The 144,179-nt window shown below is 41.6% G+C and overlaps 1 non-coding gene and 1 pseudogene across 1 annotated transcript; both read left to right on the forward strand.

Moving 5' to 3' along the window:
• Window positions 1–27,327: 27,327 nt before the first annotated feature.
• Window positions 27,328–101,192, forward strand: LOC110153106 (hatching enzyme 1.2-like; annotated as a pseudogene).
• trnat-cgu (transfer RNA threonine (anticodon CGU)) lies at window positions 89,695–89,766 on the forward strand. Its single transcript has one exon. It is a non-coding gene; the product is annotated as a tRNA-Thr (tRNA).
• Window positions 101,193–144,179: the final 42,987 nt, after the last annotated feature.

A 144,179-nucleotide genomic window follows, 5' to 3' on the forward strand; every position in this document is an offset into this window, starting at 1 on the left:
GTCCAGGACATCATAATATCTAACTTTTGTTATGATTGTGATACAGAAGCAGCCTAGTTGTATCAGTGTCTGAAAGTTTGAACAACAGAATCAACGAAAATACAAGTTAAAAACATTTCAACAAAATGTATTGTTAACGCTGAAACACACAGTAGACTTACATTAGATACAGGGCTGCAGATAAAAATGAATAAGAGAAAATAAATAAAAGGGTTAAATTGTGCATCTTAAAACAAAGGGCTTAATTTCAGAACAAACAAAAAAAAAAGCAGCTTGAGTTTCCCTTTTTCTTTAGCTTTCACATCTCGACTCAACAGTCTCAATACATTTTTCAACAGATATCTCAAAACCTCCTTCCTCTGTTTGTGTCTGGAGTCAGAGTCACCTTGAATGCACAGATTTGATTGGCTTAGCAGCGTCACCATTAGTTTGTTTGTTTGTTCCGTTAATACAGTGCTGTAAAGTATAGAGTCTGAACTGAATAGGCCCTGTTCAGCTGATTCAACTTATTAAATGAACTGCATTTAGCCTCATGTGGGAAATGCTACATTTGCATTCTCGTTTTCCCCGCACGGAACTGCCTGGACCCAGTCCACTGCGCTCTGGTCTTGCTCGCCCCCATCTGGATCAGCACATGGAGCACAGACATATCTGACCAATGCACTCTGAGGACGGCACAAGACCAAGACTGAACCCCCAATCCTGAGGGGCTGCGCACTACAGCGAGTGCTCCTTGTGTCTTTATCGCTGTTAACCGAACTCAGAGCTTCTGCTCCGGGCTGATGTGTGGTGAGTTTGTTCTACATGCTGCTGTTTTATGAGTTCATGGTGACTTGAGATGAGAACGGCCTGCGGTAAGGTTGAGTTGTTGTACAGTTGTAGGGAGTATTATCTGTTACATAAGGGTGAGTTGTTGTACAGTTGTAGGGAGTATTATCTGTTATAGTTGTAGGGAGTATTATCTGTTACATAAGGGTAACCCTAACCCTAAAACAAAACAAAACGACGTCAGCTCCCGTTGGACGCTCCTTACATGTTTTCGTTTTAGACTGTCTTTGAAACGTTCCACACTAGGGCATTAAAAACAAAAGACCACCCGCTCCACCTGCCGTCTGAATACACGTCTGTAATGGCGCTTTTAATGGACGGTTGATGAGCTAACGAGCGACGTGATGTGAGCCAATTACGCCGCTCCTTCTGCCCCGTAATGGCGACGCTAATGGAGGCCTGACGGACAAAAGCCGTGTAAAATGGCTGTATTCTGTCTGCTCCGTGTCCGCGTTACGTTGAGCCGAATATGTCTTTGATTTAAGGCTCGCGGCGCACACCGCTCTCCGCTAAGTGCTCCTCCAAAAAGACGGGAGTTTTATAGCGGCGCTTCAGCCTTAACGGCAACAGAGTAATACGGCTTTATCGTATTCAAAACAAACATCAAATGAATCTATTCGGGCTTAAAATCTATTTCCAATGACGAGATGCTACAAAACAAACATGAAAAAAAGACATTTAGCGCTCAACAGAAGGAAAAGGGACGGGACTTATAATCAAAGACAGATTTTGCTGAAAGGGCCCATATCTACTGTATGTTATAATGTTTCCTCATCACAAACAGACCTGGAGTTGTGTTTCATTCACGCATTTTTAACACACAAATCCTGCATATTTAGGTTCTCTCTCAAACAAAAAACACTCTGATCCACCTCATAATGTCATGTGGTAACACAGGAAATGCTTCACTGCGTTTTTAAACTCAGGGCCCGTCCACACGAGAACGTTTTTTTGGTCAAAACGGTGAAGTTTGTACTCGTTTTGGCCTTTCGTCCGCACGGAGCCGGCGTTTCATTTGGGTGAAAACAGTGTTTTTTTTAAAAAAAAAACACACCGATAACACTAATAATTACAACACGCACTGCAGATTATCCACACGGATCAATAACAAAGATGATCCACGGGTAAAACTACATGAATGTAGCAACAACATCCTGAAAATTCTTGTTTGTTCTCTTCAAATTGGCCCTGGTTTAGACCTGGTTTAGTTCTGGTTTAGACTTGGTGTAGTCCTGGTTTAGTCCTAGATTAGTCCTGGTTTAGACCTGGTTTAGTCCTGGTTTAGTCCTGGTTTAGACTTGGTTTAGACCTGGTTTAGTCCTGGTTTAGTCCTGGTTTAGACCTGGTTTAGTTCTGGTTTAGACTTGGTGTAGTCCTGGTTTAGTCCTAGATTAGTCCTGGTTTAGTCCTGGTTAAGACCTGGTTTAGTCCTGGTTTAGTCCTGGTTTAGACCTGGTTTAGTCCTGGTTTATGGTTTCTGGTTTAGTCCTGGTTTAGTCCTGGTTTAGACCTGGTTTAGTCCTGGTTTAAACCTGGTTTAGTTCTGGTTTAGTCCTGGTTTAGACCTGGTTTAGCCCTGGTTTACACCTGGTTTAGTCCTGGTTTAGACCTGGTTTAGTCCTGGTTTAGTCCTGGTTTAGTCCTGGTTTAGACCTGGTTTAGTCCTGGTTTAGTCCTGGTTTAGTCCTGGTTTAGACCTGGTTTAGTCCTGGTTTACACCTGGTTTAGACTTGGTTTAGCCCAAAAAGAGAAATTACCGCCATGTAATCCATTTATTTCAATAAAATAACTGTAATCCAATTACCACTTACTGAAACAGTAACTGTAACTGAATACAGTTACTCATCATTTGTACTCTGATTACTTAACTCCGGTACATGTAATCTGTTACTCCCCAACACTGCCTACGGCTCTGTGCAGGGAGTGGCCCTCACAAAGTGTATATTATGCATTTATCACTGGCAACATGGTGACTCTGGGCTTTGTTCAGTTGTGGCGTACTGAACAAAGCCCAGAGTCACCGTGAACACCACAAACAAACAAAGTCCCACTGACCCGTCCAGCTGTTGTGTTTCATTTAAAGTCCAGTGTGGTTTATTTGTGAAAAAAGTTCGAAAAAAGACCATTTAATGTCAGTGCGTTTTATAATCCAGAGCGACTAATAGCCCGGAAAATACGGTACAGATCATGAGCAGGTCGGATCTTTTGAACGGCTGGAATCAGATCACATTTTTTAAAAGAACAAAATCTTTCTCTGCATTTTTACACTGACTGAAGCTGAACCAACACAAAAATCAGCACAGAAGCAGAGCAGACAAGAAGAGTGAGAGCTTTGTGCACAAAAAAAACCAAAAAAAACAACATATCCGGCATCGTAATAACAGATAGTTTATAAATTATTAATATTGTAGTGCATTTTCTTTAGATTATTCATCATTTCAAAGGGTAAACACACTCCCACTCTCAGTCCATTTTTGAGCCTTATTAATTCTCTCTCTAGTTTGTTGTTAAATTGAGTTCTTTCATACTGGTGGCTCTTGAGATACTTAAAGGTTGTATAGAGGATTTTTTTAAGGGAAGAGAAATACAGCGACAGTCCTTGTGCGCATTCAGAATTACTGTTGAAGTGACCTGTTTAGAAGTAATTCAGCGACCGAGGCGTCAGTTTTTAGACCCTTCGTCGGCTTCGGTCGCGCCATCGCTGGATGAGATCTCCAAGAATCACCTCAGTTTGGCTTTGCTCCTTTTCCTCTTCTCTTCTTCTTTCAGCGACCTCAAAAACGGACTTTCTTTTGCGGCGAACCGGTCGCGGATTCTCGTCCGCCGTCGCGACAAACTTTGTGCGAAATGCGAGGAAGCGACAGTTCGAAAATGCCTCTAAGAACCGCTGCGTAAACCACGTAATCCCCGCGCTCCGACGAGTCAGTTATACTAGGGAGTTTGATTGACAACTTAACAGCCAATAGAAAATGAGGGAGCCTCGTTTTCTATTGGCTGATGTTTATCTGACCTCAACACGTCCACAGTTGATAGATTTTCGTTCTTTTTTTTTTGGTCGTCATAATTACAAAGCTGCTGCGTCTCTGTAATGGTATTTTAATCTTTCACTGACAATTTGAAACAAAAAAAAATCCTCCATACAACCTTTAAAATTAGATGTAAGGAAGATCTGTACACTGGAGCTATTTACGGTATTTGAAAATATTTTTGAAGTTTTATTATTATTATTTTTTTTACAATTTTGACGTAAATGTAAATGAAACTTTTGCAGTCAGTGTTATGTTTTGTGTCTTCTGTCAGGATTCAAAACAACTTCAAAACATAAAAAAAAACTCTACTTACGTGAATAAAAATGCATTTCATTGAATTAAAAGGCTGTAAATATATTTTTTTAATGGTAAACGGTAAACTTGTGAAAATATTTTTATTCAAAATTCAGCTTGTCAAAGTAGTGTCCCAACTTTTTGTCAACTCTGTCAGTCATTTTGAAAAATCTCATTAAATCAGTCAGTAATATAATAAGAAAAGGGAGAGGAGAGACAGGAGAGTGGACTTTCCTCTGGAAGTGAAATAAGTATCAGTGTTGTGAAGTCTGGTCAGTGTTAAACCTGTAACAACTGTTTACGTCTGGATTAAATCATATTTGTTCAGTTTTCAGCAGCGATCGCACATTTCTGTCAACTCCGTCAGATCCATATGCATTTGGAGGATGTTTCTGGCTGCGTTCAGTCTGCAGCCTGAAGTGACCCAAATCCAATTTTTTGGCTTCTATGTGACCTGTATCTGATCTTTTAATGACAGTCTGAACGACACAGATCCGATTTTTTCAAATGCGACCCAGGACACTTGGATATGTGCTCCTGAAACCGATACATATCCGATCTTTTGACATGTGACTACAGTGTGAACGGCCAAAGCGCATTCATCATCCGACCTACACATCATTAACAAGACGCAAACATCACGATTCTGCGCTGAAGTAGGTGAAAATTGTTAATGAACTCCGTGTCACTGAAGTGAAGCACATCTCCACTCACCACTCTTGGCTCCGTCTCCACATCCACACGTTCCTTTCAACGGACGTCGCTGCCGCTGTCCCACAAAACACCACGACCAAAAACCTCGTCCTTCTCCTTCTCAATCTCCTCTTTAAAACAAGTAAGTTGTTCATGTTCTGGCTCCGGTACGAGAGGAACTTTAAAATCTCCAGGTGCTCGATGCTCGCGTCCATGTTTGGACAACTTCCATACACACAGAGACGCTCGCTGCGGTTGACGTCGTTGTGTCTCCAGTGCACATGTGGGACACTTTCGGGCCGTTTAATGTTCACACAGGGGATCACATACAAGTCTCATTTAACTGGAAATGTGAACGACCTCGTAAAAACATGGGATTTCACAAAAAAATCGGAACTGAGCGTTAAGCCCTGCAGTCTGAACGTAGCCTTTGTCATTTTTTAAACAAAGTTGAATTTGTCAGTTCAGTTCATGTGGTTTAAGTTAGAAAGGACTTTGGAATCTACAGCCTGATCTGTGTCGATTATTTACAGAAATGAATTTTATAACTTTAAAACAGAAAAAAGAAAAGAAAAGAAATAAACTGAGATATTGTGAAACTCCAATGTTCATAAAAGGAAACTAGTACGTGTGTGTGTGTGTGTGTGTTTAAAGTAAATCTTTTTGTGTGTGTGTTTTAGTCTTTGATGAAGCTGTATGAGGAAATATGGCATTTTTAATTTATTTTTATTTTTTTGTATTCAGAACTTCTTCCTTTTCTGTCCAGCTCAGAGCTCACTCCACAAACATGTACAACTCACAATTTCAAAACGTGTTTTGTCCCGACTCTCAAGAATCACTGATATAATTAAAAAATAAAAGAGTCAGTTTTTGGAACGGCTCTTTGAAGTGAATGGAGTCACAAGATTTGGATCCCGTAAAAGAGCTGATAATCCCGTCCCCCAGAGCGAAGAGGGTGCTGAGGTCTTCAGTGTGGGTGCTCACGTAACATTTTAATTTAGATCCTTTTAACCATGTCTGAGTCTCTGTTTGAAACCAGTTTACATTTATTGTAATCTCTCATTTTGAATATTATTTGTCACTTGAACATTTTAGTGCAGATGGATGTTTTATGGGATGGAGGCAAAAGTCTTTCTGGAAGCTTTGCATTAAACATTCTAGTGGAGACTAGTGCCCCCTCAAACCATTATTATTATTCAAATAAAATGATTTGTGCCACCGTAATTTTAACCAAATCTATGCGAAACACTGTAATCAACTGTAGTAAAAATCAGGCGCACCACCTTTATGATTCATGTATGTTTGAGTCATTTTTATTCTCTCGTATTAAAGACGTCGTTATTACTATTTTTACTAATCCTGTACCGTCCCTGCTCAAGGACTGCAGATGGAAAGTAGTTTGTAGTTAAATCTGGTGCACAATATCTTTTATCAATGAGACTAGTGTTTCCTGTGCATTATCCTTGTTTAAATAAATAAATAAATAAACAGTGATGCACATAGGATTGAGTAGCTCTTCTGCACAAACGATGATGTTATATCAGCTCCTACTGGGCACCACAGTTTTCAAATGCAGAATTCGGCAAACTTTTTTCTTTTATTACGGTGTTTTAAATCAGTATTGTATAGCTCATAACATAATAATCCACGGGTATCATAGATTATAACCACAGAGCAGACACAAGCGCAATATATGTTCTTTAAGGGTCGGCCGTGTAACAGAACAGATCATATTCTTTGAAATCCCCCCGTGCTTTCTTTACATATCAGACAAACTACGCAGTCCTTACACTGAACAAAAAATAACTGATCATCCACTGTTCTTTGAAAACTCGACACTCTCTGTCAACTTTCTGTACTTTAACACGAGTTATTTTGTTGTCTTTAACTGCACTACAGTACCCTGCGCGTGCGTTGACTGTCACTGTTTGATCTCGAGTTTATCAGGTGACAAAAATTCGGCAGCAAATGTCAATACGTCATATAATCATTGATACATAAATACTTCATAATATATATATATATTTTTTTTATTGAACATATCAACAAAATACTAGATGCCAAAAAGTAATAATACAAATAGGCTATGACAACTTTTGAGGACCCGCAAGCGAAGGCCTCTGCTTTAAGGCGACTTAAGATATAAAACAGTTCCAATCCAGCTGCAATAATCTAAACCAGGGGTGTTCACACTTTTTCAGCATGCGATCTACTTACAAAATGACCAAGTTATAATGATCTACCTAATACAAAGCCAAGCAAACTGCACTGAAACACTCTGTGCCCCTTTTTTGGACCCTCGCCCACAGTTTGAGAACCTCTTCTTTAAGAGAACTTCCTCTGGCACTTTACACAAAACTGTGAAAAAAAGTGAAGAAAGTAGGTAAGATTTTCAGACCTGTTTTTTTAAAGTTCCAAACTGGAGTTGCATTCTTTTCTGGTTTTGCAGTGATATTTACCAGCCTCTGCACGTTTACCAAACCAAACGCACATCGTGACAAACACAGATGCATTTGTGCACTTTTGTTAGACAAACTTCAGCCAAATGTGCAGTAGGTCTGTTCTGTAGATCCGCTCTATGCTGTAAACCTGCTTTGTGCCAACACTGTAAGACAAATTTAGACTCGTTTTGCTTCACGTTTGGTCTTGCTCTTCTAATCAGCCGCACTGTGGGAGGGGCTTGTGTTCGCTGTACGCAGGAAGGAGCGAGAGCGTGAAAAGGCGAGGGGCGGCGTGCTGACGTGAGGCAGATGGACAGGTAGGATGTTTAGGAAGTTGAACCTGCCCTGTGATGCACGCTGGTACACGAGGGCACACGCTGTTGCAGACGAGCCGTGCATAGGGAGCGTGTGTGTTTGTGATGTGCCGTAGAGTCTCCGCGGGTTTCAAATGAGCGCACAGGCTGCACTGAGACGCCCCACACGCTCCTGCACCCCGCTACAAGTTTATTACCAACAGCAGCGGCCGTAATGAAATATGATCACACTTGTTGAGTGTCAGACCTTTGAGTGAGAGACAAGACCGAATCCAAGCGTGAATCTGAGACGAGTACTAAGACACAGCGATCTACCCACACGACCTGGTAGATCGCGATCGACGTATTGAGCACCCCTGACCTAAAGCAAACGTGATCTAAAATCACAATCTCTATTCTCTCCACCTGTCAACAACAACCCCCGTGTCCTGATGCAGTTTCCCCATGGATCTATTAAAATAACTGGATAGGGTGTTGCTGTTTAGAGCTCTCTTGAGTCGACGTAGTGGCCACTTACTGGTACTTCAGCGAAAAAATCCTTCCTGCCCAGAAAGGATTTTTCCCGTAGAGCGCAATGTAATCACAGACTGCTCGTGTTCTGCTGCACCTACGATTTTCAAAAATGTCAGATTTTGTCACGGTTTTTATCTATTTTTAAATCATAAACCTTTTCTGGGCTCTGACTCTTTCAGTTGTCTTAAAAAACATCTTTATAAACATTAGCTCCGGCTCCGCTCTGTTCAACTCTATCTGCTCTCACTCTGATTGGTCAAAGTGGTCACATGATATTCAGTTCAATTCAAGTTTATTTATATAACACATTTAAAACAACTTCAGCTGAACAAAGTGCTTCACATACAAGTCAACAAAACAGAAGAAACTGTTACAAATACATATATACAGAAAACATGTGAAAACTACAATAAATAACACCAAGATAACCTGACTGGCTCGTACTAAATGCCAGGGAGAAGAGGTGAGTTTTCAGTCTCGTCTTAAACTGCGTTACAGACTGAGAGGATCTGACAGGAAGAGGAAGGTTCTACCACAGTCTGGGCGCTGCCACAGAAGAAGCTCTGTCCCCTCTCGTCTTGAGCCTAGTTTTGGTCACGACCAACAGGAGCTGGTCGGCTGATCTCAGAGCTCTGGGCAGAGTATAGAGCTGCAGTAACTCCCTCAGATAGACTGGACCCATAGAGTGCAAACATTTGAAAACAATTAATAACATTTTAAATTGCACCCGATATAAGACAGGGAGCCAGTGGAGGTCACACAGAAATGGTTTGATGTGTTCACGTTTCTTAGTATTTGTCACCAGACGAGCTGCAGGGTTCTCAATCAATCAATCAACAACTTTATTAATCCCAAAGGGCAATTCAGTTCGCACATCTCTGGTCACGCCCAATATCTAAATATAAATAATAAAGAAATAGAAAGATAGACACCGTACGTTCAAACCACAGTGCATCAGGGACACAGTAACAAATTCACTTTCCATTTAAAATCCTTATGGCAGACGGAATAAAAGACTTGGCGTAGCGGTTAGTCTTTTGCTGTGGGGTGACATAGCGCCTCCCAGAGGGCATTTTCATGAACTGTGAGTGCAGCACATGGTTAGGTTGGCTCAGTATGGCCTTAGTTTTTTTTGTAGCACCCGATGTCTCCACACAGAGGCCAAATCCTCCATCTGAACACCACTGATTTTGCTGCAAACTTTTACAATCTGGTTCAGACTGTTCTTGTCTTTCACACATAATCCATAAAACCAACAGATAAAAGAAAAGGTCAGCAAACGTTCAATACAAGAATGATAAAAAATGATTTAAAATGTTAGACGATACATTAAAAGAGCTGAGCTTCCGCATCAAGTGAACCCACTGCTGTCCTCGTTTGACGATGTGCTCAGTGTTCTTATCAAACCTTAAAGACGAATCAAACACAGTTCCCAAGTACTTATAAGAGTCGACCATTTCTACTGCATCCCCATGGTTGGAACTGGCTATTGGGCTGTGGACTTTTTTCCGGAAGTCGACAACCATTTTCTTTGGTTTTGGCTACATTTAGGTCCAGGTGGTTATTATCACTCCATTCAATGAAAGCAGGTAGAGCTCGGCCGTGGTCTGAGTTTGCTGGTCTAACCCTACCTCCCTTGACATGTGATTCACTGGGCAGGGAGCAAGCCCCGGGGTTTCAAAATGGCCGCCCAATCAAGTCAGTGAACCGAGGTCAGTGGCGCATGATTTCAGATTCGCCTTTAGCCCAGCGAGGTACTTCCGGTGGCTGTGGGCAAATTGAGCATGCGCAGTAGTGCTCTTTTCACACACGACAATGCACAAGAGCGAATGCATCCATGGAACGCAGTCTCGTGTATCATGTGATCGCTTTGACCAATCAGAACTAATGATTATAAAGCATTTTTGAGCATTTTGAGTTGAGGAAAAAGTTTATGATCTAAACATAAGTAAAAATCGCCACAAAATCCGACATCTTTGAAAGTTGTAGGTCCCTGTCAGCCGTTTGTGATTACATTGCCTCTATGAGAAAAATCTTGTCTCGGCCCATGGGCCAATGGGCAGCGACATCCTATCCAGTTATTTTAATAGATCCATGGCAGGGACCCACCGGAAGTACTGATCTAGAGACGGCCATTGAGCTCATTGACTTGAACGGACGGCCCTGTTTAGACTCCGGGGTTTGGGTTTCCGCGAGAGATGCGAGTGTGGGAGGGGCCGGAGAGCGAGCGAGAGTGCCCATGGGCGATCCTGAAGAATGCGACGAGGCCTGCCCACCTGAAACACTGCCAACCGTGTGTGTGTGTGTGTGTGTGTGTGTGTGTGTGTGTGTGTGGTCTGTGATGGATCATGTGCGCCGTGCCAAGGCCGCTGTGCGTTCGAGCCGACACAGAGATACGGAGGTGCACAAAACTTCAGACGAGCGATATGTAAAATTATGCAAAGTTTTGATGGAACGTAAGTCACTTTCAGAGTCTAGACGCACTTCTGACGGATCACAGACGTGGAGCTACACAACCGCAGGCCAGAGGTGCAGTACAGAAGCATGTTTACGTTATTTGAGTAAGATTTCATTGCTCTGCCTGGAATATTCCACATTGTGACATTAAAAAGCTCTACCTGATTTATGATTTCTGTTTATTAAATTACAGGTGGTTTTATAGCTCAAGAATATCTAGAAAAACAGACATTCTGACCGTGAGCGGGGACGCATCTTCACAGATCTGACCTGAAACTTGAAACTCTGGATTGGTCTCCATAAAGATAGAAAGTTTTAATGTCACACAAAGCAATAAAATCTCCATGGCAACGGACTCTCCACCAGAAAAGTTACACAATGCACCTTTGAGAGTATTTTTCTAGATGTGTACTTTTACTCTAATGTATTGTACAGTCTAACGGTACTGTTACTTGAGTAAAAGTTTTGGCTCATCTTCCCGCTGTCAGTGAATCTGCAAGTGACAAAAGTTTTACGTGGACAATATGAAATTATTTGAACTTTTCCAGTCGTCCAGGTAGAATCAAAGCAAAAGAAAAGTTAATGTGTCAAGAGGACAAAAGTTTTTTTGGTAAATAAACTGATTTTCTCCTAGCCAGGCTGGTGCCACCTAGTGTCTCCGCTCAATTTCATTTCTCTCCAGCGACTAGGTCAGGAATCAGAATACACTAGATGGTTCGCAAAAAACCCAGAAGTGCGAGTTCAGGCACCAGCCAATCAGCAAAGAGCCAGACATTCTGCGTAGTCAACGATTCCTGAGATCGAGCATTAAACAAAGAGAATGTCTGGTGAATTTTTATCAAGGGGAAAGACGTTATTGTACCTCTTCCTACAGGATTTAGGAAAAGCTTAATATAGGCGAGTTTCATTGTTGACAAAAGCGCGCATTGCATGCTGGGAATTATTTTGGTCGGCGGAAAGAAACACTAATTCAACATGACGGACGGAGCGAGAGAAAGCACGTAAAGGGTATTGATCCCGGTTATTTATCCACTCTAACGGCAGAGGACCCAAGAGCATTTGACCAGAAATTGGTCATAAGCATCGATGGACGCGAAATCACCCTTTTCAACCCCGACAAAAGGTGAAACAAACCAAATTTCTGGTCGGAATCACCAACTACCTGGACAAATATTCACTTTGGCGATATCCACAATGACTTGGTGGAAACTCCTGGTCCATTCACAGCAGAAAAGATGAAAACCTCCAAGAGTCTCGATGTGTTGTTGAACTTGTTGGAGTCCACAGTTTGTTAGGATCTTCTACGTTTGCTCTGCGGAATGTTTGAAAGACGTTTTAATTCACCGTTAGCGGTTCTTTTCACTCAGAATACGAAAAAAGACATTTTCCTTCTTCCGTGCTTCTATTTTGTGCATCCGATAATGCAGCAGGAATTTACCATTATCGGGGATAAATACACGAGGTTACGCACTGTGTTTGACCGCTATCATGTTTCTTGTCTCCGACCAAAATATTTCCCAGCATGCAACGCAGGCTTTTAATAACAATGATGTCAGCTGAAACTCGCCTATACCAGTTAAATTAAAAAAAGTACCCTTTTTTTTTCTACAAAGTGAAACCGACTGATGAATCAGGCTCGTCTTCTCCTATTGTGAACGCACAATCTCTGAAAGCCCATGTGCATTAACAATAAGAGATAATAATAATAACAATAAGAGAAAACCGGCGACTCCAGGTTTAGGTCTTCAGGAAGCCCCCACACATGGACCAGTACCTGCTTTTTGATTCACTTCATCCACTGCAGCACAGACTTGGTGTTGTTCAGACATTACGACACAGGGCCCAAGTGGTTCCGACAAGCACAGAAGGAAAGGAGAAAGAGGAAGAACATGTGCAGAAAGCTCTCTCTGTTTGTGGATGTCCAAAATGGGAAGAAAAGAAAAGAAGAAAGACGCTTGAAAAGAAAAACGCTTTCTTTGCATGACCCTAGCCATCTTGCCAGACTACTTTCACCAGCACCAATACCGGCCAGGATCTCGGCTCACCCGATGCTCTCTGAGGTAAATCGGTGTGGCTGCACAACACTGCTGACGGGGACGCCATACGGATTCATGTCAAAAAACCAAAACTATATCTTTAAAGGGCCCATCTCATGCAAAATCAACTTTTCAGAGCTTTCTACCTTCTAAGAGTGATGTGTGGGCCTTGTATATGTCGCTGAAGTGGTTTTTAGATTGATTTGGCTTTTTTTTAAACAAATTGCAGCGTATTTCTGCCACCCTCCCACGTGACAATGAACTAAAGCTGCTACAACGATGACGCGACAGCTACACCTATGACGCGTTTGACGTAGCAGAAAGCACGTCGCACCCGCCCTCCTCCCCCGCTCCACTGCTCCACCGCCTCCACCCTGCATCGACTGACAATTCCCACGTGAACACCTAAACAAAAGTGACAGCATAAGTTCATTGTTCTACACTGCAGTGAACACGATATAATAAGTTTATCTACTAGTGTTTTTTAATACTTTTACCAATCAATGTTCAGCTGATGTCGATTCGGTGCTTGAGCTTCGTGCACCTCAAAGTCCTCGTCCGATTCCGGGTCCAACAAATAAGACTGAACGCGCTGTATCTCCATGATGAATAAAAGTTTATTCCTACCTCTATCAGGGCGCACGTCTGTCTCCCCCTCCCTCCCTGAGATGGCGGAGGAAGGGCGGCTCACTCAGAGTCTACGTCACGTTTGGAGGGCGGAGCCTGTGCTTTCTCAGGACAGGCAGGGGGAGGAGCAATAGTCAGCCTTTCATAGTTCCTGGGCTGTGACTGCCTCCAAGAAATCATTAAGATTTCATACACTATTGTGTAATGGATGTTCCAAAACCCAAATTGTGCTTGTTTATGTGCAGAAGATACAACGTGAAAAGAGATATTTTGCATGAGATGGGGCCTTTAAGGTCATGATACTAAGAATTGCTAATCCAAAATGTATAAAAAGTAACACCAAGTTAAAAAGAATGAGCCTATCCAAAGACTTTACAGCCTTATTAAAGTATAACTACTTCATTTGACACATTGGCCCCGCACATTAATATTATGTAATTATCAAACTAGGGCGGGACAGTGGGTTAAACGTGGAGACAGACATTTATATTAACTCTAATGGCGTCATCAATCACAGAGGGAGCAGACCCACCACTGTGCACCAGCCAAAGATCTACTGACCCAACATTACAACCAGCGCCGCTCAAAACGCAATTACACAGAGTTAATAGAATAAGCCTGGCTGACACAATCGCACTGAGGCACATGTTCATTTACTTTGCCCAGTTAAGATTTGTTCATTGCACGAGAGCCATGTAAAGATGATGGAAGAACTATGGGCGAGCAGTCGCAATAACAACGGCTTTAATTCAGATGTGTTCCGTGTTAAAGGTCGGGATGGATTATTTCGTAGATTTCGTAGCAATTTTCCTGTAACAATAATCGCATCACCAAGGTTAATATTCAGTGTTAACGTTGGAAATGAAAACTCGGCTGTACAAATGAAAGCTGTGATTGCTTATCTGTTAGCAATCTGGTTTGATAATTTAGTTATCACTGTTATTACAAGAACCGCGCACTGTTACTTTTGAAAACACACTTTAAAATTGTAGCTTTGGCCGTAATTGTTTTGACTAAAATCGTTTTTTTTGTGTAAGAATTCGAGAAACATTTTCATGCACAAGGATTTATTATTATTATTGAGTCCATCTGTTATTCAGCAGAAGATCAATACTTGTCATGTGTGTTTTGTTCAATTTAAAGCTAACATTTGTAATTAGACTGGCACACTCGGTCCTGCTGTGTTCTCCCATGTCACCACGAGATGCTGTCTGTGTTACTTCTGCTGTGTGAGAGTGTGCAAGCTTTGGTCTGACAGAAGAGGTGAGAGCACAGGTGAATCTGAACAAAGGCCAGGTGTGAAGAGTGGGAGGGGCCAGGTGAAGGTAGAAAATACAGACTGTAGCTTTAATAGGTTCAGATAAATTAGAAACATAAAAACTAGTCTGAAGAAATTGATTTAGGGCCTCATGCGTGATGTATAAAAGACTGTCCATAGCGCCCATTTAGTTATATTATTGAGTTGTTGTTCATTGTCATACCTTTTTGCACCACAAGAAGGGCGCACTTGCACACCAAGCGAGTCACGAACACTTTAGTCAATATAGCTGCGTGACGCTCCATGCATCGACTGTGTTTCGTGCAGTTTTGAAGTTTTTGTGGGTAACTTCCATTTTATATTATGAGCCACCCTCGTAGCTGTATAATTGCTCATCGTTAAGTGTCTATTTTAGAATATCATTATAATGCCTTTTTACTTTTTACTGCAAAAATCCCCATTAGCCATCTGTTTTATATATATAAATATGTGTATTTTCCACTGTATTAAACCTGGGTAATTTCAGTTAGACCCATTTCTATTAAAACTGTACCGATCATACTGGCCTTATGTAAATAACCACAGTCATCTGTTGTGTAACTACCATTTTGGTTCACTATTAATATATTATGTGTATTTGTTCATTCTTTCACTTGTAGAGAACCACACACATCTTTACTCATTCAGACATTAAAGAAACATTTTACTTTTATCTGGATATGGACTCCCTCATTCTTCAAACTCACCTGAACATCTATTACTGCTGTCCTGACCTGACACCCTGTAGTGATTGTTAACCAGCCCTCAAGTTTCCACATATTATAGTCCTCATTACACATGAAATGTTCTTACAAACACATTTGTACTTCTGATGCCTTCTTAAAAACATTCACTATTCTCTTTTTTTTACTATTCTACTTTTTTACTTTTGACTGAAAATTTGGAACTTCTGCTGTTTCAGAATATTATTATTATTATAATTTAACCATGCCTCCTCCACATCAAGAGAAGCAGCTGAGGTGGCTGAGGCATCTGCTGCTCAGGAGGTGTTCCAGGCATGTCCCACTGGAAGGAGTCCCCAGGGAAGACCCAGGACACACTGGAGGGAGTATGTCTTTCGGCTGGCCTGGGAACGCCTTGGGGTCTTCCCCCCGGAGGAGCTGGAGGAAGTGTCTGGGAAGAGGGAAGTCTGAGAGTCCCTGCTTAGACTGCTGCCCCCATGACCCGGCCCCGGATAAGCAGAAGAAAATGGATGGATGGATAATGTAACCAAAACGTTCTTGCATGAATGCAAGCTATGTATTTCCACAAATCATTTGTATATAAAAATAATATTTGATTCAAAAAGAATGATCATCTGTGATATACAGTGCGCACAGGCAAAGTCCTGTGAGATTGTTTCTTGTTTTTACATTTGAAAGGAAAAAAAAAAGAAAAAAAAGTGAAATGCTGGTGAATTTCATCTCTTACAACACTGTACTTCCAAAAAGCTGTGCTATAATGGCACCAACATTATGCCTGAGATCCACATGACTCACTTCAATTCTTTGCAAAGATTTACTTGTACCAAAACATGACCAGTGAACTCCATTTCTGAGGGCATGATTATGTTTGAGCAGATAAATATAAATATATCAAAAAATAAGAATGGACATAGCTAATGCACTAGCTGCTGCGTTCCAAATGGAAAGTGAACATGGGCACAAAGTGGTTCTGTACCTCGATTTTGCACTTGGATTTCTGTATATATGGTCCCTAGTTACATTTGCTGCTATAACTGCTAGCTATATGGTTCTTCAACAAATCGAGATTGGTTCCAATAATTACAAGGAGCTGACTCATTCATTAACATCAGCTTGTGATGCTCACGGTTAAAGGGGTGAATTTGAAGTCTGACTCTATATTATGAATAGGATTTTTTGCGACGGACAAAATAGCGAACAAAAAACACCAGGATCACGTAGAGCGGATCAATACGAACATTTTAAGACCACAGTGAAGAAGCTCACAGCAGCCTTTGAAAAGAGAGTGGCCAAAATATTCTAATGTAAGTCAACGGGAGCCAGATTCAGAAGGGGCTGGAAGAACCCTCACGCGAAATCCCTCTTTGGAATGTGGCTAGATATGTCTGTTTATATATTAGACAGTCTATGGTCTTGTCGCAGCCCTAATGTTGTGTTGTGTTTGTAAAAGTTTTCTGTTACAACACAAGAAAAACAGAAGTCCATATTTCTGTGCTGTATTCATTTCCTGCGCGGTGATAAACGTGCGTATAATTCATGCGTGTGACAGGGCGTGGAGAGGAGCTGTACATCACGACGGGCTGCACTGAGCGAGGCCGCACCTGGACCCATCCATCTCCAGCTCTACACAAACCTGTGAGGCAGACGCGCTCCACCAGCCCTCTGTCATCATTGTGCAAATAGAGCTCTACGTCACCCACCGCCACCGCAACAGGCTCCAGCTCCAGCACATGATCAGCTCACTTTATGGCGTTTTTAAAGATGCACTGTGTAACTTTTGTGTCGTGCGTTTGTCACCACGGAGATGTTATTACAAACTTGTGTCATCATTGTGAAAATAGAGCTCTGCGTCACCCACCGCCACTGCAACAAACTAAAAGGTACTACGTTATACTCAACTCACTTTTTCGAGTCTTTAAAAGCTCCGGTATTACATGAAATGGTTTCTTGTGAGAGCAGGCATTCGACCCTGTCCCTCGTGGTGTCCTTGTGGGGGGGTGCTCCAGGAGTATGGGGTTCGGGGCCCTTTGCTAAGCGCTGTGTTCGCATTGCTGGCAGTAAGTCAGACCTGTTCCCGTTGCATGTTGGACTCTGCCAGGGCTGTCCTTTTTCACCAGTTTAGACACGCTCCAGGGATTATGTCTCTCGGCTGGCCTGGGGAACGCCTTGGGGTCCCCGCGGCGGAGCTGGAGGAAGTGTCCGGGGTGAAGGAAGCCTAGGAGGCCCTGCTTAGACTGCTGCCACCACCACCCAGCCCCGGATAAGCGGAAGAAAACTGACGGATGGTTTCGTGTGAGCTTTAAGTCAGTGAGTCTTAAACATACTTGGGCCGAGAGCATTACCTCGAGGGCACAAAAACCTTTCAGTTTTGCACCAGTGGGCCATGGGACTGCATCGGGATTGCTAACTGGTGGACCACGTTCCGAATCAAGACCCAGATGCCATCCTATAGACCCAGACAAGGTCAGCCCAATGTAACCCATACCTCTTTTACCCAGGAGAACGGAGGTACCTCCAGTTAAGAAAAGTACTGACACCGCAGGCCGTTCTCATCTCAAGTTATCACCATGAACTCATAAAACAGCAGCATGTAGAACTTTGTACAAACTCACCGCACATCAGCCCGGAGCAGAAGCTCTGAGTTCGGTTAACAGCGATAAAGACACAAGGAGCACTCGCTGTAGTGCGCAGCCCCTCAGGATTGGGGGTTCAGTCTTGGTCTTGTGCCGTCCTCAGAGTGCATTGGTCAGATATGTCTGTGCTCCATGTGCTGATCCAGACGGGGGCGAGCAAGACCAGAGCTCAGTGGACTGGGTCCAGGCGGTTCTGTGCTGTCCTCTGCGCGCTGGTTCCGTGCGGGGAAAACGAGAATGCGAATGTAGCATTTCCCACATGAGGCTAAATGCAGTTCATTTAATAAGTTGAATCAACTGAACAGGGCCTATTCAGTTCAGACTCTACACTTTACAGCACTGTATTAACGGAACAAACAAACAAACTAATGGTGACGCTGCTGAGCCAATCAAATCTGTGCATTCAAGGTGACTCTGACTCCAGACACAAACAGAGGAAGGAGGTTTTGAGATATCTGTTGAAAAATGTATTGAGACTGTTGAGTCGAGATGTGAAAGCTAAAGAAAAAGGGAAACTCAAGCTGCTTTTTTTTTGTTTGTTCTGAAAATTAAGCCCTTTGTTTTAAGATGCACAATTTAACCCTTTTATTTATTTTCTCTTATTCATTTTTATCTGCAGCCCTGTATCTAATGTAAGTCTACTGTGTGTTTCAGCGTTAACAATACATTTTGTTGAAATGTTTTTAACTTGTATTTTCGTTGATTCTATTGTTCAAACTTTCAGACACTGATAAAACTAGGCTGCTTCTGTATCGCAATCATAACAAAAGTTAGATATTATGATGTCCCGGACCTCTGCTTGTTTTTATTATGATTTTAATGTATTTCTTATTCTGTAAAGCACTTTGAATTACTTTGTGTATGAATCGTGCTGTACAAATAAACTCACCTTGCACCTTGCCTCTGCTTGAGGAGATTTTCTCTAATCGGACCTCCTCAAATTTTAGTTGCTTTACATTGTTATTATTTAATGGGCCCCGGGCCACTCTGTACTGGAAAATTGGGGCTCAGTGTTAAAAAGTTTAAGAATCCCCGCTTTAAGTCATGTTTCATGTTGTTATCTCAGACCAGATAACAAACCAGACCAAGTTAGAGGTCAGATCTCTCTGTTTTTGTAGGTATTATTGAGCAGTAAAACCACCTGTAATTGAATAAATGTAAAGCAGAGCTGTTTAATGTCATACTGTGGAACATTCCAGGCAGAGCAATGACATCTCCATAGAAACAAGCAGGAGACTGACCCCTAAACCAAAAAAGTTACATAGTGCGCTTTTAATGGAATGCTGAAAAAAAACTATTTCTAAAAATGTGTTTGTTTTTTCTTCGGGGAGTGGAAGTGAGTGCCTGAGGAGAGCGGTTCAAAGACTGGGCGAGCGGCGGGGGGGGTGGGGGGTGGGGGGTCCTGGGAGACCGGTGGAGCTCTGGAGACGAGCTCAGATGTAACGTTCACGCACAGAGGGGAGGGCACAGGCTCAGCGGGGGTTTGTTTTGTTTTGATTTTTTGAGGATTGAGTTTTGAGCGTTCGTTTTCTGTTACGTAACGGTTTTAAAAGGGCCCATATTTTCTGATCTGTCTTAGAAAGAGTTAGAAAGTGTCTCCTCATCACAAATAGACCTGGAGTTGTTTCATTCACACATGTTTAACACACAAACCCTGCATATTTAGCTTTTTTCTTCAGTTCCAACAGTCTGCTCCACCTTGTGATGTCGTCGCTCCACTATGTTTTCAAACTCAGAACACTTTCACTGGAATCATTTCAATCACTTCAGCCCGAGAACTGCCCATTTCTACAAAACAATTGGAAAAGGGAGCCGTTAACTTGAAAACTGCCGCTTCATGACATCACAAGGTGGAATCGAACATTTTGAGCTGTGGAGATGTAGACAGACTAAAAATAAAGGATTACTCAAACATGTGTGAATAAAACACAACTCTGGGTATTTTTTTGAGGAAGTAAGAGCATTATAACAAGGATAAAAGCTCACAGGAGTCAATTTCATGCAATATAGAACCTTTAACTCTTTCCCCCATGAAGACGACATTTGACGACCCCCCTGAACCCTTAATGACGACTTTTGACACCTCCGCTGTATCATTAAAGACGTGATTTGACGACCATTAGAAACGGCTCGGTTTTTCACATTTAAACAGAGACTGTGATAGGTGGGGGCCACTACAACCCACACTAGGGTTGAAGAAGCCTCCTGCCAGCCCAACCAGAGAGCAGGAGGATAAGAGCACCAGCGAGGAGGAGATGCTCAGAGGCTCCAGCGTTCACAGTTCTTTGATTCTTGTTCTGGGTTTGATCACCAAATCCTTAAAAAGTGGTATTTTACATCTATGAGGGGTTAAAAGATAACACATACCATATTTAGATCACCATGTCATATTTTATTAGCCTGATTCATCAGACTGTTTCACTTCTTGGAAACCGTCTGACCTGGCAGCATTAGGATTCATTCACTTGACGGTAGGCAGGTACTTTTTTTAATTAACTAATCGCTGCCATTTGGTCGTGACGTATGTAATGCACCGAATCCTGCAGGATGAAGGGCAATAACGTCTTTCCCCTTGATAAAATTCACCAAACATTCTCTTTGTTCCGGCTTTAAATCCTTGATCTCGGGAATCGTTGCCAACACAGAATGTCTGTTTTTGTCTACATGGATCTCGACGCTTTGTTTACTGTTGTGCTGTTCCACAAAAGGGACTCAGACAGACGCAACGAGTTTGACGTCGTGGCTTCACAGGTCTTCGATGATTGGCCGGTGCACGGTCTACAACTTCCAGGGTTCTTGCAAACCGTCTAGTGTATTCTGATTCCTGACCTAGTCGCTGGAGAGAAATTAAATTGAGGCACTAGCTGTATTTTATAGTTTTGAAAATGCAATATTTGGCAAAAACAGTGTATTTTATAAGTAATGTTTTATTATCTTAAGTTTCACTTGCATATTTGCCGTTCTGAGTCTCCCCTCCTTTTCCCTCTACACTAAGTCACTCCCCCTTCAGAGCTCTAGCACAACACAATTAGAATGCATCCCACTAAATAAGTTTTTTGTATATTTATGGAGAATTGTCACGTGGGAGCTTAAGATGTAAGGAGGGATGATACGTTAGGTTGTTTTATTCATTCCTGTAGGTAAGTTTGTTTTTCAGATTTGAGAGGCTGGTCCATTGTTTCACGTTTCATTCATTCACACTATACACAATAGACCCATATATATATTTAAAATACATATCTATGGTTTTCAAATAGAGAATCTGGGAGATCACTGACATACTCATAGACAACTTCTAACTTCTTCTCTTCCAGCATGTTTTTGATGAGGTAACAACATTATAGCATGGTAGAAGGCTTAAAAGTTTGGTCTATAAAGGGGTGATCCCTGTGGGGAAAAAAGGCATTTTGAGAAAACAGCCTTTGAAGTAACAACGTCCCATAGAAATCTTTATAAAGCGGCATGTTGATTAAATGAAACAGTAAAACATCTTACACATATATATGATGAGCCTGTAGTGTAGCACTGCAAGACTAATCACAATCAAACTGAAAGTCCAATTATAACGGACGCAAATTGCAACTCTCAAAGGCTGCACATTTTAATATAACATTTTTCTCTTGTTCTGTGTAAAAACTGCTAAAGCTGTAGTTTAGATTCTTGTATTACTTTGTCAGTTCAGATTTCAGTCTCTGTGTCAATCTTCAGGACGCACTTTAATAATTTTTGCTTGACAGGAATATCCCAATTTGATATTTTCTCCAAATGGTTCCGCCCTGCTGTAGCGTCTCGCCGTAAGCATGTCTTCAGAACGGCTTTTCTGGGCACACTCCACTGCTCCATTGTCTCATATGAGGTTTAATGACACTGCTCATGTTCAGAGCTGTCTGAGCCTGACCACTTCACCTTTCATCAGCGTTGCGCCCTGGATCGATGGAAAATGGCCCTCACGCTTTGAGCTAAACTGTAACCTTTACTCCAACAGTCCATTTAGCCCCAGTCCAGTGAGCTGTGAGAGGGGCCCTGGCCTGTGGACGAGGTGTGGGCTCCACACTGCTGCTCTTTAAATCATACGGTTTTATGTATGACTAGATTAATCATAACTCAAGTCATGTTTTATGTCAACAACTGAAAACAGGTTAGTGCCAAGTCCTTCATCTGTAAACGATGATATAAAGCAACACAAAGCATCTGAAAAACTAGCAGCGAGAGGGTCAAAGTTAGCACCAAATTCTGGGCATCTTCAAGTTGAAATGATTGCAAAGTTTATCAATTGAGTCGTTGAGCGTTTGGCACTTGGATTCAACCTTTGCATCCAGTGTATCTGTCTTGGCCACCACTGCTTGTTCAGAGCTGTTGATCGCAGCCATTAGCGTAGCTGCGTCTGGAGACGTAACGGAGCTTTCCGTGGCTTTAACAGACTCAGACTTTTTAATGCTTTTTGCTCCAGACATCGCAAAACAGCTCTTTCGGTCGATACCAGCCGGTGTAGTGATGTCTTACGTGGTGGTAGAAAATGCGGAAAGGTCAGATAGTTACCTCCGCCAAGGAGGTTATGTTTTTGCTGGCGTTTGTCTGTTTGTTTGTGTTTGTTTGTTTGTTTGTTTGTTTGTGTTTGTTGTTTGTTTGTTTGTTTGTCTGTTAGCAACATAACTCAAAAAGTTATGGACCGATTTTGATGAAATTTTCAGGATTTGTTGGAAATGTGAAAAGGAAGAACTGATTTCATTTTGGGGGTGATCCGGAAGAAATCCTGGATTCTGGATCACTTTGAAATTTTAGTTAACATTGTGGTAAATGGGGCCAAAAATTTGTTTCTCAATATCTCGGTTAATTATTGACCAAACCCCATGAAATTTGACTCAGGGATGGACAATGGGATCCTCTTTCATATTCCAAATTGAAAGATACGAGACAAATATTTATGGAAAACACAATTAATATGAGGGGGACTGTAGTCCTTGGCGGAGGTCTGCGCTCTCTGAGTGCTTTTCTAGTTAAGAATTTAAATGAATAAAGTCCCGTATCTCTGGAAGCATGTCGCTGCTCACTAGTGCCCCAAGCAACACAAAACACAGTACAAATGTATATAAAGTGTGTAGTAAAAAACTAGATCAAACACCAAACATCAAGTTGTTTTTGGATGTTTCTTCCCGAGGTCGGTCTCAGTCTCTGGTGTTGACTTAAGGAGTAGTGGTGTAGAGCCCAGCCCATAATCCTGTAGACGACAATAGGAGGCTGGCTCCACACAGGAGCATGTGGACCTGAAGCACAAACAGACTGTGCATTTCTCCGATTTGTCAATCTACTGTCAGTCGTGTCCATCAGAGACTGAGGAGACAGGATATGATTCTAAACCACATGTGTTAGAAAGTATCGGCAGAAAGATTCAGATATCACTTCATTTACAAAAATGATCCAAAAAATATAAATAAAAATGTAATAGAAGTTACTTAATCAAACTTTCGACTCGATCTTTTCACGTATGTTATTAGGTTCTGTTTTCATACCTGACAGTTTCGACTGCTCACTAGCGGTCTTCTTCACAATGGTCACGTGATGTTGTTGTGTCGTGTCCTCTCAGCTGATTTATACACAGGACAGAGCAGTCGAAACTGTCAGGTATGAAAACAAACTCTTGGTCTGTTAAAATAACCTAATAACATAAAATATCGGAAGATCAAATGAACCTCATTGGACTACTTGATCTTTACACTTTTGTAATCCCCAATGATTTGTGGACACTTCCTCAGGTCCTCGTCCACTTCAGGCTCCATGTGCTTCTTGCTGAGGAGCAGCACATTTGATCCATCACTTGCACATACAACACAGCAGTATGTGTGCACCCAAATGCAAACACAGAGGAGTGAGGGGCTCTGGTTCACTGTTACCCCCAATTTACACCAAAGCGTAACTTACAGCACAGCACATGAGCAGCACACACGCAGATTTGGCTTTCCATTTTAACCGGTCAAATAATCTATACCAGCAGTGTCGTACGGGCATCCGACGGCCGTCATGACGCTATGCATTGCTCAGATTAGGTTGAAGTTCTAATTTTGTAGCATCAACGAAGAGTCTCCAGGCTTTTTAGCAGGGGTAAGACAGGAAATTGGAACATGGTGTCAAAATAAACTGCCGATGCCCCTTTCAAAATACGTTCTCTAAAACCACTACAGTCGCATCCAGGAGCTCAGGGCATGACTCGTGACGGACTACAGAAAGTTTACAGCCGTGGAGGATAAATATAAAACACTTTACGACTTTACGATGACAGCAACTTTACAAGAAGAACTTTTGAAGGAAAAGGCTCTTAAAAGTTAAATGATGAGAAGCGTAATTAATGCAGCACTGCAGATACGGCTCGTTATCGCTGCAAAGCATCGTCTCTCCTGTTGTCAACTTTTGTATTGTGATTTAAAACATAATTCATCTAATTAACATTAAATACATGAGCGATGTAAAAAAGTTTAGTGTTTAAACATAAGAATACACAGAGGCTGGAGTTTCAGGAGCAGTTCTGTTCTCTGGTGTAAACTGCAGCTTTTAAATTCCGGGTTTGAGAAGTTTCAAAAGAGCTCTGACTTATTTCTTCTCATGATCCACACAAGGAGACATGTGGTTTTCAGCAACTCCTCCTCTGCACCTTGATCCCGTATTTGTCAGGTTTACGTTTGATTAACTGCCTGAATGAGCAGTGTCTCTTCCCATGGTGAACAGCAGAGGTAGTTTCTCCAGTCAGACGCGCCAGAGATTGTAGATCGGAGTAATTCTGGACCGTCTATGCCCTTCACCAAACTCCTGACTCATCATCAACCCATCCAGAACATTAAGGACATTAAGGACAAGTCACATATTTCACTGGGGCCAGCAACAGTTGTCACACTACATTCTTAGATCTTCTTAGTTCAGAGGCTGGGCGCTCGCCTCTATCCTGCAGCCAGGGGGCGTTGGACTGGGCCACAGTAAAGGGGATTGTATTACCTACGACCAGTGTTGGGAAGGTGACTTTTAAAATGTATTCCCCTACAGATTACAGATTACATACCTCAAAATGTAGTTTTTAACGTAATCCATTAAATTACTTAAAGTGAGTAACGTAATCTGAATACTTTGGATTACTTGATTTGCTGTAGAGAAGCAAAGACGAGGATATTTGAACCGTATAAAAAATATTATTGATAGAAGAGGAGGAGACACGTCCGCGCAGCATGGTTTAGTCCTGTTAAATCCTGTTTTAGTCCTGGTTTAGATCTAGTTTGTTTAGACCTGGTTTTAGTCCTGGTTTAGACCTGGTTTTAGTCCTGGTTTAGACCTGGTTTTAGTCCTGGTTTAGACCTGGTTTTAGTCCTGGTTTAGACCTGGTTTAGATCTAGTTTAGACCTGGTTTTAGTCCTGGTTTAGACCTGGTTTAGTCCTGGATTTAGTCCTGATTTTGTCCTGGTTTAGACCTGGTTTAGATCTAGTTTAGATCTAGTTTAGACCTGGTTTTAGTCCTGGTTTAGACCTGGTTTAGTCCTGGATTTAGTCCTGATTTTGTCCTGGTTTAGACCTGGTTTAGTTTAGATCTAGTTTAGATCTAGTTTAGACCAGGTTTTAGTCCTGGTTTAGACCTGGTTTAGACCTGGATTTAGTCCTGATTTTGTCCTGGTTTAGACCTGGTTTAGACCTGGATTTAGTTCTGATTTTGTCCTGGTTTAGACCTGGTTTAGACCTGGTTTAGTCCTGGATTTAGTCCTGATTTTGTCCTGGTTTAGACCTGGTTTAGACCTGGTTTAGATCTAGTTTAGATCTAGTTTAGACCTGGTTTTAGTCCTGGTTTAGACCTGGTTTAGTCCTGGATTTAGTCCTGATTTTGTCCTGGTTTAGACCTGGTTTAGATCTAGTTTAGATCTAGTTTAGATCTAGTTTAGACCTGGTTTTAGTCCTGGTTTAGACCTGGTTTAGTCCTGGATTTAGTCCTGATTTTGTCCTGGTTTAGACCTGGTTTAGATCTAGTTTAGATCTAGTTTAGACCTGGATTTAGTCCTGATTTTGTCCTGGTTTAGACCTGGTTTAGACCTGGATTTAGTTCTGATTTTGTCCTGGTTTAGAGCTGGTTTAGTTTCCAGCAATGAGTAGAATTACTGAAAAAAAAAAAATAAATAAATAAATAAAAATAATGTGAAAACAGGAAAATCCCTCTGTGTAATCCATTTATTTCAACAAAGTAACTGTAATCCAATTACCACTCACTGAAACAGTAACTGTAACCGAATACAGTTACTCATAATTTGTACTCTGATTACGTAACTCCAGTACATGTAATCTGTTACTCCCCAACACTGCCTACGGCTCTGTGCAGGGAGTGACCCTCACAAAGTTTATATTATGCATTTATCACTGGCAACATCCACTGAGGGCCACCGAGATGGTTTGTACCGAGGTTCAAGCGTGTTGTGATACGCCCCTGTCAAGTCTGTCCAATACGCCAGCACTATAACAACAACGCACCGTTTTAAATATGTGTCAACTACAACTATGATTCTGCAAAATAAAAGTTGGCTAATAAAACTTTGAAGTATGCAACGCCTGAACAAACGGACACTGCTTCATTTGTGTGGATTTGTTTTTTTGTCAGGTAAAGAGTATGTGTGTGTGTGTAACTAGTAAATCCTAAAGTAACATAACCAACACGGTAAACATGCACATAGTAAAGAATGGTTTTAATAATTTCCCATGAGTCTTCAGGGAAATATAAACTACAATCGCACTCGTGACGATGTGACATTCCTACTTTAATCTGGTGCAACATAAACACTTGGCAGCATCATCGAAAATGCACCAGAATGTACTAAATCCCACCAGTGTTAATCAGTTTCCTGCAGAGGAACCTCCTGGATCCCCACGGCACGTGTCATTACACAGACGTACAATCTACACACATCTCAACACAACGGACAGAGCTGAAACTGAAATGATCTTTACAGTAAAACACAATGCTTTTTTTTTTATTTAGTTGATGAAATAGGTGTTAATAATTAATATAGTAACTCATAGGTTTTAACTGTTGCTGCATATTTTGTCTGCTTGTTTGTTAATTTATTATTATTATTATTATTATTATTATTATTATTATTATTATATCTTAATCAGTTACAACACTTTATATTTTAAGAAGCCCCCGGGAAAAGAACCAGCACTGTCATGTACTGCAGGTCGGGATTTGTAAGTAGGTCTTACATTTATTTTTAGTGGTCGTAAAAATGTCCTAAAGTCTTACACTTGTCCAGTCCTGCAAACAACAAACAATGAAGTTGTTTTTACTTGTTCCTTCTAGAGGCTGGTCTCAGTTTCTGGTGTTGACTTAAGGACTAGTGTTGTGGAGTCCAGCCCATAATCCGTGAGGGACACACCTGTAGTGGGCAGTATAAAGAGGCTGGCTCCACACAGGAGCACATGGACCTGCAGGTGGAGTGAAGATGAGTCCCTGTGTTTGTGTGTGTGTTCTGCTGCTGCTGGCTGTTTGTCAGAGTCAGGCTCTGTATGTCCCACCCACAGAAGAAGAAGCCGTGCCCCTGAAGATCTCACTGTAGACATCAGCCAACAGATCCTGACCTCCAACAATAACTCAGACGTGTTCCTCCTGGACGGTGACCTGCTGCCTCCCAAAAACAGAAACGCCATGCGGTCCTGGTGACCATTCCCTACACCATCAACAGTGAGTTTAGCAGCTATGAAAGAAACCTGATGGACCAGGCCATGCAAGCCTTCCACAGATACACGTGTGTGCGCTTGGTGCCTCGTCAGAGCCAGTCCGACTACATCAGCATCGAGAACCAGAGCGGCTGTTTCTCATCTATGGGCCGACAGGGGGGCCGGCAGGTGCTGTCTCTGAACAGACAGGGCTGTGTGCACCCAGGAGTCATTCAGCACGAGATCAACCACGCCCTGGGCTTCCATCACGAACAGAACCGCAGCGACCGCGACTCCTACGTCACCATCAACTGGAACAACGTGGACCAGAAGATGGCCCACAACTTACTTAGTCGGGGAGCCAAACTCTCAAAAGCTTTAGAAAATGGGTTGAACCTGACATTGTCTGCCATACTTTTTATTTGTGGGTTTTTTGTTAACTGTGACCCTAGGGACCAATAATTGAAGGGTTTGCTCTTCCGGAAATATCGCAAAAAAATAAATAAAAATAAACATGTCCATTTTAGTGTAGGTAACCTTCATTTTGTGATAGAAATTTTTTGAAAAATAAAAAAATTTCCTCAAACCCTCAGTGGGTTGGGTAAGCTGTCTATAAATGCATTCCAGATGCACAGAACACGTGGTGACAACATTCAGTGAAAAAATAATTCTTAAAACACATTTCTACATGATTTTGGCTCAATTTAATGCAAAAAAATAAGGCGTTTTTTTTTTTTTCTTCACTTTTTTCCAATATTTTCATCTTTACCTAATTGGCAATCAACTATTCCCCCAAGTTTTGACATCAGCCAAAGTGCCATTCTTTGCTCCAAAATGTATAGACAGCTTACCCAACCCAATGAGGGTTTGAGGAAATTTAACATTTTTCAAAATTTTCTATCACAAAATGAAGGTTACTAAAATGGCCACCTTTTTTTTTTTTTCGCGATATTTCCGGAAGAGCAGACCCTCCAATTATTGGTCCTTAGGGTCACAGTTAACAACAACAACAACAAAAAAACACAAATAAAAAGTATGGCAGATGATGTCAGGTTCAACCCATTTTTGAGACTTTAGCTCCTCGACTAACTCCTCCACAGGCACTACGGCCTTCTCCATCATCCCCAAACCCAACCCCAGCGTCCCCCACCGAGGATCAACCTGCTCTGTTTGTGATTGTGTAGAAAAGTGTGATATAAAAATAATGAATGGAATTTGTTTTGCTTTATATTTGACAAATATGACTTCATAAATTCTAGTAGGACATTAACGTAAAGACTCAAAGGTTACTGTATTCATCAACTGTTTTTCACTGTGGTGCCTGCATCTGGAGCTCCTGTCCTCCAGTGAATCCCGATCAATAAACCTTTTGACAGAGCGTAACCTCACTGAAAGATTGATGGATGGGGTGATGCACTTTTAGTTGCTGTAGATTTGTGCCAGAAACACAAGGTCAGCTTTGGCTTAAGTTCTTCTTAATGTTTTTTTTTTTTTTTAAGTAAAGAGATCAAATGTCAGTCTCATTCACCGTTGTTAATTTTAAGTGTTATTTGTGCACAAAACAAACACTTTTAACCATAAACTAAATAATCCATGTATCATTCGTTCATCTGTTTTTCAATATAAAACCAAAAATAAGAAAAAAAAAAAAAAAAATCTTCATTATTTGTCTCCAAAACCAAAATGAAAAAAAAAAAAAAAAAAACAGATAATGGTTTGTTTTTTCAGTTTTCGATTTTGTGTTTCAATGAAAAATGAAAAAAAAAAAAAATGGATAATGACCATTTCCCGTTTCCGTGACTTAAACTGCGAAGCGAATCAGGACTAAACCGGTCTCAGTCCTGGTCTGGTCCCAGTGTCAGTCCTAGTCTGGTCCTAGTCTGGTCCTGGTCTCAGTCCCGGTCTCATTCCTGGTCTGGTGCCGGTCTCAATCCTAGTCTGGTCTCAGTCTTTGTCCTGGTCTGGTCCTGGTCTCAGTCCCGGTCTGGTCCCTGCCTCAGTCCTGGTCTCAGTCCTGGTCTCAGTCCTGGTCTGGTCCTGGTCACAGTCCTGGGTTCGGTCCTGGTCTGGTTCCGGTCTCAATCCTGGTCTGGTCCTGGTCTTGTCCCAGTCTGAGTCCTGGTCTGGTTTCCGTCTCATTCCTGGTCTGGTCCTAGTCTCAATCCTAGTCTGGTCTCAGTCTCATCCCGGTCTGGTCCCTGCCTCAGTCCTGGTCTCAGTCCTGGTCTCAGTCCTGGTCTCAGTCCTGGTCTCAATCCTGGTCTGGTCCTGGTCTTGCCCCAGTCTGAATCCTGGTCTGGTTTCCGTCTCAGTCCCGGTCTGGTCCTGGTTTCAGTCCCGGTCTCATTCCTGGTCTGGTCTCAGTCTTAGTCCTGGTCTGGTCCCTGCCTCAGTCCTGGTCTCAGTCCCGGTCTGGTCCTGGTCACAGTCCTGGGTTCGGTCCTGGTCTGGTTCCGGTCTCAATCCTGGTCTGGTCCTGGTCTTGTCCCTGTCTGAGTCCTGGTCTGGTTCCGGTCTCAGTCCCGGTCTGGTCCTGGTTTCGGTCCTGGTCTGGTCCTGGTCTTGGTCTCAGTCCCCGTCTGAGTCCCGTTTTCGGTCTTGGTGTGGTCCCGGTTTCAGTCCCAGTCTCAGTCCTGGTCTCAGTCCTGGTCTCTGTCCCGGTCTCTGTCCCGGTCTGGTTCCGGTTTAGTCCCGGACCTGGTTTAATCCTGGTTCAGACCAGTTTTTTTAAGTCACGGAAACGGGAAACACAAAATTGAAAACTGAAAAAACAAATAGCTACAACAAATAATGAAGAAATTATTATTATTATTTTTTTTCATGTTCTTATTTTTGGTTTTAATTTGAAAAATCAATGATACACAGATTCTAAATAAACCTTTTTTTTTTTTTTTTTTTTTTTTTTTTTTTGCACGTTTGACTCATCCAGTGACAGAATCTAGAGTTGTGCATTGTTCTCTGTTTGGTCTGTCTAATTTACTCTTCTCCAAACTCACGAGAATCAATTTTGTACAGATTCTGCGTCTATGCCACTGAGGCTACGTTCAGACTGCAGGGCTTAACGCTCAATTCCGATTTTTTTGTGAAATCCGATGTTTTTGCGAGGTCGTTCACATTTCCAATTAAATGCGACTTGTCTGTGACTTCAGTGTGAACGGTAAACGGCCCGAAAGTGTCCCGCATGTGCACTGGAGACACGACGTCAACCCCATGCGTCAACCGCAGCGAGCGTCTCTGTGTTTACGGAAGTTGTCCAAATATGGTCGCGAGCATTGAGCACCTGGCGATTTTACAGTTCCGGTTTCCGCCTGCTTCAGCGCAGAATAGTGACGTTTGTGGTCTTGTTGATAACGTGTAGGTTGGATGAATGCGCTTTGGCCGTTCAGACTGAAGTCGCATGTCAAAAGATCAGATATGTATCGGATTCAGGAGCACATATCCAAGTGGCCTGGGTCGCATTTGAAAAATTCGGATCTGTGTCCGTTCAGACTGTCATTAAAAGATCAGATACAGGTCACATAGAAGCCAAAAAATCGGATTTGGGTCACTTCAGGCTGCAGTCTGAACGCAGCCTTGGATATGTGCTCCTAAAACCGATACATATCTGATCTTTTGACATGCGACTTCAGTGTGAACGGTCAAAGTGCATTCATCCAATCTACACGTTATCAACAAACCACAAACGTCACTATTCTGCGCTGAAGTAGGAGAAAATTGTTAATGAACTCTGTGTCACTGAAGTGAAGCACATCACCACTCACCACTCTTGGCTCCGTCTCCACATCCACACGTTCCTTTCAACGGACTCACAAAACACCACAGCCAAAAACCTCGTCCTTCTCCTTCTCAATCTCCTCCTTAAAACAAGTAAGTTGTTCATGTTCTGGCTCCGGTACGAGAGGAACTTTAAAATCTCCAGGTGCTCGATGCTGCGTCCATGTTTGGACAACTTCCGTAAACACAGAGCACGCTCACTGCGGTTGACGTCGTCGTGTCTCCAGTGTCACATGCGGGACACTTTCGGGCTGATTAACGTTCACACTGGAGATCACATACAAGTCACATTTAATTGGAAATGTGAACGACCTCGCAAAAACATCGGATTTCACAAAAAAATCGGAATTGAGCGTCAAGCCCTGCAGTCTGAAACGCAAGTAGCCCCATTTTAGCAAAAAAATAAAATACAGATCATTTTGCTGTGGACAAACATACAGAGGAAAATGACTGTAGGAGAGGTGGGTTTAGTGTCATGCCCAAGGACACGACAACAGCACATCTGAGCCGCTGAGCACCAGAGCCGGAGCTTGGACACACAGAGCACACGGGTGTTGAATTACGTTTGTGCTGAATGCGCCTCGGCTGGATTCAGACGGTGAGCAGGTTGTCCTTGAACATGACTGCAGCGCACTAACATTATTAACCTCTGGCGTCGCCCCATTAACCACTTCCTCCAAATCCATGTCTCCGATAACCACTCCTGCAGAAGGTCAAAGGTCACGCTCTCTCAGATTGCGCTGGAATGAGGACTTATGCAAGTAGCGCTGACTGCTGGAGAACACCGAGGATACGACACATTGATTGATAGTTTCTCCATCTGTGACATGTCTGTGCCGTGTGAAACTATCTGCACTCTGAACGTGGTGAGTCACAGTTTCAGATTCATGCAGCTAAAACCCGGAACAGTCTTTCTGAAGATGTGTACTCTGATTACGTAACTCTGGTACATGTACTTTATTACTCCCCAACACTGACAATTACCAATATAAATCCTGCAGATGTGTACAGATGTGGACCGTTATTTTTAGAGGTGTAGTACATGTATCTATGTGTATGTGTTCAGTGTTGGGGAGTAACAGATTACATGTACCAGAGTTAAGTAATCAGAGTACAAATGATGAGTAACTGTATTCAGTTACAGTTACTGTTTCAGTGAGTGGTAATTGGATTACAGTTACTTTGTTGAAATAAATGGATTACACAGAGGGATTTTCCTGTTTTCACATTTTGGGCTAAACCAGGATCAAACCAGGTCTAAACCAGGATTAACCTGGTCTAAACCTAGTCTAAACCTGGTCTAAACCAGGACTAAACCTGGTCTAAACCAGGTCTAAACCAGGTCTTAACCAGCTCTAAACCAGGACTAAACCAGGACTAAACCTGGACTAAACCAGGACTAAACCAGGTCTAAACCTGGACTAAACCAGGTCTAAACCAGGTCTAAACCAGGACTAAACCAGGTCTAAACCAGGTCTAAACCAGGACTAAACCAGGTCTAAAGCAGGACTAAACCAGGTCTAAACCAGGTAAACCAGGTCTAAACCAGGACTAAACCAGGTCTAAAGCAGGACTAAACCAGGTCTAAACCAGGACTAAACCAGGTCTAAACCAGGACTAAACCAGGACTAAACCAGGTCTAAACCAGGACTAAACCAGGTCTAAAGCAGGACTAAACCAGGTCTAAACCAGGACTAAACCTGGACTAAACCAGGACTAAACCAGGACTAAACCAGGACTAAACCAGGTCTAAACCAGGACTAAACCAGGTCTAAACCAGGTCTAAACCAGGACTAAACCAGGTCAGGACTAAACCAGGTCTAAACCAGGACTAAACCAGGTCTAAACCAGGACTAAACCAGGTCTAAACCAGGACTAAACCAGGACTAAACCAGGTCTAAACCAGGACTAAACCAGGACTAAACCAGGTCTAAACCAGGACTAAACCAGGACTAAACCAGGTCTAAACCAGGACTAAACCAGGTCTAAACCAGGTCTTAACCAGATCTAAACCAGGACTAAACCAGGTCTTAACCAGATCTAAACCAGGACTAAACCAGGTCTAAAGCAGGACTAAACCAGGTCTAAACCAGGTCTAAACCAGGACTAAACCAGGTCTAAACCAGGACTAAACCAGGTCTAAACCAGGTCTAAACCAGGACTAAACCAGGTCTAAACCAGGTCTAAACCAGGACTAAACCAGGTCTAACAGGAAACCAGGACTAAACCAGGACTAAACCAGGTTAAACAGGAAACAGGACTAAACCAGGACTAAACCAGGTCTAAACCAGGTCTAAACCAGGACTAAACCAGGTCTATAACAGGATTTAACAGGAATAAAGCAGGACTAAACCAGGTCTAAACCAGGTCTAAACCAGGTCTAAACCAGGACTAAACCAGGTCTAAACCAGGTCTAAACCAGGTCTAAACCAGGACTAAACCAGGTCTAAACCAGGTCTATAACAGGATTTAACAGGACTAAATCATGCTGTGTGGACCGTGTCTCCTCTTCTTCTATCAATAATATTTTTAATTTGGTTCAGTAAAGTCTGGGCTTTTTATTTTTTTTTTATCAGACAAAACATCTTATGTGAAGATTTCCTCGTCTTTGCTTCTCTACAACAAATCAAGTAATCCAAAGTAATTCAGATTACATTACTCACTTTAAATAACTTAATAGATTAATTCAACAAACTACATTTTGGGGTATATAATCTGTAATCTGCAGGGGAAAACATTTTAAAAGTCACCTTCCCAACACTGTATGTGTGTATATGTACGTATATGTGTGTCTGTGTGTATTATTATTATTATTATTATCACCCAGCTCCTGTGTGTGGACTAAAGAAATTGAACCATTGTCCACCTCTGGGTTTCAGATTCCTCAAAGCGCCCGTGTTTTATGGTTACATTTAAAGGCCTGTTGTAATTGCTTTGTGCGGAGGAACACCGCCGCTCTCCTGACAGATACATCAAGCCCCAGGTACAACACGGGGCTTTAAGGCGATCAATAAAAAGTGTACACAAATAAGAGCGCGGGCAAGAATAGTCCGGGTCGCGCCTCGGAGGATGCGGCTTTTTGCTTTTCAACGGGCACCGCCTCGGCTCTCTGTCCTCCTTTCCCTCCGCCACCGTCTGAATAAATGTTACGGAAAACGGGCGACTGCGGCCGACAAACAGAATCCGTGCGTCGTTCGTTTGTTCGTTTTTCAATATAAAACCAAAAATAAGAAAATGGAAAAAAAAAAATTATTTGTCTCCAAAACCAAAATGAAAAAACGGATAATGATTAGTTTTTTTAATTTTTTTTATTTTGTGTTTAAATGAAAAATGGAAAAAAAAAAAAACTGATAACCGTTCACGTGACTTCCGTGGCGGTGATGCCGGACTGAACCAGGACTGATCCAGGTACGGGACCAGACCGGGACCAGACCAGGACTGAGACCGGGACCAGAGTGGGACCAGAGCGGGACTGAGACCGAGACCAGATGGAGACTGAGACCAAGACTGAGACTGGGGCCAGAGCGGAATCAGACCGAGACCAGAGCGGGACTGAGACCGGGACCAGACGGAGACTGAGATGAGGACTGAGACCGGGACCAGAGCAGGACTGAGACTGAGACCAGATGGAGACTGAGACCAAGACTGAGACTGGGACCAGAGCGGAATCAGACTGAGACCAGAGCGGGACTGAGACCGGGACCAGACCGAGGCTGAGACCAGACTGGGACCAGAGCGGGACTGAGACCGGGACCAGACTGAGACTGAGACCAGACCGGGACCAGAGCGGGACTGAGACCGAGACCAGATGGAGACTGAGACCAAGACTGAGACTGGGACCAGAGCGGAATCAGACCGAGACCAGAGCGGGACTGAGACCGGGACCAGACCGAGACTGAGATGAGGACTGAGACCGGGAGCAGACGGAGACTGAGATCAGACTGGGACCTGATGGGGACTAGACCGGGACCAGACGGAGACTGAGATCAGAACTGAGACTGGGACCAGACCGAGACTGAGATCAGAACTGAGACCGGGAGCAGACCGAGACTGAGACCAGACTGGGACCAGATGGGGACTAGACCGGGACCAGACGGAGACTGAGATCAGAACTGAGACCGGGACCAGACCGAGACCAGAGCGGGACTGAGACCAAGACCAGACCGAGACTGAGATCAGAACTGAGATCGGGACCAGACCGAGACCAGAGCGGGACTGAGATCAGGACTGAGACTGGAACCAGACCGAGAAAGAGATCAGGACTGAGACTGGAACCAGACCGAGACTGAGACCAGACTGGGACCAGAGCGGGACTGAGACCGAGACCAGATGGAGACTGAGACCAGACTGAGACCAGGACCAGACCGGAGACTGAGACCGAGACCAGATGGAGACTGAGACCAAGACTGAGACCAGGACCAGACCGAGACTGAGACCAGACCGGGACCAGAGCGGGACTGAGACCGAGACCAGATGGAGACTGAGACCAAGACTGAGACCAGGACCAGACCGAGACTGAGATCAGGACAGAGACCGGGGCCAGACCAAGACTGAGACCAGACTGGGACCAGACCGGGACTAGGAGAGACCAGACCTTAGACTGAGATCAGAACTGAGACCGGGACTAGAGCGGGACTGAAACTGAGACCAGACTGAGACTGAGATCAGAACTGAGACCGGGACTAGAGTGGGACTGAGACCGAGACCAGACCGGAATCAGACCGAGGCTGAGATCAGAACTGAGACCGGGACCAAAGCGGGACTGAGATCGAGACCAGATGGAGACTGAGACCAAGACTGAGACCAGGACCAGACCGAGACTGAGATCAGGACAGAGACCGGGACCAGACCCAGACTGAGACCAGACTGGGACCAGACCGGGACTAGACCGGGACCAGACCGGAACCAGACTTAGACTGAGATCAGAACTGAGACCGGGACCCGAGCGGGACTGAGACCGAGACCAGACCGGAACCAGACCGAGACTGAGATCAGAACTGAGACCGGGACCAGACCGAGACTGAGACCAGAGCGGGACTGAAACCGAGACCAGGCCAGGACCACACTGGGACCAAACCGGGACCAGACCGGAGGCTCAGAGCCGACGGCAGGGCCAGAGCTCGAAGCTGAGGCTTGGACCCTGCGGAGGCTCGGAGTCAAAGCTCGGAGTCCGCTCTGGTCCCGGACCCGGTTCAGTCCTGGTTCAGTCCTGGTTCCGTCGTGATTTGGCGCAAAAGTCCGGCATCGCAGTCACGAAAATCAGTTTTTTTTCTCCATTTTTCATTTCAACAGACTCCCTTTGAAGAATGGCCTTCAATCTTTCACTTCGTATCTGCTCGACTTTGGGTTTTTCCTCTCCGCGTCCCCGTGCGTTGTCATCTGAATGGAGACGCATGGTCGGGCTGCAGATATGCCGGTTTAGAATCCCCGGTCTGAGAACACGAGGAGCGGAGGACAAAAGGAGCGGCCGGGCTGTGAATGGGACATCATGAGCCGTGACAGAACAGAGGGGAGATACCACAGACACTCCGGGGGAATCTTAAGTAGTACATGTCCTTCTGGTCACTACGGAAGTCAGGAGCTGTCAGTGGTGGATGAAGTACTCAGGTTTGTTATTTAAAGGTTGTATGGAGGATTTTTTTTTTTAGTTTAAAATTGTCATTGAAAGTTTAAAATACCATTACTTTTAATTATGATGACTGAAAAAAAAAGAAAGAATGAAAATCTATCAGTTGTGGACGTAGTGAGGCCAGATAAACATCAGCCAATAGAAAACGAGGCTCCCTCTTTTTCTATTGGCTGTTAGGTTGTCAGTCAAACTCAGTACATTTTTAGTGTAACTGACTCGTCGGCGCTCGGGGATTATGTGGTTTATGCAGCGGTTCTTAGAGGCTTTTTCAAACTGTCGCTTCCTCGCAATTCGCACAAAGTTTGTTGCGATGGCGGACGAGAATCCAAGACCAGTTCGCCGCAAAAGAAAGTCCGAAGGGTCTAAAAACTGACGCGTCGGTCGCTAAAATATTTCTAGGCAGGTCACTTCAACGGTAATTCTGAACATACACTGGATGTAAACAAATGTGATTTCTAGAGTAAAGAGGCGGGAGGAGGAGATGTTTCTACTGAGGAAGGTGGTGTCACACATGCACAACATTTGTAAAAGGTGTAATGTAGCCAGTACATTACTTGGGCCTAGGGCTAAGTAAAGAATGAAATAATGAGAAACAAAGTTTTAGAAATGTTTATTGAAAATTAGGTGCAGATGTTACCTGAAAAAGAAAAGGAAATAAGTAAAAGTAAAGTGCATTTAAATTGTAAAAGTAATTCTAAAGTGATTGTACTTGCCCTCTGGTGTGGTCTGCCTCAGGTGCTCCGGCCAAAAGAGTCCCCGGGGAGCCAGAGCACCTTAAGAAGGTTCCGGGGCAGCCAACCATGTGTTTGGAGGAGGGGAGCACAAAATTTTTACTTTTTCTATTTGGTATTTTAAAACTTACACTGCTAATTTAAATAAAGATAGACATATATTTTTGTAAGTAATATATAATTGGATATTGTTTGGGCACTGTTTTTGATAATTAGCTTTTAAATATTAAATGTAGAGTTATTGGAGTTACCTGCTCGTTATAGTGGCGTCTCCCAATTAGGACAGGGCCTTTAAAAGAAGCCAGCCTCACATTGTTCAGGGGAGGTGCTGTGTGAGCGCAGGTACTGCCATGCCTGTTTTATTTTTGGAACTTTTGTAAATAGTTTTTGTCTTGTTGGGAATAAATGCACTGGGATCTGCGCAGAAAACTGGCTCAACTTGACTCTGTTCCTCTTCAAACCGCTAAGGTTGCCATCCAGGCTATTACAAAGGACTGTCGCTGTATTTCACTTCCCTTAAAAAAATCCTCTATACAACCTTTAAGTAAAAGTACAGATACCGGAGCAAAAAAAAAAACCCACAGTAAACACAGTAAAAGTATAATCTACTACTAAGTAAAAGTATTAAAGTACCTGTTTAAAATGTTACTTAAAGAATAAAAAGTAAAGTATTTTTGCGCAGTGGAAGGTCTGCCATGTGCTTGTAACCAGGTGACTCCACAGATGACAAGTCAGATCTGTGGAGAGGGCATGTTTTCAGGTATTTTTGAGCAGCAACACCAGTATTTTGATGCACGTTGAATAACCATCCTTCAGAACTTTCAGAGCAGTAAAAGTTTACACTGGGGGGTGGGGGGGGGGGGGCGCCAAAGAGCCACTGGGGAAGCGCGAGGTACGTGGACTAAACCAGGACTGAAACAGGACTAGACCAAGACTGAACCAGGACTAAACCAAGACTGACACCACTACTGAACTATGACTAAACCAGGACTGATCCCAGGACTGAACCAGGACTAAACCAATACTGATCCCAGGACTGAACCAGGAGTCCTAAACCAGGACTGAACCAAGACTAAACCAGGATTGATCCCAGGACTGACCTATGACTAAACCAGGACTAAACCAGGACTGATCCCAGGACTGACCTATGATTAAACCAGGACTGAAACAGGACTAGACCAAGACTGATCCCAAGACTGAACCAGGACTGAACCAGGACTAAACCCAAACTGAACCAGGACTAAACCAGGACTGATCCCAGGACTGAACCAGGAGTCCTAAACCAGGACTGAACCAAGACTAAACCAGGACTGATCCCAGGACTGACCTATGACTAAACTAGGACTAAACCAGGACTAAACCAGGACTGATCCAAGGACTGAACTATGACTAGACCAAGACTGATCCCAAGACTGAACCAGGACTGAACCAGGACTAAACCAAACTGAACCAGGACTAAACCAGGACTGATCCCAGGACTGAGCCAGGACTAAACCAGGACTAATCCCAAGACTGAACCAGGACTAAACCAATACTGATCCCAGGACTGAACCAGGAGTCCTAAACCGGGACTGAACCAAGACTAAACCAGGACTGACCTCAGGACTGACCTATGACTAAACTAGGACTAAACCAGGACTAGACCAAGACTGATCCAAGGACTGACCTACGACTAAACCAGGACTTAACCAAGACTAAACCAGGACTGATCCCAGGACTGACCTATGACTAAACCAGGACTGAACCAGGACTAAACCAGGACTAAACCAAGACTGATACCAGGACTGACCTATGACTAAACCAAGACTGAACCAGGAGTCCTAAACCAAGACTGAACCAAGACTAAACCAGGACTGATCCCATGACTGAACCAGGACTAAACCAGGTCTAAACCAGTACCTGGGGGAAGGCAGGTGGAAGGGCTTAGAATGTTCCGCACTATGACATTAAACAGCTCTACTGTGCATTTATTAATTATAGGTGGATTCATTACTCAAAAAACACCTAGAAAAACAGGCATTCTGACTGTGAGCGGGGTCGCCTCTCCACAGATTTGACCTGTAACATGGTCTGGTTTGGTCTCCATGAACATAGAAAAGTTTAATGCCATACTGTGAAACATTCCAGACAAAACTTTATGAAGAATCTTTATGAAGAAAAGCATTTGACAGACCCTCCACCAGAAAAATTACAGAATGCACTTCCTGATTGACGTGTTCTCGGCGTAAATATAGAGTAATAATGAGCAGTCCTTGTTTCTCCTCCGCGGTGGGCTCTTTGGCTCGCCTTTATCGGGGTTTCGTTTCATATCGGGCGTCCCGCTGCCGGCTCAGACGCGTCGGTCTCTGCGTGAGTGCACCCTGAGACGAGCTCTTACCATAGGATAATGACTGTCTTTTACACCGCTTAGCCCTGCTCCCCCGGCCCTCAAAAGTCACTGACAGCGGCTACACTTCACTCTTTATCCTCTCACAACAATTCTGGGGAGGTCTGCCGTCTCCTCAAAATGTCAGCTTCTCCCCTCAGCTGGAATTTCAAAATAAGCAAGTTTATTTCGAGTGCACAATTCGAACGCAACCCTAAGTGTTTCACAGAACAAGAAAGCCTGTACCAGATTTTGTTTCTCATGTATCTGAGCAAAATGTAGTCTTGCCCCAGGTCAGATGTACTGTGTAAGAAATATGTTGTTTTATTAAATTTATCATCACGGCAAACCTCTCTCGCTCTGTGTGGTGGGGTTCTTCCAGAAAACTCAGGCTTAGTCAGGAAATGCTTTTATTGTGCTCTCCAACAGTGCAAAAAGGTGCCAAACGTGAGTGAGCGGTAAAATATTTACAGTGGTTGCGTGAAAAAACAAAAAAAGTTAAAGTTCGAGACAAACTAACAAAATGGGTTTTTGTTGGACTTCCCCTTTAAGTACTCTCGGTCTCTCTCTCGTTCGCTCTGGCTCTCTCCACACACGTTACCTCCGCTGTAACCTGGTCGCAACGGCTGGCAGAGCTGCAGAGCGCACCTTTATACCCCCGTCTGCCCCTCCCACATTACATAATTCCCCCAATAACTGTGATTTGCGGCGTTTCTACTATTAAATGGCCTATGTTCCATATATCGACCGTTATACACCTTTAATACCTTTCACCCAGAATGAACAGGTCTCGTATGTATAACTTCAGAGAGACAGACAATCCGTTTAATTGAGCATGCAAATGAATCGTAGCTCACATGATCCCCTGAACCCGCGCAACGGAAGGATTTAAGCTCCAAGCGCGGTTGTGTCCGGGTTTGCCAGAACGCACCACGGAAGGAGGGCGAAGGCGGCGGCGCGAGGGTAAGTGACTGTCTGGTTTAGCGTGACTTTGATGGACCGAACAAGCACTTCTTAGGCTGCGTTCAGACTGCAGCCTGAAGTGACCCAAGTCCGATTTTTTGGCTTCTATGTGACCTGTATCTGATCTTTTAATGACAGTCTGAACGGCACAGATCAGAATTTTTCAAATGCGACCCAGGCCACTTGGATATGTGCTCCTGAATCCGATACATATCCGATCTTTTGACATGCGACTTCAGTCTGAACGGCCAAAGCGCATCCATCCGACCTACACGTCATTAACAAGCCACAAACGTCACTATTCTGCGCTGAAGTAGGCGGAAACCGGAACTGTAAAATCGCCAGGTGCTCAATGTTCGCGACCATATTTGGACTTCCGTAAACACAGAGCACGCTCGCTGCGGTTGACACATGGGGTTGACGTCGTCGTGTCTCCAGTGCACATGCGGGACACTTTCGGGCCGTTTACCGTTCACACTGAAGTCACAGACAAGTCGCATTTAATTGGAAATGTGAACGACCTCGCAAAAACATCGGATTTCACAAAAAAATCGGAATTGAGCATTAAGCCCTGCAGTCTGAAGTGTGCACCCTTAGTTGCGGCAAGACACGCAGGAGGTGTTGGGAAAATGTATTTTAATAAGTGGTTTTGGTAAGAAATGGTACGGCGAGCGGTGCACAGTGAATACGGAAACGGGCCTGCTCCGTCACACTCTGGTTTCGGAAATTTGTGAAAAGCACACTATTTGCAGTGAATAATTAGGATGCTCTGAATGCATAAGGTAAGTGAGGAAAAATTTTGGACCACTGCAAACTGTTTCAGATGAACTAGTTTTGCTTTTCATGTTTTTAAGCACAAATATTAAAGTTTGAAAAATAAGCAGGAGTTGAAGTGAACAAGAACAGTATGTGCATAAAAAAATAAATAAATAAATAATAATAATAATGTCATATGTCAGCAAGCACCAAATTAACAGCACCAATCACAGGCCCCATCCACACTAGTATTCAAGTATTCGAGTCGTTTTCTTTGTGGATGCAGTGTGCCGCCAGCTCCCACGAATTCATCTGAGTACTGATCTGATCCGGCTCAGTGTGGACGCCTGAAAACGTTGATACGCAGAAGTAGGAGCTCTGGTTGACGTCCTTATTGGACCACGTCACTGTGACTCGTGCCCTTCTTGATTCGCTGGGTTCGTGACATCGGTCATGTGATGCTAATGCGGAAAACAGACAAAAGAGAAACAGCGTCGCTAGAACTACTTGCATAGAACAGACTCACCATCAGCAGAACACCCCTCTGTCACAGAAAGAACACGCATATTCCACTGAGTCGTGTCCTTTTTAAGTCTGGCAGAAGCTGAACCGCGTCAGTGCACAAAGAGCGAGCAGTTTTTTGAGCTCTTAGTTTATGCAAATTAGCCATGTGGTTTTAAGATTTGTTTCTGTAAAGACACATATGCTCAAAGCTGTGTGGATAGGGAAGGCTTGCGGCCACAGAAACGACGTGTCTGGACTCAAATCATTTCCGTTACGGTGTAAACATAAGTGTAAACATAACCAGAGAGGAGCGAAGGAGAGATGACGTCGGCACGTATGATACTGAAGTATGAAACACATGAGTTCTATCTGAATGTCCACACCGAGGCTGAGCTGACCGGGGACAGTCCCCAACAATATTCACGTCACCCTCTGTCAGCAGATCAGGTCCAGACAGCGTTTCTCTCTGTTTATTTTCTCCCAATTGAAGCGTATACAGACATCACTCCTGCTCTCTGTTTTGAAATCTGTACAAACTTTGCATTCCCCTGAGGTAACTACAGCGCTGACTCCAGCTTTCACCCTCCTTTTGCTCTTATAATGTTCTGTAGCTCCGATAAACCAAAGAGCGCGCATGACTTTGTATTCTCATGTCTTATATTTGCACAAAAGGGACAACTGTATTAATACTGTTGACAATACAAGTTTTTAGAAAAGCTAAAGATGAGCAAAAAGCTGTTGTTCTGTGAGCACAGAGTAAAGTTTTCAATGGCCTACAGTTTTATATATGACCAGTGTTGGGGAGTAACAGATTACATGTACTGTAGTTACGTAATCAGAGTACAAATTATGAGTAACTGTATTCGGTTACAGTTACTGTTTCAGTGAGTGGTAATTGGATTACAGTTACTTTGTTGAAAAAAATTGGATTACACAAAGGTATTTTCCTGTTTTCACTTTTTGGGCTAAATCAGGACTAAAACCAGGATTAAAACCAGGACTAAGTCAGGATTAAAACCAGGAGTAAAGCAGGTCTAAATCAGGACTAAACCAGGACTAAAGCAGGACTAAACCAGGACTAAAGCAGGACTAAACCAGGATTAAACCAGGATTAAAACCAGGACTAAACCAGGACTAAACCAGGACTAAATCAGGACTAAACCAGGACTAAATCAGGACTAAACCAGGACTAAAGCAGGACTAAAACCAGGACTAAACCAGGATTAAAACCAGGACTAAACCAGGATTAAAACCAGGAGTAAACAGGCAGGACTAAACCAGGACTAAAACCAGGACTAAAGCAGGACTAAAACAGGACTAAACCAGGACTAAACTAGGACTAAACCAGGGCTAAACCAATACTAAAACCAGGTCTAACCTAGGACTAAAACCATATCTAAACCAGGTCTAAACGAGGTCTAAACCAGGAATAAACCAGGACTAAACATTATGACACTAACAGTAGGTGGACATAATTGAAGGCAGCAAAATCATTTCTCTATCAATAATATTTTTAATTTGGTTAAGGAAAGACTGGACTTTTTATTGTCTTTTAGCAGATAAAACTTCTTATGTTAAGATTCTAGTCTTTGTTTCTCTACATTAAACAAAAGTCTGTTCATGGAGACTTGGGCTCAACAGACAATTTGAAGAGAACAAACATGAATTTTCAGGATGTGGTTGGTACATTCATGTGGTTTTAAAAGGCATGACAATATCAAGTAATCCAAAATGTTCAGATTACGTTACTCTCTTTAAGTAATTTAATGGATTACGTTACAAATTACATTTTGGGGTCTGTAATCTGTAGGAGAATACATTTTAAAAGTCACCTTCCCAACACTGTATATATGCACATCGGAACTAAACAGCAAGAATGAAGCAGTCTTGGATTACACATTCGTATATATGGGTGTAAAGACACAGCGCCTCAACTGGAAGGAAACATCTAGAGCGTCTCACACTGCGTCAGGTGGGTTCCTCACTCCTGCATGATCCAGGTGCTTGTACTCTCCTCAAGCCTTTATCTGCACTGTATCCTGTGGTTGTGTAAACCTTTTCAAGTGTGTCCTAGTCACTGTTGGGCAAGTTACTTTAAAACTGTAATGTGTTATTTATTACTTATTACTGTCATTTCAAAGTAATTTGTTACATTACAATATTACTGCATTTAAAATGTAAGACATTACATTACTATTGCATTACTTTAAGTTACTCTCACCAAAATAACTGTGAAAAAAATGAACTTTTGAGCCGTATATGGACTGAACCAGGACTAAACCAGAACTGAACCAGGACTGAAACAGGACTAAACCAGAACTAAACCAGGACTAAACCAGAACTGAACCAGGACTAAAACAGGACTATAACAGGACTAACCTCAGACTGATTCCAGGACTGAAGAGGAGAATTAAACCAGAACTGAACTAGGACTAAAACAGGACTCACTGTCAGGACGGGCTCGAAGGTGACCGCAGGAGAAAGGAGCGGCTCTGCTCCGCACCTCACGGAGGTAAGAGCGGCTGTCGCCCGATCGCTCTTTATGGACCCTGCTGCTCGGGCTCACGGTCCTGATTTCAGCAACTATTTGCGGGTACAAGACCCGGTGCAAGACTCTGCTACAGCGCGTAACTTCTACCTTCCTTCAGCGTGTCCAGAAGTCCAACTTTTTGTGTGATGGTTTGCATCGTCCTCTGCCTTTTGGGTGTGAGTGCAGGAGCCTTTGTCAGTGCAGAACGTTTTGTCGACGTTGTGGATTTTGTCGGAGAGAAAACTTGCAACCGTACAGCACCTCACAATCACACTGCTAGAGATTGAACATTTATTTAAATTTGGCAGCTGAACACATTCTGTACTGTAGAGGAGACAGGAGTCCCTTAGCCGATCAGGACGCAGCGGGAGGAACGCAATACGTGTTCATACACTAAAAACAAAAGGCATGCAAAATTGCACAAAAAAAAAGAAAATCAGCGAAAGCGAAACGGCGAAAAGTGAACCGCATTAGTTCGAGGGACGACGAGTGACCCAGGTCTAAACAGCGTAGAGTTCTGGGTCGGTCCTTTCGCCCGCGGTCCTGAAGGTCTATTCGGCTGCTTCTCCGGCGTTTCACCGCTGATGATTTCACGGTGATTTTAGCGAATTTCTATGAAGAAAAACCCACCACTTCAATCCAGGTTAAAAAAGCATTGTAACGCGCGTTACTCACATTTGTACCGAGTAAAATATTACAATTTTTTCCCCTGTAATGCCTTACATTACTGCGTTACAGCAAAAATCAACGCATTACTGTAATACATTACTTTTATAATGCGTTACTCCCAACACTGGTCCTAGTACATTCACCATAAATAGTAAACGAAGTGTGATTTTGACACAAACAAAACCGCTTGTTCACAAGACGCATTCCTTTAGACACAAGGGCAGTACGAAAGCCAAGAGGGGTTAAAAGAATAAAGACGAGTATGAGTAGATGAGGCACACTGGGGGACATTATTGGACAGTCCTCTTCTACTGGTGCCAGGCTAAATGCTGTTTATTTGAGAACAATCGGCCTCATAGTCACAGAGAACGGTGTAAGAGTGAAACTTCCCAATCTAAAATGCCCCCACCAATCCTGAAGACAAAGTTACGGCCTTGGCCCTTTCTCCCATGAAAACTCACAGAACTCAGCTTTTATCTTCCTTCCTAAACAGCCTGTCCACAAACTATTTCATTAAATGTACAGACTGTGGGGGGCCTCTGTGACGGGGGCAGGGGCTGGGTCCAGAACACAGGAGCTTGGGAGCTGAACGCTGTCCTCCATACTCTGTTTTTAGACACCAGAAGCTCCAGTAGTCCAGCGAGGGCAGTTCTGTTTGGATGATATGGTGCCACAGCATCGTGCAGATTGGATGGGGCCGTGCCCTTTATGGCTTTAAATGTCAGGAGGAAGATTTAAAAATGTAATTCTAAAATTGTCAAGAAGCCAGTGAATGCACTTCAGCCCTGGGGGGATGTGTTCTCTTCTTTTAGTATGGTTAATAATCTTGCGGCTCACACATGCGGGGAATGAATGGGCCAGGTCGGGTTCAGGTAGTACATGCACACGCTGCACCAGCAGGAGGCTGACCCTGAGCTCCTCACAGTGCCGACGGTTCATATGGCACTAACACGTCACAGATGTACTTTGGTGTTCGGCCGTGGGGAGACTTACACAAGCAGAGCAGCTTCAAAGTCTATTCTCAGAGCCTCAGGAGCCAGTGCACAGACCTGAGCACAGGACCTACATCAGGGTGGGAATCAGAAGGATTATACAACTGAATTTTACACTGCAAAAAAATCTGTCAGCAAGTATTGAATCAACATTATCATTTGGCTGGTACTGAAAAAAACAAACAAAAAACAAATAGGGTCACTTTTTAGAATGATCTCCGTCAGAGCGCGCACTAACGTAAGTACGCCCAAACAAGTACGCGCTAGCTACTTACCTGGATTCATTCATTCCGTTCCAGTACCCCGCTCTGTTTCTCACTCCCCGTCTGTCCGCTCCGTTCCCCGCTATATTTATCGTCCACTCACCGCCGGAGTAGTTTTGGGTACAGACAAGTCCACTGCCAAATCATCCATATCCAACACTTTGTCCTCCAACCAACTTCTACCAGTATTCATCTCCCTCACTGTCAAACAGAGCCCCCGACAGTCACTTCCTGTTCCCGTCTTCGTGCGCCGGACATTGGCGTCTGACGTCATTGTGACATGATCAGAAAAAAAATCACTGCCGACAATAAAATACTCATTTTACTTTCCCTGGTTCTGATAGAGGTGCAGAGACGTGGCCGATGTGATTCAACATATTTTTCTGTATTTTTTTGGAATGGTTAACTTGGGTTTTAGAGCTGAAACCCCATATTTAGTGTTAATTGGCTTGGGGGAGGAGTCTTGGGGGATAAAAGACGGCCACTCTCGCTCCCTCCCTCAGTCAGTTTAGACCTGGACTTGTACGTGGAAGGTAACATCCTACACATTATGAAGTATATTTCTGCTGTTATTTTTACAAATTGTAAATACCTTTTCTTTGTTGTTTCACTGTTTTGTAGATAGCACTCTTCAAACTTTATTAATTTGGAAACTTTATCATTAATTAAATCATCAAAACATCCTTCTGACTACGACCTCATCATTACCCAGAATAAAACCCCGTCACAAATCTTTACAATAGGCAGGGAGGATTTCATGGTAATAATTGAGCATACATTTTTTGGTTGAAATTACATTCTTTATTTAAAAAAAAAAAAAAAAAAAAAAGAGAGAAAGAAAGGGAAAAAAAGAGTGTCTAAATAATCAAAATCCTTATTGTGTACTGAGCCTTTGAAATGAAACTGAGTGCAATGATGCCACAAATGCAGGACAATTAAGATCACTCAAAAAAGCATCAATCACTCAAAAAATAACTTTGAATGCGGGTAAAACATTACAATACAATTAAAACATCTATGTTGAATAATTTGTATCATTTAATTTGATTTTATCCATTGCCTGGCACCATCAACACTCACCATTAATTGTAGTCCTTTTATTGCGCCAGTGTTGTGTTAATTACTTGAAATGAAATATCTTCATGTTATTAAAAATGAATACAAATCTGATGTGTTGAAATCCAAGTTATTTTTAGCAAATGTCCTCAGATTATAAGAGTAATGAGACAATAAAGTAAACCTCCCTGTTTGTTATTTTGCTCTAACTTCTGCTCCAGCTTCCTCCTGCAGGATTCTCGAGCCGCTCTTAAGCAGACCTTCACATCCTGCTGTACCTGCTTCAGCTTTACCTGGTCACAGTTTTTAAATGCTCTTTTCTTGGCATTCAGAATCCCTTAAGCCCTGCTCACACCAGACGCAAATGGCACGAACAAGGTGAACGATTTACATGTTAACCCTATTTAAAAGACACATTAATGCACAAGGCGAAATGAGCTACAAGAATTTGTGAAACTGGAGAATCCTCAAAAAGGAAGGGCTCGTGAAAAAGTTGAATTTTTGAACTTTCTGCGAATATTTGCGTCACATCAACCAATCAGGGGCCGTGTTCTGACAGTGACATAAAATGCTGAGACAGATGTGAACTTTCATTGAACATGGAGGAGACACTCATTATTTCCATGGGAAACGAGCTGATATTATACGTTACCAGCCTGAGCCAGGGCAGAGACCAGAGCAGGACCTGCACCAGACTCTTTATTCTGGTCCCAGGCTGGTCCCGGTCTCAGTCCTGCTCGGGTCCCTGCCTCAGTCCCGCTCTGATCCTGGTCTCAGTCGAGCTCCGGCTGTGGGCTCCGAGTCTCGGCTCCGAGCTTGTGGAGGCTCGGTCTGACCTGAATGGTCTCCACCTAAACCCCCAGCACCTGCATCAATCATGAGTCAGTGCTAGTGCCGCCTCTGCAGCTCAGGGAGGGAATTCTGGAGGTCCTGAGGTTTCACATGAGGCCTGAGCATAAACTAAGAATGCGACAAACTTGGATGTGTCTCTATCTGCAGGTGAAATCCCCGGAGACACAGGTTCAGTTGTAATGATGCATCAGTCTTATATAGTGCTTTTCCAGATGCTCAAAGTCGCTTTACAGTTTGGTGCATTATTCATTTATTCAATACTACTGTAGCCGCAGCTGCCCTGGGGTTGGGGTTAGGGTTAGAAATCAGCTCCATCAGTCCCTACGACCACCACCAACACTCACAGCCGCAGCCCCTGGTGTTCCCAGCGTTCTCCCATCCCGGTACTAACCAGAGATGTGACTGTAGCATCGCTTTTAGAACTGTAAGAGCACAGGCTTCATAAAGTTCCTTTAACAATATGAATCTCCTTTTTTGAACTTTTACAATGCATTTAAAATGAAGGGAGGAGAAGGCTATGTGTCTTGCCGGGGGACACAACAACAGATGGAGCTCTTAATTTGTAGCTAAAACAAATCCGTTCAAGCAAGGAGGCGTCAGAAGTACTCTCCCCTGCACAATAAACGTTTGACTCATATCACACTTTTATTATTATTTGTATAACTCAGATAAGCAGTTTTATTGGTAAATGCGATCTATCAGAAGGCTTGATGTCTCCAGCATACATTTTAATATAATAAACACATTTCCCTGTCATTTCTGACTCTGCCAAGAAAGCGCCATAATGCAGCGTCTGTGTTCATCAAAGAGCTCTTGAGTGACAGATGACAAATGACCCCAATCAGAACTGAGCTGTACGTGTGAGAGAATGTCTAACTTTACCTCGTGCTCCTGACAAAACCCTCTGTCTCTAGCACAAGGACCAGACTGGGATTTAATAACATCAAGCTTTGATATTTTAGATCTCAAATTGCCTTCAGATAACCAACATCAGTACTAGAAACTCCTTAAGTTCTACATTGTGTACACTACTTTTTTTTGGTTTTATTAGCGCTTTTCACAGTTCAAAATAGATTGTGACATCCTATCGCAAAGTATTACAGGAAACCACCTTAGACAAACAAACGCTAAAGCAAAGCCAGTATGTTCTCTGTCAAAAAAAAAACCCCTCCTCATTTCCAGTTCTAACATTCTAACATTCTTAACATTCCCTTGTTTTTCAGACACTATCTCTGGTTTTCTTTGAAGGTAGAGTGCGTGCCATTTGCTGGTTTGGTTGTTAGGCCACGTTCAGACTGCAGGGCTTAACGCTCAATTCGGATTTTTGTGTGAAATCCAGTGTTAAAATGTTCAGGTTACACGTCCACGGTTGCCTCGTTTGTTTGCGTCTTTAGCCTCCTTGTATTTGACTCGCACGCTCTTTATTTTTTGTTGACATTGGAGCCGGGACCGTCTGTAGCCGTGCTCGGACATTTCTTTGGCAAAAATGCCCAGTTCTGATAAAGATCCCTCCAATTTGGCCTGAACACAGCAATAAAAAAATATTATATAAACTCGCTAACCTCGCTTTCCCTCCATTGACGAGACTCCGAGCCTGACGTGTGGGTGGGATGAATGTGACCTGGCCGTTCAGACTGAAGTCTCATGTCAAAAGATCGGATATGTATCGGTTTTAGGAGCACATATCCAAGTGGTCTGGGTCGCATTTGAAAAAAATCAGATCTGTGTCGTTCAGACTGTCATTGAGTGCGTATACATGCACATCAATAACCCGGTTATTAGCCATACCCCGGTTCTGTCAGTATTCGGGTTACTGCGTTTACATGCGCACTATACATGTATACATGATCAAATGGAGTATCCCGGTTTCTTGACATAATCTTACAAATGCGCAGGCGCAAAAATTAACTTAAATTGATTTAATAAACCAGGAAAAATACAAACCGTGAGCTTCTTTAGCATAAGAAGCTAAGAAGCTACGAGATCTCCCACAATCCACTGCGCAGATTCTTCATTAAAATCTTCTGCATAAATAAACTCAACTTTACAACATATAAACCATAAACACTATAGACACATCAGCCCGTTTGATCAGATAATTCAGCTGTGATCACATTTGTTTACGTTTTACAGAAATGAAACTTAAGACCGTTTGGCTAATTAGCATAAACTGTTAGCGGCGATAAGAACAACTCGCTCCTTGCGCCGCTGATGCCATCAGTTTCTTTTGGACTAAATGACACGACTCTGTGGATTATGTGTGTTATTTCTGTGACAGAAGAGGCGCTAATGATGGTAAGTGTGTTCTGTGCATATAGAGTAAAGGAGATAGTTCATGTTTTAGCTTTTCAGCGTCACACGAGTGCAGGTCGTACGAGTGCAGATTGTACGTGTGCAGGTTTAGCGCAGCTCTTTATTTTACAGTCATTTCACTCGTTTGGTCACTTTATTTATGTTGGTCAATTTATTTATGTCACTACTGTTGTGGTGAAAGGCTGGAAAGTGTCTTTTGGACGCATGCGCACTCAACTTTATGTTGCAGTAACCAGGATACTGCGTATACATGCCACAAGTAACACGGTTACTATCGGAATAAACCAGCTACAGTAACCCGGTTTCTAATAACCGGGATACTGCCATAACCGGGTTACTGAAACCGGGTTACTGCGTATACATGCACCATCAAGAAACCGGGATACTCAAAAAACCCGATCATAACCGGGTTATTGATGTGCATGTATATGCACTCATTAAAAGATCAGATACAGGAGCATAGGGGTGAAAAAATAGATTTGGGTCACTTTGGGCTGCAGTCTGAGCTTGGAGCCTGAGGTTGTGACATCATCTGCAAAGTGGACTTTTTAGATCCATAATGTTCAGCTCCAGCAAAATAAATCCAAACAAGGCTAACAGGTACGGGGTGAATTTGGAGCAGAGTTCCATATTTGTAATCATGGTGCACAACCAAAGAGTCAGTTTGGAGCGAGGTTGTTGGTAAAACTAGCAGGACCCCGGGGGAAAGAAGGCACCTGATTGGTTTGTTATTAATGATCATATCTTGATTTATGGACACCAGAATCATGTGGAGCAGGTTAATATGAAAATTTAAAGGTCAGAAAGACGAGTCTGACAGCAGCGGTTACAGAGAGAGGCGATGATGTTTCAGTAGAAAGTGAATCAGTGGAGTCGAATCACACTTTTATGAACTGGTTAGTCTGACTGTCAATCACACCTATGGCACAGGGGCACATGAGTTTTGGGCGACTAGTAGAGGTGTAATGGTACACAAAACTCACGGTTCGGTATGTGCCTCGGGTTTGAGGTCTTGGTTCGGTTCATTTTCGGTACAGTATGGGAACAAAATACAAAACCATCTGCTTGTTGTTTATTTGTATTTTTATTAAACCAACAATTAGTTTTAACATTATACAAATGGGAAAATAAAATAAATGCAATAAATGCTGTTTGGTAATACTAATAAGTTAAATAAAATATTATCAAATAAGCAAAAAAAAAAAGAGATATAATAAAAAAAAATAATAATAATAAATGCCTTGTAAATAGTGAACAAAGCGCAGCACTAACGGTTCCAGCATGAAGTTTTACTCAGTCTTCACATTTTTGGCCAGAAAAAAAAAACAACTTTGTCTGCAGTAAGTGCAGATCTGCTGCAGTTACAATGTCAATGGGGGGAAGATTCTGTGCTGGAAAATGCAAGAGTGAGGACCGGGGTGTGACGACCATAGTTTTATGAGGATTCACGTGGTTCGGAGGGACGTAGTCAAGGTGGGGGGCAATTGTTGTCAAGGTGGCTGCCCTAACTATAAAGCACTGGGGGAAACACTGCCACCCCAATCACGGACGGGTTCCCTTGTGAATATTAAAGAGCCGAGCCTTTTGTGTAGCTGCACATGTAGTGGCGAAATGTAAACACACACAAATTGCGCAAACTCAATAGTGCGCAGCTCTGCACCGACCCAAACAACCTGTACCGAACCGGTTCAGAGCGAATACCTGCACCGTTACAGTCCTAGTGACTAGACAAGCTCTTTTCTGCATTGTGTTCTGCATTAACCGGTGAATACTGTATAGACAACAGACATTTTTATTACTGTTTTATTTGTTTCGGGTATTAAAGGGATAATAATTCGTTTTGGAACAAATATTCTATTTTCAAGCATACGGCATTATGAGGTGTCTTCATTATCAGTTGTAGCACACTGCTTTGGCTCTGCTCAGCGCCTCTCTTCAACTCAGTTTAAAAGCCTGAATAATAATTAAATGGGTGTCAAGACATGAAAAATGAGTACTGTTGCCATAGCAATTAAAGGAACTGCAAGTAAGAATTTTCATTTTAAATTTCATAAACTTCACCCATCTGTGTCCCCAGATATTTCACATTTAGGTTGCGAGTATCAACGTAGAAGTCATGAGTCAGTGCTAGTGCAGCCTCTGCAGCTCAGTGAGTGAATTGTGGAGGTGCTGAGCTTTAACATGAGGCCTGGTCTGTCCATAAACTGAGAAAGAGAGAAACTTGGATGTGTCTCTATCTGCAGGTTAAGGCTCTGGAGACACAGGTTCAGATGTGATTGTAAAAACTGTTTGGCAAGTTACTTCAAAGAAACTTGCCAAAGTACTCGGAGTTCTGCGTTGGTCCATTTGCTCGTGGTCACCTGACAGTCTACACGGGCACACCTCCGGGCCTGTCCCGACTTTCAGAACCGTAGCGATAACGTTTCACCACTGCTGATATCGCAGTGATTTTAGCAAATTTGTATGAAGAAAAACGAAAAACCCACCACTTCAATCCAGGTTAAAAATGCATTGTGACGAGCGTTACTCACATTTGTACCCAGTAATTAAAAAAAAAATGTCCTGTAATGCCGAACATTAGTGTGTTACAACAAAGAGCAACATATTATAGTAATTTACTACTTTTGGATCAGTCCGTATGAAATCAGCCGTTTTACTACTAAACTAGTGTTTAAGTCTATTAAAGGTCATTTAACTTTTCTAGCAGGTGGAAAAGTACCTAAGCTCCACCAAAAATGACCTGTGAGAGCTCATTTTCAAAAATTCCACTTGAAATGAAGGAAGTTAATAGTAGATGTTTTTATTACTTTAAACTAATCAGAATATGCCAAAGTTTTTCTGGTAAAAAATGTATCAACATCTAACTGTGCCCACATGGGGAACCGAGGGTCCAAAGAAGATGCCAAAAAGATGAGATCTGGTTTGTGACCATATTAGTTTGTAAATATCTTCTTGGAGTGAACAGATCTTGGACCTCAAAGACTGAAAAAAAAAAAAAAAAAAATTGAGCGGCAACCAAATGTGAGATTTTGTGGGCCCACAGCGCCTCCCTTAAAAAACATACACAATATTTGACAACAGATTCACAATCTATGACCAAGAATCTACAATAATACACATTTTCATCTTCATAGCTCTATTTTTGATGAAGTTATGCTCTCTCAAACCTGCTTATAAATTAAGGCTTCAGAAAAAGTGAGCATGGCCCCGAAATTTCAGTGGGCCATAACTCAGGAACGACTCAAGTGATTGATCTAAAATTTGAGATTCTTTCATTTGGTCAGTCTAGAAATGTTTAGATTTTTTTTTTTTTCAGCCAAATCCGAGATGGCTCATAGGGGGAGGGCGGCTGATTTCATATGGACTGACCCTTTTATAATACAGCTTTTTTTTTTTTTTTAAATAGTAAGAGCTTATGATACAGACTTTGTTTATGAATTGTGTGTAAGAACAAAAGTATGTGACTGAAAACCAGGAATACATTTCATTAGACAAATAATTATCATAACATTTCCCTATTTCCACATCAGGTTCCAGTTAACTCATTCACAGTTTTTCCTTGTCTTTGAGTGCTTTCGTGTCCCAGTAAATTACCGCTAAGGCGTTGCTAATTGCAGCGGAGTGCACATAAGAGGATTACTCTTAAATCCATCGGAATTCGACCTTGTATTCCTTTCCCTGTTCCATTTTCCTGAGAACGGTAAGTACATCCAGCGAGGTGTGTCTCAGCGGGATCTGCAGTCATATTGATTGCACAGAAAAATAGACTTTCTCGCCGTGCGCAGCGTATGTATCGAGACGGAGAAAAGCTTTCCTAGCTCCACAGTCGACTGCAGTTTGCTCTGGAAAGAAAGGAGAGAAAAAAATAAAAATACTACTCTCTCTTGGTTCCTAAGGCGAGTAGTGTGTTGTGTCAATTAGGATTCCCATAATGCGTTTTACAGTCTGGAGGTGCCAGATGGAGTTTGCCGGACATGGGGTGTGGACGGGATAAGGGGTTACAACAAGGTAGACTAGCCGTTGGGGCGACTAGCTGCAGGGTCCGCGTAGCACAACTCACAGCGTACACTCCCCACTTGAGGCCTTTTAAATCACCGGCCTGGTAAATTGAATTGCGCACCGGCAGCGAATGAGTTTCACCAACCCCGGGGCCAGCCATTACAGCACAAATTGTTTCTTTCTCTCCGCCGAAGCTCCAGTCCTGATTTTTGATCCTTTTATTTGGCGCACTCCTCCGTCTCTCTTGGGAACAGAACAAGTCATCACCTTGGCTTCTCTTTGATTCGGGGTATTCCTTTATATCCAAGCCCGTTGCACCGCCGGGTCTCGGTAGGTTACGCTCATATTTGAAACTCTTGTGAGGAGCTGTCTGCTGGAAAATGTTAACACACTGCAGTCTTTGAGAAAGTTCTCTGTCAAAAGAGCCGGTGTCAGGCGAGGCCAATCTGCTTTACTGGTCAGAACTTTTTGGGTAGAACTGTTAAGTGAAGATAAAAATAAGACAAAAAGGCATTCTCTCTATTGTTTCTATTTAAAGAGGAGGTATTTTACTCCTACTGGGTACTGACTGCTAACACTTAAATATTTATATAACCATGTTACCTTTTAAGATTTAGAAAATCCTATATTAGCTGAAAGCAATGTATTAACATATTTTATCAATTTCACTTTTGTTTTTGACACTTTGAGTCTCGTTTGGACTTCACACTAAGCCACTCCCCCTTCAGAGCGCTATAACAACACAATCAGCGTGCATCCCGCTAATGCAGACATGTTCAAACTATAGACCTGGGACCAAATGTGGCCCTCAGATCTTCCAGGTAAAATGGCCCCTCTGTGCCTCATTCTAACATGTTATAAATGCACATATTTAAATTATTCACTGTATTTTATGTGATTAAAAATAATAATAATAATAAAATAAAATAAATTATAAAAAAATTGCTGAAACTACAGTTACATGCTGCCGTTCCAACACTCTGACATTTTTTTTTTTTTTTTCTTGATTGGAGTGGCGGCACTTGAGCTTTTTGGGGTTTTTTTTCTCCAAAATTCCACCATCCTGACACACTAGGTAATTATTAAGCTGCGGTGACGCTCTTTTTGAGACAATATTTTCACAGACTGAAGGCGCAAGACGTGCGGTGTGCGGAAGGAGGAGGCGCGGTGCACACGGCGTGGTTTAGTCCTGGTTTAGACCTGGTTTAGACCTGTTTTAGTCCTGATTTTAATCCTGGTTTAGTCCTGATTTAGTCCTGGTTTAAGTTCTGGTTTAGTCGTGGTTTCAGTTCTGGTTTAGAGGTGCGGTCCAAGCAGCGTACCTGAGAAAATCCTATAACAGTACGCAGCACCGGAGTGCACCGGTCAACTTTCAGTCCTGCTCCTTAGAGATTGAAAGTAGAAAAACACTAATATTCTACAAACACAAGGCAAATAGGCGATGTTCCAAACTATGAGTGGATTGTCAGAACGGCGACATAAAAGGTGTCGGAATGGAGGTTTGTCGGAATGACGGACATCGGGGCGGGGGTCTGTTGGAGTCGGAATAAGGATTGTACCCCAAAACGTCTGCTCAGATTTGTCAGGTTGGTTTATTGTGTCCAGTTGTGTTTGTTTTGTACAGTTTTATAAACTTTTTTTGTATATTCATGGAGAATTGTTGTGTGGAACGTTGGACAGAATCTTCCAGCCAACTGCAGTAAGTGTTCGAATAGGACCCAAAAGAGATCACTAAAATACTCATACATGCATGGATGGCATATAAAACCTAAAAAAAAAAAAATGTATACTACCCCTTAAAGTCTTTTGTAATATACTATTCCTAAATTGTTCAATAAATAAACATAGCTGGGCAATTTATCAGGTGTTAAACAAGTAAAGTTAGAATTCTGCGTCACCAAATGTCACTGTGAGTATTTTCTGTTAAATGAATGCACACATTTTAAATAGTTCTGCTTAAAATTTAAATAATTTGCTTTGGATAAAACATCAAGTAAGTGACAGCTTATTTTAACAGGGCTGGCATTTCATTTTTAGAGAGAGGATCAGTGGCTGAAAACAATGTCACTTTAAATACAAATCTTTTCTAACTTCTAAAGCTGTCAAATCTCTGTGTGACTGCTTTCTGGTGTATAGCCCAAAAAATAATTGGGAACCATCAGGAAATTTGAAATTCCGTCCATCAGCTAATGTGATGGATGACTAAGGAGCGGTTTGGAAACACGATGCTGCTACTGTTTGTGTTCATTCTGCACTTGTACACCTCTGCACTCCGGCTGAGTCATTCTCGACCAACCATTCTTAAGGGGTCCTCAGAGGTTCTTTGCTTTGTGAATTTTAATAAAGCGATGGAAACTTTACTGCTCCTGTAAAGTATTTTATAATAATTACGGTTCTGTAACATATTTATTAACCAGAGGATTACAGTTTTCCTTATAAATCAGTAGCAAATGTACTCATGAGTTAAATAGGAGTCGCTGGGAGAAAAAAGACCATCGGGCTGCACGCCATCCGGTACTGGACTATAGAGCAAAGTATTGAATTTTTGTCAGATAATGTACCACTTTTACTTTGAAAATAACCTTGTAAAGCATAAACAGAGCAGATTTCAAAATGTTTTTATGCTATAGATTCAATATCATATTACATTGTGATGTTGACCTAAAAGTATTTATCCAAAGCCTTATTAAAAGGTTTGGAGGCTCTGTTGTGATGAAAGAAAAAAAGTTTGGACACCCTGGGTGGCACTTTATGATTCCATGGAAATGTATGATTTCTCACACTGTGGAATATTACTAGCCTGATTCATCAGCCGGTTTTACTTCATTTCACTTCGAAGAAACCGTCGGACTTTGCAGCGTTGGAATTCATTCACTCGATGGTAGGCGGGTACTTTTTGTCATTTAACCAATCGCTGCTATTTGTATGTAATGCACCACTAATGGGGCTAACTGGTATATTAAGCTTTTCCCAAATGCCGTTGGAAGAAGGACAATAACGTCTTTCCCCTTCATAAAATTCAAACATTCTCTTTGTTCTGGCTTTAAATCCTCGATCTGGGGAATCATAGCCAACACAGAATATATGGCTCTTCGCTGATTGGCTGGTGCCTGAACTTGCACTTCCGGGGTTTTTGCGAACCTGACCCCCGATTCCTGACCTAGTCGCTGGAGAGAAATGAAATTGAGCGGAGGCACTAGGTGGTGCCAGCCTGGCTAGAAGATTACAGCAAGAGCAACATTTTCATGGAAACAAGCAGTAGGAGGACACGTAATGGTTCTGTTTTTTTGGGTAAAAGTTACTAACCTGACACCACCTAGTGCCTCCACTCAATTTCATTTCTCTCCTGTGACTAGGTCAAGAATCAGAATACAATAGACGGTTTGCAACAACCCCGGAAGTTGTAGATTGCGAATCAGCGAAGAGCTGTGACGCCATGATGTCAAACTCAAGCGTCTGTCTGGGTCCCGTTTGTGAAACAGCACAACAGTAAACAAAGCGTCGAGATGGATGTAGACGAAGACAGACATTCTGTGTTGGCAACGAATCCTGAGATCGAGGAACAAAGAGAATATTTGGTGAATTTATCAATCGGAAAGACGTTACCGCCCTTCTTCCTACAGGATTTGGCGCATTACAAACGTCACGACCAAATAGCAGCGATTGGTTAAAGTATCAGTCTACCGTCAAGCGAACAAATGCTAATGCTGTGAGGTCAGACGGTTTCCACAAAGTGAAACCGGCTGATGAATCGGGCTAAAAAGTTACATAGTGGGGCTTTAAATCCAGGTGGTGCTCTGTTTTATGAATCAGGCAGAGCATTATTATTGCCATTACTGTTGTCTGCAAACCAGTCAGTATAAAAACCTTCTCCCCGTCTCCATTCATTTCCTGTTTTCTCACCCACATTAGTGCACATGACAAGGATCCATATGTGTCTGGTGTGTAAGTGCAGAAATCAGAGCGGCCCACATGCATCATACCCTAGCCCGAAATAGCATGTGACCTCCCTGAACACGGGCCCAGGCTAAACGCTCCAACGCATTAACTGCAGTCGACCGAATGAAACAGCGTGAGGCAGAGCGGAGAAGACAGTTTGAGTCAATTCTACCACGGTAACCTGCCAGGCCCTCTCTCGTCTCGTGGAACGCGGTACACAGCTCATCTGCATTAGCTTTATTTGATCTTTTTGTGCCGCGGCGGGGCTCACACTGTCGCTGGGAATAAACGGTGATAAGGCGTGCGGGCTGTACTTACTGTGTCATCCCGTTTAAACGCCTCTCGCAGCTCCAAAGTACGTTTCAGGAGTTCTCCGGTCACATCTGCACGCTTCTGTCTGCACACTGGAGCACAAGAGCTGAGCTACAGAGAACAGAGGAGGGCAAAAAAGAGAAGGTTTTCTAAGTAGCGCTGTGGATGAATGCGTTCTTTTGGTTTCTATTTAAAAGGTAGTAGGTAGTGTTGTCAAAATACTAAACGTTTAAACTCATTTTTGATACTGAGGAAGAGACTTGACACTCAGTACCGATTATGAATACTTTTATATTACCAAGCAGCCTTATATCTGTGTAATCGTTGTCCAGGCAGGTTCCGTTGTGGTGCATCAATTGAGGTTGGCATCCAGTAATCTATGTGAAATCAAAGCATGTTTTATGTTATTAGGTTAATTTTTCAGACCAAGAGTTTATTTTCATACCTGACATTTTGCTCACTGCTCACTCGCAGTCTTCTTCAGAGTGGTCATGTGATGTTACTGTGACGTGTCCGGTCTGCGGAGAGTCTCTGCCTCAAGTGGAGGAGTTCATGTATCTCGGGGTCTTGTTCACGAGTGAGGGGAGGACGGAGCGTGAGATTGACAGGTGTATAGTTAGCATTTAATTGGCACTTTGGTCAGCCAATAGAGTGCAAGTTTTCAGTTACTAAATGTAACGCAAATTTGTTAGGGCTCGGGGCAGACTACGGCCACAAAAGCAGCATCAGAAGATTGGTTCTTTGAGGAGCCCGAGTGTGAATGAAGAGACATAAGACATGAATATGAAGTTGGGTGAAGTATATTGAAAATATTTTTTTTTTGACAGAACGCAACAACAACAAAAACAAAATAAAAAAACAGTCCAGTTATATGGTATTCTGATTCAAGTTAATCTAAGTTCAATGTTTGGGTAAACTCGCCATCATTCAGCTTCTAGTTGAGTTGAGAGTTTCTGCGAAGCTGGAGTTCAATCAGTCCATAGAAAAAAAACCTGACCTAAAATTTAGAGTTTTACCATTACATTCACTTCACTATCTACCCACTGAGGAAACAGGAGCGAGGTGACCTTGAGGAAAGGGTATCTCTATTTAAACCAGGGGTGTCCAAACTTTTTTCATCAAGGGCCTGTGGGAAATATTATGTATTGGTCATGCTAATTCACCCAATATTATGGACTTTGGAATGACAACAGGGTGGAAAACACATATGACTATCTATAGGTCTATATAACATGTTTTTCTGTACTTGGAGTGCCATAAAGAACATGTTTTTCTGGACTTTGAGTGCCACGAAGCAGAAAAACTGACATATGTGGACCCCGTGGCATGTTTCCACCCATGATAAGGTGTACTGGGTCAGCAGTATTGTTCATTTTCTTGCTGTATATGCTAAATCAACAAGTTAATGTTTTGTCAAGATGTAGTATAAAGCTACCCCTGATTTTGAGTTGGTCAGAGACGTCGTTCCGGGGTGGCAGTTGTACTTGGTAATCAACTTGAATCTCTCTCAATGGAAATGCTGAAATAAAGTGGCCTGTTCTCTCGGATTCTCCATCTCTCGTGCTTCTTTTTAGGACACGCATTGAACCTTCCGAAAAAACCCACAGGCCACATGTCTAAACACAGACGAAGCAGAGGGCCGATCGAGGGCCATAGACCGGCTCAATACAGTGAATATAACCATAAACCATCAACAAACTCTTCCTATAGTGTGTTGATTCTATTAGTGTAGCATTCACAGAGCATAAGGAATTTATTAATTCCCTTTGCCATCGGTTGTTCCCATTGCAGACAGCAGAGGGAGCTCCAACGCCTAAATGCCTCATGGTGAGCAGAGCTGTCGTCGATACTTTCTGAATGCAGACATTATTTCAAGTTTAAAAAAAATGTGAAACACTTATCCCAAGGTGACCAAAAGCATGTTGAAAAAAGGATTCACAAGACTGCATACCATGGGTTTATAGTTTTATAATTTATTGAGTGAAAAAGGCACTCATTACCAGTTCCACTCTAAAAAAATTGCACTTTTTTTTAACCGTCTTTCCTCGTCCTTCAGCTGTCCTCTGCGTTATCCCTGTCCACAAATCCCACAGCTGTGCATCTTGATTTAGTGTTCAGACCCTATAGTATTAGCCTGAGTTAACACCCAACTGAATCCCCTCCCACAGCTTGTCCTCCCGGGTGTTCTAATTCCTGGGACGCTTTGTCTCTCTCTCTCGTGTCCCTGCAGTGTTCCGCCTGTGTGCAAGGTTGTCAGATTTGATAAGACAAACCAGCGACCAAGCGAGTGAAATTTCACCCAATACAAGCAACACGAGAATGACAAAAGGAGGAGTCAGTTCTGCGGCTTCTCTTCGGTGGAACCCTTTTGCAAAGCATTCACTTCAAGAAACAAAGAGAGTGAAGAAGCTGGGACCGGACCGACCAGATTTGTGTGGCTCCTACACCAGATGACTTTCCCGCAGCAGTTATGAGAAGCGGAGATGATGGCTACTGTTTTAAATGTTTTTGGTTGAGCTAACAACAGAGCAGATAGCCGGAAATAATAATAATAATAAATCATAATAAGGAAACATAATGAGAAGGTCACCAAAAACCGTCATATATACTTTCAGAATCAGTGACTGTGTAGAGTTTTACAGCAGACGGTGAGACTCTTCAAATAACCCTGGTATATTTTGTGGTCTTGTCAATTATGCATCACTCCATCCAGATCCTCCATTTCACACAAACTAGCACTGAAACTCGTTCACCGTTTGACTAAATCACAGCCTGTATTTCTAACTAATATCTGATCATTACAAACGTGAAACTACAAACTCCTGTGGCTGATGATACGGGTTTATTCAACACAGTTTCAACATGGAGAAAATGGGATTATTTGGATGTAATTCAAAACTATTTAATTATACTTTTGGCATGCAATGATTTTAGAGTTTACTGGACAACCGTTGCTTGCCTTGGTTGCCCTGACCGCACGCCACTGATGGATTGTGCATTTACAAAATCTGATTTGACCTTCTCAGACTCTTTATTGTTCTGCTGAGGATCAGTGCAGTGGATCTCGGCCAAGGAAGAGGCGCTGAATGCTTAATCTGGAGGACTGTATCAGAATTGCTGAAGAGATGAGTAAATGCTTAGAACAAATGTATTTGTTTATCATATTACCGTGTTTCAGGTTACATCACAACTTTCTATAGGCCAATTTAACCCTGATATTGTGTTCGGGTCAAAACTGACCCGTTTTCAAGTTTAGGTTTGTAAAAACTACCATTTGCTTTTTTGTACTGGAACGAGGCTTCATCTAATCCTCAGACACAACTATTTTAACTCAACAAAAAAAATGTCTCCATTTCAGTAAACTGTAAAGGTCTCAAAAAAAATAAATAAAGTGACATTTGTGGTGTTACAGTTCAAAAATGACCCGGCAGAGAATAGTGGCTGTTTTATGCATCACTTACAAGCTGTGGGCTGCTCCGTGGATCAAATATGGCTCAGTGTGTCCCACAACACACACACACACACACACACACACACACACACACACACACACACACACCCATACGCACACACACACACACACACAGGCCCCCTTCAACACACCTCCACAACGTGAACTCAAACTTTCCCATAGAATCTAGATACACACACACGCAGACGCGCAAACACCACACACACAGGCCCCCTTCACCTCCCCTCCCCCATGTGAACTCAAACTTTCTTGTAGAAAAATAATCCTATTTGTAATATAGAGCCTGGCTTCATTTGATTAATTCTGCTTTTTATTCATTTATTATTGCAATTTGTGTTTTTGTTACTTGTACATTTTCAAGTGTTCAAGTGTTTATTGATAAACCCGCTGTTGTTTGAGTGTGTAAATTTGTTTATTGTTTCTTGTCAATATTTTCTCCAAAAATATATCGTACTTCAAAATGTGTAATCCTTTTCATCTGTTCTCGATTTCAAAATCACTTTATTTTTTTTCTCTGAAGATATTACTTCATTCTGTTCTTTATATTCATGCATTATATTATCTTTGAATTTGAACTCATGCAGACGCACACACACACACACAGGCCCCCTTCACCACCCCTCCCCCACATGAACTCAAACTTTCACGTAGAATCTATATTCACATACACACACACACAAAGGTCCTCTTCACCCTCGTGAACTCTTCTGTTTCTCGCAGCACATTGATACATTTTGAATCTAAAATAAACATTATCATATATAAACAGGGTTTTAGTGAGATATTATCAGCTGTATTCTGTTGCAGCATCAGTCAACATGAGCAGGTTCACTGTTTATGAGGCGCTGGATCAGATCTTTGGTTATGACTGTGATTCTGAACACAGAGGAAAGTGTATGGAGTAAGAAAGCTGTCAAAAATATTCGTGCGCATAAAATAGAAATCCTGCGTATTTGGAAATCCGTGCATATTTGCTGTAGTTGCGCATAAAAAATATTTGTAAACTCTCAAATGAGTCCAGTCTACATAAAATATACTGTGTGTTTTTATCCATCAGAATACGAATTGAAAAATTACGACGTCATGAATTACAATCACGAAATGAAAATTTACAATTACACTTTCATCAGTACGAATACGAATTCACAGACGGAACTTTACTGTCAAAAATACGTCATCACTTCACAGACATTATCCATCGAGCAGAAGAAACATCGATCAAGATCAAGACTGTGCAGCTCAAGTTTGTAGCAGAGGGTAAAAACAGAGTAAATAGCAACAAGGAGCTACAACAGAAACAACAAGTGGGTTAATTAAAATCTATTGTAAAAATGTCTTGAATTCGGGAAACGAACGCTGCTGTATAATATTGTGTAGAAACACCTCCTTTGAACAGGAAAATTGCACCTATATGTTAGAAACATAGTGGAGCCAGTTGGTTAACATCCGACGTAACGTTATCCCAGGCTAATTAGCAAATATCAGGTTCTCTGTATGTTTAGATTAAAACATTCACGACACAGCACACAGCGAACATCATGTCATTTCACTTTCAGCTGCATTTCTCGCTGAAATTACACACCAACAAGTTCCTCAATAAACTGGCTGAAACAGTTTAAACCACCAAACACCAAACTGTCCATGGTGTAACAGACGTCACAGCTAATCAGTATTCTGTTAAACCACATTACAGCTTTAATGCAGACTTCCAGGATCATTAATGTTCGTGTTACAGCAAATATTTTACAGTATTTTAAGTATAACGAGGTGACAATTTTTCATATTACCATTTAAATTGACCCCTTTCTAAATGAGAGATGAATTAGACTGATGTGCTAATATATACTGAAGTTTTATAATATATAATATATAATATATATATATATTATATATATATATATATATATATATCATTATTATAAGGCCTTGTGAAGCTATCTTAGCTTATTTCATTCTTTCTTTCTTTCAGATCATATGTATGGTATCTGGACGTAAGTATTTAAAAGAAGGCACTGTAACAACAACTACATCTGGACACTACACACAAACAGCTTCAATGATAGCAATGAAGTAATTAAATTAAAGTAATTAAAATTGTAGTTTGAAGTACTTTAAGTGCCACAAAGTCATTAAATGGACTACGTAGAAATTACATGAAGAGTTTTCGCAGCATTAACATCTGAAAACAAACATAATGTACTTGTTTTATGCATGTACCTGTATTATTATAATATTTATTCCTGTCCTGCACTTTTCTGAACTCTGCACAGATGTTTCTGTACACTATGGCTCCACTTGGTTATGTCGCTCCATGTTTGTTTCCCTGCAGCATCTTACACCTGCAGTTCTGTGCTGGACTGTCTCAGGAGCCTCTCGGCACAGTCGACACCGTGGCTCTTGTCTGGTGTGGTAGATCTGGGCCTCTATTGCTCGAGTGCCCAGGTCCTGCTCCAGAGCAGCCAGGATGAGCCTCTGTGCTGTCCTTCAGACCAGCCCTCTCAAGACATTGGAAGGATTTTCTTGGTATCAGCCACTTCAGTTCATGTTCTATAGTATGATGGTCCCTCCAGCACCTCTTCCTCTGGACTCCACTGTCTGAGACATTCTCTGAGCACATCATCTGTCGGGGCCTTGTCCTTGATGTTCTCATGGAGCTTGGATGTTTCATCCTGGACAGTGGTTCCACACTCACTAGTCCTCGGCCTCCTTCCTTCTGGCTCGTGTACAGTCTCAGGGTGCTGGATTTGGCTCATCAGGAGCTTTCGTGTCTTAACATCTGTGGTCTGTATCTCCTCCTTTGGCCAGTACATGATTCCCACTTGGTATTTGATCACTGGCAGTTCAATGGCAGTTCAGTTCAATGGCAGTTCTTGCCTTTGTTTGGGGTTAAGCCTTGCTTCCATGCAGCATTTAATTATCAATTAGTCAATCAATTATCAATTTAATTATCAAAAACCCAATAAATATGTCTTTGAAAGATAAAATATTTTATTAACTTGGATTTCAACCACAGGGAAACCACATAGGCCCTTACATTCTCAAAGAAAATGGTCACGTGACCTCCTTAAAGCTTTGGAGTTTAGAAAAAATAGTTGTTCAACATTACAAAATGGATGACCAAATAAATTAGACTATAAGAAAGGGCTTATGCAGTATTTTTTATGCCTGTCTCATTTTCATCTAGTCCATTTTGTGACATGTGCAGTTCTCAGCTCCAGTGTTGAATTAGACTTGGTTCCATATCCAGAAATATTAGTCCTGGGGGTGTTACTAATCTGGCAAAGTTTCATGCTTGTACCATAAAAGTGAACTATTTTGGTCCTTAACAGCTCCACTATTATATGTATTATATATAATATAATTATGATTATAGTATAATTATATAATATAATTACTCATTTTATCACTATAGGAAATATAATTAGTGAATTTGAACAGTTTTTGTAATAAACAACGAATGGTATATTTTAAGATAAAAGGTCTGTGGAGTCAAAAATAAATAAAAAGTTAAGTGTTTCCATGGATATGAATACATACTAAGTTAGTTATAAGGTGAAAAACAATATTGCATGATAACTAGTGTTTTTAAGTATTTTCAGGCTGAGTTCAATCACGGGTAACACTAAAGATGCGTGTAGCTTTCTAACACAATGTAAAGGTTAAAGCCTCTGTGCTTGGATTTCTTTCCCCAGTACAGATACATTGCATTAGCAGCTCTTGAGGTCAAAATATGCCCAGCGTCCAAGTGTCCAGTAATCAGTCCAATAATCAGGAAGTGTGTTGTTAGCTTTTTTGAGGGAGCGTAACACAGAGGAGAGAGTCATCCAGAGACTGAAGGATGAAAATGTAAGTTACCCTGTTTTTCCACCTCAGAACACTGATCTCATAACATCTGTAGCCTACAATACAAGTGCTAAACACATCCATGTAAAATGTAAGATACTGATTTGGATGAAATGCGACAAGACCTGTATATAGACCCAGTGTTAGCTCCAGTTTGTCTTTTAATGAGAGCTTAGCGTTTGTCATCTATCACCGCAAACTATGAAATACCAGGACTGTTTTGGAGACCTACAACTACTCAACAGACACCAGAGCCTCGATAGAAAACATACTAACGCTATGGTAGACAATAATACACTAAAAATAAAGAGGGCCGAAATAGTTAAAACGTAGGAACGAATTGCATATTGTGGGAACGTAATAGTAATTTGAAGCCACGATTGAATATCTTTTTTCGTACATCATCAGGCAGGCGCCGCATCGACCAGCTCAGGGGTTATTCCAATCAGGTTGTAGTAGTCAGATTGACTCTTACTAAACTTCTTTTTGTAAACTGGAAGGGACCAATCTGACTCAGACAACTGGATCTGCAGCTGCTGTATGGCTTCTTTTGTGCTTCGGCCACTGTCTGCTTTTATAACCTCTGAAAGCTTTTGGCGGCTTTTTGTGTTGAGTCAGTTCCTCACGCTCCCGTTGCTGAAATCTCACCATCGACTCAGTGACGTCGAGCTCACGTGCAGCAGCTCTGTTTCCTTCTTCCACAGTCACATCAATCGCCTTTAAATTAAAAAATGCGTCATCTGCATTTATTCGTGTGTTTTCCTTGAGGAGGGTGTTTGTATGAAGCACAAAATAACTGTTCAAAACTTCCTCTCCCCGCGCTCTACTGCATGTCTCCTGCAGAAAGAGTCTCTGTTCTGTCTGTATCGTGTCAGTGTCTTGGAGGATTTCAGCAGATTTCAGACTTTCTCAGGGGCGGGGTTAGTTCTATCAATCAGGTATGACTGGATGTTCGGCTACTGAAGTTTAAGACGGTTCTTCTCGCCATTTACGCACACGGGTAAGACGTATCCCCCTCACTGATGTTCATTTAACATCATAAATTATTTTATCACACAGCAATAAACCATTTGAGTGCACTGACAATATCGCTAAGTAGTGTAGCACAGACAGCGGTGTTTTCTGCAATCAGGCTGCACGTATCCGCTGTGTTGCCAAACCACAGATTGTATATATGAATGGACAATGTGCCAAAAAAAGAATCCGTCCATATATTCGCTGCATCGTTTTATTAGCCACAGGGCTTGGAGAAAAATCCCTCACAACGTCTTACTTGCAAATAGTGAAATTTATTAGGACAAACCGTGCAACGTTTCGGCACTAGGCCTTCGTCGGGCAAACAGAATGAGAACTCAGGTGGCCATGTTAAATAGGGTGTGGCAAGCACCCAAGGGTGACAGGTCATAAAGAGACAGTGCACGCAAAACCCCATAATTCAAAAAACAAAGACAATCAACATATAGTTTAATAATAATAATGAAATAGTAATCACCATACAACAATCACAGAATAATAGAAAAGTAAGAAGAATATATAGATACATATAGACATAGTATATTTTTCACCCAACTATAAAATAATACTGTCGTGCCATATACACATCATATATATAATATATATATATATATATATATATTATATAATATATATATATATATATATATATATACACAATGAATCTTAAGATGTAGCCCATATACAGCCCACCCAAAGCGAGAGTCCTAATGATGTAACTAATGCCTACAAAAAGATGCTAAGATTAAAATCACATGTAATCTTCATGTTGAAATGTCCATGCGGCCTAGTGGACATTGGCAAGACCACAAGAAAACTTAAAGAATAAGTGAACACAAGAGCTCCATCAGAAGGAACGACCGGGACTATCCAGCAGCAGTACATTTTAATGATCAGAGACACGATATTTGTTCTCTACGTTTCTGTGGCATCGAGCATGTCCCCCCTCCACCCAGAGGAGGGACCATGACCGCATACTCAAACAAAAGGAAGCATTTTGGATTCACACTCTCCAAACTTTAGCTCCAAAAGGACTCAATGATGATTTTAATCTTCTCATCTTTTTGTAGGCATTAGTTACATCATTAGGACTCTCACTTTGGGTGGGCTTTATATGGGCTACATCTTAAGATTCATTTTTTATATATAGATGTGTATATGGCACGACAGTATTATTTTATAGTTGGGTGAAAATATGTATCCAGATATTCTTCTTACTTTTCTATTATTATTCTATCATTGTTGTATGATGATTACTATTTCATTATTATTATTATTATTATTATTATTATTATTATTATTATTATTATTATTATTATTAATAATAATAATAATAATAATAATAATAATAATATAATAATAATATTACACTATATGTTGATTGTCTTTTTTTTTTTAATTATGGGGTTTTGCGTGCACTGTTTCTTTATGACCTGTCACCCTTGGGTGCTTGCCACACCCTATATGTATATAAGATGGCCACCTGAGTTCTCATTCTGTTTGCCTAACGAAGGCCTAGTGCCGAAACGTTGCACGGTTTGTCTAAATAAATCTCACTATTTGCAAGTAAGACGATGTGCGGTATTTTTCTCCATGTTCTTGGGCTGCTCCCTCTCATTCTTTCATTAGCGTGAAAGTGTGAGAAAAAAGTAGTGGCTTATAGTCCGGAATTTACGGTACAGGTAAAATTTTGAACAAAATATCAAACATACAGCTTAAAATAAAAATAACAACTTCATGAAATTTTATCTTGGTCAAGTTTGGGAGTACGGTGTATGAAGTATGAAGTATTCCTCATACCTCAATTTTGCAATGATATTTGGTTAGGTATTTAGTCCTGTTTTAAAGTAAAGGAGGAAGGAAAATAAAAACCTAACCAGCATCTTCCAGAATCCGGACAAAAAAATAAGGATCCCAAAGTTGCTATAGAGCACAGGTGTCAGATCCGGCCCTCCAAGACCTTTAATCTGGCCCTCGGCTGATTTTCTACTAAAATTTTTTATTATATTTTCTATTAAAATCTTGTTAATTTTCTGTGGTGTTTTATCACAGCAGTGTCTCCAGCGTCTCTGTACGTGGCTCCTCCCACCAGAGCAGCACAAATGAAGACTTGTCTCTTTCCAAACGCTCTTAAAGGACGATCGTTTTGACTGTTGACCAGTGACACCCCTCATCAACAAAATGTCCAACATGAGAAAAGTGGAGCCGAGTGCAGGATTTTACAAGAAAAATAGATTTATTCCTATTTACATACAAGTTCATGTTAAACATTGTGTTGAAATTACATTTTTCTTAAAGTTTCAGGTTGTTCATAATATTAAAATATTTTGTTAAAAAAAATAATCATTAAAAAAGATTTCTGTAATAGATTTGTGTTTCTCTGCACAAATATTTGAACTTATTGTTATTTTTGGGGTTTATCTAACATGAGTTTTCTGCCCCTTGGGGATCAAAGTCGGTTGGATACGACCCCGGGACCAAAATGAGTTTGACACCCCTGCTATAGAGTAACAAACAAGGCAACTCGTGTATTCCTGTGTCCGGTAAAACAGTCAGCAGTGCCCTCCAGTTGAGTTGCTCCAAAATCAGTTACCCCTTTCCCTCCCTCTCTCCCTCCGTCCTCCCCCCATCCCCCGTCGTGGCCTGTGGGAGCTCTAATGTAAATTTGTGCAGAGGGACGCACAGGGAACGCTGCGACGGCTCTCGCGCTGCCCTCTGGAGCCGAGCGCGTGGACAGAGACAAACTCACAGACTAACTCCAGCAGACGCTTTACTGTTCCGGCGACAGAAAGAGCAATGCCTTATGTGCCGAAGGTTAACCGTGATTTAACACAGGAGCTTTGAGGCGCTCATAATAAAAGACCTGCATCCCACCGGCAACAACAGCGTAAAGCAAAGGTTAGTCTGTGTTTAAAGAAGAGGTATTAGGCAAAATCTTCTGTAGCGAGTCTGGCCAAAACATTATGACAAAGGCAGTAAATAGTGGAAAAAAATACAGTTCTTTATTTAGTTAACAATAATATTAAAAAGAGTTTATTTTACACATTTAAAAAGTACACATATAACACAAACATTCTGAGCTAAAATCTGGGATCCAACTAAACTAAATCACACAGGAAATGAAATTAGTAACGCAAAAAAACAAAAAGAAAGATTAATCAAACGAAAACAAGATGAATCCCAGATTTCAGTACCCAAAGTGCTAGTACTGATTGCGCCTCGAAACCAGATGAAAACCAGGACTAAATCAGGTCTAAAACCAGGACTAAAACCAGGACTAAACCAGAACTAAAACCAGGACTAAACCAGAACTAAAACCAGGACTAAATCAGGTCTAAAACCAGGACTAAACCAGAACTAAAACCAGGACTAAATCAGGTCTAAAACCAGGACTAAATCAGGTCTAAAACCAGGACTAAACCAGAACTAAAACCAGGACTAAAACCAGAACTAAAACCAGGACTAAACCAGAACTAAAACCAGAACTAAATCAGGTCTAAATCCAGGACTAAACCAGAACTAAAACCAAGACTAAATCAGGTCTAAAACCAGGACTAAATCAGAACTAAAACCAGGACTAAATCAGGTCTAAAACCAGGACTAAATCAGGACTAAACCAGAACTAAAACCAGGACTAAATCAGGTCTAAAACCAGGACTAAATCAGGACTTAACCAGAACAAAACTAGGACTAAATCAGGTCTAAAACCAGGACTAAACCAGAACTAAAACCAAGACTAAATCAGGTCTAAAACCAGGACTAAACCAGAACTAAAACCAGGACTAAATCAGGTCTAAAACCAGGACTAAAGCCTCCTATGCCGCCAGTCCGTGAAAATATTGTCCGGAAAAGAGTGCCCCACAACTCAATAACTAAATGTGCCACCAACCCGACCAAGGGGAAAAAAAAAATAAAAATGTTGGAGTGCAGGGACGTTTGATAAAAAAATGGAAATGAAGTCACTCTGACAATTGGACGTCAATGTCGGAATGGCAGCACGTAACCCACTAAAGCGCCACGCCAAGTCTCTCCAGCAGAGAAAATGAGAGAAATTGTACATATTCAAGCTGGCCAGTGCGGAAACCAGATCGGCGCTAAGGTTAGAAATCCTCCATTTGTGATTTGTAGTCGTGGTGTTTTACTTTTATTTGGAAATTTGAAGATTTTAGCCCAAGAAGCTGGTGCTTTCGTGGCTAGCTTCAAAGAAACCGCACCGAGTAGTGGATTTAGCAGTAAATGAATTAAAAATCATGAACTCATCTGCCCATCACTAAGTCAGACCATAGAGCGTGAATAACTTTCTGTCTTAAAGGTTGTATAGAGGATTTTCCAAGGAACGAGAAATCCAGCGACTGTTTGTCCTTTTTCAAATGTTGCGCATGCGTGAAACCACCCCCCCTCCCCTACAGCTCCTACGTAGAAACACCTCCTCCCTCCTCCTCCTTACGCCAGAAACAGGTTTGTTTACAGCCGGTGCACATGACTTGTAAACAACTAACTACAGTGTTGGTTAGGCAAGGAGGAGAAGTGAGGAGCGGGGGAGGGGGTGTGCGGACATTTCGTTCACGGACGAGAAGTGAGGAGCAGGGGGAAGAGCGGAGCAGGGAGAGGAGAGAGGAGAGAGGAGAGGAGAGGAGAGGGGAGCGGTGCGCGGAGATTCCGTGCCCGGAGAAGTGAGGAGCAGGGAGTAGAGCGGCTCGGGCAGCAGGGAGAGGAGCAGTAAGGGGTGCAGAGAAGGTTGCGCGGAGATTCAGTGCGAATGAACTAGCTACAACACGCAGCAGCAAGCGGACTCTTTCTTTGCCTTGAAAATTACGTTTTCAGACATAGGATATCGCTTTCGTGTCCTGAAAAACGTTTGTCCAGCTCTTGGAAATAAAGTACGTTTTCATAATAAGCAGAAGTTTCCTGTCCAGGAGTAATTTGGGGACCAGTGCGTCAGTCTTTAGACCCTTCGTCTGCTTCAGTCGCGCCATCGCTGGAATGAATCTTCAAGAATCACCTTAGTTTGGCTTCGCTGCTTTTCCCCCTTGTCTTCTTCTTTCAGCGACCTCAAAAACGGACTTTCTTTTGCGGCGAACTGCTCCTGGATTCTTGTCGCCATTGCAACAAACTTTGTGCGAACTGCGAGGAAGATATAGGTCAAAAAAAGCCGCTAAGAACTGTTGCGTTGGTGGAGTAAACAGCGTCTGTGCGTCTTGCGTCTGTGGACTGCGTGACAGTCGTACGTAAACCACGTAACGGCAGCGCGCAGGCAAGTCAGTTACGCTAGAAACGTAGGGAGTTTGATTGACAGCCTGTCAGCTCACAGATAACGAGGCAGTGTCGTTATCTATTGGCAAATGTTTAGCCCCACCACGTCCAGAGTTGATGAATTTTTATTCTCTTTTTTTTGGTCATCATAATTACAAGGCTACTGCATCTCTATAATCTATCATTGACAATTTGAAACAAAAAAAAATCCTCCATACAACCTTTAACTTGGGACTGTCGTGTAGAAACAGAGGGAGGACCCAAAATGCCAGACTGCTTCAAAGTATTTAATGACAAAAAATCCAAAACTCGAAACTAAACTGCCAAGACATGAGACAAGACGAAACTCAGACAGAGACAATGGACCAACAAAAGGCAGAGGTATAAATGCACACAGACACAGGTGAAACACATTAGGACGGGGCAAACAATCAAGACAGGAAGTAAAACTCAAAACTACAAGCAGACACGACAAATGTCAAAATAAAACAACAAAATGAGCAAATACACTACAAACATGAACCGTGACAGGGACAGTCCAACCACAGCTAGAGATTTGTGTCCTTCAAATGTGAAAGACGTCACCTCTTCAAATTCTTAAATCATTCAGACCAAAATGTATAACTTTGCCAAGCCGCCATGTTCACAGGATCGAAGCGTGCATCTCTCTGACTGGTTAATCTGCCTGTCAATCATGCATTGAGAAATCAGGGAGACAGGACACTGCTTGTTTATGTAGAAAGGAGCACCTTTTAGCACTTTGCTGACTGAAAGCACCTAATTTGACTACAGTGGGTCTTGGTTTACCTGTGGCTTTACGCTGACCTAGACGATGTGCTCGCTCCACTTGTTTAGCGTGCACCTCCTCTTCGGGGATACCCACTTGTTTCTGCAGGATGAAAAGAGTCTCCGATGTCTTCTAAGTCTCATTCATTTCTTCCTGTATTCCCATAATGAGGAGGTTGTCTCTCATGCTTCTGCACTGTAGATCCAGCAGGGCGTTTTTCAGCTTTTGATTGTCACTTGTTAAAGCTGTCGTGGTTTGTTTTAGTTTCGCCACAACCTCCTTCAGAGTTTTATTCTCGTCTTTTAAGTCCTTCATGGTTAAATGTGCAAAATCCACTGACATTTTTAAATCGGTGACATCGGACTTCAGCTCGTCTAAGATGTCAAGCATTCTCAGTTGTTGATAGATACTGCGCAGCAAATCATGGTCCTTTTTTGTGAATGCAACATTATCTTCTGGATCACTTGACAAAAGCAGATCCTTTGTTCTTTTTGAATCCGGTGGCAGAGAAGAGAAAAAAGAAAAAACTGAAAAGAGACAAAAACTGTTAGTCACCTAAAGTCTGTAGTTTTATCTTAAAAATGTGGATTAAGAATGGAGCAATAAAATAGCACTTTCAGACTCAGACTCTTTGTATTTGTGGGTGTTCAGCATGTTTCAGACTAACCTTTTGTCCACTCCTCCTCCACTTTGGGACAGTTCACCTGACATGTGTTGCACCCGTCGACAGGTGCCGTGCGTCCCTCAGGCTGCGGTGGTGAGGACAGGACATGCACTGATTTAGCGCATCCTCGATATAAATACTGCGCTCCAAACTAGTCCCGTCCCCATAGGCTGTACTGTGCACTCACCTCTGTGTTATTGAGTGGACTGACTGCGTGTGCGTCACTAGAGATTGGTAGAGAAGCCCGAAAATGTGCTTGAGTAAAAGTTATGTTACACTCAAAGGCACAACAAGAGCCCTCCGAAGTACACGAGTAAGACTGAAAATGAAAGGCAAAGATGACCTAGATTCAACCAAGATGTGGGATTGTGGAAAGTATTGAAAATTTGATACCGCACCAATGAATGTGTGTCAATTTGTGAGTGGTTCCTTGATGTAAAATGTAAAGGTGGAAAAGCACTGTATAAAATTTTTACCATTTACCATACGTTACAACTTTAAAGAAACAGCTGCATGGAGCTATCGTGCAGTATCACAGCAGGGCGAGGCTGAAAGTTCAAACTAAAACATATAAACTAAATATAGAATAAATTAACTGTTGTCGATTCAGGGTTTTTTGCTCCATATAGTCATTTATCTGAAAAAAAAAAGAAAAAAGCAGTTGTAGAGCCGTGCATACATCCCTAAATCATGCATGTTCCTCCTGGCAGTGACGTTCGGTGCGTTGAGGTTTACAGCTGGTGAGGCAAAGTGCAGCAGGCTCAAAAATGCTTATATTTTCTTTACAAACATAAGAATCAACTTTACTTTAATGATTTATTTGCTTTATATGAGGGGGGGAAGCCTTGAAGTCTTGAACCCCGATTATCTGCTCTAAAGACGAGAGAAATAACCATCCGTTATGCCGCTGGTGCACTGGTTGTTGACAGCCTTTCCCTGCAAAAAAATCTGTGGACAGAATTGTAAAAAGGCTAAATTAAACTGTGCAGTGAAATTTAAACTTAAGTCCATATTCCTGTAGTAAATGTGCAGACACAGCAGTACGTCACCTGCATGACTCCACGTGCTGTATACAGTCTGTTACGTACTGGCACCCGTTTGCATGTATACATTGCGTGTATTCTTAATTGTGTCTGTTTTGGGGCGTGGTTGGTTCGCGTATAAATAGGCCGCCTATCAGTGGGGCTTTCTTTTGCTCCTGCGCTCTCGCTACGCACCACCTCGCCCTCCGCACACCTGGGTGCGCGCTCGTCGCTATGCACGCTTCTTTGTCTTGGCTGCTCGGCACAGGCCGCACGATGCCTGGTAGTTGTTGGCCTTTTGTGTTTGGCTTTCCTGTTTTCGTTTTGTTTGGTCAGGTTAGTTTGGGACGTCTTTTTTTCCTTTAGTTTAGCGATGTTGGTACCGGCTTCTATGGCCCTGTACGGGGTTGGCCCGGTGCCACATCCTTTTGTTCTGTTTGACCAGGTCCACCTTTCAGTTGTTACTTTGTTTTTGGGCACGGGAGGGGTTTTAGCATTTTTAAAGTAATTTAAAATTAACTTAAAAGTAAAAACAACATCTTTTACTTTTGTAACCTTTTCGCCTCCTGTGTCCTCCTTAATATGTTTGATCCACCTGGTCGTAACACAGTCGTCCCTCATTACAACATGGTTCACCTTTCACGGTCTCGCTGTTTTTTGTTTTCTTTTAGTGCAATTTTGTATGCTTTTTTTTTTTTTACATCATATGAAAAGGCATTGTGTTCCTCCCCCTGCGTCCTGATTGGCTAAGAGACTGTCAGCTTCTCCTGGAGGCAGCCTGAACAGAGAATCTTAAAAAAAGAGTCTTGGAGAGTTAAAACAGTTCTCAGACATCTCTTTATTAGTTCAGGCAGGTACAGGTCTCTCCGATTCAAGTTGATTTTACTTGATTTAGCCTACACGGCATCTCTTTGCCCCATTTTCTCTTACACAAAAAAACCCAGGTGCCTTTATACTAGCATAACTTGTTGAGTGAGCATCTTCAGCAGAAACATACACAGCAGTTTTGACCCTGTTTATCATAGATTGGCTAAAGGTTGGAGACCCACCCCTTTGCTGTCCCATATACACTCATAGTCCATATGACATCATATCCCAACCCCACTGACACTCCAGAGTCCAGAAACATACACATCATGTCAAGGAACACAGTGCCTACTATATTACAGGGTGAATTAACATGAATGAAACTTTAAAAACACAGAGAATAAGCTCAAGATTGTAGACCATTGTCATCACCTGTACAGTACAGAATGTGTTCAGCTCGACAAATTTACATAAATGTTCGATCTCCGCAGTGCGATTCTGAAGTGCTGTATGTTTGCAGCACGACAAAACCCACAATGTCGAAAAACGTTCTGCGCAGACAAAGGCTCCTGCGGTCGCACCCAAAAGGCAGAAGAAGACGTAACCGTCGCGCAAAAAGTTGGACTTCTGGACACGCTGAAGGACGGGAGAAGTTACGCAGCTGTAGGCTCCAATACAGAATAAATGAATCACCAGTTTGTTACATAAAGAAGGAGGAAAATAACAAAAGGATGACAGCAGTAATAAGTTTTAAGAAGGATGCAAAAAAGGTTGTAAGTGTCCTGTTTGAGAAATTGTATAAAGTGCACGGTGACGGGTTTTACAGACTTAAAACAGATATAATAATTGTAAAATATAAAGCTGAATACTTCACAGATTTTGCCTGTTGCGGGTTATTTTTAGAACGTAAAACGAGAAACCAATGTACACTGTGGAACATTCTAAATGACATAAATTCACTTGTGAGCTCCAACATCCTGTCCTGTCTTTTGGTTGTCCAGTGCTGAACATGATTAGCCTGATTCATCAGCCAGTTTCACTTCGTAGAAACCGTTTGACCTCGCAGTGGTAGGATTTGTTCGCTTGGAAGTAGAGGGGTACCTTTTTTATTATTTAACCAATCGCTGCTATTTAGTGGAGATGTATGTAATGCGTTGCTAACGGAGCTAACTGGTATATTAAACTTTTCCCAAATCCCTTAGGAAGAAGGACAATAACGTCTTTCCTCTTGATGAAATTCTCTTTGTTCCGGCTTTAAATCCTCAATCTCAGGAACTGTTGCCAACACAACTGATTGGCTGGTTCCCGAACTCACATTTCTGGGCTTCTTGCAAACCGTCTAGTGTATTCTCATTCCTCACCTAGTCGTTGGAGAGAAATGAAATTGAACAGAGGCACTAGGTGGCGCCAGCCTGGCTAGAAAATTACAGTACACATGGACAAAATGCCGGTTATTTGTATTAACACAATTGTAGGCTACATGCTGACAATTAAACATTTAATCTTTTTCCCTGCGTAAGCCGAGCAGAGACGAGTCACAGATACTTTGAAATGAGACACTTTTGGAAATGTGTTGGGGATTAAATGTACAATCTTTGAAGTGCTAAGAAGTGCAAACAGTGAAATTAGCTTTGAATAACTTAGAATCAAACTAAGACAGAAAGGGATAAAAACAAATTCATTTACTTATAAAGAGTAAACTAATGAAAAAGTACAGGCATGTGGGTGGAGGAGCATCCTAGTGGAGTCCTAATGGAGTCAGCCCTGATAGTTTCCATGGAAATGTTATTTAATGCCCCACATTGTGGCATTAAATATATTAACCTATTTGGGCTGCAAAATATGTTGAAAAAGTATGGATATTGTGATTTGACAATCAATCAATATGACATACTCAAAAATATATTGTAGTAACACCACAATAAAAAGTCATGAAGTTCGGTTTATTTTTTATTTTGTTATTAGCCCAAAATTTGCCTTGATATATGTTAGAGAAACAACATTCCTTTGCTGTACGAAGGCTCTCACTTGTTGTTATCTTGTTATCTCGGCCTGCGTCATTTGCCACATTTACATGAGAGCTTTAATGAGACCATGTAAAAACTTCATTCCTAATTAAAATTAGGAATTAAACTTAATTCTGAAGTAAGTGGGTGGTTTATTCTGATTTTAAAGCCGAAACAATGTATTCCTTGATCATGTAAACGTTTCCTTTCCTCTTAAAAATCATTCCGGTTGCTCAGCACATGCTCTTTGGGTCGCCCTTCTGAGTGGAGCCGGATTAGCTCCACCATTCCTTGTTTCAGACTTTCATCCACGGCTCTTTGGATTTGTGAGCGGAATGCGGGAGTGGGCTGAGGTAAAGCAGCCATTAACTCAGTTTCTCTTCTTCTTCCCTTCCCCGACACTGTTCCCTTCTCCTCCTCAGCTGACAGACGTAATGTGTGATGAGAGAATTCTCCAGCTGCTGCACAATTATCATTGGAACGACTGTGGAAAAAAGTTTGGATCATGTTTGTGTCCGTGGCGTAATGACAAACTGAGATGACAGAAAAGCCGGTAGTAGCTGAAATGTGTTTTCTTCCAGTCAACGTAAAAACATTCATGTCTCTGTCCAATCAGAACCTTCCCCACCTCCAGACGTTGAACGGAATTAAATAAAGATAATTTAACGTGTTTTCCAGGTTAACCTCAATTCAGAATTATTATTTCCATGTACACTTGAAGGAGAATATTTTAATTGCAAACTATTTAATTCAGAACAATTTAATGCAGAATTAAAAACATCATGTAAACGTGGTCAGTATCTACTGTTGTGTACTGCGTTAGAACTCCAGAGTCATCTCTTCTCTTCAACTCTCTACAACAGTATAGTCCCGGTTTTGGCTCTGTCAGGTTGTTCTATTGATAGTTCCATTAGTATATTCTTTTGTTTTATTATAACTGAAATTTTTTGCATTTTTCGGACTATAAGGCAGACTTAATTTTCTCAAAAATTGACAGTGCGCCTTATAATCCAGTGCACCTTATGCATTAATTCTGGTTGTGCTTACTGACCTTGAACCGATTTTATGCGGTACACGGGGCTAAAAAATCTGTCAAAATATTTTAGTATGACTTTGGTAAACTACGACGCTGCAGCACTTCGTGAATTGTCGGAACGTTACGGCTACCGAAGTCAGGAGCCTCACGGAGTAAAGGAGCAAGCTGTTTTTTTAGCAACATGGTTTTAAGTTTCGTTTCTGTAAAACATAAAAAAATGAGTGCAAAGCCGCATTAAACACATTATTACTCAATGTATTTTTGAGTCATCCTCGTAGGAAATACAAAAAAAAAAAACTTAAATAATCCACCCACATTCACATTCATAATACACGTTCACCAAGACAGGGAGGCGACGCCGGGTGAATTACGCCACGATCTGCCAAATGGATCATGGACGCCTAGACTAAGAGATCAATCTCAAGTGTCGCCCGTTTGTTTCACTTAAAGGTTGTACAGAGGATTTTCCAAGGAACGAGAAATCCAGCGACTGTTTGTCCTTTTTCAAATGTTGCGTGAAACCACCTCCCCTCCCCCACAGCTCCCTACGTACAAACGCCTCCTCCCTCCTCCTCCTTACGCCAGAAACAGGTTTGTTTCTAGAAAACAAGTACTCATTGCTGCACATGACTTGTAAACAACTAACTACAGTGTTGGTTAGGCAAAGGTGGAGAAGTGAGGAGCGGGGGGAGCGGAGGGTGAGCGGACATTTTCGTGCGCGGACAAGAAGTGAGGAGCAGGGGAAGAGCAAAACAGGGAGCGGGGAGAGGAGCAGTAAGGGGTGCGCGGAGATTCAGTGCGAAATGAAGCTACTACTACAACACGCAGCGGCAAGCGGACTCTTTCTTTGCCTTGAAAATTACGTTTTCAGACATAGGATATCACTTTCGTGTCCTGAAAAACGTTTGTCTAGCTCTTGGAAATAAAGTACGTTTTCATAATAAGCAGAAGTTTCCTGTCCAGGAGTAATTTGTGGACCAGTGCGTCAGTCTTTAGACCCTTCGTCTGCTTCAGTCGCACCATCGCTGGAATGAATCTACAAGAATCACCTTAGTTTGGCTTCGCTGCTTTTCCCCTTGTCTTCTTCTTTCAGCGACCTCAAAAACAGACTTTCTTTTGCGGCGAACTGCTCCTGGATTCTTGTCGCCATTGCAACAAACTTTGTGCGAACTGCGAGGAAGATATAGGTCAAAAAAAGCCGCTAAGAACTGTTGCGTTGGTGGAGTAAACAGCGTCTGTGCGTCTTGCGTCTGTGGACTGCGTGACAGTCGTACGTAAACCACGTAACGGCAGCGCGCAGGCAAGTCAGTTACTCTAGAAACGTAGGGAGTTTGATTGACAGCCTGTCAGCTCACAGATAACGAGGCAGTGTCGTTATCTATTGGCAAATGTTTAGCCCCACCACGTCCAGAGTTGATGAATTTTTATTCTCTTTTTTTTTTGGTCATCATAATTACAAGGCTACTGCACCTCTATAATCTATCATTGACAACTTGAAACAAAAAAAATCCTCCATACAACCTTTAATACTCCTTATAATCCAGTGCGCCTTATGTATGAAAATAGACGAGAGAATTCAACATTATTGATACTTTGCCTTATAATCCAAAAACTATGGTTCTCAATCAAAAAGAATAAAAAAAAGTATCACAATAATATCGAATCACTGTTCTTTACGGTCCTATCGATAACGAAAAATGTCCTAATATCATGCAGCCTTATTACCTACTACTTTTTTTGTACAAGTCTATCGAAGTATATGCGTTTGAATCCAGGCTTATGACACAATAACATGTCCATGGAAACAAGAAACCCACCTCCTCTCATCAATTTGCACAAACTGCCTTCATTACCATTGTACCAAGTTCAAACTCGGACCAATCCTGTCTCAGAAGAATCAGGTCCGAGTCTGCTCCGGGCTAAACCGTTGCCGAATTACCACCAAAAAGCCTGCGCTAATTTTTTTTGGGCGAAACTGCACACGTGAAGGGGCGCACAAACAGCCCGCGGCACCTCTGCACCACCTGACAACAATCAGGGCGTCTATTTCTCCTACGAATTACATTAAAAAGCTTTTCAGACACCGCGGGGGCCGAGTGAAATGGGAAAGTGAATGGCCAGCAGTGGTAGTGAGGCTAATAAAGCACAGGTTGTTTGTAAGGAGTGAGGGCCCCGGACAAGCATACATTATTGTTTCACATCGTTCACCGCGCGTTTTAAGCCTCGCAGGTCCAAGGCAATTTCACACTTTTGTCCTTCTGCCGTAAGAACTTCAAAAAAGAGTTCTATGTACATTTATTTACCAGTAACGCCACCGGATATGTTTGGAATTGGAGTGATTTGTTATTTTTGTGACATTTTCCTACATTTTATTATGACTTACTTGGAAACTTAACGGTTCTGTTTTACTCTATTTGTTTCATTCACATGTGTTTGAGTAATCCTTTTATTATTAGTCTGTCTACATCGCCAAAGCTCAAAATGCTCTGTTCCACCTTGTGATGTCATAAAGCGGTAGTTTAAGTTAACCTCTTAACTTTTGTTCAGTAGAGATTGTCAATTCCAGGGCTGAAATTATCCCAATGATTCTAGTGAAGGTGTGTGGAGATTAAAAGCACACTGGAGCACTTCCTGTATTATGACATGACATCACAAGGGGGAACAGAGCATTGTCAGTTTGAGAAGAACTTAGTGTAAATAAATAAATAACGCTTATCTGTGTGTTAAAGGTTGTATGGAGGATTTTTTTTTGTTTCAAATTGTCAATGATAGATTATAGAGGTGCAGTAGCCTTGTAATTATGATGACCAAAAAAAAGAGAATAAAAATTCATCAACTCTGGACGTGGTGGGGCTAAACATTTGCCAATAGATAACGACACTGCCTCGTTATCTGTGAGCTGACAGGCTGTCAATCAAACTCCCTACGTTTCTAGCGTAACTGACTTGCCTGCGCGCTGCCGTTACGTGGTTTACGTACGCTAGAGGTGCGCGGATGGGCTACTTTTTCATCCGCAACCACGTCGCAAAACTCATCATCCGCCCGCTATCCATTTGCAACCACAGTTTTTGACCAGTCTTCAAAACCGCACCCGCCCGCCATCCGCTCAGTTCAGAGTTTTTTTATTTGATTAGTGAAACCGCCACCCACCCGAATTTAATTAAAATATTATTTTTCGTCACGTCTCTGCACTCAGAAGGAGCGAGACACAAACATTCGGTCAGCCTGCAATGTACCAAAGCACAAATGTGTATTTAATGATGACTTATACAAGAAATTCCACACTTTCCGTTGCGTTCGGGACAAGTGTGAGTCCATGTGCACAGTGAACAAAGCAGCACATATGTGTCAGTGTCCAGAGGGAAAAAGTTTTACCAGGTGAGAGTCGCTCAATGTCGATGACGAGTCCCCACCTCCCTCCCCCCGTACGGTGTCCTGGTTTTGACAAACACAAACATGGTCACACTAACCTGTATTCACCTGAGTCATGTCTTTTAATCCGACAGAAATTTAACCACATCAGCGACACAAGAGCTGTAGTTTTATCTTCGCTTAGTTTATGCAAATTAGCGATGCAGTTTTAAGTTTTGTTTCTGTGAGAGTTGAACAAAACTGAATTAAACACATTATAATGTCAAACGGGCTGATGTGGCTCTAGAGTCGTTACGGTTTATATGTCGTAAAGTTGAATTTATTTCTGCAGATTAGTAGTGCAGATAGTAATAATAATGATGATCATTTTAATATAAAAACGTTCATGATTAATTGATAATCGATCGTTAATTCTTCCGACGATCGATTAAGAAAATTTCATCGAAAGCCCGTCCCTACTCCTGAGCCCTATTCATAACCTCCTTATGGTTAGCTGTAAGATTCATGCTCCTGCTTGTCTATTTTTTCTTAAATAGGACACAAAACTGTACACTACAACTTCACAAACCTGACGCGATGTGCAGTAGTGTCGTTAGCAGGATTAGCGGGTTGATTGTTTAGTGATAGCGCTCTGAAGGGGGAGTAGTGACTCGGTGTGGGGAGCAAAGAAAGGCAGAACTGCTTATTAATACTTTTTTATTTATTCATTTTTTTTTCCCCACCCTAAATGATTCATATTTAGAATCTCACATTTCTCACAGCCTCTGTTGTGTGTAATCGTCAGGACCAGGGGTGTGCACATTTTGCCAATTACGTCCCCAAAAAGATGGAGCGTTATTTTTCACATCATTATTTCCTCGTAACAAGTGTTTTCGGAGTGCGCCGTTTCTCGTCTTTAGAGCTTTAAAGTGTACCAGAGCCGCGCAAATCTGTCACACGCGCTGGCCCCTCAGATAAATGGCTTGTTAAATGACGCTGTGTTTTGTTTCCGAACAAAAGAGCCAAGGTGAGACGACGCGACTCCGAGTTCTCCGTTGAATTAATCCGCTTATTTGAAAGTTGTGAAAATTGTTGATATGGAATGAACTGAGGAAAAGTAAGTAGTTGTAAAGCGAAGGGCGTTTGGTGGCAATGTTCAATAACTTCTTTGACAACTGTTGCATCAAAAAGAAAGAAGAATAAAAAGCAAAAGTGGGACTAAATACCTAAACTGGGCAGTACCTAGAGGACTAAAGGGGTGCATGTTCTGCCTGTGACTATGTATGACTGTATTGTCCCCGTCAATAAATAATAAATAAAAAAAATAAACCTGAACTTGCTGTTTGTCACTGGAGCCAAGACACACCTTTTTTTTTTAAACATTTCTTACCACAAAGCTGCACATTTATCAATCCATCAGTCAGCAACTTTATTAATCCCAAAGGGCAATTCAGTTCACAGATTTCTGGTTGTAGATAAACCATAAATAAAATAATGTACAGACAAAACACAGCAGAAGTTCAAGCGTCAGTGCATCAGGGGACACATAAATAAACAAATTTATTCTCCATTTGAAAGTTTTAGAGCAGAAGGAATAAATACTCAGTTTGAACTAAACTAAACTGAACTTAAAAAAACAAAAAACAAACAAAAAAAAAACACTAGGAACATTTCTATATATAAAGTGCATGTGACAAGTTGCACCAGTCATTTAACTAAAACACAGTTCACATCATTACATTTAATCTGTGTGTCATTCGTTCATGCGTTTTTCAATATAAAACCAAAAATAAGAAAACAAAAAAACAACAGTTTTCTTCATTATTTGTCTCCAAAACCAAAATAAAAAAAAACAGATAACAGTTTGTTTTTTCAGTTTTCGATTTTGTGGTTAAATGAAGAATGGAAAAAACAGATAACGGCCTTTTCCCGTTTTCGTGACTTCTGTGACTGCGATGCCGGACTTTTACACTGCATACGAACTGAACCAGAACTGATCCAGGTCCGAGACCAGAGCGGGACCAGAATGGGACCAGGGCGGACTCCGAGCTTTGACTCCGAACCTCCGCAGGGTCCGAGCCCTGCCGTGGGCTCTGAGCCTCCGGTCTGGTCCCGGCCTGGTCTCGGTCTCAGTTCCGGTCTCAGTCTCTGTCTGATTCCGGTCTGGTTTCGAACCTGGATCAGTCTTGGTTCAGTCAGTATGCAGTGTAAAAGTCCGGCATCGCAGTCACGGAAGTCACGTAAACGGGAAACGGTCGTTATCTGTTTTTTCCATTTTTCATTTAAACACAAAATCGAAAACTGAAAAAACGAATCGTTATCTGTTTTTTTTCATTTTGGTTTTGGAGACAAATAATGAAGAAAATGTTGTTTTTTTCATTTTCTTATTTTTGGTTTTATATTGAAAAACGAATGAATGAATGATACACAGATTACATTTGTCTAGTGTTTTTAACTGCATAGTTTTCCCCACTTGACAGGAAGGATTTCATGAGGACAGATTTCATTCAGTTTTATTCAAAGAAATAACATTCAATGTTATGTACAATCAATAATATAATCAATGTTGGAACCAAAACTTTTGGGTCATATTTACCTTCATACACTACTTCAAATAATACAGATACCCATATTTTACATACACAACAACATAACATATTTTAACATACAAGTATTTATTTCTTGTCAGAATTATTACTTAATTATTTTTAATTATCACATTTATAACTCATTATTTTTCATATTTATAACTAATATTTTCAGCTTTCTGCAAAATTATTAGATACAAACAACATCATGCACTGGGCCAAAACGTCACTAATGTACACAGAAACTATTATATGACTAATATAAAATATAATAAAATATTTTTATTTAGTTGAAATCATGTTTAAAGTGTCAGTAAATGTGTTTCTTGTGCATTTCTAAAGCATGAATATTAGAGCTGTCTTCTTTTCGAAATACTAAAAAATGTTTTGCTTCTTGATTGGAGTAAATCTATCATTTATATTTACAACAGTCACTATTCCACTAAAGTAAAGAAATCACTTCTTGCAATCACTACTTGTACTACATACTCCTGTATAATTACTGTGAGTTCATATTTGATCTGATTTTAGATGAACACATTGCTGCGGAATGCGTGTTCTGTTTTCTTATCCAAGCCAGTTGGATCTTGTTTAGAGAAAAACAAAAATATTACAAGTCAAAAGATGACAGTGTAATCTACTCATTGCAATGTTCAGAAAACCAATTTCAAACCAAACAGTTTCAGCCCGTCTTTGTTTATATGACCACACTCAGAGCCTGCGACTCCCAACAGGACTTCATGAAGCAATCCGTGGATCTGCCAGAACGCTTCATTCAAAAGAAAACCAACCAAAGCCGCTGTCTGGGGCTCAGAGCACAGCACTATAACAAGAGAGGACTGAACTGTTCACCTCAGACCCAAACAGCAACTTGTGCACAAGCCTTCTTTTGTTACACTCCAGAGTAAAGAGTTAAAAGGGTTTTGTGAGACACGTGATATGATTATGAGTGATCTTCTGCTGAGAAAGGCCTGTCTGTCCACTGAACCAGCTCCAGAACATTGTCAGCTTCCAGCGTTAAGGAAAAGTCAGTGAGGAGTTATGTTGTAGACACTAGACTGAAGATTATATAAAGAAGTGGACTAAGGGAGCGTGGTGTCGACCATTGCGTGAGTGTAAATACTTGTCCGGGGGCAATGGCTTAGCGTTCCATGTCCATCGAAGCTAACTCACTGCTATGTGTTGTATTTTCGAGAAGGGTCCAGCTGCGGCCGGGGCGTTTCCGTCATGATACAAGAACATCACCTGGGCGTTCCTGGTAGCGCAGTTTCACAAGGCATACTGGGTATAACGAGCTTGATTCATCAGCCGGTTTCACTTCGCAAAAACCATCTGACCTTGCAGCGTTAAGAGTCGTTCGCTCAACGGTAGGCGGGTACTTTTTTTATTTAACCTATCGCTGCTATTTGGTCATGAAGTATGTAAAGTGCTGCTAACGGGGCTAACTGGTATATTAAGCTTTTTCCAAATCCAGTGTTAATCCGGATGTTGATGTTGAGAGAGCTGGATGTTGACAGTGACGAGGAACAGAGTCCGTGTGGCTGGAGGCACGAGAACGCCTATTTGTGTCCGCAGCTGGATGGTATTGGTATTTTCCCTGGACAGTGAGTTCATGGGGGTGAGGTGAGGTTCGGAGGTTCACTTGGGTCACTGTGGAGCGCTGCGCTGTCTGCAGTTACACTTCTCTCTCCCCTCTTCTCCTGGTTGTGCTTTTTCCACTCTGGCCTGACTTTTGCCCACAGCACAAGTGTTACAAACTTCAATAATGTTGAAGTGAAGGCCAAAGGACCATTAAAGTGTCCCCCATTTGCACAGGAACGCAGCAGTAACCTGGAAAAGACACATTCTTAATAGATAATGTATACATTACATTATCACCAATGAGAATTATTACAATCTTAAGTCTTATGGCCCTGGTACACCTTGACAATTTATGCCGACGTACCAGAATTTCCCTAAAAAGCTGGCATACGCTGAACTATCAATTTTGGGCGTATACATGAGGAATTAGTAACTTATATTGAATGTTTTGATAACTTATAGATACCAACTAATGGTTAGCGTGTTGTCAGCGTCCACAGCTTATGCCCATCGACAGTCACACTTATGCATAGCGCACAGCAGCGTATCGCCGTTGATCTCGTCTTCTCCTGGCTCTATTGGCAGTGACAAATCTGTGAGATCATGCTGATGCTGGAGGACATATGTGACCGCTGTGTCTTGCCCTCACCTTTTATTACAATGACCCACGGAAGCTGCTGGAGTTTGGTGTGACAGCAGTTTATTCTGCACAGAATATAGAAAACAGTTGTTGTGAATTGATTTGTCATGGACATTCATCATGTGTTTCATCTCGGCTCGAGTTCTCCATAGCAATGAGTAAGTACATGTAATAATATTTAAGGTATTACAATAATTGAGTCTGTTACAATATGGTAATAATAAAAATAGAACAACAGTATCACTCAACACTCTGTAAATAGTTCCTGTGACCGTATAGTGCACGAGTGTCAAACATAAGGCCCGGGGGCCAGATCCGGCCCTCCAAGACCTTTAATCTGGCCCTCGACTGATTTTCTACTAAAATATCCATCCATCCATTTTCTTCCGCTTATCCGGAGCCGGGTTGCGGGGGCAGCAGTCTAAGGGACTCCCAGCTTAGACTGCTGCCCCTGTCTACTAAAATATATAAATTATATTTTCTATTACAATATTGGTAATTTTCTGTGGTGTTTATCACAGCAGCGTCTCCAGCGTCTCTGTACGTGGCCCCTCCCACCAGAGCAGCACAAATGAAGACTTGTCTCTTTCCAAACGCTCTTAAAGGACGATCGTTTTGACTGTTGACCATGACACCCTCATCTGCAAAAACTGTCCAACATGAGAGAAAAGTGGAGCCGAGTGCAGGATTTTCCAATAAAAATTGACTTATTCCTATTTGCATACAAGTTAATGTTAAAACTTTGTGTTTGAAATTACATTTTTCTTAAAGTTTCTGGTTGTTCATAATAATATAATATTTTGTAAAAGAAAGAGTTCAGCAATTAAAACAAGATTTCTGTAATAGATTTGCGTTTCTCTGCACAAATATTTGAACTTATTGCTGTTTTTGGGGTTTATATGACATAAGTTTTCTGATCCGGCCCCTTTAGGATTAAAGTAGGTTGGATACGGCCCCCGGACCAAAATGAGTTTGACACTTCTGGTATAGTGGATTTTCGTCAGACAATAATATAAAATAAAATGCTACTTTTTCCAATGGGCAGTTTATATTGGCACTTCTAAATGCAATTTGCTTGTCTGTCACATTTTTCAGCGTGCTTCAGAGTGCTCATAACTTATACAGAACTTACCTATAACATATTCGACATACACCAGCGTATTTGCCAAATTTTTCATACGTCTGCATAGGCTCGCTGTATCATCAAGGTGTGACAGCCCCTTTATATTTTTCATTTTCACATTTACATTTCCTCTTTTGTTAGTGACATTGTCGTCCTGACATGAAATGCTCATGAACAGAACATCGGTTTTGGCTTCTTTCGTCTTATGGTGCCAACGATGAGCTTTCTCTTCAACGGCTCTGAGCCAAGAGCACATGACCAGTGTTGGGGAGTAACAGATTACATGTACCGGAGTTACGTAATCAGAGTACAAATTATGAGTAACTGTATTCAGTTACAGTTACTGTTTCAATGAGAGGTAATTGGATTACAGTTACTTTGTTGAAATAAATGGATTATATTTTCCAGTTTTTTTTTTTTGGTTTTTTTAGTAATTCCACTCATTGCTGGACATTAAACCAGGACTAAAACCACGTCTAACCTACATCTAAACTAGAAAAGCACTCAGAGAGCGCAGACCTCCGCCAAGGACTACTCCCATTTTTTATATAAATTGCGATAAAATCAGTCTTCTGGATCAGATCCGGATCAGCCTTTGGAATATGAAAGAGGATCCCATTGTCCATCCCTGAGTCAAATTTCATGGGGTTTGGTCAATAATTAACCGAGATATTGAGAAACAAAATTTTTGGCCCCATTTACCACAATGTTAACTAAAATTTCAAAGTGATCCAGAATCCAGGATTTCTTCCGGATCACCCCCAAAATGAAATCAGTTCTTCCTTTTCACATTTCCAACAAATCCTGAAAATTTCATCAAAATCAGTCCATAACTTTTTGAGTTATGTTGCTAACAGACAAACAAACAAACAAACAAACAAACAAACGCTGGCAAAAACATTACCTCCTTGGTGGAGGTAAAAAAAAAAAATATATATAATAATAATAATAATAATAATACTCTTATTATTAATCCAGAATTTGCATTGCCCCATGTTGGTCATCTGTTTTATTTCACCCATTCGATCTTTCTCCCTGAATGAATTAAACTTAAATATCCACTGTTAATGAAACAGTGTTTAATTAACAACTTCATGAACACCAAAAAAACACCAAAACAAAGCATAAAGAAGCTGATGGTGTGGCTGGTCAATTGCACGAAATGTTCTTGAACAAAAGGAAAAATTAAGTCATCTGCTTTGTTTCACCCATTTGATCTTTCCCTCCGACTGAATTAAACTTGTATATCCAGTTTTGAAGCAATGAAGCAATTTTTAATAAACAATCTCTTGAACACCCCCCAAAATAACAGCACTGAAGGCGTGGTGGCCAAGTGGTAAGGCGTTGGTCTCGTAAACCAAAGATCATGGGTTCAACCCCCATCCATGCCTTTAAACCCAGGATGTTTCAAAGATCTCTTCCCCTGTAAGAACATCTATTTTCCATGCAAACTTTGAAAACAGATTTGATCAAAAAGAGACTATTTATGCAAACTCTTATTCATAATCCAAAAAATGTAATAATATCCATCTTGGTAATCTAAATTGTTACAACTATTGGCAGCTTTCTGATTGAATTAAACATACAACATCGACTATTAATGCAGCAGTATTAATAGTTCATTATTTTTTATGCATTACAGACATGAATAATAACTCAAGTGTCATGTTATTCTTTCTTCTTGCACCATCGGATGAGACTGAAATGATCGAAAAAGCACAACTGCTACTCACAAACCCTCGACTGTGTACCGATTGGACAGGCGCATTTTTAACTTTTTGGGTACAAATTCCTGCCATTTTGCTTGACATTAGGATTTGACTCTTATCTCGTCAGTTTCAGCTTCACACGAGTCTGTATCACGGAGCGGCGTGGACTAGATCTTGGCCTGCAGACAAGGACTGGGGGAGACGGAGCGCTCCTCTGTTCTGGCTTTGCTGAATAATCCGCTCTGATACCATCTCAGAGTGTCGAGATCCGGAGCCGTGGTCTGAACACAGGCCAAACAGGAAAATCACACTGTCGTCTTACTCCAGTGTGTTTTCTTTACATATATTATAGATATTAATTGGAATATGCTGGATTTCTGTACCGTTTCTTTCCTAGATATAAAGCCTGACACTACATGGTTCATTCACTCCAGTCCAGCCCACAGTCAACCACTGGTCTCTCTAAACATATGTATCCTTTGTGTTATCCAGAGTTCATTTCTGATCTGTAAATCTGTACGTCACATGCAGTGTTGGGAAGGTGACTTTTAAAATGTATTCCCCTACAGATTACAGATTACACACCCCAAAATGTAGTTTGTAACATAATCCATTAAATGACGTCAAGTGAGTAACGTAATCTGAATACTTTGGATTACTTGATTTACTGTAGAGAAGCAAAGACTCGGATCTCTTCACATAAGATGTTTTTGTCTGCTAAAAGACAATCAAAAGATCAGTCTTTCCTTAACCGTATTAAAAATATTATTGAGAGAATAGTTTCGTCCTGTTAAATCCTATTTTAGTCCTGGTTTAGATCTAGTTTAGACCTGGTTTAGTCCTGGTTTAGACCTGGTTTAGTCCTAGTTTAGACCTGGTTTAGATCTAGTTTAGACCTGGTTTAGACCTGGTTTGGTCCTGGTTTAGACCTGGTTTAGACCTGGTTTTAGACCTGGTTTAGACCTGGTTTAGTCCTGGTTTAGACCTGGTTTAGTCCTGGTTTAGACCTGGTTTAGTCCTAGTTACCTCCACCAAGGAGGTTATGTTTTTGCCGGCGTTTGTTTGTTTGTTTGTTTGTTTGTTTGTTTGTTTGTTTGTCTGTTAGCAACATAACTCAAAAAGTTATGGACCGATTTTGATGAAATTTTCAGGATTTGTTGGAAATATGAAAAGGAAGAACTGATTTCATTTTGGGGGTGATCCGGAAGTAATCCTGGATTCTGGATCACTTTGAAATTTTAGTTAACATTGTGGTAAATGGGGCCAAAAATTTTGTTTCTCAATATCTCGGTTAATTATTGACCAAACCCCATGAAATTTGACTCAGGGATGGACAATGGGATCCTCTTTCATATTCCAAAGGCTGATCCGGATCTGATCCAGAAGACTGATTTTATCGCAATTTATATAAAAAATGGGGGTAGTCCTTGGCGGAGGTCTGCGCTCTCTGAGTGCTTTTCTAGTTATTAATGGTGTCCTTCTGGTAAAAATTTGCTTTCAATACATGTGTAAGTTTACAGGTGACAGACTGTAAATGGGGGCAGAGATATTTGAAAAACCCTGAATTAAAGGCACAGATGGTGATTGAACCCATGATTTTTGATTTACAAGACCGACACCTTACCACTTGGCCACCACGCCTTCTGTTCAGTAGAGCAGCAGTAGTAGGCAAGGCAAGGCAAGTTTATTTGTACAGCACAATTCGTACACAAAGTAATTCAAAGTGCTTTACAGAATAAGAAATACATTAAAATCATAATAAAAACAAATCAAAACATAAATAATCATGAAGATTAAAATTAAAAAAGAGAGACATAAATTGGAGAGAAGAGTGCAGAATGAAAACCTTTCAGTTATTTGCACAGTTAAACAGAAATGTTTTGAGTCTGGATTTAAACAGCGTCACAGAAGAGTCTGTCTCACATGTTCAGACTGTTCCAGGTTTTAGCTGCATGAACCTGAAACTCTGACTCCCCTTGTTTAGTCGTGACTCTGGGCACCAGCAGGAGGCCGGTCCCTGAGCTCCTCAGAGTGTGAGATGGTTCATATGACACTAACATGTCACAGATGGACTTTGGTGCTCGGCCATGGAGACACTTGTACAAGCAGAGCTGCTTTAAAGTCTCTGAGCCACAGGAAGCCTCACAGTAGTAGTAGCAGTAGTCTCTCTCTGTAGGACATGTGTTTCTCTCTGTAGGACGTATGTGTGTGTCTGTAGGACGTGTGTGTGTCTCTGTAGGACGTGTGTGTGTCTCTGTAGGACGTGTGTGTGTCTGTAGGACGTGTGTGTGTCTCTGTAGGACGTGTGTGTGTCTCTGTAGGACTTGTGTGTGTCTGTAGGACTTGTGTGTGTGTCTCTGTAGGACTTGTGTGTGTTGTTGTATGACGTTTGTGTGTGTCTCTGTAGGACGTGTGTGTGTGTCTCTGTAGGACGTGTGTGTGTGTCTCTGTAGGACGTGTGTGTGTGTATGTAGGACTGTGTGTGTGTGTGTCTGTAGGACGTGTGTGTGTCTCTGAAGGACGTGTGTGTGTGTGTCTCTGTAGGACGTGTGTGTGTCTCTGTAGGACGTGTGTGTGTGTCTGTAGGACGTGTGTGTGTCTCTGTAGGACGTGTGTGTGTTGTCTCTGTAGGACGTGTGTGTGTGTCTGTAGGACGTGTGTGTGTGTCTGTAGGACTTGTGTGTGTGTCTGTAGGACGTGTGTGTGAAGGACGTGTGTGTGTCTGTAGGACGTGTGTGTGTCTCTGTAGGACGTGTGTGTGTCTCTGTAGGACGTGTGTGTGTGTCTCTGTAGGACTTGTGTGTGTTGTTGTATGACGTTTGTGTGTTTCTCTGTATGACGTTTGTGTGTTTCTCTGTAGGACGTGTGTGTGTTGTTGTATGACGTTTGTGTGTTTCTCTGTAGGACGTGTGTGTGTCTCTGTAGGACGTGTGTGTGTCTCTGTAGGACGTGTGTGTGTGTCTCTGTAGGACGTGTGTGTGTCTCTGTAGGACGTGTGTGTGTCTCTGTAGGACGTGTGTGTGTCTCTGTAGGACGTGTGTGTGTTGTTGTATGACGTTTGTGTGTGTCTCTGTAGGACGTGTGTGTGTCTCTGTAGGACGTGTGTGTGTCTCTGTAGGACGTGTGTGTGTTGTTGTATGACGTTTGTGTGTGTCTCTGTAGGACGTGTGTGTGTCTCTGTAGGACGTGTGTGTGTCTCTGTAGGACGTGTGTGTTGTTGTATGACGTTTGTGTGTGTCTCTGTAGGACGTGTGTGTCTCTGTAGGACGTGTGTGTGTCTCTGTAGGACTTGTGTGTGTTGTTGTATGACGTGTGTGTCTGTCTCTGTAGGACTTGTGTGTGTTGTTGTATGACGTTTGTGTTTCTCTGTAGGACTTGTGTGTGTGTTGTATGACGTTTGTGTGTTTCTCTGTAGGACTTGTGTGTGTTGTTGTATGACGTTTGTGTGTTTCTCTGTAGGACGTGTGTGTGTGTCTGTAGGACGTGTGTGTGTGTCTCTGTAGGACATGTGTGTGTGTTGTTGTATGACGTTTGTGTGTTTCTCTGTAGGACGTGTGTGTGTTGTTGTATGACGTGTGTGTGTGTCTCTGTAGGACGTGTGTGTGTTGTTGGAGGACGTGTGTGTTTCGCTGTGTTTTCTAGGAACACAAACACTTCTAACTGAATAAAGTGAAATTTAATGCTGAAACATTCCAGGCACATCCCCAAACATGACACACCCCCAACAGAAAAGTAAGACAGTTCACCTTTAAGTACAATAACTTCCTGTGAGACGCAAGGAAAAATAAGTCCAATTGAGACGGATGCCTTTGCCTGACTGGCTTTTCTAAACATTTGTCTGGGAGCTGTCCATAAGAGCGCATCTGTTTGTGTCACGGGCCTGTTGTTTTACGATGACATAACTGTGTGTGTGGCTGCTTTGAAGGGCACGACTGCAGTCCTCAAAACTCACAAACAAAACTCAACCAGCGAGAACCAACCCACAAATGCTCCATGAATGTTTTTGTTTTAACTTTCTACCACGTTTTACCTCCATTCCCTCATCAAAAACACGCCTGGAGAGGTTTGAGATGTCATCTATGCATGTTTGAGTCATCTAGTGATCTCTCCCGGACCTTGTACATCTTCACAAACCCGACTCTCCTTCGACCTGGGGGCTTGTTTCTTTGTCTAAGCTTCCTAACCTGTCTCATGCCAGATTGATATGTGTGTCACTTTGAATTGCTTTCTACACATGATCAATCTGGAGCGACTGTTGCTGGAAGCGATCGGAAAACGTGAAGCGTCATAACAATTATTTGAATCTGATTGATCTGAAACTTTGGTCACATCCAGTTGAGAGAAAAGCACAGACATTTTCCCTGTCCACAAATACACAAAGCGCTTCCCTCTGTGTGTTTTTGACAAATTAAACAGTCTGTATTGACGCAAAAATAGTCTGAAGTGTGTCTGTCGGCGTCGCCATGTTTGTTTTGATTCATTTGGGCGCTTCTCCTTTGGTTCCCGCACAAACCTTTATGCTGCGACGCGACTGGTCCAAGCTCCACTTCAAAGATGTTTTTGATAAAGCTTTTTGCCGCAATGTAAAGTAAACGTTACTCCCGGTTAATGTTTTTTGATGGAAAATCTGCTGGATGTATAGTTGGAGACAGGCTTGTCAATCAATCTGTTGTATGCTTTAGTTGTTCTAGCTGATGAGAGCCTGTTCAGAGTACGGGATGCTGTATGATATAAAATATAATTTTTTTAAAAGCGTTGTCATGATTGCCAGGACTAACGAAGATCAAAAGTTAAGCGTCCTTTCTTTTTATTTAAATGAGAATCAGCTGACTAATGTAACAAAAACAAAATAGTTGGGCCATATTATTAGAAATGACTCCTGTGTGGCAAACTGTATTCACAAGCGAATATTTGTATGTGTATTTGTATTTATTTATTTCCATTCATAAAGCATAAAAAGACATCGACAGTGTCACAACATCAGACACACAAGAAATGAATGAAAAGGAGCAGAAAGAAGAAAAAATCTTACGTTATCTGCCCCCCCCTTTCCTTTTTCAAGACAAAACATTAACACCGATGGTTACTAAACATTCCAAATCAGTTCAGGCACAATTACTGATCAATTGCAAACAGAAATCTTCATTATTATACACAACAACTTAGTTTTCTTTTTCATACATACACACTGCATTCGATTTTATATGTTTTTTAAATGTCATCATTGTACTTGATTCTTTTATTTCTTTGTCAAGACTCTTCCATAAGTGAACTCCCTTCACAGCGACGCTTCACTCCATAACCTTGGTTCTGAATCTGGGTTTTTTACACATGTAGGTTCCTTTTAAATTGTAGTGGTTTTGTTCTCATCTCAAACAGTCTTTGAATATTTACGGGTGATACTTCGCACTTTGCTTTATACATGATTTTGAGGAGACTTAAATCAACAATATCCTGCATTTTCAACACTTTAAGTTGAACAAATATTGGGTTGGGTCAAGACTGAGGCCGGGATCAAACCAGGACCAGACCGTGATTGAGACCAGGACTGAGACCGGGACTGAGACTGGGAACAGGACCAAGACCGAGATCGGGAACAGGACCAAGACCGAGACTGGGACTGAGACTGGGACCAGACCGGGACAGAAACCAGGACCAGACCAGAACTGAGACCAGGACTGTGACCGGGAACAGGACCAAGACTAAGACCGGGACTGAGACTGGGACCAGGCCAGGACTGAAAACGGTTTAGTCCTGGTTCAGTCCGTATGGGGCGTAAATTTCCGGCATCGCAGTTTAAGTCACAGAAACAGTGACTTTTATTTTTTATTTATTTATTTTATTTTTTTTATTCAATTAAATTTAAAATCTAAAACTGAAAGAAAAAATAAAAATAAAAATTGTTATCTGTTCTTTCATTTTGAAGTCTTTTTTTTTATTATTCAGTTTTTTGTTTTTGTTTTTTAATTTATGTTCTATGTATTACTGTCCGAAATAAATAAACATAATAATAATTTTTAAAAAAAGTAATAAAGAAAATAGTAGTTTTTTTCATTTTCATATTTTTTTGTTTTATATTGAAAAATGAATGATTGATACAGATTTCCAAAGTTATTCCTCACTTACCTAATGCATTCTGAGGCGTCCTAATTATTCACCACGATGAGTTTGTTTCTCACAACTTTCAGACGCTACAGCGGAGTTTCGCATGACAGCAACTAACAACTACTAGCATGCTCATACAGTACTTCCTGAGCTGCTTATACAGAATACCTGTTCTGGGCTAAGACAAAGTTTGCTCAAACACACGAGGAAACAATCAAGTACATGCCCTTTAAGTAGCCGACTTCCATAAAGACAGATTTGCCTCTGAGCCGGTCTCGCTGCAGTCCCCCCTCTCTCCATCTCCAACTGTTTACTGTAAGAGGCACCGTGACTGAGCGCGCCACTGTACGACTCCCCGGCCCTAATCTCCAGTCCGTGGCGGTGGTGGATAAATCCTGTTTTCTGTGGCTAAAGTACACAGCAAACCTAATTAAACTCCATTAACTGGCTTAGTGCCTCAAGACAATCTCATTAAGATTTCAGTAGCAGAGCGGCCACTTTATACCGAGTCCGGAAGTGCGCGCCGGCGGAGTGGGCGAGGTGCCGCACGCAGACGCACTTTGTCTTAATTACAGGCGCGGATGACAGCTGTGTTTATTACCCGCGCGGTGTGCACAATGTGAGGGCGCACGGGGGGACTGGCCCAGGTAATGAAGTAAGCACAAAACACAGTAAATGCAAAAGAAAAAGAAGCGGAATGAGACGCACAAGGAGAAAAAAGGATGTAATATAAGAGCTTACGTGATGATGACAAGTTTAAACTGGAGGTGTTATGTTTCTATGGCGCATTAAAGCTCCTATGTTGCACAAAACTGACTCTTGTGAGCTTTAGATTGTTATAATGTTTGTTAACTCCTCAAAAACATGCTTGACGTTGCGTTTTGTTTCATTCACACATGTATGCGCGCACATGTACTGTATTTTCCGGGCTATTAGGTGCGTTCTTAAGCCTCCAACCCCATCAAAAAACGATTGCGCTTCCTGCAATCCAGAGCGCCCTATACACGAATCCACTCAGGTGTCCCAGTACGACTTCAGTAAACTACAAAGCCGCACCACCGGAAGCGCACGCAAACACACACGGAGCAGACAGCGACTGCGCGGCGAAAAACACCCGCAGCCACACTGATCATTCCACGCCGACGAGGAACGGAACGGAGGAACAAACTGAAAAAGCGAGTGCAATGTGCCACTTCTAGACACGACTGAGTCACTGTGAACACGCCGACAATCCGTCGGTCCCAGACAGCACCCTCCCTACACGCCACAACTGAACAAAGCCCAGAGTCACTGCGAACGCCACAAACAAACAAAACCACTCACCCATCACACTGTTGCGTTTCCTTTAAAGTCCGGTGCGGTTTATTTGTGAAAAAAGTTCGAAAATAGACCATTTAATGACAGTGCGCCTTATAATCCGCCTAATAGCCCGGAGTTGCAGTTGCAGATGTTGCTGAAATTTCTCAATAAATATTTAGTTTGGCCCACAACTTAGTCCCAGTCCCACCCCTGGCTTAAATTAAGAGTTATGGTGCAGCAACAGCTAAAAAAAAACAGAGGGACCTACATAGACCATGATCCTTTGCTCCATTTCAGTGCAGACTACAAGAAATAACAGTTCTAAGCACTTTTAGGTGTTAGTTCTTTGGATTAAGTCTTGTCAAATAATTTTAAGAGGAAAAAGAAGCATATTAACAGTGTTGTTCGCCTCCACAAAATATCACAATAAATATTATACTGTGAGATGTATATTATGTAAATATCATACCAGGAGATTTGGATATTGTTACATCTCTAACCGTGAGCCTCACCGCCATATCGTGAGCTTCCCCATGATATCGCAATAAATATCGTATCGTGAGGTTCATACAGTGACAATATCGTATCGAGAGACTTGGATATCGTCACACCCCTACTATCTACATCTCTCTGGCAGCAGGAGACTATGGACCAGTGGACTCACTTGGTCACTGCGTCCAACAGATCAGTGTGTGGATGCAAAACAACTTTCTCCAGCTAAACTCTGACAAGACTGAAGTCATAGTGTTTGGTCCACAGAAACAAAGGGACAGTGTCAGCAGTCACCTCCAGTCTCTTTCTCTAAAACCTTCAAATCAGGCAGGAAATCTCGGGGTAATAATGGACTCAGACTTGACCTTTAACAGCCACATCAAATCAATAACATCTGCAGCCTTTTACCATCTAAAAAACAGAGCAAAAATCAAAGGTTTACTGTCTAAATCAGACTTGGAGAAACTTATCCATGCGTTTGTCTCCAGTAGGTTAGATACTGTAATTTCTGCTCACTGGTCTCTCCAAACGAGCTGTGAGACGCTGCAGAACATCCAGAACATCCAGAACATCCAGAACATCCAGAACGCTGCAGCTCGGGTCCTGACTCGAACTAGGAAGTACGAGCACATAAGTCCTGCGCTCAGGTCTCTGCACTGGCTCCTGTGCCTCAGAGACTTTAAAGCAGCTCTGTTTGTACAAGTGTCTCCGTGGCCGAGCACCAAAGTCCATCTGTGACATGTTAGTGTCATATGAACCATCTCACACTCTGAGGAGCTCAGGGACCGGCCTCCTGCTGGTGCCCAGAGTCACGACTAAACAAGGGGAGTCAGAGTTTCAGGTTCATGCAGCTAAAACCTGGAACAGTCTGAACATGTGAGACAGACTCTTCTGTGACGCTGTTTAAATCCAGACTCAAAACATTTCTGTTTAACTGTGCAAATAACTGAAAGGTTTTCATTCCGCACTCTTCTCTCCAATTTATGTCTCTCTTTTTTAATTTTAATCTTCATGATTATTTATGTTTTGATTTGTTTTTATTATGATTTTAATGTATTTCTTATTCTGTAAAGCACTTTGAATTACTTTGTGTATGAATTGTGCTATACAAATAAACTTGCCTTGCCTTGCCTTACATCTAGAAAAGTAAATTATCTTTTTTTCGTACATATTGGCAATTCCAGGGCTTAAATCATTCAAATGATTCTGGTGAAGGTGTTTGGAGTTTAAAAACACAGTGGAACACTTCCTGTATTACCACATAACATCACAAGGTGAGAGAAGAACTCAGCCTAAATCTGCAAGGTTTGTGTGTTAAACATGTGTGAATGAAACAAACCAGGTCTAAACCAGAATTAATCCATGACTGAACCAGGTCAAGACCAGAAAAATAAATAAATAAATAAGGAATAAATTCAAGCATAATACCTCCTCTTTAACTTAAATCTTGTCAGTGCCATATCGGCATTACAACTCTGTGACACCTGCTCTCCACCCTCACCCACAGGACAGTGCACATATTCTGACTCAAATTCATCACCTGGTTGTTTCTATGTCATCATTGCTCTGCCTGGAATGTCCCACAGTATGACATTAAACAGCTCTACCTTACAAGTGGTTTTATAGCTCAAAAATACCTAGAAAAACAGACATCAGCTTGGCCTGGTTTGGTGTCCATGAAGATAGAAAGATTTAGTTTGATGATATAGGCGAGTTTCATTGTTGACAAAAGCGCGCGTTGCATGCTGGGAATTATTTTGGTCGGCGGCAAGAAACGCTAATTCAACATGACGGACGGAGCGAGAAAGCACGTAAAGGGTATTGATCCCGATTATTTATTGTTAGGTTTATCTAAACATTGTAAACAAGAAGAAAGACAAGAGATTAATTCAGTTTTACTCGCGAGGAGAACGGGCAGAGAGCGAGCATCACAACCAACAGTCTCCACACGTTCTGATGACTCAAGGCCGTTCTCCTCTTTTTATTTCATTAGGAGGCCCTAGTTACAGAACGATAATTCTCAAGGGGAAGGGGAAACAGCCAAGACATAATAAGAAACTCATGAAGCTATGCATAGTATAAACACATAAAACATGATTAACAATCAGGAGGTGCCTTAGGTATAGTCAGACACCATCATAACTCTTGCATGTGTGACAGTGGGAGTTGGCTTCATGTGAGGAATCATCTCGAGGTTCACTAGAGCGATAGGACACTGCACACAGTTGTCAAACACACAGAGGTTATTCATTTTCATACAAGTGATTGGTACATTATAAATCAAAGAATTGTAGTACATAAATGGTTAACTCATAGGCATAGAATATCACACAAGTATTTAGCAAATATGGGATAATAAAATTATTCTGACATTTATCCACTCTAACGGCAGAGGACCCAAGACCATTTGACCAGAAATTGGTCATAAGCATCGATGGACGCCAAATTTCTGTTCGGAATCACCAACTACCTGGCCAAATATTCACTTCGGCGATATCCACAATTACTCCACAGTTTGCTAGGATCTTCTGTTAATTCACCGTTAGCGGTTATTTTCACTCAGAATACAAAAAAGACATTTTCCTTCTTCCGTGCTTCTATTTGTGCATCCGATAATGCAGCAGGAACTTACCATTATCGTGGATAAATACGCGAGGTTATACACTGTGTTTGACGCTATCGTGTTTCTTGCCTCTGATCAGCATGCAACACGGGCTTTTAATAACAATGACGTCAGCTGAAACTCGCCTGTTGTTAAGCATTCCAGACAAAGCAATAACATCTTCATAAAGAAAAGCATTCGACGCAACCTCCACCGGCAAATTTACACAACTCACCTTTAAAACTGAGAAATGATGATCACACTAAGGCTAAACCTCACACTTCCGGCTCCTTCTGACAGTTGTCCTGGAATAGTTCAGCCTAATAATGCCATCAAAACACCGTGCCGCGAGCCTGCTCCTCTGCCGTCTCCGTGCTGTGTCCAGACCACTGCGGCGCACCTCATTATCTCGCGTTCGTGCTTTCAATAGTTCACCTCCGACTGGTGCGACAGGTACACGGAAGCGCGGCTAATGAAGCAACAGTTGTCTCCACGCCACCGTCCTCGTGCTAATTACCGCCGCACGCTGTCGCCGCCATTTGGGGTCAATGCCGTTAGTGTCCGGGATGACCTGGGAATGAAAACATCACGGCAAAGCGCCCAGACGTGATTCAACCAGATCTGAAGATAAAAGTCCATCTCAAAAATAAGAATATCATGAAACAGATCTATAATTTTTTTGTGTCTAATTTCAGAAAATCAAACCCGCATATTAAATCAACTCATGATACATAGGCTACATCCTGACATAGGGCTTAATGTTCAATTTGGATTTTATTGTGTGTTATTTTTTGCAAGGTCATTCACATTTCCAATTAAATGCGACTTGTATGTGATCTGCAGTGTGAAGTTAGCCTGATTCATCAGCCGGTTTCACTTCGTAGAAACTGTCTGACCTCGCAGCGTGAGAATTTGTTTGCTCGACGGTAGACGGGTACTTTTTGTAATGTAACCAAACGCTGCTATTTGGTTATGATTTATCTAAAGTGGCGCTAATGAAGAAGGGAAATAACGTTTTTCCCCTTGATAAAATTTGCTAAACATTCTCTTTGTTCCGGCTTTAAATCCTCGATCTCGGGAATCGTTGTAAACACAGACTATATGGCTCTTCGCTGATTGGCTGGTGCCTGAATTCGCACTTCTGGGATTTTTGCGAACAGTCTAGTGCATTCCAATTCCTGATCTAGTCGCTGGTGAGAAATAAAATTTAGCAGAGGCACTAGGTGGCGCCAGCGTAGCTAGAGTGAACTATAAAAGCCCGAAAAGTGTCCCACATGCGCACTGGACGACACGATGACGTCACACCCAGCGAGCGTGCCCAGTGTTTAAAGGTTGTATAGAGGATATTTTAAGGGAAGAGAAATAATTTTTCAAATGTTGTGCATGTGTGACACCACCTTCCTCCTCCACAGCCTCAGTAGAAACATCTCGTCCCGTCTCTTTACTCTAGAAATCACGTTTGTTTACAGCCAGTTCAGAATTACCGTTGAAGTTTCCTGTCTAGAAATAATTTAGCGACCGACGCGTCTTCAGTTTTTAGACCCTTCGTCTGCTTCAGTCGCGCCATCGCTGGAAGGAATCTCCAAGAATCACCTCAGTTTGTCTTCGCTCCTTTTCTCCTTCTCTTCTTCTTTCAGCAACCTCAAAAAACGGACTTTCTTTGGCGGCGAACCGGTCGTGGATTCTCGTCCACCGTCGCGACAAACTTTGTGCGAATTGGGACGATGCTACAGTTTGAAAAAGCCTCTAAGAACCGCCCCATACACCACGAAATCCCCGCGTGACAACGAGTCAGTTACGCAAAAAACGTAGGGAGTTTGATTGACGACCTAACAGCCAATAGAAAAAGAGGGAGCCTCGTTTTCTATTGGCTGATGTTTATCTGGCCTCAACACGTCCACAGTTGATGGATTTTCATTCTTTTTTTTTTGGTCATCATAATTACAAAGCTGCTGCATCTCTGTAATGGTATTTTAAACTTTCATTGACAATTTGAAACAAAAAAAAAAATCCTCCATACAACCTTTAAGGAAGTCGCCTAAACATGGACGCGAGCATTGAGCACCGAGCGATTTTAAAGCTGCTGTCATACCGGAGCCAGAACATTTACAGCTTATTTGTTTCAAGGAGGAGATTGAGAAGGAGAAGGATGAGGTCCATGGCGTTTTGTAGGGGGACAGTGGCAACAATGTCAGTGGACAGGTTACACGTCCACGGCCACTTTGTCTGTTTGAGTCTTTAGCCTCCTTGTATTTGACTCGCAGGTTCTTTATTTTTCATTGACATCGGAGCCAGGACCGTCTGTAGCCGCGCTCGGACATTTCTTTGGCAATCATATCTAAAAACGCCCGGTTTCGATAAGACCCCTCCAGTTTCACCTGAATACAGTGATCGCTAACCTCACTTTCCCTCCCCCGACGAGACTCCGAGCCTTCAGAGTGTGAAAATTGAATTCCAAAATGAATTACATTTGAGAGAAGAACTTATTTTGTGTGTTAAACATGTGTGAGTGAAACAAAAAAAACAACATTATAACAAAGATTTAACAAAATACACAATATAATCCCTTTAACCAAACAGCTTTTATTTGTATCTGATCACGTTCCAAATGGTCATGACACTGAGAATAATGAGAAAGGGAGAGGCTGCAGCAGTGACACAAATGTGGGAGTTTTCAGTTGGATTTTCTTCTTAATTATTCAGTTCTTAATGATTTGAATCAAAGTAATTGCAAGTAATTACCCCCAAAAATGAAGACAGTCTAAGTTGATTATTTCACATGTTGCTTTTGAAAGTTTTCTTCAGATAACTTTTGAGGGCACATTTAAGTGAAGCAAATCACCTTTATTCGTTATTAGTGTTGCCTCATCACTGGCACGCTCCAAGTTGGATTTGGAGTCATTTAGTTACTTTTAATAAAGCTGCACTATCTAACACTTGCTTGTCTCCATGCAGATTTCATTGTGTTGCTTGGTATGTTCTACAGTATTGCATTAAGCCATTGGTGGGCAAACTACGCCCGGGGGCCATATGCGGCCCTTGAAACCTTTTAATCCGGCCCCCCAAACTTGAATAAATTACAATAATAAACCTTGTTGATGTTTTATTTTTCCTGAATTTCTGGCATTTCCCAGTAGATGGCGCATTATATTTACATTGAGGTGCGGCGTATTATGTTTGCCGTAATACTTTATGGGAAAGTATTCTTTCAGACTAGCTAGTGACAGCAGTCATTTTCGGGCGGTGTATTTGGACCATGAGTGAGGTAGAAGTGTTCAAGACGTAAGGCTGCACTGTTTCCATTTTGAGTGGGTTTATAATAAAGTCAACAGACATACAGATGCTGTGTTACAAATGTTAATGAGTGGAACATTGTAATGGTCTGGCTTTACTGCTCGCACTGCGTGTTTATACGTGTGTCCTTGTGGCATGGGCTCTGTTTCTCATTGAGATCTAAGCACAAAGGAGTCACGATCGCCTGTGGTGTGCAGTGGAGCAGACCTCATTCATTAGTCATGTATTCTGAAACATACGCGTTTAGAAGTTGCAGCGCGTAGTGCAGAATACGTCCTACATGAGAGTAAATACGAGTGTAGTTGAGCTGGGCTCTTAACACATCATGTCCTGTCTCTTGTCCGGCCCTTCAGTCAAATTTTAGAACCCTATGTGGCCCCTGAGCCAAAACGTTTGCCCACCCCTGCATTAAACTCATTTGTCTCCATGGAGAAAATTAACATCACAATTTTTAACATTTATAATCTTGATACTGTATATTAAATACAGTAATTATAAAAAAATGCATTTATAATCAACACTAGTGAAGTGTGAGAAACAGCTCAAGTTGGGTTGGGGGGATTGTGTGGGTCAGGTCCCTCTGCTTTCAAGGGACAGTTTGGAATTTTAGATATAGGGCGTCATTTCGTAGTGAGCAGAGTGTTAGAGACGTGTGGAGACACTTTTTTAAATATTCCATCCAGTCCTTGTATTTGCAGAGGTCACTGGTGCTAGACTAGTGCATGTCAATGGCCATAGTTATCCTGCCACTAAAAACAGTCTTACCAACTTCACAATGCAACTTCAGTTCTGGTTCAGTCCTGGTTTAGTCCTGGTTCAGTTCTGGTTCAGTTCTGGTTCAGTCCTGGTTTAGACCTGGTTCAGTTCTGGTTCAGTCCTGGTTCAGTCCTGGACTACTGGACTGTCAGACTAATGGGCTGACCCCGATTGACCACGGGCACGGGTCGGTAACAGGTGGGATGTTAACGGGTCCAGGCGGGTGTGGATTTAACTTTGATATAATCACAGGTTAACAGGAGGGTGTGGTGCTGTACTGTGCAGGTGCGGGCAGGTGTGGGCAGGTGTAGGCAGGTGCGAGTCTCCAAAAATGGACCCGTGCCGGACTCTGTGATGAGGTAGACATGTTCAAATCAGATACAGCATTTACTGATAGCAACTGTAGAAGTGATTTACAAATGTTTTGCAGAAACATTGGGCATTATATCATTATTTATATTATAATTTGATGTTTTGGGTGTCAAGATGATTATCCAATCAGAAAGCAGAATGAGCCTCACAAGTCTCATTTGGGTCACCAGTTTCAATGGCGAAATCCATTGTGTTTAAACCTAAAGATGCTTTCATTGGTCAGAGGAAACAAAACAAAAGTTAAAGTGCATCAGATTTTAGCAATGTTTGAATTGTACATTTGGACATATGTGCTCTACACTCAGTGTTGGGAAGGTTAATTTTAAAATATATTCCCCTACAGATTACATATCCCAAAATGTAGTTTGTAATGTAATCCATTAAATTACTTAAAGTGACTAACGTAATCTGAATACTTTGGATTACTTGATATTGTCATGTTTTTTTTTAAAACGACCTGATTGTAGCGACCACATCCTGAAAATTCTTGTTTGTTCTCTTCAAACTGACTGTTGAGCCCGAGTCTCCATGAAGAGACTTTTGTTTGCTGTACAGTAGCAAAGAGTAAGAAATCTTAACGTGAGATGTTTTGTCTGCTTAACGAAAACAAAAGCCCAATGTTTCCTTAACCATATTAAAAATATTACTGATAGAGAAATGCTTTCTATATGAGATCACTGCTGCCTTAAATTATGTCCACCTACTGTTGTCATATTGTTTAGACCTGGTTTAGTCCTAGTTTAGTCCTGGTTTAGTCCTGTTTTAGACCTGGTTTAGTCCTTGTTTAGTCCTGGTTGTAGTCCTGGTTTAGCCCAAAATGTGATAAAAGGAAAATACCGCCATGTAATCCATTTATTTCAACAGTAACTGTACGTGACTGTAATCCAATTACCACTCATGGAAACAGGAACTGTAACCAAATACAGTTACTCATAAATTGTCCTCTGATTAGGTAACGCCGGTAGATGTAATCCGTTACTCCCTAACACTGTCTACACTGGACCACCGGGGGGCGCTGACGAGGCTCAGAGCAGGAGAAAGTGGTTTGTGAATGTGATGTGGATGGATGTGACGCCTGCAGGATGCATGCGGACGACTAAACACAGACCTATGACGGGTTTATCTGTCCGGGACATGAAGACACGGATCAAGGTAACACAGGACACCAGAATAAATACCAGATACCAGAATAAATCCATGTAAATGTGAGGATTAGTCACAGCTCTTTATTTTATGAGCCTGTGTCAATGATTACTCTCAACTCCACTATTTTGTGTCATCAGTCCCAGAAACTGTGATACGAAATAACAGCGCTCATTAATTTCCTTCTCTCCGTACGTCTAATCACGGCCTATTTCTCCCTTTTTCCTATAATTCTGCGGTTTATTGTGTTCACATTCAGCACGGTACGGAGGTTTGTTTAGGTCAAATCGAGACTATCACAGGGAAATCGCACAATCGTCCTCTTTGGTCCACACCAAATCAAACTGGTGCTTTCACATCAGCCCAAACAAACCGAACTCAGAGGTGTTCAGAACTCAAATCCTCTTGTAAATCCTTTTTTTTTTTAATGTTAAGTTTGACTGCACACAAATCCTTTAGAGTCCGCAAAATATCTTGAATCTGTTGAATAAACCAGGCCACAAACTTATGAGTATGAGCACAAAGAGGACAGCGTCTCAGGGTTGGTCCATGTCAAAGATGTGTCCACTGACCCCACACAGCCCTGAACTTCTGCCAATCATGTCCAGACTAAAAGGGAGTCATCTTCTCTCCTCTCTGACTCTGACACGATTAAAGACGTCCATGATGAATCCCAGTGTTTGAAGCCAGCAGCTATAAATACTCTCCTGTTTGCAGACCTGCCAAGTGTAATTAAAAGCACCAGGAGCTCTTCTCTGGGAAGTGCTTTTGGAAGCAGCTAAATTAACCATCTCTGTGGAGGAGTCTGGAGGGGGTTAATGCAGCAGCAAGAAACGTGATGCAATGTTCTCTGCTTATTTGTGTAGTTATAAAACCACAGAGACCAAGTAATGTTCCTTGTGAATCACTTAAAGGACCCATGTCGTGCTATTTTCTGATCTATGTTCCTGTTTCCTCGGCACAAAAGTACCCAGGCTGGTGTTTTGTTTCGTTCAAAAACACACGATGTATTTTCTTTTCTAGTCCACCTTGTGATGTCATGTGGTAATACAGGAAATACATTTTGAAGCACTGTATACCAATGGTGTAGAGGGGATTTTTTAAGTGGGGGTACGTGATTTCTGATGTCACTGATGTCATGAATCCCCCCTACTCAATTTGACACAGGTCAACCAATCAATCAATCAAACTTTATTTGTATAGCACTTTTCATACATTTGAAATGTAGCACAAAGTGGTTTTTACAATATTAAAAAATAACAGCAACCCCCCCACCCCATTATTTCATGCATATATACAACAATAAAACTAGTGCTGTCAGGCAATTAAAAAAATTGAGATCTAATTGAATCTAATTAATCTCTTTAATCTCTCACCTAAAAATTGCTGAGAAAAGCCTTCAACTTGAGGTATTTTCATTTGAATTCATTATTACATTATTACTATTACATATAAACCATGAACACTCTAGAGCCACATCAGCTCGTTTGAAATTATAATGTGTTTAATGCTGATTTGCGCAAGTCTCACAGAAACGAAACTTAAAAACCGCATGGCTAATTTGCATAAACTAAGTGAGAGAAAAAAATAAATAAAAATGCTCTTGTGTCGCTGATGCGGTTCAGCTTCTGTGGGACTGAAGGACACAGTGGAATATAGATGTTCTTTCTGTGACAGTGTTGAAGGTGAAGGTGAGTCTGTTCTGTGTTTGTGTCGTGATGTTTTCAGACGTGTGCAGGTTTATCGCAGATGCGGCGAGAACGAGAAAGAAAATCACAATTGTTTGCGGGAGCGATGTGTTATTGTCCCAACAACACATAAAAACAGATTTTATAATAAGGCAACTCGCGTACAGAAACAGTAAAGTTAGAGATTAAAAATGAGATTAACGCGATTAAAAAACATAACGCGCTAAATATGACTGTAATTAATTAATCGCAATTAACGCGATAATTTGACACCCCTAAATAAAACATAAACATAAAGCTCCTAAAGGTTATAGTAAATATATAAATCGAGAGCTAAAAATAGATGGAGACTAAATAAAATATTAATGGTAATTTAATTAAAAGCAAATAGTAATAATAATAATAATAATAAAAATAATAATAATAATAATGATAAAACAAGTAAAAGTTTCAATTAAAAGCTAAATTAAAAAGATACGTTTTGAGTTTACTTTTAAAAATATGAACACTCGCAGTGGACCTCAGATCCTCAGGTCGATGCTGAACGACGCCTCACCGTGAGTTTTAGTTTGGACTCTTGGGACAGTTAAAAGACGACTACCTGAGGACCTGTGAGTCCGAGAGGCTCATATGATAAAAGCAGATCAGATAAATAAATAGGACTAAGACCATTAAGAGCTTTATAAACCAATAAAAGAACTTTAAAATCTCCCATTCATGAACCCTGGGCTTAAAATACAGATCAAACCAGTAAAAGACATGCACACCTTGCAGCCTTAGCGTCGATCCAGAGATAGGCCTCCTTTTTTCTCTTCCAGAGGTCTTCCGTCCATATCGCGAAGAGTGAGCTGTGGGAGCTCGGCAGTAGCATGAGCTGAAGCTGTGAGAACTTCGGTGTTGTTGGCGCTGGCTGGTTGCTCACACAGAGTCTCTGGCTTGGGGGTCTGAATGCTGGTGGCATCTTTCCGAAAAGAAAGATCAACATTTTTCTGTTGAGGTGCCATTGCCAGTGGAGGAGTAAAACTAGCCTGATTCATCAGCCAGTTTCTCTTCATGAAAACCGTTTGACCTCGCATCATTAGGATTCATTTGCTCGACAGGAGGCGGGTAGTTTTTTAAAAATTTAACCAATTGCAGCTATTTGGTCATGACGTATCTAATGCGCCACGGGGCTAACTGGAATATTAAGCTTTTTTCCAAATCCCGCAGGAAGAAGGACAATAATGTCTTTCCCCTTCATAAAATTCACCAAGCATTCTCTTTGTTCCGGCTTCAAATCCTCGATCTCGGGAATCGTATGTCTCTTCACTGATTGGCTGGTGCCCGAACTCACACTTCAGGGATTCTTGCAAACCGTCTAGTGTATTCCAATTCCTGACCTAGTCGCTTGAATTGAAGCAAAATCGAAATGAAAAACACATGGTAAGTTACATCTTCGTTCTAGTTTTTTTGTTTTGTTTGTTTGTTTGTTTGTTTGTTTTTTGGGGTGGGGTCTCAGGTTGATGTTGATGAAGAAGGTGGGTGTTTGTGGGTGTCTGTGTGCACACCCCCTCATGTCTCAGGTCACTATAGGACAATACTGCAGATATCAGGAGCTTGTGGGTTCGGTCAAGTGGTAACGGAGGGAAAGACCGCTAGTGCGCAGTCGAAACTGTCAGGTATGAATACAAACTCTTGGTCTGAAAAAAGAAGATAATAACATAAAATATCGGAAAACCGAATGAATCTGATTGGACCACATCATGCAAACATGCCAGTGGCCGAAACCTTACATAGTCCCATATGTGCAAAATGTAATATCTGTCATTAAATATTACAATAGTATTCCATAACTTCCCCCACTGTTGAGGACAGATAAATATGAGGAAAACACTATCTCATCCTCAAAGTCTATACTTCTTATAAACTTTATCCACCAAAAGTTTGCGTGCAGCCAAAGCCACAACTTCTGACAGCAAAATGCAACAAGAGTTAGAGGCATAAATATATAGGATGGCACCGAGATACGTGTCAATCAAAGTCTGTTCACTGCAACATTACCGACAAAACTTTTAAAGACTTCTTAAAGTGTGTGCGCAGTAAACAACATATTTACCTGCGCGGCTCCTCTCTGCTGTGACGTGATATCAGAGGAACGCACAAAGGCCTGGCTAATCCCTAAAGTTGTGTCGAACTGTGACAGTTTTATAGAAAAGAGGTGGTCCAGTGTCTCAGAGTGCTCAAGACTCTGATGAAAACCTCTTAAACTCTTTATATGTTTGTGAGCCTGATCCTACCCTCGTTTGGTTTATGCTCAACAATAGTTTTTACTTTGTTGTGTTTTTTTAAAGAAGACATATTGTGCTTGTGTCTGCTATATAGTTATAATCTGTAACACCAGTGGATCATTATATTGTCATTTGCACATTTTAAAAGACAATATTAATCTAAAAAAACAACAACAAATAAACAAAAAAAGGGACAGTCTGGGATTTTGGACATAGGGCCTCATTTCCTAGTGAGCCAGAGTGTTGGAGACGTGTGGAGACACTTTTTTAAATATTCCACCCAGTCCTTGTATTTGCAGAGGTCACTGGTGCTAGACTAGTGCATGTCAATGGTCATACTTCTCCTGCCACTAAAAACAGTCTTACCCACTCCACAAAACACCCGAAGCAAAACTATTATTACACCAGACTGTTGATGTAAACGTCTGTGTTGATAGAATAATTTTAGAAGTAAAACCAACGTTGCATTTGCAGGATTTGTGTCTGAGCAGCAGCAGTGAGTTCTACCTCCTGATAGAAAGCTTGGCAGCGGCGGACTGATATATGAGAAAATAGTCCCTCAACATGCGGGTGGCTATTGATAGACTATAGAGGCAATAGAGACATTATTTATTTAAAATGTTGTTATTATTTTATGTTTTGCTTGTTCTGGATTCAGTGTTTAAGCAAAACTATTATTAAACATTTATTTTAATAAGAAACTGTTTAACATTACATATCTCCAAAGAAGAGAAAACATGCTTATGGGTCCGGTCAAGCAGAAGTAAACAGCAAGGCCAAAAATTCAAGTTAATGCATCTGATATAAAAATGTATTGAACAGATACATATGTACTCTAGTTTATGAAACTGTTTACCTTTTTTCTGTACCATTTTTGGTTCTAAAGTTACATATGTTTTAAACAGACCATGTATGAAACATGGAACAAAAATTATTTCCCAAATTTCAAAGACCTGCAAATCATATGTTTTTCATCATATCTTGTGTTATTCCATCTTTGAACTGTTGATGAAGGTACATGATTTTTCAAAAAAAATGTATTTAAAAGATAAAAATTTGCTTGGAAGGACTGACATATTTTATAGAAATAGTTTCCTTTTATTTTGAAGTAATATTAAAGTATTCAAAAGAAAAAAGCGACAAATTATGAAAAATCATGCACCTTCTACTTGTTTGCACAATTTTCCCTCTGTTACTTTTCCCTCCGTTACCATGAACTTTCTTCATAAAAAAAATCTCATGAGTCAAAAAGTAAGAGGTTTTTCAACCTAATCTTGTACCATATGGTAGAAAACTATATGAAGCAAATATTCAAACCAGTTTGTTAAGGATATGTAAGTGAGAACCAAGAGTTATCACTGTTTGTATTTATTGCCCAAAAAGTGCTGCATATTTCATTCCCTCCGTTACCGACATGAGTTTTTAAATTTTTTGTCAACAACTTGAAAGAATATCACAGGTTTAACTTGACCCTGTTGGAGTGTAACTCTTTCCTACATTCTGATACTTTACTTATTTCAATAGTCCCTCTAGTTTCTGAATAAGAGACATTTGAATATCAAAAATCTGCCCGTTTCCCTCCGTTACCACTTGACCGGACCCAGATGTAGTCTCAGTCCCAGTTTTTAATTTTGGCCCTCTGTCCAAATAAACATTAATTCATTCATTCATTCATATTCATGGTTTGTCAGCGTCCTGTTACATGTGACATTTCTAGAGCTTTTCACCATTCAAAATATATGACATTGCTTTAAATTGTTTATTGCTCTAATTTTTCATCATTCTGAAACTCAAGGATATCTACAGTCAAACTCACTATTACAGGAGAGTCAAACTCACATTCACAGAGGCCAAAATTAAAAACTGGGACTAAGTCATGGGCCAAACTAAATACTTATGGAAAAATTCCAACAACATCGGCATGTTTTCTCTTCTTTCGAGATATGTAATGTTAAACCTTTTCTTATTAAAATAAATGTTTAATAATAGTTTTGATTAAACATTGAATCCAGAACAAGCATAATATAAAATAATAACAACATTTTAAATAAATAATGTCTCTGTAGTCTATCTGTCGCCGGCAGCTCTAATGCATATTTGATATGATCTTGCTGGTCAAATATAATTATATCGTGGGCCAAATTTAGCCTCCGGGCCTGAGTTTGGCATGTCTGCTCTAGTGCCTTTGGGGTTTGTGATCAATAAAATGCTTTCTAATTGTAAAAGCAGGTAGATCAGCAATATGGCCGGATATGGATTTAACAAGTTGCAATGAAGTTTGAAATTTCAGAAGAATCTAATGAGTTTATTATTTATTCAAGACAATATTAAGCCTCTAAATTTACAGTCAAAATCGTGATCTGGCTCCAAAAAAAATTAAATAAATAAATAAAATAAAATAAATAAATAAAGATGTATTCTTTTTCAGTTCTCCAGCGAGATAAAAAAAAATAAAAAATCTCTGAATCATTACCAGGCCATGTCCCCATTTCTACACTGATGTGCGAGCGTTTGATTTACTACATTATAGGGCTAAAACCAGTTGGCAGTAATAAACCAAAAGGCTCTCGGAGCAGCCAGACTGAGCCAGGCACCTGTTGCCTAGTAACGGCTCATAAACTGCAGAAATAGAGGAGGACACCAACAAGGAAGCATGTGCCACTTTTTTATTACTCATCATCACTACAATGACTGTAAGAGGCCCCTGACCTCCTGTTACCTCCTGACCGTTACAAAAGAAAGGACCACGCTCTCGACTGCAGAGTAACTAAAACTGTAAAAGCAACATTACTTCAAAATAATAATCCTCAAGTTGAAGGACAAAATGGTGCTTCAAGAAATAATTCAAGTAAGAGTACAAGTATTTGGGAAAGGTACTTGTAACCCATCCTGTAAAATGTCTGCCTCTCTCTGTATGCATCTGAGCCCGTCTCTCCTATCTCTCACTAATGCATTCAAATCTCGCGGTATTTCAGTGTGTTCTCGCGGGATCTCCACGTCACAAGATCACGTGGGCCTGCTAAACCAATCGCTGTTGCGCTCTCGGTGTCATGCGACGCTGCGTGAGCCTATTGTGCCGCTGTGATTCAGTCTGAGTGAGGTGCTGTTGGAAGCCGGTTGAGAGTCGAGCTGCAGAAGTCTTCCATCGTGTCTCAAAATCGTGTTAAAGGGCTTGTATGCAAGGCGTGGTCTGCGGAAACTGGCCAGGTTTCTGCCCCCCCCTCTTCCCGATGGCGAGCTGAAAGGAGCAGACCTCAAGCCTTCAGAGCCTCCTGAAATACCGTATTTTCCAGGCTATTAGGCGCTCTGGGTTATAAGACACACTGTCATTAAATGGTCTATTTTTAAACTTTTTTCACAAATAAACCGCACCAGACTTGAAACGAAACACAACAGTTAGATGGGTCAGTGGGACTTTGTTTGGCGCGTTCACGGTGACTCTGGGCTTTGTTGTACAGTTGTGTCTAGAAGTGGCACGTTGCACTCGCTTTTTCGGTTCGTTCCTCCGTTCCGTTCCTCGTCGGCGTGGAGTGATGATCGTGGCTGCGGGTGTTTTTCGTTTTGCGGTCGCTGTCTGCTCCGTGTGTGTTTGCGTGCGCTGCAGGTGTTTTGCAGCTTTGTAGTTTACTGAAGTCGTGCTGGGACACCCGAGTGGATTAGTGTATAGGGCGCTCTGGCTTGCGGGGCGCGCAGTCGTTTTTTGATAGGGTTAGATGCTTAAGCGCGCCTAATAGCCCGGAAAATACAGTACTGCAGAGTCACACCTTTCCTGCCGGGCTGGTAGGGGGCTCTTTGCAGCCCACAAAACTCTCCCATAGCACCCACATGCCCATTGCCCACTGACACACGTTCCCCTCACAAACTCTTGATGCATAGCGAAAGGTGAAGGCGATGGGCAGTATTGATCCACAGGAAGGACGAAACAGGAAACCTTTTGCTTAGAAATCATCACGAGTTTGCAGAGAACATTTTGTATGTGGAGCGCCAACAAAGCAAAATCCCGATCCCTCGCTCAGCCTTGGTTACGAATTTAAAAAGTCAACGCCAAAGCAAAAGGCACCAGCTGTTCACCAAGAAACACCTTCCACTGCAAAGAGACCAAGACGTGATGTTGTTGTAAAACCACAAGAACAAGAAAGTGCAGCTCAGTCTGTTTGTCTTCTGCACCTCTCGCTTAACAAACAGGATCCCGCTTTGTTGGCGCTCCACATACAAAATGTTTGCTGCAAACTCAGGATTTTGACAGACAAAGTTTTCCTTTTTGGTCCTTCCTGTGGATCAATCCTGCCCATCGCCTTCACCTTTCACTATTTTTCAATTCCACTGGGAACAGAAACAGTTTGAACAGAGGTTTGCAGTCACACACATCTGATTCCCTTTTGCAGTTATGGAGTTCGCAAACAAATTTCTCGAGCAGTTTTCCACTGTTAGGATCCAACAAACACACAATTACGATGCCCGAATCCCAAAACTAAAATATGACAATATCAGAACCAGAAACAAAAGCGATATGGTTCAAAAGACTTGAAAAGATCGACTTTGACAATAGACGCATCCCACTGGGAAAACAAACATGGAGGTTTGATGCTCACTTTTTTCAGAAAATCCTTCCCAGTATGAATTGCGCGATGACCGGAAGTCCGACATTCTTGATGCATCTATTGATATGCCTTGACTGAACTCGTGTACTGAATCATTCTTACTGAACTGTCTATATTATATGTTATATGTCAATTCATTATTTACTATTTACTATAATATATGGTACCAAACCAAAAGCAATTTCAGTCTCTTATTACTCCTTCCTAGAGTCGAATTCTAGTCTTCTGGTCATTAGCCCATATTATTATATTACTACTGAATTACCATTTCATTGTCTTGTCCCGTTGTGTTTATACTATATTCACTGACACAGGTGTTACATACTTCCCAAAAAGTGCTCTGTGCAAGTTGTCTAGTACTATTACTTTGTCAAGAATTTTAAAAAATTAAATCTTAAGATGACTTGAATTAAGAAGGTTTTATCATGATTTGAGTAAATTTCACTTGAGAAGTAAAATTATCTGTCCGTCTGTACTTAACATATGAAAATACATCTTGCTACAGAAGAAAAACATTAAATAAGAAACAAAACTGAATGTTGCTTGAATAAAAAAAAAAACAACACACTTATTCCATTGGTAGAACCTACTCAAATAAAGTCAAATGTTCATAATTTAAGCAATTTTAACTAATCTATATATTACTTTTTGCAGTGTAGATTAAACCCATCTAAAAACAAGCAGGTTACAGCACTACAGTACATTACAAGTCAGATCTGTGGGGAGTTGTGCCTATTCACAGAAGGAATTAATTTATTTTTGAGCAACAGAAACACCCGTAATGAATAAATGATAGATGGATATGTTTAAAGTCACACCATGGAACATTCCAGGCAGAGCTTCAAATAAAGCTTCAAGGACGAACGACGAACTGTTACATCTGATTTTAAGTGACTGTAATATGAAAGACAAAAATAAATAATGCAGAAAGTCTGGTATTTTCAAAGAACAGACGCAAAAATGAGACAAACTAAATCATAACAGAAGGAGCTGCAAGAAACACAAATGTTCAAATCATTTCATATTGTCACATAAAGCTTTTTGTTGCTTTAGGAACCAAAACTTTTACTCAGCCAAAAAATATTACTCAAGTAAGAGTAAAATGTACTGCTAGAAAAGTACAATTTCTTTTAAAAGTTACTCAAGTGAATGTAATTGAGTAAATATAATGGAGTATGATGGACTGGGAAAGAGCAAACTAAGGCTGGGCCACATGATGACACCGATGACTGCTCTAAGACACTTTCCAACACCCACTCCTCCTATTGGTCAGCCACTACTGTGCTCTGAGTGAGTGACAGCTGGATTTAACCAATCACAGAAGAGAAGAGTCAACTTTCAGAAACAGCTTCTCTTTCAGACTGTATAAAGGACACTAAGAAAACATGAATCGTGATCAATTCAAAATCGTGATCTTGCTGTGGGAAAATTGTAACGTATTTTTCGGACTATAAATTGCACTTTTTTCATGGTTTCGGTGTTTCTTGCGACTTTTACTGTGGTGTGATTTACATATTAAAATTGTCACACTGACAGCCACGAGAGGCTCTAGTCTTGTGTGTCAGTATCTTCTGCTCCTGTTCCTCCTGTACCACTGTCACTTCACTCTACTGCACATGTCTCCTGCAGAAAAAGCCTCTGTCCTGCTGCAAGTCATGAAATTTTCAACTGAAAACGGTAATCGAGCAGCAGAAAGAAACTCGTGAGGGACTGGCAGAAGGCGGGGATGGAGAACACAGCTTCACAATAAACACGAGGATGCAACATGCAACTTTCCTGAAGTCACCGGATGAACCGACAAAGCCTGGACTTCAGTGACACTGAAACCATCCTGTAGGGATTCAGAAAGGCCGGAATAATTCTAACTGGAACTGATGCTGATTCTGACCACAGCTACACAGAAGAGGAAGTGGCGCTCTCTTTACCTCGGGAGGTCGTGGAGTTGCTCAGAAGTGACACCGAAGATGAAGAATTGAGAGATGGAGAGTTTGGTAAACTTGTTCTGTTGTGTTGTTTGTTATAGTTTATCTGAAGAACTGTTCATATGTGACGTTAACAGTCTGTTGTTCTCTGTTCTATTGTTATTACTGGAACTTGACTTTCAAGATGAAATGTCGGTTCCTGGTCTCTGATTTTATAACATACATTTCCAACAAAAAGTGTGACTTACATGTTTTTTTCTTCATCATTATGCATTTCTTGGCTTGTGCGACTTATAGTCTGAAAAATAAGGTAATCCGATGTTTTTTATCATTTCACCCACCCCTACACCAAACACTGGAGAAGAGGAAACAAACACTGGATTAAAGAGGCTATTAACACACAGAGACATGCCCACAGGACTATAAACCGGAATATTTGAATGATTTAATGATAGGATTCCATTCAAAGTTCACATTTCAAATGCTTCCAGAAGAACTGACAAAAAGACTGAAAAATAAAACTGATAAACTAATTTTTTAAAAATCAGAGTTATTTACAGAGCAAAACAGAATACTTGTCTGTGAAGAAAATTATGGAACTAAAATGTCAACCTTTGTGATTTGTGAATTGTGTCCATTCAAATTGTGATTCATCTTGCAGCCCTAGAGTGAGCAGTCGAAAACTGAACTGAATCGGACTGAAAATAAAATATTTAAAAAGTAAAAAGTCAAGAAAAGCCAATGAATGATCATCTCAAGGGGACTTAGCTTTCACTTTATGTCAATGAAACACTGTGATGTGAAAACCTAACTGGATTCATTCATGATTCAGTTCAATGTCTAATGACTCTCGAGGAGAAAAAACAAACTCATGTGACGTGAGCTACTGATAAAAAGCGGTCTCATGTCACACAGTAGTGATCTACACTCCTGCTTTTGAATAAACTTTTATTTTAGTCTTAAATTATTTAATGTTTTTTACCTCCGCCAAGGAGGTTATGTTTTTGCTGGCGTTTGTCTGTTTGTTTGTTTGTTTGTTTGTTTGTTTGTTTGTTAGCAACATAACTCAAAAAGTTATGGACTGATTTTGATGAAATTTTCAGGATTTGTTGGAAATGTGAAAAGGAAGAACTGATTTCATTTTGGGGGTGATCCGGAAGAAATCCTGGATTCTGGATCACTTTGAAATTTTAGTTAACATTGTGGTAAATGGGGCCAAAAATTTTGTTTCTCAATATCTCGATTAATTATTGACCAAACCCCATGAAATTTGACTCAGGGATGGACAATGGGATCCTCTTTCATATTCCAAATTGAAAGATACGAGACAAATAATTATGGAAAACACAATTAATATGAGGGGGACTGTAGTCCTTGGCGGAGGTCTGCGCTCTCTGAGTGCTTTTCTAGTTAGTACTTTTTTTTTTCTGTACAAATAGTTATTTTCACATGAACTCCCTCTGCAGGTGTAGTCTTGTGAGTGCAGTAAGGGTCAGAAACATAGAGATACATAATTGTTTTGAGACCTTTTACTGTGCTTAATTTTTAGCTGACTAATCGATCAGCAACTGGACAGTCTGATGGACCTTATTTTTTGGACTATAAGTCGCTCCGGAGTATAAGCCGCACCAACCAAAAAATGTGTAATGAAGAAGAAAAAAAGATATATATGTTTCACTGGACTATAAACTGCACTTTTTGGAGGGAAAATTATTTTATAAAATCAGAGACCAGGTACCGATAATAACAACAGAAGAGAGAACAACAGACTGTTAACGTCACATATGAACAGTTCTTCAGATAACTATAACATAAACAACAGAACAAGTTTAACAAACTCTCCATCTCACTCCAAATCACTAAATCCATTCAATTCTTCATCTTCGGTGTCACTTCTGAGCAACTTCCGTGACCTCCGCAGGTAAACAGAGCGCCGCTTCCTCTTCTGTGTCGCTGTCGTCAGACTCAGCATCAGTTCCAGTTAGAATTATTCCGGCCTTTCTGAATCCCGACAGGATGGTTTCGTTGTCACTGAAGTCCAGGCTTTGTCCATCCATCCAGTGACTTCAGGAAAGTTTCACGGTGCATCCTCCTGGTGTCACAAGTTTCTCGCTCACTCCAAACTTTTTTTTCTGCTGCTCGATTACCGTTTTTGGCTGAATATTTCACTATTTGCAACTTGTAATCTGCAAAACATGATTTTCTTTTGTGTCCAGTCTTCTCAGTCGTCTTTATAAGTTTGTTTAAATTTTTAATTTTCAGTGGTGCAGAAGTAATGGTGCGATCGACTGACATGATACAGACAGGACAGAGGCTCTTTCTGCAGGAGACATGCGCAGTAGAGTGAAGTGACAGTGTTACAGGAGGAACAGGAGCAGCAGATACTGACACACAAGACTAGAGCCTCTCGCGACTTTAGTGTAAAAAATTGAATATATAAGTCGCACCGGAGTATAACTGGGACCACCTAAACCATGAAAAAAAGTGCGACTTATAGTCCAAAAAATACGGTAACATGTTAAGACTGGAGATTGTAGTACTTTAAGCAGGGCGTAAATACAAACACCACTTTTCACCGTCCTTGCAGATGTTATTGCTTGACCTGGAATGTTCCACAGTATGGCATTAAAGTTGCATTTTAAGAATAATACTACTAGAAAATGCATTCTTCCTGTGAGTGCGCATATCTTTCCACAATGTTAGTGCGCCTTTTAAAAATACATGAATGAAACATTCAACAAGGCAAGGCAAGTTCAGTCCATGTTTTTCGTATGGGAATAACACAATAGCATGCAAGAAGCTCCAAAAGTCATTTCACTGTATTACGTGCTCGGTAATGCCCCGGTCCGGCTGCCCGCCTGCCTGAGTGAGCGGTGGCTGGTGCGGCTCACAAACCCCAGGCAGATTGCGAGGTGCGCATTTGGAAGGCTCTCAGTAATAATGCATGTGTCTGTGTTTGCTCCTCTCTCTCCCGCCGCACTCCTTGTCCATTTGTATGGGCCCACAGACTGTGAATGGAGACAGCGCTGAGGCCTGCACACAAAGCTTTGACATGCCGGAGTATGAATAATGCCCCGCAGACAGGAAGCATCTCATCTGCTCCGTCTGAGGAACAACTCCGCTGAAATTTCTCCTCGCCTTCTCTTCTCTCCTGTACAGCCCCGTGTGACGCTTGTGTGATGGAAAGTTACTCTGAGATCACGCAGACCTATTATGCAAAATAAACTTTTCAGAGCATTTAACCACATTATAGTTGTTTCTTCTCACCTTTTTTTTTTTTCTCTCTAAAAGTTGTATTTGGAGTGATTTGCGCATGTTTGATCTGTGGTGGGCAGCAGGGGGGGCACTTACTTTTTAGATTTTACCTGACATGAACTTCCTGTGCCAGCGGATTTCCTCTTGAAAGGCAAGTCACAGTAATAACAATAGAAGAGAGAACAACAGACTGTTAACGTCACATATGAACAGTTCTTCAGATAAACTATAACATAAACAACAGAACAGAACAAGTTTACCAAACTCTCCATCTCACTCCAAATCACTAAATCCATTCAATTCTTCATCCTCGGTGTCACTTCTGAGCAACTTCGTGACCTCCGCAGGTAAACAGAGCCCGCTTCCTCTTCTGTGTCGCTGTCATCAGACTCAGCATCAGTTCCAGGTAGAATTATTCCGGCCTTTCTGAATCCTGACAGGATGGTTTCGGTGTCACTGAAGTCTAGACTTTGTCCATCCATCCAGTGACTTCAGGAAATATCAAGGTAAGAAACATCTGGTGATTGACACGGGCAAAGGAGAGTGAAAAATTACAAACTGTAGGTAGGCCAGTTGTTGATATTAACAATAATAATATTAATAACAATTGTACTAATAATAATTGCGTGCCGCACTTAATAAAAGTCAAATATGTATGAAAGTGGTGTGTGCGTGAGTGATGATGGTGGTCGGAGGGGCCGATGACGCAGATTGGCAGCCTCTCTTCCGTCAGTCTGCCCCAGGACAGCTGTGGCTACAACAGAGTGTGGAGTGACTGAATAATGAACTGTAAAGCGCTTTGGGTATCTTGAAAGGCGCTATATAAATGCAGTCAATCAATCAATCAAATAAAGACGCCTATAATATAAATACATTAAACAAAAAATGAATGAATCTTATGTCTATCCAGGTGAGCATTTTTTAGGTTAAGGTGAAAATGAAATGAGCAGTCGGCCATTTAAAGGTCAAAACTAAAGCAGAACCAACAGAATAATAATCAAAATCAGTAATATATGTACTTATAGGTGACAAAAATAAATACTTAGATAGAGGGGCTGGGGGGCTGGAGTTGGCCCACGGGCCTTGGTTTCATGACCCCTGTTCTAAAGTAACCTCTGTATCTCTCAACACTGTTCCTTTACACAATAGCCTAACATTTCCATATTAAAACAAAGGAAAAAGGTCGGGGCATGGTTCCAGGAGAGCTCTCGTGAGTCCTGTTATTGTAACGCTGTGGTCAACAACACAACACCGGTTTATATGTAAGCAGAACAAGTCCACAGACACGTCGTTATGCTCCGTCGTTAGTGCAGCCACAGTGGATTCGTGCCTGTTTGGTGGGGACATAAAGGAGGCGGTGAAAAGGCCTTGCATTCTAATGTGATCACACCTGTGGCTTTGGTCCTGCAAACAGACTGGACACGTGCGCACTGGAACACAAAGAATACTTCAGCCTAAACCCTTTTCAGTCATGATCCATGGGGTTGTAGTCTATATTTTGTTTTGTTTTGTTTTGTAGTGCTGCAAAATGACTGAATAAACTACTACTAATAATAAATAACACAAAGAATCATTCAGAGTTGGGGGGTTAATTAAACCTTTACAAAGACAAAATCGTTCTTAAAGGGGTATTAACACGTCTACGGGGTATTCAGTGCTGACACGTAACATATTTAGATCACCGTGTTACCTTTCCTAGGGGTAGTCTGTACACAAAAATGTTGGTTCGGTACGTACCTTGGGTTTGAGGTCATGGTTCGGTTCATTTTCAGTACAGTATGGAAACAAAATGCAAAACCATTCGCTTGTTGTTTATTTGTGTGTTTCTTAAACCAACAATTTGTTTTAACATTATACAAATGGGAAAATAAAATAAATGCAAAGTGCTGCTTGGTAATACTAATAAGTTGAATTAAAAATATTCTCAAATAAGCAACGAATGTATGAAATATTAAAAAAAAAAAATTAAATCCAGGATGAAATTTTACTCCGGCTTCATATTTTTGGCCAGAAAAAAACAACTTGTCCACATTGTCTGCAGTAAGTGCAGATTTGCGGTTGAAAATACGCTTTCGCTAGAGACAGAGGTTGCAAGGAATCACGTGGTTCGGAGGGACGTAGTCAAGGTGGGGGAGCAGTTGTGAAGGTGGCCACCCTAACTATAAAGCGCTGCGGGAAACACTGCCACCCCAATCACGGACGAGTTCCCTTGTGAATATTAAAGAGCCGAGCCTTCAGTATACCTGCAGATGTAGCGGCGGAATGTAAACACACACAAATTGCCCAAATTCACTCACACAGCCCTGCACTGAACCGAAAGTCCTGTATCGAAACGGTTCGGCACGAATACATACACCATTACACCCCTACTTTCTACTGTTTTGAAAATGCTATATTTTCCAAAAACAACGTATTCAAATGTTTAATATGTTTCAGTTTCATTTTTAAAACTGCACCAACCACTCCCCTTGCTCCCCAAGCTAAGTCACTCCCCCTTCAGAGCGCTATCACGACACAATCAGGGTTCATCCCACTAAAACAACAAAAAACAAAAAAAGAAGAAATTTTAAAACTGCTGAAGTAGTGGAACGCTTGAGAAATAATGTTTATGCTGCTACTCCGACAATTAGATGTCAGTGTTGGAATAGCAGCATGTAACGTTATATTTCATTCGTACCAAAATGACTACGTGGCGCTGCCGGTTCCTGTCTATTACGATTTAGAAAATAAAACTGGAGAACAAAGAAGAAGTACAAAGCAGTGGGCGTGTACCAGTGGTAGATCAGACCAATGACGTCTTGAAGACATGTGAATAATGATTACTCAAACATGCATGAATCACTCTAAATACAGCTTCCAGTGGGAAAATGAGAAGGGACAAGTAGAGCACGGTTAAAAGCTCTAAAATGCTGCACATGCAATCATCTCATCTCTGTTTCATGCTTTGTCTCCACACTTACTTAAACCTTCGCTTCTTTAGCATGTTGCATGGTTGGCTGTGTGGGATGATGAGGCCTGCCGGAGCCGATGCATCTCTAATGCTCGTCTCTAATCCCACCTAGCTCGCTCACGGTGCACGTCCCTATCTGATGGTATTACCCTGTACGGCTGTTTGCCTTCTCTGCAGATGGAGAGGAGATTGCAGAGTCTGCGTAGGAAAGGTCAGACAGGATTCATATTCCCATCTCACCAATTCAAAGTCGCCTGATTGTTCGGCTTCAACAGATTCTTCAAACCGAGTCATTTTAATCCACGGTTACAGATGATGTCGAGTGTTGACATTGACAATGCACTATGTCCTTTTTCTAAAAGTCAATATGGCCATTCTTCCAAACGTACTGCCTCTGGGGGGACATTACACACATTAGTTTGCTGTTAAATGAAGAGCTTTGTTCAGTGCACTCTCTTATGAGGAGGAATTGGTTGTGGTTGATCAGTCTCTCCTCCGCAGTAATGTGATGGAGCTTAAAGATGACACATCGAAGTGGAGCACCCATGCATGATGATTGCTAAACTAAGTCCTAAGTGAAAGGAGTGTGAAGGCCTTTACTGAATCTAAGTGGGCCATAGCGCCTTAACAATCATTTTAATCTTATCTCAAGGCAGTCTAGGCCCAAGGCGAGAGTCTATTTTACATGGCTTTTAGCGATAGGAAAACAACAGAGCTTCCGGAAGAAACCTACAAATGCAGGGGAAGAACATGAAAAATCCACACCAAAATAGACAGAAGACTAATCCGTCCCTCTGGGAAAATTGCTTTTGCAGTGAACTCACATGGCTGGGTTCTACTAGCCAGGCTGGCGTCACCTAGTGCCTCCGTTCAATTTCATTTCTCTCCAGCAACTAGGTCAAGAATCAGAATACACTAGACAGTTTGCAAGAACCCCGTAAGATGTAGACCGCGCACCGGCCAGTCAGCGAAGAGCTGAACCAATTTATCCTCCTTTGGCCTTCCTTTGTCAAATACAGACTTCACATTTTTTATTGCACCTTTAATTCACAAGTTCACCTCGCAGAAACAACATGGCTGACAGACATGTTCACTCTCTGCTTTGTTTGTGTTGTGCCGTTAATTTCTTGGACACCACTGAGCATTCCGGCACATTACATATGTCATGACCAAACACCAGCGACTGGTAAATTTTTTTTTTAAAAAGTACCCGCCTACTGTCAAGCGAACGAATCCTAAAGCTGCGAGGTCAAACGCTTTCCACAAAGTGAAACCGGCTGATGAATCAGGCTAGGGTTTACCCATACAAAAACATGTAAATACAGAAAGCAAGTTGCTGTACCATTGTGCTACTCAAAGAGAAGAATGTCCAATCTGCTCGTACCACTATGAAATTGCCTCACTTCCTTTGGTCTGCCCAGGTGTGGAGTGAATGAAGAATACACTGTAAAGTGCTTAGGGTATAGTCAGGGAGCCAAAGTCTCAAAAGCTCTAGAACAGGGGTCTCAGACTCGCGGCCCGGGGGCCAACTGCGGCCCGCGGAAGGATTTTTGCGGCCCTCCACTTGATTCCAAAGAATAATGTCAGTGCGGCCCGCAGTAGATGTACGCACAATCCCACCCCCCTACCGCGGGCCGCACTGACAGATGAAGCTGCAATCGGTGCCCATACAGATTCACAACAGATTATTAACGCAGTTTACATCCCAAAACTCAATTTACAGCAGTTGTGAAGCAACGAGTTTTAAGTGGATCTGTTAATGCAAGTACATGTGCACATACGGCGTCACCGAAGAACCAAAACAAACCACACATGGTGGTACGCGTGTGCGCACTTCACTTTACGCTCCCACAGCCACAGTATCAGAGCAGAGGAGGCGCTGACAGAATTCCCCTGTTCATAAGTATGGGACCTTTATTGGAGGGGCTAATAAGAAATAAAAAGACACTGACAGTCTGTTTACCTGCTCAACACTCGGTGCGTAACTTGCTGGCAACTCGATGACCAAACTCCACCTGTGCGTCGCCGAAATCCACGCGCACTCAGCGGCAAACACAGCTGTCCCATCAATATGCAAGCACCACAAAACTGCACTGATCTATTCCAGAGGCTTGGCGACATGTTAGCAAAAAGTACGAGGCAAAAACAAGCGTCTTCCATCCATGTTTGACATACGAGAAGCAGATACACTCCAGTGTGGTCCGCATTCACACCGGCAAACGAACCAAAAACTGGTCCGATTAACGAGCCTCTGTATCCCGGTAGAACAGCGATATCTCCAGTAACCAATACTGATGTTCCTTGTTAATACCGCGGGCCGTCCTCATCTTATCACCATGAACTCATAAAACAGCAACATGTAGAACTTTGTACAAACTCACCGCATCAGTCCTGAGTTCGGGAAACAGCAGCAGCCAACAGCGCTCACAGTAGCGCGCAGCTCCTCAGGACGGGGCTGGGGTCTGGTCCTTGGTCTTCTGTCGTCCTACAAGCGCGTTGGTCAGATGGTCCGGAGGCTCTGTCCTCCATGTGCTGGTTCCAGACGGTGGCGAGCAAGACTAGTGCGCAATGACTGGGTCTGAGCGGGTACGTTCCGCCGTCTGCGCGTTGGTTCCGTGTTCCGTGCGGGGAAAGCGAGAATGCGCTGTGGACTATACCTACAGGTCTGTGCTGCTCCTGTCCTCTGCGCTCAAGAACCGCGGCTGGTTACGAGGTGGAGCAAAGCATCTGGACAGAAGCGTGAATCCAGTTTAGTTGGTGTCCGCATTTGGTTCTTCCCGGGAAAAGCGCTTTTCACTCCCCGCTCCACGTCATCTGAGCCCGGACAGAACCGGAGCTGCTCTTGCTGGTTCGGGACTCGGGTTTGGATCTAGTCCGACTGTATTTCTCAGACTAGGCTAAAAGGACATTTTTAAAGGTGAATCAACTGAATGGGCGATTGCCTATTGCCATAAAATTATTTGGTTAATTAAAGCCTAAAATAACAAATGCTGGTTCCTACATGATCACGGGGAACACCGGGATCTCTCTGTGCGTGCAGGTCCTGAACAGAAGTACACACCCCCATTTTTGACTCACTCTGGAGCCACATGTTCACACGTACTTGCTCTGATCTTCGTGTGTTACATTCTCTGTATTGGCCATTGTTGGTAAAATAATTCGAAAATGAATCGCGGCTGCGTCTGGACAACAATCTGTTACTGCGCTGGAGTCGTACAGCGCGTCATTACAGACAGGAGACGCGTTTCTCCCATGATGCATCTAGAATAGTTCGTTTGGACCTGCTGTCTATGGTTTGGACCCGGGTTCGCGTTCACACCAGAGGAACCGCACCAAAGTTGGTCATTTGGGTGCGGATTCAAGCGAACCGAGACCACCTCTTTTTTGAGGTCTCGGTCCACTTGAGTTGGTCCGGGTCCGAGTCCGATTGACGCTTTCACACCAACGCAAAGGAACCGAACTAACCACTTCTGGTTCGAATGGATCGTTTGGTGCGCACCAAATACTGTTGGTGTGAAAGCACCTATACAGGTCAAGGCTCACTGATGAGCATCTTCAGTCTATCCTGAGGATCTGCTTCCTCCTGCAAGCCAAATATCTCTCAGCTGTACAAGATGAAATCGTAGCCAGGTTCCAACCAGCAAGGAAGTAGGCAAAAGAAGAAGAGTAGACGTATTAGTTTAAACTTACGTTCTGAATACATGTTCATGTTCTGAACTGTTATTAAAAATTAAGAAAGTGTGTTGCATGTTGTTCTTTCTCTCTCTTTTTTTCCCGTGCAACCGCTATTTATCGAATACTCAATGCGGCCCAGCCTCACTCAGACTTTATCTAATGTGGCCCCCAGGTAATTTGAGTTTGAGACCCCTGCTCTAGAACATGGGTTGAACCTGACATCGCCTGCCATACTTTTTATTTGTGTTTTTTTTTGTTAACTGTGACCCTGAGGACCAATAATTGGAGGGTCTGCTCTTCCGGAAATATCGCAAAAAAAAAATTGTGGCCATTTTAGTTTCACTTTAGTTAGTCAAAATTTCCTCAAATCCTCAGTGGATTGGGTAAGCTGTCTACAATTACATTCCAGATGCAAAGAACACATGTGGTGACAACATTCAGTGAAAAAATATTCATTTCTACATGATTTTGGCTCAATTTAATGCCAAAAAATAAGGCATTTTTTTCACTTTTTTCCAATATTTTCATCTTTACTTCATTGGCAATCAACTATTCCCCCAAGTTTTGACATCAGCCAATATGCCATTCTTTTCTTCAAACAGTATAGTCATTCCACAGAAAAAAAATATAAAAATCCAACCAAAATCAATGGATCTGTGATGATTTCTTTACCATCAACAGGCCCAGAACCTCAATAGAACGTTAGGCTCCTCTCAACATTCCATAAGACACACTGGATATTTAGCATGGTTGTTAATGTCCACATTATTAAACATCATGGCCTAGGCATCTTTTAAATAATAATAATAATAATAATCTGCCCGTCTGCCCAACACCTCCAAGACTAAACCTCCTACACCTGATCTGAACGGACTCTCCCTAAACACCAGCGCCTGCACCAATCCTGAGTCAGTGCTAGTGCGGCCTCTGAAGCTCAGCGAGGGCATTTTGGACATTGTGATCTTCGCATGAGGCCTGGTCTGTTCGTAAACTGAGATGAGACACACTTGTGCGTGTCTCGGTCTGCGGGTGGAGACTCTGGAGACACGGGGTCAGATGTGCTCGTAGGACCAACATACAGCTCCTTTAAAGTGACACTTGTGTTCCGAGCTCGTCTCTACAGGCTTTTGTTCACTCTGCGTTGAGTTAGCCCACGGTTGAAGCTTGACGTGGACTCGTTTGTGTCAGAAACAGCAGGTTGTAATCAGAGCAGTCATGTGTGATGTCATGTAGTACTTAAAATTACAGAGGCCAGAACGCACTTAGATTGAGACCAGAAACCTGCAATTGTAAAATGAAATGAAACTGTAGATTAAGTTATTCACAACACACAAACACACACACAACACACAAACACACACACATACACACACACACACACACACACACAGTTATACACACAACATGCACACACAGACACAATACACACACACACACACACACAAACACACACACACATACACACACAAACACACACAAACACACAGACACACACACACACACATACACACATACACAAACACACACACACAAACACACACACACAAACACACACATACAGAAACACACACACACACACAAACACACACATACACACACACACACACACACACACACACACACACACATCAGAAACACACAACACACAGACACACACACACACACATACACACACATACAGAAACACACAAACACACAGACACACACACATACAACACATACAGAAACACACAAACACACAGACAAACACACACACACACATACACACACACACACACACATACAGAACAACACACACAGACACACACACACACAACACACACACATATAAACACACAAACACACAGACACACACACACACACACACACACACACACATACAGAAACACACAAACACACAGACACACACACACACACATACACACACATACAGAAACACACAAACACACAGACACACACACACACATACACACACACACACACACACACATACACACACACAAACACACAGACACACACACACACATACACACACACACACACACATACACACATACACAAACACACAAACACACAGACACACACACGCACATACAGAAACACACACACACACATACAGAAACACACAACACACAACACACACACAACACACACACACACACACACACATACAGAACACACACAACACACACAGACACACACACACACACATACACACACATACAGAAACACACAAACACACAGACACACACACACACACATACAGAAACACACAAACACACAGACATACACACACACACACACATACAGAACACACACACACACAACACACACATACAGAAACACACAAACACACAGACACACACACAGAAACACACAAACACACAAACACACACACAAACACACAGACACACATACAGAACACACAAACACACACACACAGACACACACAAACATATACACACATGCGTACATGCACGTACACACACACACACACACACACAAGTCACGATGCCGAATCAACACTGGTGAGCGGGACGCGTCTCAACGGTCACGTGCGTCAAATTCAGCGAAACGACGAGAAGAAATATGTTATCAGGTTCTTTTTGCAGACCTGGAGTTTTGTTTTTGTTTGTTTGTTTCGCGGTCTACCTCAGAGTGGTCACATGATGTCGCCTGGTCTGTCCATAAACTGAGATGAGACACACTTGGACATGTCTCTGTCTGCAGCTGAAGGCTCTGGGGCTCAGTTGTGATTGTAGATCTGCACTTACCCCATAGATGCTGTTGCCGCAGGCGGTGACACTGAGCCCACTGCGTATGGTCGTCATGGGAGCGATAAAGCTCCACTGGTTTGTTTCTGGACTGTAGCACTCGGCCGTCTGCAGATACTGAGAGTCGTCGAAGCCTCCACATATGTAGATCTGCACAACACACAAAGGATAAAAGGTTATAAATAAATGAAATAAATGAATAAATGAAACTTTTTTTTATTAAATGTATTTTCTGTATCAATGTAATTAAGTGTAACAACTACACCTAATGAACAAACAGTTTATTAAGAATGATTTGGGCTTTGTAGCTCCTTGAGGGGTTAGAGTGTCATTAAAGGCTCTGTACCTGATTTATTCCGTTTTAAAATTATTCATGTGATGATTTCATTACCACCAACATTCCATAAGGCACACTGGATATTTAACATGTACTGCATTTTTTGTGATTTACATAACTTTAAAAAATAAAATATACAATAGGAATAAAGAGGGTTGGAATATAGGGGTGTGCATTGCCTCGAGTCTGACGATACGATACATATCATGATTCACATGTCACGATTCAATACATCCCGATACTAAATCAATGGATGATATATTGTGATTTATCAATAATTACTTCTAATAATAGAGTCAACTACACTTTCAAGAGAACACAATTGTATGAAATATAATGTGTTATTTTTTTTTAATCATAAGAACAATGAATGTAACTCATGAATTTTTGTGAAAAATATTATGTAAAAAAATCCTTTTCCTCTGGGTGCTCCGGTTTCCCCCATCAACCCAAAACATGCTCCATAAACAGCTGATAGTCAAGGTCAGTTAAATACAATCAATTCAGTCATTGTGTCCTTAGGCAAGACACTTCACCCACATTGCCTAGTATGAAAGTGGTGTGTGTGTGAGTGATGGTGGTGGTCGGAGGGACGGATGGCGCCGATTGGCAAGGCAGCCACGCTTCTGTCAGTCTGCCCCAGGACAGCTGTGGCTACAACAGTAGTTTACCATCACCAGGTACAGAGCGAATGAATAATGCTGAATGTAATGTTCTGTAAAGTGTCTTTGGGGACAAAAAATATCTGTGAAAAGCATATATTGACTTATTAGAAGAATCGATTTTTTCTTAGGCAAGGCAAGTTTATTTGTATAGCACAATTCGTACATAAAGTAATTCAAAGTGCTTTACAGAATAAGAAATACATTAAAATCATAATTAAAAACAAATCAAAACATAAATAATCATGAAGATTAAAATTAAAAAAGAGAGACATAAATTGGAGAGAAGAGTGCGGAATGAAAACCTTTCAGTTATTTGCACAGTTAAACAGAAATGTTTTGAACCTGGATTTAAACAGCGTCACAGAAGAGTCTGTCTCACATGTTCAGACTGTTCCAGGTTTTAGCTGCATGAACCTGAAAACTCTGACTCCCCTTGTTTAGTCGTGACTCTGGGCACCAGCAGGAGGCCGGTCCCTGAGCTCCTCAGAGTGTGAGATGGTTCATATGACACTAACATGTCACAGATGGACTTTGGTGCTCGACCATGGAGAGACTTGTACAAGCAGAGCTGCTTTAAAGTCTCTGAGCCACAGGAGCCAGTGCAGAGACCTGAGCACAGAATTTATGAGCTCGTACTGTCACGCCCCTGCCTGTCCTGAGTCTTCTGTGTGTGGATGTGGGCGGAGTCTGCTGGGAGCACCTGCTTTCCATCTGCAATCAAGCCTGCTACAAAGGCCCAGCTCTCCTACCAGACTCTACCAGACTCTGCCAGACTGTTTCATCTACTAGATGGTGATTTTCCAGTCGACTCAGTTTTTGATTTTTCCCTCACTTTCTGAATACTTACCTGCATTTTTGTACTCCTAGTTCCCGCCATTGAAGACTCCTGCATCCCGGCTACTGGCTCCTCATCTCTCCACCGCCTATTCTCCCTGGCAAATAAACCCTTGTTACTTTTGCACCACGTCCTTGTTTTGAGTCTTTTTTGGGTCCACCCCAGTGGTACATAACAGAACAATCTGGCCAAAACATGGACTGTCTCCAATCAAGGTCAATTACTGGGGAAGCACGACAATCAACTCAAGGAAATTGTTGGAAACCAGCAAACCTTTGCCAGTCAGATGGACCAAATTGGGACCATGTTGGCGAACCTCACCACTGCGTTCACCCAGTTTGCTGCTGCTCTGCCACCATCCAATGTCCTCCCTGGTTCTTCTCCAGCTCCACCTGCCTTGATTCAACATGAACCTCAAATTCCCACTCCTGAAAGATACGCTGGAGATCTTTCTCCTCCAGTGCTCCCTGGTGTTTGATCAACAGCCCCTCACCTACGCTTCAGATAAGTCATGCATTGCTTTTGTGATAAGTTTATTAACTGATAAAGCATCACAGTGGGCAACAGCAGCATGGGAAAGTAATTCAGGGGTTTTTCGATCCTTCTCTGCTTTTTCTAATGACATGAAAAAAACAGTTTGATCGTCCTGTAAAAGGAAAAGAAGCTGCTAAGAGGCTGTTAGCACTAAACCAAGGATCCTACTCAGTTGCTCAATATGCAATAGATTTCCGAATCTTCGCTCATGAAAGTGGTTGGGATGACACTGCCCTACAGAGTGTTTTTTTTAGTACAACACCAGTGGAATAAATTCATATTCTACTTCATGTCACTGAGTAGATTAGTGCTATGGAGGAGTTTCTGCATTTAGTATACTGGCTACCTGTATGAAATTATACATTTATCTTCAGTGTTTATTGCGTTTTAGTCTGGTAGTGTTTATTTTAAATGGAATTTGAAGGTGGAACAGTCGGACACAGAGTAAACCAGAGAAATAACAATGTGCTGTGTGCACCTGTTTAGTTTTATCACTGGGAGCAGAGACAGCTGCTAAATTCGTCCAAATTTGCTGCGGATCACTGCAGTGTTGAAGACAAAGTCCGGTCATTGAAAATAGAAGCCACAACTGCAGCAAACATTCTCATTTTCAGTTTTCATTTGAGACATTTGAAACCCTACCTTCTGACCGCGATAACATGAATAATTTCAGGTTGTGGACAACTTGAGAATATGAAATTGAAAGCTTTATCTAGTTCACTATGCCAAACTTAGGAATGGAGAATTTGCCACACTCTCCATGACTTTCTATCTCCTTCCACTTATTTCTTCTTCTACACTGAGGTGACCTTTCAAGTAGTTTAGCCTTTGAAGGCGCTCCTGCCTGATTGTTACCGTCTTAAAAATGTGAAAATCAGAGCTTTTCATTTTAAACAGTTCACAGTGGTCCAAAGTTATTCCTCACTTCTGTATTCTGAGCATCCCAATTATATATTAATTACCGTGTTTTCCAGACTATAAGTCACACTTTTTGGGGAAATGCATTTTATAAAATCAGAGACCAGGAACTGACATTTCATCTTGAAAGGCAAGTTATAGTAATAACACTACAGAACACAAACAAAACAGAAAACTACAGGCTGAACAGGTGTTAATGTTAATGTCACGTATGAACAGTTCTTCAGATAATTATAGCATAAACAACAGAACATAAGTTTACCAAACTCACGATCTCACTCCAAATCACTAAATCCATTTAATTCTTCATCCTCGGTGTCACTTCTGCGCAACATCCGAAGATAAACCATAGATCCATGATGTAAACAGAGCGCCGTTTCCTCTTCTGTGTAGCTGTCGTCAGACTCAGCATCAGTTCCAGTTAGAATTATTCTGACCTTTCTGAATCCCGACAGCATGGTTACGGTTGTCACTGAAGTTCAGGCTTTGTCGATCCATCCAACGACTTCCAGGAAAGTTGCATGTTGCACCCTCCCGGTTTCCGTGAAGCGGTGTTCTCCATCCCCGCTTTCTGCCAGTCCCTCACAAGTTTCTCGCTCACTCGAAACTTTCTTTCTGCTGCTCGATCACTGTTTTCGGCTGAATATTTCACTATTTGCAGCAAGACGGCGGCTTTTTCTGCAGGAGACATGCGCAGTAGAGTGAAGTGACAGTGGTACAGGAGGAAGAGTAGCAGATACTGACACACAAACCTAGAGTCTCTCGTGGCTGTCAGTCTGACAATTTTAATATATAAGTCGCAGGAAACACCCAAACCATGAAAAAAAGTGCGACTTATAGTCCGAAAAATAAGGTATATATTACTAACAACTAGCATTCATGTATTCCTTCCTGATTATCAAACAATAAAATGCTTTCTAATTAGCTCCAGACAGCACTCAGCAGACATATTTGACCTCAAGAGCCACTTGGGGGAACATCGGTTTGGCTCGAACACGGAAAGAAATGTAAACCTGGAGTCAGATTGTCAGCCTACACCTCTCATTGAGTGCTCTATGGAGGCGTAATGTACACAAACACATCCTGATCCCTACAACAGTCTCATATCCTTACACCCGTCGGAACAGCTGTCCTCACGCTCGCATTTACGTGTGTCGCGTTCAAATGAGCCCCCGCCGCCGCCGCCGCCTCTCCTCGGCAGCTCCAGTCGAAACAACCGTCTATGCAAATGCAGCGTTGTAATGACTTGTAATAAGCCTGGTATTGTTGGAGGGGCTGTGCGTGCGGCGGGGAGGGAGTTAAGTGTCACACAAAAGCACAGCAGGTGAGAAGGAGATGGGCCGCCATGTTTATCTCACCCTTTCCCTCCGATTCAATCCAATTTTCTTGCTTGCAATTAATTAGAAGTTGCGGGATAAAGGCGGGCGATGCGTGCCGAATATGAAGTGCACGTGGCATTATCTGGCGCGGTTTTGTGGATCAGCACGTACCAGCCGGTCATGACATTTGGCACTGCGTCAGAAAATACGAGATAAACAAATTCAAATGGTGGAAGTGATTAAACGCAATCTGGAAATATATGGTGTTTGAATGGCAATGGTGATGATGGATTTTCAATACAGAGACAGCGGTTATCAGCGGATTGCTTGCCACCGACATAAATTGATTTCACGCTTTGTGCTGCTTGAATTATCGGTGTTTGGTATTATCTTTGAAAAGAACCCAAGAAGTTGATGCACATAAGAAGACAAAATAAACTTTCTTGGAGTGTTTGGTACTATCATTACAGGTCTTACATTACGCAAAATTGATTCTTCAGAACTTTAAGCCATGTTAGAATATTGCCTCGTCAAAAACACGCCCAGAGTTTGAATAATTCTTTACTATTTACTCGACTGTCTCCATCTCCAAAGCTCAAAATGCATTGTTCTGTTTGTCATGATAAATAATAATAAATCTTTGGTTATAAAGCGCTTTTAAAAACAAGGTTTACAAAGTGCTGTACAAGCCACAAAGAACAAAACAAAAATAGCATCCAGAGAGCACACACAAACTGACAATGATGCAAACAATTCAATTAATTATAGTAATAAATTAAATAGAATTGAAATAAATAAGGAATAAAATCAAGCTAAAACCAGTTAAAGGAAGGCCAACCGATAAAACTGAGTCTTAAGAAGTGATTTAAAAGATGATCCTGATGGTGCGAGTCTTCATCTCCTCAGGCAGGTTCTTACAAATCCGAGGCACCTGGACTGAAAAAGCTCCATCACCTTCGTCCGGAGCCTGGACTTTGGAACAGCCACAGGGACCTGACTGAGGATATGAGAAAGCAGGAGGCTCGTATGGGGTTAAAAGTTCTGAAATGTAACTTGGTGCAAGACCTAAATGAGCTTTAAAAGTGATGAGTAAAATCTTAAAATCAATTCTAAAACACACAAGCAGCCAGTGAAGGGAAGTAAAACAGAGGTCATGTGTTGATGTCGTTAAACCTAGTGAAGAGCTGAGCTGCTGCGCTCTGAACCGTTTGGAGTCAAGGCTGGAGAGAAGGGAGTTGCAATCAGTGAATTCATTGATAAAACTGAAGACGATAGATCGATCTATAGTATAAAGTCTGTAATAGAAATTTACAATCACTGATAACCACCACACACGTGCAGTAAAGCCAAACCAGAATTATTTTGGTTGGTGTTTGTTGCATTGAGAAAAAACAAAACAAAACATACCCTTACATGGGTTTGTAGTTCCATAAACCTGACTTTTATTTGACCTGGATAAGGCCCTCCTCCTGTTTGTTTCCATGGAAATGTTATTTTGGCTATAATATTCCATGGTATGGATATAAATCACATCTATCTCTATGGAGAACTTTCTGAAACACTCTTAATTGTGAAAAATCCCTCAGTTGTCCAGGTAGAATCCATGGCACAGGAGAAATTCAGTTTGTCAAGTGGACAAAGTGTATTTGGTCGAATATGTTTCACAGCTCATCCAAGCTGCTTCTTCAGTTCTGGTCAGACACTGGTGGACACTGTTTTATATCTGTCTGCAGGGAGGAGCTAACTACAATGAAACTACTCTGAAACTAACACACCTACCTGTTTACAGTTTCTGTTTGTTAGTTAGGCCGATTGAGCTGCACTGAGTGTGGGGTCATATTAGCAGAATCATTCAGGGTCATAATGGAGCTTTCACACCTCTGGACCTGAACTGAAGTAGCAGCTTGGATGAGTTGAAAAACATATTCGACTTTCAACTTTTTTCAGTTGACAAATTGATTTTCTCCTTTTGCCATGAAACATTGTTAACTTTCTATTTCCCTGGAATCATGCCACTTTGAGAAAGTTACATACAGAACCTTTAAAAAGCATGAGATAAAACGATGCATTTGTTCTGTCAGGTCTGTCTGTGGATCAGTATTGACAAAGAAATGCCCCTGCTCAGAACTGAGCACATAGTGGGCTCTCACAAAGTCAAACTTACTCTAAAAGAAGACATAACTGTCTTGCTATATATATTACATAAAACATAAGCTCAGACATCCAGACACAACCGCCTCTGAAGTCTGTCCACAGCCGGATCCAGAGTGAAGGAGGATAGGGAATAGTCAAGTCTGCATTTGAGTGGTGCAGAGGTGGGACACAAGAACTGGGACAGCTAAGAAAAAAAAAAAAGTGCTAAAATAGTGCAAAAACAGTCCATCTAAATTGCACCAGAATGTATAAAAATGACTAGGTCCCCAGTACGACTTTAAAACTGTGCCCTTGATTGAGGACACTAACAGACTGAACTTTGAAGAGTGAGCATGTTTTTTATGAACGTGATCTTTGAAAGAGAAAAATGGATCATACTCTATACACAATCACTGTAATTCTTGCTTTATTCATTCTGGTCATTACTGTAAGACATTTAGCCCACATACACTTCAGAGAGCAGAGTTATGTAAAAGAACTGAACTTTAAAGTTGTGCTTCACAATGACTGTGTGTATGGTGGAGAATGTGCTACTCGACCCAATTACCCAAGAATCTATGGAGCCTCACACAAGACATAAAAGTCTACTCTTTTCTTCTATATATGAAGAAGGCGCAGTCATTAGTGAAGAACCAGCTTTACTCACTGGGCTTTTGTGTTCTGACTCGATGCTGTCACAGTATACAGATCTGACACAGTGGATTATGGCTGCTTGTCTGCCTCCTTTATCATTTATCACCGTAAAATATTTTTTTTCCTCCTTGTATTTGAGCAAAACGTGATGATAACAAATATAATTAAATGCATGTTTCTGTAGATATTTTACAAATAGTTGAACTTCCCATTTGTTTATAATCCGCTCTACAAGATGAAGCACCATGACGCAAATACAGGCCATTTGAAGAGCCTTAGATGACCTCAAGTGCAAACATCTTACTCCCTACTGGCAGGACATATCTGTGCTGGAGGTGCTAAATCTCACGTTGATGTCACTGATGACTTTATTGGTCTTTTCTGAAACTGAAACTGACTGAAAATCTTTTGAAGCCAACAGAAGACGTTGCTTTAGCTGCTGTAAACAGGTTAAAGATGAGCCGTGTTCTGCTGGACATAAATCGAACTACTGCACTTCCAATTCCTCAGTCAAAGGCCTAAGCGCCAAGAGCGTCCATGTGGATGAGCTACTGCTACTGAAGGATGGAGACTGAGCAGTTTGTCAGAACTACGAGGAGTCACCAGCGTCTAAGAAGAGCCCTGAGGAATGAGACCAGCTCCAGCACACCTCATGCACACGTGAAGCTCATGCTCTTCAGAAGAGCAGGTGGTAGACACCAGAGCAGAACCACTCACCTGGCAGAGTGACAACCAGGCAGTTTCCCTGCTTAGACAACCAGCACGTCGCTTAATGAGCGTTTGTGCCACAAGCACCAATCAGAGCTCGTTTTAGGGCAGTAGGAAACAGCGTGTTTATTTGATGTGGCTTCAGAGAAACACAAAGTGGGCTCACACTGTTTTCTCTTGTGTGCAGCAAGTACTTGATTGATTGACTGGATGACAGGAATTTGCTTAGGCAAATTAATCTTTTTTTTCCCCCAAGCATGTTCAAAAACACTGTTTTGTAGAGTAGTTTTGTTGGGCTCCATGTAAGTGTTAATTCAAATGTCACTTGTCACATAGATTTTTAATAAAATAAATGACAGAGGCAATTTTATTATATTTTCATACATTTTATTACACACATGTTATATTTGAATGGAGCAATATGACTTAATTATACTCCTTATGTGGCATATAGTGGAAATTTCTTAACTGCGACAGCTCTGTGCTAGTTGTTGTTGTTGTTAGTTTTACTGTTGTGGCAAAACTCGGCTCTGTGATTTGTGTAAAGCTCTTATAAACTCATCCCGGGGAATAATTAGAATACTTGGATTGCATAAGGTAAGTGAGGAATAACTTTGGACCACTGCAAAACGTTTAAAATAAACTAGTTCTGATTTCCACTTTGTCGAAAGTAAAAATCAGGTACGGCACCTTTAATGCTGGTGCTGTTCTGATGCCGGGTTTCAGTGGTCGTGCTTACCGCTGTATCTCTGCTCGCTCCTGCTCTAACCCTCCTTCACATTAGCCTGGCTCCTGCAGTCATGTTTATCTGAGCCTGACTCTGTTTGGGAAGCTACAGATGGTTCTTGACAAACACAACATTTTGTGCCCATTCCTTGCAGCTAAATGCATTTCAGACGCACTGCTCCCATTTTCACGTCTTGCTTAACCCATCCAAACATTTTACATCTCTAAACACTCTTCTCCATTAGTACTAGCACTATTCCACTAGATAGTGCAGTATTAAAGGGATAGAACTGTACAATCTGCCTTACTATTGCTGCTAACAAAATTACTCCAGCTATGACTTCAAACAGGCTACAACTATTTCGTCAAATACTACTCCTACTACCTCCAAATCTTTGACTACATCTTACACTACTATCACTGCTTCCTCAAATAAGACACTGCTATTACCACTACTTCGTCCGAAATATTACCACTGTCAGTACTACTAGCTCGGAGTCCAAGCTGTTTTCTGCCGGGGTTTATTCCTTTTGCACGATCTACGCAGCAGCAGGTGTTTTTTGCTGCCTGGGTGAGAAGGACCCCTAAAAGAAAGCTAGTCCATCTGGGAAATGCTTCTGAGCAAGGGCCGTGGTCTTGGTCTTGTCCTGGTCTTGAGACACTGTGGCCTTGGACTGGTCTTGGTCTTGACTATAACACCAATGATGAGCCTGACAGCAGTTACAGGGAAGGTGACTAGATGGAGGTGAAAGGCTGCCCATACTTAGCCTGATTCATCAGCCCGTTTCACTTTGTGACCTTGCAGCATTAGGATTTGTTCACTCGAAGGTAGACGGGTACGTTTTTTATTTAACCAATCGCTGCTATTTGGTTGTGACATATGTAATGTGCCAAAGAAGGAGGACAATAACGTCTTTCCCCTTGATAAAATTCTCTTTGTTCCGGTTTTAAATCCTCGATCTCGGGAATCGTTGCCAACACAGAATGTCTGTCTTCGTCTACGTCCATCTCGACCACTTTGTTTACTGTTGTGCTGTTCCACAAAAGGGACACAGACAGATGATTGAGTTTGACGTCATTGCTTCACAGCTCTTCGCTGATTGGCCGGTGCGCGGGCTACAATTTCCAGGGTTCTTGCAAACCGTCTAGTGCAGACGTGTCAGACTCAGGCCCGGGGGCCAAAATTGGCTCGCAATATAATTATATTTGGCCCACGAGATCATATCAAATATATATTAGAGCTGGTTAGAGTTGGCCGGCTAGACTATAGAGAGATTATTAGATTATTATTTTTTGTATTTTGTTTTTTCTGGATTCAGTGTTTAAGCAAAACTATTATTAAACATTTATTTTAATAAGAAAAGGTTTAACATTGCATATCTCAAAAGAAGAAAAAACATGCAGATGTTGATTTTTTTTTTTTCAATAAATATTTAGTTTCGCCCACGACTTGGTCCCAGTTTGAATTTTGGCTTCTGTGAATTTGAGTTTGACACTCCTCAACTAGTGTATTCTGATTTCTGACCTAGTCGCTGGAGAGAAAGTGAAACTGAACAGAGGCACTAGGGGCGCCGGCCTCGCCAGCCCATACTCACTGCCTCCACTACTACTACTACTACTACTACTACAACTACCTCCAATATTACTGTCTCCTGTACTGTTACCACTAACTACCTCGAACACTACTTCTTGCCTCGAATCCCACTACTACTACTACACTACTTGTCACTAACTGCCTCCAATGCCACTACTGCTTCCAATAATGTCACTACTACCTTAAATACCACTTACTACTTTGAATATTATTACTGCCACCTTCAATACTGCTGCTAGTACTATTACCCGGGTGTTTTAGTTCTGTTATAAAACATGTTGCGGTGTTTCCTTTGAGCTAAACACATTTTCAAACAGCGCTGCTCCCATTTTCACGTCTGGCTTAACCCATCTTCAGTTTTCCACCAAGCCCCCAGCCACATGCACAGTCCACTTGTTTTCGGCTGAGCTCCCTCTGACCGGACTGCGAGAATTTGACCCTACTGGCCAAAACGTGACACTGCACGCACGCATGCACACACACATACACACACGCAGTCGCTGTCAGGAGGCATTCTTTTTGGGATAAACTTTTGCTTACGTACAGTTGTCAGCGCCGGCGGGTTATTAAAAGCTCGACTGCTTAAAGGAAAATGTGACTGGTCTGTTAGAGCGTGAGGTGTTAGCGGTGGACACTCAATAATAGCACACGCTGCCCAAAATACAAGGCAGACGGAAGAGAAAGTAGCGTAGTATTTGGAAATTAACAGAAAAAATACATTATATACATGGGGTTAAACCTGATATATTCTGCAAAATCACTTTTAATTGCGTTATAGTTGTCTCCCTTTCTCATTTACCCTCTGAAGTTGTATTTGGAGTGATTCATGCATGTTTGAGTCATTTTTAATCACTTATTTTCGGCACACGCCCACCGCTCTGCACTTTGTTTTCCAATTTAGTTTTCTTAATCAGTGATATTCATAGGACTTGGCAATGCCCCGTAGTGATTTCGGTGCAAATAAAAAAAATAAGAATCTGCGGCTCACGAGTGTGATGTGCAGCTGTCCAGTGGAGATGCCGACTAAAGCAGAAGTCAGGAGACCAGGGTTGCTAGATTGGGTTTAGTGATTTCCGCCCAATCATGTTTGAAAACCTGCCCTCTTCAGCAAAAAAAAAATAAAAATAATCACTGAATAAGCGTATGTATGTTTACAGAAAAAAAGGAGTAATTTAGCCTAATATCTGAATAAACATGTTGTAATGTAACCTATTGACTTTTTAAAAACATTGCCAGTATTGAGAAAACATGTTATACAAAACCTCTGGTAAAACGTAGGACAGCGTTTTCACCACACATAAAAATGAATGAGTGCAAAGAACAGCAGACGTCCATTTGTGCACAGTGTGTCTCTGTGTATCTGTGTAGTATGTATGTATGTATATATATAGTTTTAAAAAAAAAAAAAGGTTTTGCATTAAAATTATATTTTGTGTGCATAGTATGTAATTTATTTTGCTATATGTAAATATTTGTAAAGTTCACTTGTCATCTTAAAGTAAATATTTAGCTTTTCTTTGCTCTAAACGTTAAGATAACTCAATGATCCACATGTTACAGATTATCTTTTGATCTAAACCAGGAGTGTCAAACTCATTTTGGTCCGGGGGCCGTATCCAACCTACTTTGATCCCAAAGGGGCTGGATTAGAAAACTCATGGCATATAAACCCCAAAAATAACAATAAGTTCAAATATCTGTGCAGAGAAACAAATTGATGAACTCTTTTACAAAATATTATAATATTATGGACAACCTGAAACTTTAAGAAAAATGCTATTTCAACACAATGTTTTAACATGAACTTGTATGTAAATAAGAATAAATTAATTTTTCTTGTAAAATCCTGCACTCGGCTCCACTTTTCTCATGTTGGACATTTTTCTGATGAGGGTGTCACGGTCAACAGTCAAAACGATCGTCCTTTAAGAGCGTTTGGAAAGAGACAAGTCTTCATTTGTGCTGCTCTGGTGGGAGGGGCCACGTACAGAGACGCTGGAGACGCTGTTGTGATAAACACCACAGAAAATTAACAAGATTTTAATAGAAAATATCATTAAAATATTTTAGTAGAAAATCAGCAGAGGGCCAGATTAAAGGTCTTGGAGGGCCGTATCTGGCCCCCGAGCCGTATGTTTGACACCGCTGATCTAAAATGAGTATTAGGAGCCGATTCCCGCCTGCCCCTTCATGATACTCCTACGTGTTTCACTGCTGAAGGGAATAAAAATGGAGAATGAAGTAAGTAAAGAGCAATGGTCATGTACTGTCGGTGGAGGTGAAAACGAGGGTAGAACAGAGCAATGACGTTAATTAAAACAAAATAAACATTACCCAAACGTCCATAAATCACGCTAAATACAACTCAGAGGGTAAACAACTATAATAATCACAATATTTTGAATAGTTGATTGATTTTACCTGCACAAATTGAATTCCTGCAGTGTGGTAATGTTTGCAAAGCACAACGTGGGCGGTGCATTTCTCCGCTGTTATGGACCAGTGCCTAAGTCGGCGCTCTCATGCCAAAGAAATCCCATGTTTAAATGAATCGGAGCTATAATTTATGTAGAGGGTAAATCCATGTGCTTACAGCTGTGCATTAAGGCCCCACAGAGATACGAAGGCCCAGAACGTGCCCTGGAGGACGGCCTCAGGTTAGCGCTCATGCATTATGTACACTGTAAACGTGGGAGGGTTGGCACGTCGCCATGTTCCACTACCATTAACAGACAACAGGCAGCAATTCCTGCAGCTTTTAATTATATAGCGGAAAAAGTGAAATGATGTTTTCACAATCAGCTTCAGAAAATCGGTGCCCAGTTCAAAGGACTGAAAGATACAAGTACAAATATGGCGAGTTCGTGGAGTCAATCCCTAACCACGATATGGATATTTTCAGTCCCGCTCCTGCCCGCATCTGTGATATTTTGTCCCACTCCCGCCCACAAATTCCGCAAGATGGGCATGTCGAGTTCTTAAGCTCTGTCAAATATGAAGAAGCGGAAAAGAATTGTCTAAAACAGTGGTCCCCAACCGTTTTTGCACCACGGACCAGTTTTATATCAGACAATATTTCGTGGACCACCGGGAGTTACGGGGGGTGGACTGCGTACGGGAGAAGACGCAGTGGGCTGGTTTAGTCCTGGTTTAGTCCTGGTTTAGTCCTGGTTTAGACCTGGTTAAGTCCTGGTTAAGACCTACTTTAGTTCTGGCTTAGACCTGGTTTAGTCCTGGTTTAGTCCTGGTTTATTCCTGGTTTATTCCTGGTTTAGACCTGGTTTATTCCTGGTTTAGTTCTTGTTTAGACCTGGTTTAGACCTGATTTCGTCCTGGTTTAGTCCTGGTTAAGACCTACTTTAGACCTGGTTTATTCCTGGTTTAGTCCTGGTTTCGACCTGGTTTAGACCTGGTTTAGACCTGGTTTAGACCTGGTTTAGACTTGGTTTTGTCCTGGTTTAGTCCTGGTTAAGACCTACTTTAGTTCTGGTTTAGACCTGGCTTAGACCTGGTTTATTCCTGGTTTCAACCTGGTTTAGACCTGGTTTAGACCTGGTTTAGACCTGGTTTAGACCTGGTTTAGACTTGGTTTTGTCCTGGTTAAGACCTACTTTAGTTCTGGTTTAGACCTGGCTTAGACCTGGTTTATTCCTGGTTTAGTCTTGGTTTAGTCTTGGTTTCAACCTGGTTTAGTTCTTGTTTAGTCCTGGTTTAGATATGGTTTAGTTCTTGTTTAGACCTGGTTTAAACCTGGTTTAGTCCTGGTTAAGACCTACTTTAGTTCTGGTTTAGACCTGGCTTAGACCTGGTTTAGTCCTGGTTTAGTTCTTGTTTAGTCCTGGTTTAGTCCTGGTTTAGATATGGTTTAGTTCTTGTTTAGACCTGGTTTAAACCTGGTTTAGTTCTGGTTTAGACCTGGTTTAGACCAGGTTTAGACTGGGTTTAGACTGGGTTTAGACCGGGTTTAGACTGGGTTTAGACTGGGTTTAGACCTGGTTTAAACCTGGTTTAGTTCTGGTTTAGACCGGGTTTAGACCGGGTTTAGACCTGGTTCAGTCCTGGTTTAAAATGGTCCTTTTAAATGTTTTTATTAATGCCAAATAAAATATCCAGCACAAATATGTTTACATTCATCATTTGTATGTTTTACTTTACACTCATATTTAGTTTGCAGGACTGCAGTTTATCATCCCACACAACACTCTTCTTCTAATATGCAAGTCTAATGAGGTCCTTTCTTAGAGTAATAAAGGCTCTAATGAGTTGAGGTCTTGAAACAACCACTTCCTGAAAAGCAACTGTAAAAGCAACAAATTCATATTTTTCTTTTCACAGTACGGGTCACACAACTCCTTTATGTAAACGTTCTAAATGTAAATAATGTATTTGCATTTCTTTGTTTTATATTGTTTTTATTTTATATTGCATGGTTTTTCATCTGAGGTTTAGTTTACATGACAACATGTATATTTGATGT

Source organism: Boleophthalmus pectinirostris, unplaced genomic scaffold (genome assembly GCF_026225935.1).
Source record: "Boleophthalmus pectinirostris isolate CB_2022bp ecotype Guang Dong unplaced genomic scaffold, ASM2622593v1 HiC_scaffold_23, whole genome shotgun sequence".
In the NCBI taxonomy this organism is placed as follows: domain Eukaryota; kingdom Metazoa; phylum Chordata; class Actinopteri; order Gobiiformes; family Gobiidae; genus Boleophthalmus; species Boleophthalmus pectinirostris.